Source organism: Corylus avellana, chromosome 4 (genome assembly GCF_965113065.1).
Source record: "Corylus avellana chromosome 4, dhCorAvel1.hap1.2, whole genome shotgun sequence".
NCBI lineage: Eukaryota > Viridiplantae > Streptophyta > Magnoliopsida > Fagales > Betulaceae > Corylus > Corylus avellana.
In genome coordinates this window covers 12,884,814-13,028,398 of record NC_142493.1, presented here as the reverse complement: position 1 = coordinate 13,028,398, position 143,585 = coordinate 12,884,814, and the positions used below count along the sequence as shown (strand labels likewise).

The 143,585-nt window shown below is 38.6% G+C and overlaps 2 protein-coding genes, 1 non-coding gene and 3 pseudogenes across 3 annotated transcripts; 5 read left to right on the top strand and 1 right to left on the bottom strand.

Annotated features, from left to right (window-relative positions):
• Positions 1-9,203: 9,203 nt before the first annotated feature.
• LOC148586339 (small nucleolar RNA SNORD90) lies at positions 9,204-9,311 on the bottom strand. The gene has a single exon (XR_015912031.1). It is a non-coding gene; the product is annotated as a small nucleolar RNA SNORD90 (small nucleolar RNA).
• A 3,551-nt stretch (positions 9,312-12,862) lies between these two features.
• On the top strand, positions 12,863-13,994 carry ATA1 (TAPETUM 1). The gene is made up of 2 exons (XM_059592976.2): positions 12,863-12,921; positions 13,175-13,994. The coding sequence occupies exons 1-2, from the start codon at positions 12,863-12,865 to the stop codon at positions 13,992-13,994; spliced, it is 879 nt and encodes a 292-aa protein (XP_059448959.1).
• A 5,238-nt stretch (positions 13,995-19,232) lies between these two features.
• LOC148586338 (L10-interacting MYB domain-containing protein-like) lies at positions 19,233-20,283 on the top strand (annotated as a pseudogene).
• Positions 20,284-20,458: 175 nt separating this feature from the next.
• On the top strand, positions 20,459-21,777 carry LOC148586337 (uncharacterized; annotated as a pseudogene).
• Positions 21,778-55,136: 33,359 nt separating this feature from the next.
• ARC3 (GTP binding protein) lies at positions 55,137-124,740 on the top strand. Its single transcript, XM_088515082.1, has 16 exons — positions 55,137-55,489; positions 60,152-60,210; positions 72,432-72,496; positions 72,645-72,779; positions 76,404-76,452; positions 91,904-92,016; positions 92,094-92,165; positions 92,445-92,555; positions 108,253-108,428; positions 120,917-121,201; positions 121,299-121,387; positions 121,556-121,959; positions 122,794-122,898; positions 122,983-123,120; positions 124,261-124,427; positions 124,546-124,740. The coding sequence occupies exons 1-16, from the start codon at positions 55,167-55,169 to the stop codon at positions 124,616-124,618; spliced, it is 2,364 nt and encodes a 787-aa protein (XP_088371208.1). The 5' UTR covers positions 55,137-55,166; the 3' UTR covers positions 124,619-124,740.
• On the top strand, positions 118,003-119,528 carry LOC148586336 (uncharacterized; annotated as a pseudogene).
• Positions 124,741-143,585: the final 18,845 nt, after the last annotated feature.

The following is a 143,585-nucleotide window of genomic DNA, read 5'->3' as shown; positions in this document are numbered from 1 at the left end:
GGTTCAAATATTTAGGTTTCGGTTTATGTTTATATATATGCATGTGCTTGAAATTAGGTATACAATTTTTAAGTCTTATATATTTATTCATAATTAATGTACGTAGATAAAAATGGACAAGAGTTGGATGACAAAGTCTAAGGGTACGAGGGAATACAGAGACGGGTGTAGATTGTTTGTGGAGTTTGCAGTTAGTAACTGTAGAACCCCTAATGGATTCATTTATTGCCCTTGTAAGGTTTGTCGAAATAACCGGCCCCACCCGCCAGGTTTCGTATTCGACCACTTGACAGGGGGAAAAGGAATGATGCCGGAATACACACTTTGGTTCTATCACGGTGAGAAGCATGTACAGGGTCTTGATATCGGGTCTAATTCCAATCTCCTAGCCTCAGATGCGGGTGCATGCACAAATCAGGATGGAGACATGCACGGAATGTTGCGTGATTTATTCGGCATGCACGAAGTAGTCAGGGAAGACAATTGTGAGCCTCAGGCGGTGGTGCAAGGGGGTGAGGAAATTGTGACCGAAGAAGCCGCTGAAGGCGAAGCACTAAAGTACTACAACCTTCTTAAAAAGGTGGAGAAACTACTTCATACTGGGACAAAACATAGCAAACTAAGTGCGACTGTTCACCTGTGCAACTTGAAGTGCGTTGGTGGACTTAGTAACTCGATTTTCTCAGCTTTCCTAGAGTTCATCAATCAATTGCTGCCCGAGAGTAATGAAACTCTGCTAGTTAATACATATGAGGCGAAAAAGTTTTTACGAGACATGGGACTAAGGTATAAGAAGATTCCGGCATGCCGTAATGACTGTATGCTATTCTAGAAGGACAATAAAGAGTTGGATTCATGTACCGTATGTAGAGAATCTAAATGGATGGAAGCAATCAATTTAGATGAGGACGGTCAACCCATATCGTCGGGTAAGAAACGTCCGGTGAAGGTGTTGCGGTGGTTTCCACTCATACCACGACTACAGAGGTTGTTTATGTCAGAACATACAGCACGCTTTATGAGGTGGCATGCAAAAGGCCGCATTAACGACGGCGTATTGAGGCATCCAGCCGACGGCGAAGCATGGAAGTCATTCGACAACTTACATCTGGAGTTTTCATCGGACAGCAGGAATGTAAGGCTCGGACTAACCTCGGATGGATTTAATCCATTTGGGAACATGACTACATCTCACAGCACTTGGCCTGTAATGGTTGTGCCCTACAACTTGCCTCCTTGGATGTGCATGAAACATACATATTTTAGACTATCATTGATTATCCCGGGCCCAAGTTCACCTGGAATGGATATAGATGTCTACCTTCAACCCTTAATTGAGGAGTTACAAGAACTATGGAATGTAGGGGTACGCACATATGACGTCTCAAAGAAAAATAATTTTGTTATGCGAGCGCAGTTGATGTGGACAATTAATGACTTCCCAGCATACGCAGATTTGTCTGGATGATCTACCAAGGGTGAGAAGGCATGTCCTTGCTGTATGAACTTGACAAGGTCGAATTGGTTAAAACATGGCCATAAATTGTGTTATATGGGGCACTGGCGATACTTGCCCATGGATCAACCGTGGAGGCAGAACAAAGGAACATTTGACGGCAACGTAGAGCTAGAATGTGCCCCAAATGTGCCAAGTGGAGATGAAGTCATAAGCCAATTAGAAGGGATAGTGTTTGAGGATGAGAACGCCGGTCAAGCAAGGCAGGCTAAGAAAGAAAAAGGAAAAAAGCAGAAGACGAATACTTCTAATGTAGTGTGGAAGAAGAAAAGTATTTTATTTAGGTTGCTGTATTGGAAATTTAATTTATTGCGGCATAATCTTGATGTTATGCACATAGAGAAAAACGTGATGGACAACATACTTGGTATAATACTGGACATTCCAGGGAAAACAAAGGACAACCTCGGCGCCCGCTTAGATTTGCAAGAAATGGGTTTGAGGCGTACACTTCATCCATTTGTGGACACGCAGGATGGTAAGACCTGTATTCAACAAGCTACCCACACGATGTCCAAGGTTGATAAAACACATTTTTTGAAAGTGCTACGAAATGTAAAGGTGCCCGACGGATATGCATCGAACATTTCTCGTTGTATACGACTTAAGGACCGTACGATATCGGGGTGAAAGAGTCATGACAGTCATGTACTGATGCAGCAGCTTCTACCTATTGCATTGCGTGGATCACTTCCAAGCAACGTGGTTAGACCTCTTGTTGAGATGTCCACATTTTTCAAGTGCCTATGTTCAACAACATTGACCGAACAGGATATTGACCGACTACAGTGTGACGTCTGTATCACGTTGTGCAAGATGGAACAGGTTTTTCTCCCCAGTTTTTTAGGAGTGTGGTTCATGTGGTCGTGCATCTTATCCGTGAATGCCGACTCGGTGGACTAGTACAGTATAGATGGATGTATCCGGCAGAGAAGTAAAATGTGTTTACGGATATTCTTGCATTTTTTGGTTTCAGGTGCCAATATATGACAAGTACTAACTAAACTGAAAATATGTATTGGTTCATATCTAGGAGCCTTGGAGTATTCAAATCTAATGTGCGCAACAAAGCGGCTCCTGAGGGCTGCATTGCGGAGGGCTATATAGCAATTGAGTTGGTGACGTTTTGTTCAAGATATTTAGAGAACACACCAACCTTTCACAATAGGATACAAAGAAATCCGGGTGGTTCAAAGGGAAATGGAACACGAGTCCGACTCGACCGAATCACAATGACACAGATACACCGGTATATTATGTTCAACTTGGACGAGTTTCATCAATTGCGGACGTAAGTCGAGATCTTTTGCTGGCACATTGCATGCTCAATGAACTTGTGACAATATTGCTCGTATTGAATTATAATTAACATAATTTCGAATTATAGGATGCACATGGATACACTTAGGCGATCATGCAATAGGGGACGAACAATAGAGGCTCAGTTGGAAACCCAACATTATGACTTGTTCTGTGAGTGGTACCGTGACTACGTAAGAATGATGTGATGTTTACTTAAAGCAATTGTCGGAGTTATTTGCGTGCAATGTTTTTTAAAATCAACTAAAGTTAGTAACCGTGCGTTTCCATTGTACGTAATATATTCACAGGTCGATTGATTGGACGAGCGATCCAGGAAGGAACTTGGTGACAAATTGGTAATGCATTGTAGAGGGCAGAGGGAGGCAGCAGTCAGATACAATAGATATGTGGTTAACGGCAAGCTATTTCGCACTATTGCATCTGATGCCGGAAAGAGGACTCAGAACAGCGGGGTGTGTGTGCTGACTCTTGATGGCGACACGTACTACGGGAAGTTAACGGAAATACTTGAGGTTGAGTACTACGACAGGACTAAGTACGTAATGTTTAGATTGGGCAGACAACACCAGGGACAAGGGGTACAAGGTGGATGAGTATGGTATAGTACTTGTCAACTTCAAAAACCTTGTCCACACGGGAGAACTGGTTTTTGATGAGCCATATGTGCTAACTTCACAAGTTGACCAGGTATTTTACGTACAAGATGATAGGTGCCCAGATTGGGCTTGCACAGTAAGGATCAAACCTAGAAACATATACGACGTTGGTCAGGGTGAAGGACATCAAGATTCATGTGCCAATTACCACGAGTGTGAGCCTCTCATATTGCCCAGAAATTTTGATCACGATCTACAAGATCATATCGAATGCGTCAGACACAACTTAGATCCAACCAAAGCGTATGTATATATATTAATATAATTAATTTTATATTTATGTTTAGATTGGTTGTTGTTCACTACATGCACAGTACATCAACACACTTAATTAAGCTGTGCATTTGCTAAAATCTGATATATATCTCATGTACCATTATGAGTCATGCGTACTTAAGGTAGTGAATATTTCATACATTGTATACGAAATTAATTGGGTTTGTGGTGTTTTTCACAGGGTACGATGAGTATTAGGGGGAAGAAGAGAGCACGCAGGGGCTCGTCCGTAGTGCGGCACTCTATGCCGCATGGGTCTCCAGCAGGCCAACTTGATGACAGCGAGCAACAAGATGTTGCTCAGCTTCTAGGGATGCAGGAAGGATATCGACCAGTCCTTCCAGGTACTATGGAAGGGGAGACCCCTGTCCATGCTCTATACAATCGGGCAGGCATGGCCCAGATGGGGTATCGAATTGATTCGTACCGGGACAGCGAGTTACAACAGTTTTTTGAGGGCGATGTCGAGCGGCTAAACACCCAGCATAACGCAAGTACGCCCGCCTGTTTTTTTAAAGATTCAAAAGTTTGAAAGTTTCTAACTATATTGGTGCAATATTAATTATATTTAACTACAACTACAACTTCATAGAATTCTAAACATTCTAAAAAAATACAAAGCAGGTATGGAGGACAGTGAGACAGAGGCCCATGAAGACATGGTTGGTGGGGCACTGGCCACGGATGACCTGCAGCCCACAGACCCTGCTCCCGACGACCGGTTAGGCCCTCGGCAGGTCCGGACCATAAGTAAGTGTATATGCTCTAATGTCGTGCATATTAGGTTTTAATTTACTTGTTAGCTAATATTGAATTTGAAATAACTTACCTTTCTAATTTTTAATTTTTTAGGTACCGATTCTGAAGGAAACACCATTATTGAGGTGTTTACCATTCTTGACTCGCACAGGCGGCCGGGAGTCCCCCTCGGCAAACGGATCATACTGGAGTACAATGCATCATTCCAGCCCGTTGGATTTAGCGCTGTGAGGTTTAGACGGATGACCGGAGACATAGTAAGGAGCGGAAATTTTGTCCGAATACCGGACGATTGGTCGAAGGTACTGGACCGTACCAAGGAGGATATTTGGGACGCATTGATGGTATGTTTTTTAATAATATGTCAAACCCTCGTAATCTATATATGTATATATACGCTCTAAATTGCAAATATATATGTGTGTTTATATCTATATGTAGATACACATATTTTAAGTTTTTTTAATTTATCAATGTTGAACTTGTGCAGGCATACTTTTTCGTCCCGCCCGAGTACAACTTGGAAGCCGTCAAGGATGAAGCTGATAAGTGCCGAATGTTGCACATTCAAGCCCTTTAATTTGCATATGTTAATTCCTTAGCATTGTTATTTGTTTGATTTTGTTTTGTTTTTGTGTTTTCAGGTTATAAATAAAGATGCAATTAATTCCATTCATTTTGGGCTTAAAAGCACACTTTGAGAAGACCTAGAAGATATGGTTAAACTTAACCAATCATGGTTAAGTTTAATCAAATAAAGGAAAGGATTAATTCAGAATTTCTCAAATTGGAGTCAAAATCGGACTGGATTCAATTTGGGATTCTGCATACGTCTCGGTATTTTGGCCCTAACTTTCAGCTCAAATATTCGATTGAGGTGATTCAAGCGGCACTGGAAAGCTAACTCAAATTTCTACAAATCATTGTGAAATAGCATTTTCCTAATTCGGAGCGTCACATTGCCAAAATCGCCCCGCAAGATAGGAACGCAATTTTGGGTGAATCCTATTCCGATTTGGACTTAGGTTTTCTTTATCCTAATTGGACTTGGACTTAAATCTCCGAAATTTATAGGATTACTAGGGATTCTAGGACTCTCCTAAGCCCTATAAATAGGCCTCTAAGCATTGAGAAAAGACACACCGCCTCTTAGAGCAAAATTCAGTAAATTGTCTTTGGAGCTTAGGAGATCATGAGCGGCTAAACCCCTTCGTGGGATGTTGATGTAACCCTATCCAAGCACAATGGTTTGATTGTATTTAATTTCTAGATTTTCAATTTATGCATGTTGATTGTATAACTATGTGGATTGCTACAATTGATTTATGTTCTTCATATTAAATGCAATTGTTCTTCAATTTCAATATCAATATTTGTGAAATTCTTCTCTTGTCTTAGAAAGTATTTTACTTTTATTGAAATCAAATCATTCTTGTTTTCTGTGATTATGAGGATGATGGTTATACAATGGGTTTAATTGACATATGATCAATAGGATTTGATAGGCCATGCCTAGGGAAGACGGATTGTACTACACCCTAGTTTAGTGTAATTTAGGTAGACAGTCCGTGCCAACCGAAGATGGGTTACACTTATTCATTGATTGTATGTATCCTGTTATAGAATTTGATAATTTATACCTAGGGAAGACGGGTCGTACCGCGTCTTAGTAGTTAGGTGGACGATCCGTGTCAACCGAAGATAGATTATGCTTATTCTTTAATAAGGTAGTTTCTTGTTATTTATAACATGCATAAAATGAATTTCTGGGATTAATTATGATTAGCCATTGTTGTGCGGATAGAGGTGAAGTCAATACCCTACACTCTCTCTCTTATTTTTAATCTCTTTTATTTTCATGCACTTTAGTTTTAAAGAAAATCAAATCAAACATCTTTTTAATTAAGTTAATTTTAATCTTTCAAATTTTGATAATAAAACCCCTGCAGTCCTTGAGGTTCGACACCCTCTCTATAGCCGTATCCTACAAAGATTCGTCCTATTGCGAGTAGTTATTTTTATAATTGATATTTTTGGTCACAAAAATACCACATCAGAAGCATTTCGGGATATGGGCTCCAAGCTGCGGACTTGGAGGCACGATCTTAAAAAAATTTGTACCATTACCGAGGAAGATACTCCGGACACTATACGGGCAAGACTGGGAGGACAGACACTAGGCGAGTACAATGCCGTCAACTTGGATATATTATTGGAGAGATGGTGTACCCAGGAGAATAGGGTAGGTCATGAGTTAAACTATTTGTGTTGTGTAGTGTCATTAATTGTAATTGTGTTAGTATTAACATATTAAAAGTGTTAACTGTGTAGGAGTATGCAGCGAAAATGAAGAGATTGCGAGCATTAAATGATTCACCACATTGCACCGGATCAAAGAGTTATGCCAGGTTGACACATGAGGAGGTAGGTGTGTAATTTATCCTATACTTATAGATGTGAACGTACATGTCATCATTTGATATATTAATATGGTATATGTATGTCCTATTTTATCTGCAGGCCGAACGTTTGGGCCATCAACCTAATCGTGCACAAAATTATGTCCGTTCACACACGAAGAAGAATGGTTCATATCCGAATGATATTGTGAAGGAGAGATGTATATGCTACTCACCTTTCATATGTTGTTTTGCTTGTATATTTGATAAATTATTTGCGATTAACAGTTGTGCGCCCCACTGACTCAATAATGAATGTGACAAACAGGAACGGATGAAGGAGCTTATACCCACCAACCCTGCAGCATCGTCTAGCATCACAGAGGGAACGGTCAGGTGGGCGCCAAACGACGCATTTGCCCAGCCAATTGGAAATAAGCCTAAGTATGCTGGTAGAGTTCGGATGGCTGGACCAAATATTCTGCCTGTGCGGGGGACCATATGCTCATATTATACACCGTCACAGGCACGGTCCGAAAACGCCAGGTACTCCACGATATCACAAGACACACTTGATAGAGCGCTTGAGGCGGAGAGGGCGAAGCACAAGGAAGAGATAGATACGTTGTTGGCCGAGAACAATGCGCGGGTAGCTCAGCAAGTGGCGGAGCAGATGGTTGAGAACAATGCGCAGGTAGCTGAATAGGAGGCTGAACGTCAGGCAAGGTTTGATGCCCGTTTCCGCCAACTCGAGGAACTGATGCGGTTTCACACCCCACCAGACAACGCTTCCCCACCCTTTGCGATGGTGCGATTGTCGATCGACAGTGGATCAGGTAATGACCTTTGTTAATAGTCAATTTAGTTTTAGAACTGTCCATATATATATATATATGAACTTCTAAATTTAGAGTTTGGATATGTTGTAGTCATTCTCAATAATTAATGATGTTGTAAATCCTGCTTAAATTTGGTTTATATATCATGGTTGGTTTGGTGATGGATGTGGGTTAGAGCTTTGCATTTGAAGTGTTTATTTGTATTATGAGATGAATCACTATGGCCCTTGTAGAATATTAAGAATCTAGTGTATGTGATTGTGTGAGAGTATGAAACCATCAAGTCCACAGTAGATGAATATCATAAGTTTATGTAGTTAATATAACATGATTTGAATATATATAAACTCCTATGTGTTAATATCCTCAACAAACTAAAATATTACGGGAAGATTATCAAAATGCTACATGCATTATAAATATATTTCAAATTGTTGGCTTCAATTTGGTCTAGTATGAAATAGTGTTGGTTGAGATAATTATTTAGAGTTATTCATGGGCGTATAAATGGATATAACTGCATGGCACAAAGCAATACATGCATATCAATATCATCAAGAACAGTTGTTCATAAACTTAATTTTGTAACTCTAAATATAAATAGATATAAATGCACTCAATTCTAGAGAGGGTGCTTTTCCTTTTTGTTTATCATCTCTTCCATTGAACCCCCAACTTTAATAACCTATATGGAAGCTCTATAATTGCAATGGAAAAAAGAAAAAGATCATATGTCTCACATAATTGCCATGGGAAAAACAAAGTTCATTTTCTCATGTCTATATATTATTGATTGCTCTGTGATCATGCATATATATATTGACTTAATTTTTTTCTATTTTTTTTTATATGAATTTTCTACTAACTTCAACGTTTTACCTATTTTAGTTATATCATTTACTGTGGAAGAATCAACAACTGAGTTGGGTAAATATTCGGGCATTTTTCTTTCACGTTACCGACGTGATTGTTTGTATTCAGGCTCAATGATTGTTCCTATTATCATTTGCAGTTAGTGGATTTTATTTGTTTGGTGATTGTTTTATTGGTGAATATTGTTTGTTTTATCATTTGCAGGTAATGGACATCGTCAAGAGGATGCTATGGATGTCAATGATCGATAGTCTGGTTGATAATTTGAGGCTATTCACACTTTTGTATAAGTTACTTTGTTGATGTAATTGTATTTGTGATTGGTGTATATTACATTATTTGTGCCATTTTTGGTGTATTGAAGTTAGTTTTGGTGGATAGTTTGTGATTGATGTTAATGGATATGATGTATGTTATTTGATGGAAAAATTGTATATTATTTGCATGGATTTGATGGATAGATTGAATATCAGGTTAATCGTAATACAAAATTCGGGTATAGTCCTAAAAATAATTCACAAAAAATATAGGGGGGAGGAAAAAAAAATTTAAAACTAACCAAATTTATTGACGTGTCAAAAAATGACACGTCAGGAATTCCTGACGTGCCAAAAATTGACACGTCAGGAATTTCTGACGTGTCATTTTTTGACACGTCAGAAATATTCTGACGTGTGTCATTTTTTGACACGTCATAAATATTCTGACGTGTCAAAAATTGACACGTCATAATATTTTTTGACGAGCCAAAATTGACACGTCAAAAAATTCCTGACGCGGCATTTTTGGCACGTCAAAAAATTTCTTAACGTGTCAAAAAATGACACGTCAGGAATTTCTGACGTGTCAATTTTTGACACGTTAGGAATAATTTTTGATGTGTAAAATCCAACACGTCAGAATTTTCTGACGTGTTGGATCTAACACGTCAGGAATTTCTGACGTGCCATATTTGGCACGCATGAAATTCTCAATTCCTGACACCCACATTCTTCACGACTGAAACATATTAGGATTACCCCGTCAGGAGGGTTTACTGACGTGTAAGACAACCTGACACGTCAGTAAACCTATGTCAATAAAAAATCTTTTTTTTTTGTAGTGTATGTATATTTGTTGAGCCCCGTTATTTTAGTTACACATATGAATATATTTTGAAATGTTTGACATGAAAATGTGGTTTCAAAGGAAATGATATATGAAAAGAAGTTGAGTTTTGGAAGGGAAACATGATTTGCGAAAATTATAATATTATGAAAAATATTATGTTGTGTATAAATGCATGTAAAGCCTAGCAGTCAGGGATGGATTATGTGCTTGACACCATGATGTTACACGCTCAATACCTCAAAGCTATGAGAGGGATAAATTATTAGCAACCTCGCTGTTAAGTTAGGTCACACTTAGCGAACTCTTGAGGATAAGTGAGAGTATAAATTCACTTATTGTCATGATATTATGATATGATATGTTATGTTATGCTATGCAATGCTACATGCTTACATTATGTTGATTTTTAACTGATGTTTTATTCATTATGTTATGAAATGTTTTACCGCTTCATATTATGAAATATGAAGTTAATTATGTAATAAGAAAATGCAAAGAAATATTATTCTGTTTATTTACTATGTATCAAATTATCTGTCATCTGGTTTACTATTTAGCCATACATTTATTAAAAGTCCTTTGTGAAAATCTTGCATACATAGCTGTCTAGTAAACACTAGTGAGAAGATAGATTTTTCAAACAAAAGAGGGCTCTGATTATAAATGGTTAATTTGGTTGAACATGCTGAGTCGTGGACTCACCTTTTCACCTTTAAAATTGTGATAATTTTCTAGATGCGGTTGAGGAAGAGAAGGAAGGGAGCTCCGTACTAGAGTCCACACTACTATGCATAAGACTGATAGGACGCCGCAGTTTTTTTGGAAGCGCTGACTTACTCAAAGTCAGTTGTAGAAATACTAGTAGTGTTTGATGTATGTATTTCAATATATCACTTATGACATCTTGTGATATATAGTGTGTTGTTAATGACCTTGTAAGTTATGTAACATGCCGTTTGTGGCAGTTTTTTGGGAAGACTAAGATACTGGTTGTTGATATATATATATATATATATATATATATATATATATATATATATATATATATATATATATAATGTGGAGTTTAAATTAGATGCTTTGGTTCATTTATATTTTCAAGAGAACTTTGATGAAGACAAAAAAAAAAAAAAAAAAAAAAAAAAGATTTTTTTAGTTTTATTTTTTGGTTTTATTATTATTATTATTTTTAGTTTAGTTTTTGGTTTTTCTTTAATTTTTTTTTTAAATTGTTTACGTAAGCCTTTTTTTTTTTTTTTTTTTTTTTTTTTTACACTTTACCCTCTCGAAGTCATTTATGTTTACACTTTACCCCCCCCCCCCCCCCAGGTCATTTTCAAAATTTTTGGTTAAAAAAGGTCACATGCCACACACGTGACTTGGTTTCCGTCCAAATAGACAGATGGTCTTTTTTACCAATGTCACATACATTGTGGGAGTCGTTTGTCACTTTTTAAACATTTGGTGCAAAACGCAAATGCATTAATACTTTAAGAGGTAAAGTATATTTTCCTCTTATTTCTTTATATATATTGCTTGCAATTGTTAATTTAGGGGTCCAACACTATCCTCGTGTTTGTACATATGCGATATGCATGAAAAGTTTATAATTATTTTCTTATAAAACCAAATGCATGGAATTAATGTGAAGATGTGAAATAAATTCAAATCTATTTTAATTTTCTTTTCAATAAAAAAATGACTCGGTTTATGATATGTTTGGCGTTTGAAAAGGTGTAAATAAATTTTCCATATAAAATTTATTCATGCGATTTGCATGGAGTGTTTTAAAACTTTCCATAAAAACCGATTGCATGAAAGGAATTTGAAGACATGTATTTAATATTTTCTCCTTTGAATTGAGTTTTGATGGGACATGAAAATGCTAAGTTAATGAAAGAAATCTTTAATGGGTGTGATTCATACACTAATTGTCTTTCATTATTAGTGTTTCATTTGAATTCAAAAAAGACACATGTCCCTAAGAGATAGTTCAATCGGTTAAGACCACGTCTAATGAAGCGGAGGTTATTAGTTCAAATCCTTATCCTCCCTCTTGTGTGGACATGTCAAAAAAAAAAAAAAAAAAAACACATATATACCTTATACCCTTATAAACATGCGGCTAGGTTTTAGAAATTAGGGTTTTGTTTTAAAACATAATATTTCATTTCGAAGAATATAAAGGTAAAATCTATTATAAAATATAATTTGCTTTTGTGGTGATTTGAATCCTCTTGTGCAGACATGTCAAAAAAAAAAAAAAAAAAAAACATATATACCTATACCCTTATAAACATGCCGCTAGGTTTTAGAAATTAGGGTTTTGTTTTAAAACATAATATTTCATTTCGAAGAATATAAAGGTAAAATCTATTATAAAATATAATTTGCTTTTGTGGTGATTTGAACCTATGCTCTTGAAGTATTAAGATTTTTAATCAATCCATTAAACCAATCACATCATCTAGGAATAAAACTTGCACTCAAATTATCTATTTTATATTTTAGATGTGTTTTGATCCGTTTAACTGAGATAAACCAATTACACTAATGAGCCTACACAACTCTGAACTCACCTGTCAAGACTAGGACCAAGAATTACTCTGGCTTAGAATTGGGTCGTTACAACTTCCAATAAGAAGCATGTCCTCTAATGCCCTTCAATTCATAAACGCAAGATTTTGTTAGCACAAAGTTGCAACATAATTGGATTATGAAACATCAATTCAGTTAACAAATATTTCATAACTTTTCTACCAGATTTCACGCGTGTATCAAATACATGCTCATAAAATATGTTTTATTTTTTTCTTACCTATTGATATTATCACACAAACTAAGAAGGCAGCATATTGTTGAGATTTAGATAAGATACAATTAATTAGAAAAAATAGAGATATGCTGATGGATGGGCTGCTAGCTTAATTATGGTTAAGAAGTAGTTGTACAAAATGAAAAGAGTGTGCAGGAATAAAGAAGCAACCTTCTAAAGAGCGTCACTCAATTTTTTGTTTTTAGCATATACTTAAATCCACAAATTTACAGCATATGAACTGCCCTTAAATAGTACCATAAAATTCGCTAACAAACATTAATTGTACGAACGAAATGGAGCCAACTGATACTACTCATATGCATGATGACTTGCAGATGCTACCCGGAAAGAGGTTAGCCCCACTGATCACTACCACATTAGCCTAGAAAATTTGTATTGGAGAATTTCTGCCAAAGTTTGGAAACACTAGCAAAATTTTCTAATCGAAAAGTAAATTGAAACGGCTTATAAAAGAATTAAAGAGATTTTATCATAAAGTTGATAAGAAAATATAAAAATGATCTTCATATTAATTTGATAAGCTGTAAAAAGAGATTTTATCATAAAAACAACCATATATATATAATAAGTTTAAATTTTGTTAGGTTGATGGGTAAAGTTGCAGTCATTACTGGTGGTGCAAGAGGAATTGGAGCTGCTACAGCAAAAGTGTTTGCAGAAAATGGGGCGTACGTTGTAATTGCCGACATACTGGACGAACTGGGGGTGGCATTGGCAGATTCAATAGGAGGCCGCTACATACACTGCGACGTGGCAGAGGAATCAGATATGGCATCAGCCATCCAGCTTGCACTCAGTTGGAAAGGCAGTCTAGATATCATGTTCAACAATGCAGGCATTGCTGGGCCTGGTGGAAGCATCACTAATCTAAACATGGACCAAGTCAAGTATCTCCTCACGGTTAATGTGCATGGAATTTTACATGGAATGAAATACGCTGCTCAAGCCATGATCAAAGGACAAAAAGGGGGCAGCATCATCTGCACATCAAGCTCAGCAGCCATCATGGGAGGCTTGGGAGGACACGCATACACATTGTCAAAGGAGGCAATCATTGGATTAATGAGAAGTGCCGCGTGTGAGTTAGGGGTGTATGGAATTCGCGTCAACTGCATTTCTCCACACGGGGTTCCTTCAGAGATGCTTGTCGGTGCCTACAGACATTTCCTTGGGAAAATGGATATGAAGCCAGAAGAAGTTTGTAGGATTGTAGGCGAGAGCGGGAGTTTATTGCGTGGGAGAGGTGCAAGCACAGAAGATGTGGCTCAAGCTGCGCTTTTCTTGGCTAGTGGGGATGCTGGATTCATAACAGCACATAATCTTGTTCTTGATGGGGGATATACTTCTGCTATCAGTACCATGAGTTTCATCTACCAATGCGAAGAAAAAGGAAAACACAAATAGATTAGTTATTAGAAGGCCAATATCTACTTGTTGGTTCTGCCTATAGCTCAACTCATAAAAATATTTTTTACCAGCTTTATTATATGTTGATGCAACAATATTGAATTCACCTCAAAGCATGTCTTCACCTAGCTACTAACTTCAACGTTGGTTTTAAGGACTGTCCCACCATTCAAGTGAGTGAATCTCACATGGATACTGTTATGTGATCGTGATGCAGCGTGACTTAGTGGGCTGCAACAAAAAACATCAATAAGCAGCAGATAAATAATTCTAGATCTTAAGTCTATTAATGATATGAGAATTCTTCTAAAAACAATAGATACTCTCTAAAGTTTATAGGAAAAGAGGAATAAACTCAACTCTAAGTATTCTCATTAATCAAAATCAATAATAAAACAACTCCTCTCATCTAGAGGCTATAAGTATATATTTATAGCCCAAAACTCAAAACCTAATAAAATATGACATAAATACCCCCAAAACCCTAAACCTAATAAAATAACGAAATAAAGACTCTCAAAACCCTAATCCTAATCAAATAACAACATAAAGTCGGTTTAGAAAATAAAACAAACTGACAGCTACGCAATTTGCATCATTCTCCCCTTGTTGGAGAGAATTCATCCTCGAATTCAACCGGTTCTTTCCACGGTCCTTCGGATGCCCTATCAACTCGTTCCACTAGCCCTTCCTCAAGATCAAAACAAGCAACACCTCATAATAAGTGTGATGCTCCTTATCATCGAAATACCTTGACGGTTGTCATAACGGCCCGACACACCACTTGGCAATACTTCGGATTTGCAGTACTTCTCTCACTCCTTTTCCCTTCCACGTGCCATGAAAATACTTAAGAATGGGTCAGCCATTGTTTCCCTTGTGAACATATGATTTTCCTCATCCGCATAAAACTCACCATAATCTTCATTAGGAGAATTTAAAATATCTTCAATACCAATGAAATCAACATAATCAACCTCTTTACCATTAAAATTAGGCACTTCACCTAAAAGGTCTTCACCACCCTCTTCATAATCGGCGATGTCATCCGTGGGCTCTTCCTCTTCCAATTGATCATCTTCGAGGTAGAGGCCATTAAACATGGGAAAAAGCCCATCTTCTTTGTATTCTTCCCCGTCCAATTGGTCATCTTCTTCGGGGTAGAGGCCGTCAAACATGGGATAAAACCCATCTACTTCGTGCTCCTCCGAGGGTTTTTCCTCTTCCCATGAATCATCTTCTTCGGGCTCCTCATCATAGGTTGGTGGGGAATCCCAAGCCACAAATCCTTGCGAAGGATCTTCAACATCTTCATGTCGGAACTCTTCATCAATGAATTTAGATTCCTCAAACTCTCCATCCACAAATTCTTTTTCCTCCTCCACAGAATATGGATTTGATTTATGGATTTGTGGTTGGCAAGTAGGGGTCCAATTGGCCTGTCGTGGACTCTTCGCCTCACTCCATGTTTCCTTAAATACCTCTTTTTTGTAAGAATTTTCTATTTTCCTTGTCACAGTCATAGACCATTGTCTCCAATTTTGTGACTTTTGGCCCATGGTATAACTATGGGGCAAGAAAGTGACTCTCATATATTTCAATAGTTTCTCCCAACTATTGTTCTTCAATTTGCCTTGTTGCATCCTAGTTTTCTTCAGTTGTTGCCACCACGTACCAACTCTTCCCCAGAATGTGCGTACCACCAAAGAGACTCGTCGTTCATCGAGCATCCCGTTGAATTCAAGAACCTCTTCAACAGCCAACACCCAATCCAGAAATTCTTTGGGTTCTAGATCCCTGTCGAATTCCAGAATATTGAGTTCGAATCTACTCACCCGCCGATTGGCATGAGCTTGCGCAAGGTGTTGACGTCCGTGCATTGGGCACTCCGTACATGGGTTTCTTGATCTGTTCCTATGTTGATGACACCAGTTAGATACTTGGGAAGTGAGGTCTCCAATTTGATCCCTCATAGCCCTGAGTCGATCCTCCGTGTGTTGCCCACGTTCAGCAATAGATTTGCCTTCCACCCCCGCGAATCGCAATCTTAGTTGGCGACGACAACCGTTCGGCCCACCACTCATGTGCCGCAAGCGAATTGCCAGTTGATCCTTACACGCTATCTCCCTACGCACATGCACCTCATTCATGTCTGCAAAGCGGTTGCTCCTCCCCATTCATGGAAAGTAATTGAGCTCTGATACCAACTGATGCAACGTGACTTAGTGGGCTACAGAGAAGAATATCAATAAGCAGGGGATAAATAATTCTAGATCTTGAGTCTATCAATGATATGAAAATTCTTCTAAAAACAATAGATAGTCTCTAAAGTTGATAGAAAAAGAGGAATAAACTCAACTCTAAGTATTCTCATTAATCAAAATCAATAATAAAACAACAACTCCTCTTCTCTGGAGGCTATAAGCATATATTTATAGCCTAAAATCCTAAACCTAATAAAATATGACATAAATACCCTCAAAACCCTAAACTTAATAAAATAACGAAATAAAAACTCCCAAAACCCTAATCCTAATAAAATAACAACATAAATTCGGTTTAGAAAATAAAACAAACTGACGGCTATGCAATCTGCATTAGATTTGCATTGTTTCTACAAACTATTTTGATATGATTGAGAAAAAATGCATGACTTTTATTGTACAAAATCCATTTTATGAACATGTGAACTCTATTATTTGTGCATATAATGTAACTGTGATTACAAGATAAGTTGAAGTTCGTGTAAGCATTTTAGGCCATCCTTACATGTAAATTATAGTGAAAATAAGTGCATTTAATAGACATGGATTTGTGTCATGGGCTACCATAATACGGGCAAGGCCCTTTGGTCCAATTTATGTAATGATTTGTCATTGGATTCAAGAGGCAAGCTTAGTAACCACGCGCAACCATGTTCATATGGTGGTTACGACATACGTTATTGTTAGCAATGTGGGCCACCTGGGGATGGACCCAGTCAGGCCGTGTAATGATGACTGCTAGTTTGTGCACATCGGGGCACCGATGCTAATAGAGGTTCTTTTAAGAATGCACAAACCCTATTGAAACGGGGTAAGGGCCCGAATAGACCATATGGAGTTGAGCTATGGTGCTATGATCAGAATTATAATATATTCTTATATGTATACTGGATTTCATATTTTTGCACTGATATCAATTGTTTTACATGATGTTACATTTTAATGTGGAATAAACCTTTTGCAACTCATGAGTTCACAAATCATATAACTGCTTTCAAGTGGTTTTACCTCACTAAAAGCATGTTTGGGATTGCGATTTACAGCACCAAAAGGGCTTTTAGACTCCAAAAAGCACTTTCAAGGAAAAAATAGGTCGTTTGGGTTTCTTTTAATAAAGAGCTTTTCGTCCTCCCAAATGTTGAACCGAGCGTTTAGCCACAAGATCCAATTTGGGGCTTTTGACCAAACGCACTTCAAATGGAAAAGGCGCGCCATAGTTTTTGTTTAATGAAAATAACACAGTGCCAAAAATATCCAAAATATTTCACATATTTACAACATTACCCATATATATACAAATTTTTTTCATGCCTTGCACCTCCTCCGCGAACTTGAGAGCTGCAAACCCTTCTGTGAATTTGAGAGCTGGTGAGTCCCGTCACCTGTCTTTGAGAGCTACATATTGTGGTATGTCTGATTTTTCTTTTGATTTCTATATACTCTTATTCTTTCGAGGGTCAAAGAGAGAAAGAGAGACGAAACTTTTACGTTCTTGGCTACAAAAAACATAACCAAGAGAAGGTGTTTATATAGAAAGAGAAAAATCATGGAGAGTAGTATGGTTTTCTGAGCAAAGTGACAGAGAGACGAGATTTCTATATTTTGGCTTGCTTTTTGAGTGTATGGTTTACTGAGCGAGAGATGGAAGAAAATGTTGAGGGAGAGAGATATACTTTGAGGACTAGCAGAGTGAGAGAGACGATGACTTTATTACTCTGCTGGCTTTATTACTCTGCTTTTTTCTGGATTTTTTTTCTTCTTTCTAAGCACTTTTTTTTGCATTGTTTCTGATGCGGCCCCTTTTTCCGCTTGCTTTTTCTGCATCTTCACGTGGAGCACGCCCCGTTTGAATTATCTCACTATTTCTTTTTCTCTCACACGTCGCACTCTCACGTCACATAGCCTTGCCCTTCTTTCAACAGAAAGGACAAGAACATGTGTGAACCACAGAGATTTGGTAGAGATATTTTGTAATCTCTTTCTCTATCTCACACACCATCGAGTCATGCCTTCTTCTTTGCAATTAATTAATTAATTATTATTATTTTTTGTGAACCACAGAGATTTGGCAGAGATATTTTGTAATCTCTTTCTCTCTCTCTGACACCACTAGGTCATGCCTTCTTCTTTGCAATTAATTTTTTAATTTTTAATTTTTAATTTATTTATTTATTTTATTTTTTTCTGTGAACCACAGAGATTTGGCAGAGATATTTTGTGATCTCTTTCTCTCTCTCTCACACCACCGAGTCATGCCTTCTTCTTTGCAATTAATTAATTTTTTTTTCTAAGCAAAAACACTCCTGCAAAACTTGATTCCAGCAACTTCATTATATATATATAATCTCTCTCTCTCTCTCACCCCCTTTTTGTCCTTTGCAACACTTGATTCTGAAACATGCTCAATATATATATATATATATATATATATATATATATATATATATATATATATATATATATATATATATATATATATATATATATTGTAATCTCTTTCTCTCACACACACACACCACCGAGTCATGCCTTCATCTTTGCGATTAATTTTTTTTTTTCTAAGCAAAAACAGTCCTGCAAAACTTGATTCCAGCAACTTCATTTTATATATATAATCTCTCTCTCTCACCACCAACTCATGTTTTTGTCCTTTGCAACACTTGATTCTGAAACATGCTCAATATATATATATATATATATATATATATATATGAAAGGGGAAAGTGACAATGGCATAGAAAATAATTAATTCACGTGAATTATTTAATGTTTTTTTTTTTTTTTATTGCAAAAATTTGATTCCATTATTTTTTGATATTGCCCCTTTGTTTGATGGATATGCATATTATTTATGTAAATATGATTTTTTTTCATTCTATCAATTGATCAATTTAAACAAAATTTTAATTGTTAATAGTGTTTAACACACTTTTTATTTATAATTTTATCAGATTATTTATTGTGTGACAAAATGAGTAAAAAAAGTCAAAACAACGTTGCTGCTACGGCAGATACTCAGATAAAGAAAGTAGTTTGAACTGAAAAAATGCTAGAAGATTATCTTGACATATGTATTACTGAGATTCATGCTGGTAACCACTCAGGAACACATTTCAATAGGACAGGATGGAAAAATGTGATAGATAAATTTAATGAAAAAACTGGAAAACAATATTGCTATAAACAACTAAAGAACAAGTGGGATAGTTTGAAAAAAGAGTGGAACATTGGAAGAGATTGATAGGGAAGGAAACTGGCCTTGGATGGGATCCGGTGAAAAAGACAATTGATGCACCCAATGATTGGTGGGAAAAAAATTGCGGGTATTATATTTGTACTTGTTTGTTTTTTGTTTAAATGATTTGCACAAATGTTTATTATTGATTTTTACATATACCTAAATACAGGAAGTTCCACAAGCAACCAAGTTTCATACAACAGGTTTGGCTTATGCTATGAAGGTGGAGATATTGTTTAGAGATATAACTACCACTGGGGAGGGATCTTGGGCACCATCCATAGGGTTGGTTCCTAATGATATTGGTTTCATAGATAGTGCAGAAGTAATGCTTAATGAAGATGACAATGTTGTAGAAGGTTTAGATGTTTTGGATGATGAACTAAATCTCAATACACATGGCATTGATGATATTCCTGTTGATTTAGATACGCGGGATAAAGGAAATAAGAAGGTTGGTCTTGCGGTTCAATGTAAGAAAAGAAAGAAAGGAGTTCAAGTTGTTAGTCAACATTTGAGTCGTATTTGTGATGTAATAGAAAGTAAGAATACAGCGACATCTAAGAGCTACGATAAGCCTGGATGTAATATTGAAGAGGTCATGGATGTTGTTCGGGGGATTGCTAAAAGAGAAAATGACATTGATATCCTTAAGTTTGCAACAAAGGTATTTCTTAAGAGATCACATAGAGAGATGTTTGTGACTATTAAAGAGCCATGGTTGCAGATTGACTTTATCAAGCGAATGGGAAATAGAGAAATTAACCATCGTAGCATGGATTAATGTTGTTATTTTTTAATGTTGTTTTGTTATGAACTATTTGTTTTGTTATGATTTGTGTACTAAGGTGAGTATATTATAATATTTCATAACTATGTTTGGATGATGTTTTTCTTATTTTTATGGGTGCTTATATATTTATTTTGTGTTTATTTCTTTATTTGTTTTCCTTACAGACATGGACAATAGTGATTATAGCACTCAAGATGATACAAGTGATAGTGATTATGGTGAAGAGGAAAATGAAAATGAAAATGATGTTTTTATTCTAGCAGCTGCAGCAGTAGAATTTGTTGAGAACTAGTATATGCCATATATTGCAAAGGAACCTTGTAGGACCTCTTCTCCAATAGGTTATAAGTGGGTTATGGAGATTGTACAAGGTAATCCTGATAGGTGCAAACAAAATTTCACAATGGAAATACACGTATTCCTTTACTTGTATAAAGAGTTGAAGGAAAAATATCATTTAAGAGGCACTAGGAAATTAACTATTGAAGAGTTGGTAGCTATGTTTTTGATTACTTAGGCCATGGGTTTGGGAATAGGATAATGCAAGAAAGGTTTCAACATTCAAGAGAAACAGTTAGTAGCCATTTTTCTCATGTTTTAAGGGCTGTTTCAAGAATGGCGGTTGACATTATTAATCCTATTGATAGGGAGTTTAGGGATGTTCCAAGAAAAATTCATGATGATGAGCGGTATTGGCCATACTTCAAAGATTGTATTGGAGCCATTGATGGAACCCATGTGCCAGTTAAAATTTCTCCATCAAACCAAATACCATATATTGGTCGAAAAGGGACTCCTACTCAGAATGTTATGGCTGTTTGTGATTTTCGTATGTGTTTCACCTTTGTTTGGGTTGGATGGGAAGGTACTGCACATGATACATGCATTTTTTTGGAAGCTATTCGAAAGGTAGAATTGCGATTTCCACATTCACCTAGAGGTTTGTATTTAATAAAAATAACAATTATGAATTATACATGAAAAAAAAAAATTATGACTGTTATTCGTATATTTTTTGTAGGAAAGTATTACTTGGTAGACGCAGGATATCCTCATATGAAGGGATACATGGGGCCATACAAAGGAGAACGGTATCATTTACTAGACTTTCGTCGCGAAAGCCAATCGAGGGGTATGCATGAAATTTTTAATCATGCATACTCATCACTTAGATGCACTATTGAAAGAACATTTGGAGTTTGAAAAAATAAGTGGAAGTTATTGCATTGCATGCCGAGTTTTCCTTATGATAAACAAGTGAAAATCGTGGTGGCGTCTATGGCTCTTCATAACTTCATTAGGAAGCATGCAATAAAGGATGCTAAGTTTTAACCATATGATGATGATGAGGATTTACTACCTACTGACAGTATAGGCGATGGCGAAGCACAAGATGAGTCAAGCATACAACAATCAGAGACATCATATGAAAATTCTATGAACATTGAGCGTGATCATATTGCTAATCTACTTATGACCCGTTAATATTTTATTTTTATTTATTTTATTTTATTTTTATAAACTACTTAAAATGGTGTAAGGATTTCCTTGAATGTTGTTCTTTTTTATGTCTTAAATACTTTTAAGTGTTGTGGTGTTAAAAAGTGTGTTAATTAATTTGAAGTGTTAAATAATTTAAATAATTTTTTTTTTATATAAAAAAAAAAAAGAAGAAAGAATATGTTGACGTTTTGTTACATAAACAATTACAAAATAATTTTTACTTGTGAAAGCTAACATTAACCATTTTTAGATAAAAAGGTTGGTATAAAATGGAAAAAAAAAAACAAAAAAAATCATTACCAACCTTAGACCTTTATTGAAAAACATGTAATGATTTTACGTAAAATGACATATATTTGGTGTCACATAATGATTTTTTTTCGGCCTATATAAAAAAAAAAAAAAAAAATCATTACATGTCCTTTATTGTCATTTTTTCAACTAAAAGCACTTTTTTTTTTTGTCTTGTTACCAAACATTAGTAACATCAAAAAAGCACTTAAGACATGTGGTTACCAAACATATAAACAACTTTTCAGTAATAGCACTTTTGACAAAAGCTCACAGGCAAAAGCTCTATTTTTCACCGCAATCCCAAACAGGCTCTAAGTGGTGGACTTACACTTGATCTTTTTTCTGCCCGTGGAACACTTTTGTGTATCACAAATAGTCAGGAATTAGACCGAGATGTCAGGGAGACGAATTGTAATTGAAGAGGATATTGTGAGAGACATCTTTGAGGCTTTAGACGTGAAGTGGTTGTTGTACTTGTGGCACTATGGATATGAGGACATACGTCGTGAGATGATCAACGTTGTTTACTTAGTTTATATGTTTGGATTCAATTTGGATGTTTGATGCCACACTTATGTTTGGAGATTTCCTTTTTGTTATGATCTTTGAGGATATGTTAGAATTGTTTTTGAATTAAGTTATTATATGGAAGTTTCTAGTACTTGCTCCCGATAAATATTGAATAAATGATTTTTGATTAGTTATGCTATGTTATCATATTGTTTAGTATGAGCCATGTTTAGTATTGGTGAAGAAAATATGTCAACAGGTTTAGATCGGCTTTCTCACACAAGCGATCTCCTCTAATGTTGTGGCAGTAAGGTAGAGATGAGACATTGTGTCATTTGGCGCTTTGATAGCGAGCAAGTTAAGATAAGGTTGCCTTAGTTGGTGCTAAGGTGAGACACATTTATAGGACCATACATGGATATCCCACAGTCCATTTAGCCGATGATTAGCCAGATGCGAGACCTTAATTTGGCGCCTAAGGTGGCGAGCAAATAGAGGACTCAGGTTAGGTGCTTGGGTCGCGACTAGACTAAGATTTGTATGATGTTTTTGAGCTTAGACATACACTCTTTTGGAAAGAGAACTCCACCGTACCATGTATTTCATACTACATGTGTTCGTACGACTGACAATGGAGGTGAGTGAGTCGATCCCTTCTTCCTCATCGTGCGAGCCTTATGGGTCATTACTAAGACCCCAATTATGCCCTATGTGACCTTTGACTATGTTGTGAGGAATAGGATTTAGCGATTGCTACTTTAGCATGTTGTTTATGGCCATGAATGATGCGGTCTGAAGAGACATGACAGGGAAAGCGGTTGAACCTAAGCTAAGTGACATGAGGGGGAGGGAAGATTATTTGGTAACACATTCACGTTTTGTATTTACAGTCGATGGGTTATGTCGCTTCTGAATGTTGCGACATAATCGTGAATACATTACAGTCAGTGGGCATATTTATGAAAAATTAAATTCATGAAGGATCCGAGATGTTTAATTCAATGTGACCGAATGAGTCTGAGGCATAACGAGACCTTGTTTTGTTTTTTAGGGATGTTGTTATGCTAGTCTCTAACAAGACTTAGTGTAGTGCTCCCAATATTTCTACAGGTGTGCTCGACAGTCACACGACCTATTTGCAAGTATGAATGATGTCAGAAATTGATAAGAGAGATGTATAAATATGAGAGACGTATGGTTAGCCTGTACTCACTGTGTGAAGTGGGAGATGTTAGTAGTTAGACCTCAATATACCCACAGTGGAGTTGGTCCATATAAAACCAAGAGTTGTATCTCTTGGAATTAGTAACTTCCATAACCAATAGTTGTGTCTCTTGGTTGGTTATAAATACCTATGGGATGGAAGTTAAAACATAAGATTATTCATTCAATCATTTTCAGACTTGGAAATTCTGAATCTCTCTCAATTCTGTCTTCTACTCTCCATCAAATAGCATTTAGGTTGTGGGCATATGTGTTTTGTTCTTGTAATAAAACACCACCATTGAGTTCTTTGAAATATGTACGTGAGAGGCATCACTATACATTGTAAAACACTTACCAAAGATCCTTATTTGTGAGTTCTAGAAGAAAGGTACACACATAGAACTCTATGTTTTTATGTTTATGTTTTTCCAACACTAACAAATCTGGAACCTTTCTTCCTTGCCAATGGGTTGACCTAGCAGCTGTAGTAGACCCAACAACCATTCTAGTTCTGCCAATTCCAATTTGGGAAGGTTGAGCTCTTGGGGCTTCCTTACTGAAACTCGATTTCTTTGTAGAGAACTATGTCTGAGAGAGATGTGTTGGTGGAGATAGGACTGTAGGGTATTTAGAGATTTTGCGTGATGGAAGTTTGCCGAGAACGTTGGGCTGGGCATGTTGAAGAACTTCCAGATAATAGTTCGGAGATATTTTGGGGTTTCTCTAATCTCTATCGTCGAATCCTCCAATGAGCTCTCCGCTTCCCCCCTCTCCTCCTCTAGCGCTATCTCTCTCTCTCTCTCTCTGTGCAAGAACCAAAGGGAAGGGAAAATTGCTTGAACAAAGAAAAAGATGAAGGGTAGGGGTAGAAGTATTGTAGGGCTATGTGAAGAAGAAGAACAGAGGTGAGAGGAGAGCGATTATCAAGTTTTATGATTATAATAATGCATTGGATGTATTGGGTGGGTTGCACTGTAGCGTTTAGGGAACATATGGGGATATTTGCTGTGGGTGTATTTTTGTGACTTTTTTGACATTTTTCTTAAATTTAAAGAAGGGAACCACTTATAGGGACATTGTTGAGAATGCTCTCACAGCTGGCTACCCCAAGCTACCTTTGAGGGTGGCTCGCCGACCACCCCTAAGGGGGCACTCACACCACTAGGCACCCAGTGATGGAGATGGCCTTAAGTGACTCTTTTTTTTAAGATTTTTTTAAAAGATTTTAATTTTTAATAAAATAAAAAATATATTATGTTAAAGTGATGTTACAAAAATGCATATATGACACTAACAAATATCGCATAATTGGACCAAAAACACGAAAAAGGGAGCTCTTTCAAATTTGTGGAAAAGTTTAAGCTACCTTGATTTTTAAAAAGTGAGGGAGTGATGACAAAAATCATGTTTAGTCAAGAATTTATTATGCATTTACACAAAAAATAACAGCTACAAAAGTCATTAAATAACATTGTGTATTTAATGAGAGGTTGAGTTATATTTTCCAATTTTCTTATATGTATTATCAGAATAACATGCCATATTTCATTTGATAAGAATAAAAAGATGTTATAAACATGATGAAATCGATAAATTAACATTGTTCACAGATACGAACCAAAAAATATGATAGATTTTGTTATAACAGTTTTCAACACGATGGATTGTGCGTTCTTCGAGGCCTTCAAGATATGCGATACATCGTCGCCGTGCACTCTGATAAGTGTTAAAATATCCATATTTTAGCCCCTTAATTTATATTTGTTAATTCCTTAGTTTTGTAGTGTGTGCAATTTTATTTCTTTTTTGTATTTTCTTTGTTTTATAGGTTTTTGGAAGAAAATGAAGCATTATTGGAAGTATCGGGCTTAAAGAGCAAATTTAGGAAAAGCTAGAGGTTCTGACAGTGTGATCGATCACACTAAACCTGTGCCCGAGCACACTTTCAGAGAGGTCCAAGCCAAGAAGCAAGCACAGGGCGTGCGCTCACGCACACAAGAAGAAGGCTCGATCACAGACTTGCGATCGAGCGCACAAGGCCACAACAAGTTTATGGCGCCATTGCTGTGGATTGCGTCAAATTTTGTTTAGAATTATTTTCCTTTAGTTTTGTTATTTTTAATTTATTAATTTCAATTTTGTTTGTTTTTGTTTTTATTAAAAAATAAATCCAAAAATTTATCATCTTTTATATTTTCTGTTCTGTTTCACGTCTGCGGCGTTCTACGTTCTATTCTTGCGATCGAGCGTACACCAGTAGCAATCGAGTGCACTTCCAAGGAGTGTCCAGACAACATCACTGAACTACTATGATCGAGCGCACGCCAAGTAGCAATTGATCGCACTTCCAAGGAGAATCCAGACAGCAGCACTTAGTGTGCAAATTTTAATATACTAGCAAGTGCACGAATCGTTTGCAATATAATGGATTGCAAGTGCGAGGCCGAACCCACAAAGAATTGTATTTTTGACAGAGCAATTTAAATCTAAACTAATTAAATCCTAACCTAGTTCCAAAAGGGTTTTGAATTTTGGTTTTAAAAATTAAAAGGCAAACATAAACTAATTAAAATAAACTAAGAGATAAAATACTAAGATTTAGGAATTCACACTCACCGAATCATAACAACATACTTCCATGTTTATCAATATTAATCTGAAGTTTCCACAATTAAAATCTTAGATATGTTTTACTATGCTTCAAACAATTAATCAAAAGCATCTCATGTATCCATTCAATGCACAAATCACAAGAGGAATCCAATATCAATTAAATCATCAAATGTATCCGTAAATCACAAAAGATATCCAATCTTAATTGAAACATAAAATGTGTCCATATAACAAATCACAAGGGATATCCAATTATTTAAGCAAATAAAATCAAGCAATCAATTATGTGAAATTATCTTAAATCATCAAGTGTATCCTTGAATCACAAAAGATATCCAAGAATCACTCCACACATTGAAAAAAAGTAAAACAATTGAAATATTAAATCCAATAAAATCAGATAAATAAAGACTTACTGTTGTGCACAATTATCTACTTAAATTAATATGCAAATAATTGGATGTTTTACCCGCAAGTGCACGACGTCAACACAGCAGCATATTGTGCAAATATTGGGTCATTCTCACGAGATTTGCTGAATTTTGTCTAAAATAAATTTCCAAAGTAAAATAAAACAAAAGATTGGATTTGAGTTGATAATGATAAAACGGTAGGGCTTTGATATCCACCACTAATTATATTTAGATAATATGTTAATATGCCAATGTTTTGATCATGTTATGTACATTTAATGTTTGTCAACCTAAGGGCATGAGTGTATACTCCTTAAGCTATAGATTTTCCTAAGCAACGAGTTAGGCATGGGTGTATACTCTAACTCTTTTCTTTCCTAAAGGATTTCGCATGGGTGTATACTAAGGTGTTCTTTAGGAAATCATATATTCTTTGGAAATTGACAAACACATGAGGCCTAGGGCATGGGTGTATACTCCCGGTTCCCCATGTTGATTAACGCAAGAACCCGAAGTGGATTACTTTTGTTACTTATGTTAAACCAAGGACTCAGTCATCCAAATTGATTTAACTAACTAGTCCATACCACATGCATATGTTGATCAGGCACACACATATGAGGAATTCATGAAAACAGGAATTAATCAATTTAGATATCACAACAAGATCATCACAAGGGCGCCAATATTGAATATCAACTAAACATAATTAGGGCTTCAATCTAGCCCTACTAAATAAATTAGTTACACATAGAGTTGATGTTAAACATCTTTATAAAATAAAAGAAAAGAAAGGAAAAGAATAAACACAAAACTTGAACTTGAAGAGCTCCAATTCTTCTCCTTCAAAAGTGTGTCTAATCTAGAGGCTTAAGGGTCTATTTATAGGCCTTTAGGAATACTCTGGAACCCCTAAAAATTGTAGGGTTTGAGCCCTAATTCGCACTAAGCTACAAAACCCTAGAAAGTACTCTTTCCTTATTAAGGCTGGCGGTTGTATTGGCCATCATGCACTGGTGCGGTTGATCGCAGCCCATGTGCGATCGATCCTTCTTGTGTTTGCGCTCAATCGTGGTTGCCTTGTAATGTACCATCCTCGCCTGTAGTGCACTCGATCGCAGCCCCCCTGCGATCGATCGCTCTACCAGAGCCTTCCAAAATCCAAAATTGCTCTTTTAAGTCCAAGACTTCTAAATTTACTTCTTTTCCTTCCAATGACCTACAAAATCAAAGAAAACACATAAAAGAACTAAAATGGCCTAATTAACTAAAACTAAAGGATTAAAACATTTAAGTTAAGGGCTAAAAATATGAATATTTTAGCACTTAACACACCCTGAAACTTACATATTGCTAGTCCCTTAGCTATACAAAACTAAAAACAAAAATGAAAAATAGAGAACAAAAAGGTAAATCTATCTTTCGTGGGATGTATGATTGCATTTAGCATATGCAACAAGCCTTTTAAACCCCTAGGCATTCCCTAAAGGACGAGTGAAGTATCGTGAGGGTTTTCCAGAAATGTTACCCACAAACATCATACACAGTTCATGTTATTCCAAAAATTAAAGCATTACTTCAAGATCATGATTTTCATTCATTAGCAAGCTTAAAAAGATGAACTCCATCTTCACAATGAATTGGAATCTCAAAATTCAATTACTTATAAAGGACATGCTAAAACATCACAAGTTTGAAACAGTGTGAAGTGAACTAGCACAAAATTATGAGGCTTCCAAATCTTTCCAACATGTAATGTCTCCATATCTCAAAATTCACTGGAATTTTTATTAGAATGAACAACAATGGCATATTTCTTTTTTTTCTTTTTTTTTCTTCTCTTTTTTTTTTTTTTTTTTTTTTTTGGTCAGGTTGTGCAATGTTTGGTTCCCTTAAGCTTTCTAATTGACCCATGTAGCGAGTGTTAAGTCAATGACTCCCAAACCAGATGGTTTTAGGGCTTAGATGTAGAGACACCCCTAAGGACCTACTAACTCGAGTCAAAAAGTCTACAAAACCAAACTAACCATGACATTGATCAAATCCAAATTTTTCTCCTTCTGACGTGAACGCTCAATGCTTTGAAGCAAGAGGTCCAGTTACTCAGTGAAAAGCCTATCGATGATCAATTTTTTTTTTTTCATGAACATATATATGCCAAAGTGTCCATTTAGTAAATCATCCAATTTCATCCAAGATACCGAAACACACATATCAGACCTCACAAATTATGTGCTAATGTGCTTGTGTGATCAGATCAAACATGTGATTTTTCAACTGTCCTAAACAAGTAACCAAACTAACAGATTCACTCATCAGATCATGTGTTCAAAATTTTAAGCTTATTGATGAATTCAAGCCACAATTCTTTTAGATTAACTAAAATTTTAGGGTAAACATGAACATGCATAAATTTTTATTTTTTTTTTTTTCATCACAAAAAACAAACAAACAAACACACAAAACAAATAACTTGAAATTGGGACAAAGTGTGTGTGAACAACATGTGTGCCCATACCCCCAAACTTAAATGACACATTATCCCCAATGTGTCTAAATTAAGGAAACAGTGTACCCGGGAAATGGACGACAGAGTCTTGGAAAGCGTGGCTCATAGCACACCCCCAAACTTAAATTGAAGCACACTTGTCCCTATAAAATAAGAAAACACAAAAGCAAGTAAAACGAAACAAAACTAAAGATAAATAAAAAGAATAACTGAAAACACACTAAACAAAACAAAATAAAAAAGATAAACTATAGGGTGTCTCCCATAAGCGCTAAGTTTAATGTCTTCAGCCAAACGGTGGCCCCTGCTCAATGCTATCCAAAAGATGATGATCCAGCGGGAGGTGGCAAACGTTGGAGAATGGACTGCATCAATTCTTCTAAGGCAGCTAATCTTTGATCCATTAGAACTTTATCCTCCCAAGCCTCTCTTCTTTGGTCAGCTAACTCTCTCCAAAGGCCCGCCATTTCTTCACTAATTGAGCAGTACTGTGCTGCATGAAAAATGATTGGGGCCTCCTCCTTCGCTGCTGCTGGCTCAGCTACCGGTTCATCTTCTGCCATCGGCTCAGCCTCGCTTTCTTCCCCACCAGCTATTAGTGTTGGAGGTCCCCGGGCCATGTGAGAGTAGCTCTTGTTCCATTGGTGGATGCCAAAGATGGGAGTAGTAGTGACTAACTCATTAGCTGCGGTGCCCTTGATGCCTTTCTTCCAGAGGATGTAGGTGATTAAGAATGGGAAAGGCAACCCCCATGAGTGTGTGGACTCAGCTCCTCCAATGTGCACTTCATTCCAAAATTTGTGAATTTGATTCCAAATGATATCAGGAATAGAGTACCAGGCATCTTTATGGAAGGCGTAGAGGGTTTGGAGAAATTGATCCCGCCTCTGAGTTTTGTGCCCCAAGGGAAAAGCATACTATGCAATATGGAGTCTACAAACCAAAGTTGTTGAGGTAGCCTGGATCAGCTGCCGGCATTATGATAGGCATCAGCATATTGCCCTTGGCACATGTCCTCAATGATTTCCGCCACATAGAATCTGGGCGGTTGCTCGGCAAGGTATGCTGTTTCTGGAGGGTGGTCATCATTGCATTGAAGTGCAGCAGCAATGTCGGCCCCATGTCACGTCAATAGCTTGGCCTTGCACCTTGGAAGAGAGGGCAGCTAGTCTGTCGCAATCATGGGACACGCGGGCATACTCGATCACCAGCTTTCGGTAGGCAGTGGAGGTGATTGGCTTGAAAAGCTTCGTGAGCCCCTGTCGCTTGAACTTAGCGACCGCCCATTGAGTCGGCTCAAGGTTTCGGAAGTCTTCGTGAATGGTGAAAGTAGTCTCAAATAGCAGCTCCCGCTCCTCAAAAGTGGGCAGGGGAGAAATGGCTTGGGTATCGAACTCCCGAGAGGACGAAGCTCGAGTTCTTGGCATGGTGGGCTTGAGTGGGAACTTCTGTTGAACACTTGGTTGGCACTTGTGATGATCAAAGTTGTAAAACACAGCAACACTGCTCAAAACCCCTGCAAAAAACAAAAAATTCCCAACACAGAGAGGCAATGTGGGTGGTTGAACACCCACAATTGCAAAGAATGATAAAAAATTGGAGGTAGGGGGTTAACGGAGTTGGGGTATTCATGGGTGATGTGTGTGTGTTATGAGATGATGGTGGTGGCCGTAGGGGAGAATGGGGCCGTGCAAGTGCAGATGCGGTGCGGTGGTGGTGGTTGAAGGTCGGTGGAGATGAGGAAAAGTGGTGATGCGCGTGTGAATGTGTGTGTGCAAGTGATAGGGACTGTACGGCGCAATGAGAGTGTGAGGGGGAATGGGGGAGAGAGTGACCTAAAATAGGTCACGTGGCCTGCTGTCCAAGTGCGCTCGATCGCACTCGTGCAAGGATGTGCGTGAGTGGGTGATGTGCACTCGAACTCACGCAAGGTGCGTTCGATCGCACTAACATAATGTACAAGCCTAAAATTTGATTACGGCGCTCCATCGCATACTTGTTGCGATCGATCGTAGTAACAAATTTTTTTTTTTTTTTTGAATGCATAATGTTCAACAATGACAAAGAAACACAAAGAATAAGTGAGAACACATGTAAAGTAAAGAAATTGATATGATGGGAAATAAAAATGGAAAAGTGTACCGCCTTCAGTGGCCTTAGTACCACTGTTCTGAGTAGATGCGCTTAAGCCCTAGACTGCTCAAACGCTTCTACTAGTAACTGTAATATCTCTAGTGTGGAGAGCTGCACTTGAGCTCCACAGAATGTGGCTCAAGTGCCCTTGGTGGTGCAAGTACAGGACTTTCTTTATAGGTCAACAGTTATGGTCCCACATAGAACTCCTTCTTGACATGTGTCTTGTGATGATGGTCCTTGGGTCTTTTCTTGTGGAGCTTGGTGTCCTCATTTGCTTCATATCTCAATTCATCCCATTCAGCCAACTGCAGCTTTGTTTTGGTACTTGAATATGATGGATAGGCTTGAAGAGGTTGCTTTGCTCCACTGATGTCCTCAGTAACATCTGCATAGACTGGCCCAGTGTCCTGACTTGTGAATTTATGAGTGAGAGGAGTTTTTACTGGATCTTTCTGTGGGTCCTGCAAAACTGGCTCACTAACATCTTGGATTATACAAGCATCAAAACATTTGAAATCGTCTTGAGGTAATTGCATTGCGTCAAATATTTTGAACTCTATTGTCTCACCATTCAGCTTTGTTGTACAAATTTATTTAACTCGCAAGTGCACGACTCGATTGTAGTTTAATGGATTGCAAGTGCGAGGTTGATCTCATAGAGAATTGTATTCTTGAAAGAGCAATTTAAATCTAAACTAATTAAATCCTAATCTAGTTCCAAAAGGTTTTTGATTTTGAATTTGGTTTTGAAATTAAAAGACAAATATAAACTAATTAAAATAAACTAAGAGATAAGAGACTAAGGTTTGTTGAATTGCCTTTGATCAGCCGCAAATTGCTGTTGTGAATTCACCAGGTTATGTATCATATTCTCCAGTTGATTCAACTTTGACTCTTGAGTTGGTTGGCTTGCTTGTTGGGGCCCCTTCTACTGTCCTTGATTGTTACTCCAAGAGAAATTGGGATGGTTGCACCATCCTGGATTGTAGGTGTTGGAGTACGGATTGTTCTTGTGGAGATAATTGTTTTATCTCACATAATTCACCTCTTCTTGCTATGCAAATGGAGATAAAGGACACGTCTCAGTGGTGTGTTGTAAATGGGAACAAATAACACATACCTGGATTGGTGTGTCCTGTTGCAGAGGTGATAAGTGCTAAAATATTCATATTTTCAGCCCTTAACTTGCATATTTTAATCCTTTGGTTTTGGTTAATTAGGTCATTTTACTTCCTTTTTGTATTTTCTTTTTTTTTAGACTTTTGGAAGAAAATAAAGCGTTTCTGGAAGAATTACAAGCTTAAAGGGCAAATTGGGAAGATCTAGAAGATATGGTTAAGCTTAGCCAATCATGGTTAAAGTTTAATCAAATAAAGAAAATGATTAATTCGGAATTTCCCAAATTGGAGTCAAATCGGATTGGAGGCAAAATTGGATTCTGCATACCTCTCGGTATTTTGATCATAACTTTCAACTCAGATATCTGATTGAGGTGATTCAAGCGGCATTAGAAAGATAACTCAAAATACTATAATTCATTGTAACCTAGTATTTTCCCAATTCGGAGCGCCGCAAGGCCAAAATCGTGTCGCAAGTCAAGACCGCAATTCTGGGCGAATCCTATTCCGATTTGGACTTAGGTTTTCTTTATCCTAATTGGACTTGGACTTAAAACTCCAAATTTTCTAGGTTTACTTGTGTAACAAGGACTTCTAAAGCCTATAAATAAACCTCTTAGGTTCTAGGCATAGGTATGGAGAAAGAGGCACAAGCTCTGGAAAGGAACTGAAGGCTGCATCAAGAGGAGTTTGGGTTTTTCTTCTCTTCCACCTTTTATCTTTATTACGTAGTTTATATTTTATTTAGGACTAGATTGAAGCCCTGGTTATGTTTTATTAATATTTCAATATTGGCGCCTTTGTGATGATCTTGTTGTGCTATTTAACTTGATTAATACCTGCTTGCATGAATTCCTCATATGTGTGTGCCTGATCAACATATGCATGTGGTATGGACTAGTTAGTTAAATCAATTTGGATGACCGAGTCCTGGGTTTAACATAAGTAATAAGAGATATTCACGCTGGATTCTTGGGTTAATCAACATGGGGAACCGGGAGTATACACCATGCCCTAGGCCTCGTGTGTTTGTCGATTTGCATAGAACATATGCTTTTCTGAAAAACAACTTAGTATATACCATGCTAAATCCTTTAAGGAAGAAAAGAGTTAGAGTATACACAATGCCTAATGAACAAAAAAAAAAAAAAAAATAATTGTGCTATGTTGTTGTCAAGTTTGAGCTAAATTGTAACTGTGATTTGCATTTCATTAGCTTGCTTAAAGGGTTAAACAAATTATTATGTCATTAGGAGTCTGAGTCCCTTGACTTATTTTTGGGTAAAAGAGATTTCACTTGTTTTGAGGTAAATTTTCATGAGCACATTAGCATGCTTTCTGTGAGGTATGATGTTTAAGCTTAAGCTTGTTCTCTTTGAGATTTGTTGGATGACCTATTGATGAATAACCATTGGCTTGCAAGATATAAAAAAATAAATAAATAAATAAAAAGAGAAGGAAAAAGAAAAGAAAGATCATGTTGAGTTTTTCGCTGAGTAACCGGACCTCTTGCCTCATTAAGCATTGAGTGTTCGTGTCAAAAGGTGTGAAATTCAATATTGATTTAAGATATGGCTAGTCTGGCTTCGTAGCCTTTTTGACTTAAGTTACTAAGCCCTTAGAGATGTTTTACATCTAGTGCCCTAAAGCCACCTGGCTTGGGAGTCATTGGCCTAACACTTGTTACATGGGTCAATTAGAAAGCTTAAGGGAGTTAGTCATTGCAGAGCCTCTTTAAAAAAGAAAAAAAAAAGAAAAAAGAAAAAAAAGAAAAAAAATGCATATCTTGCCTTGGTTGTTTCATTTGTTAGGGATTCTTACAAATTTTATGGAACTTGTCTTGAGTTTAAGCAGAAAGCTTCATGATTATATGCTAATTACACTTTACACATTTCAGAACATATGAAGTCTAAATTGTCCATTTATGAGTGATTTGATTCTGGATTTCCTTTTGACTATTATGATGGTGTTTGTCTTTTTAAGTTTGCTCATGAATAAGAACCATGGTTCATGTGAAACTTCTTTCTTGTTAACAACATAGTGCACAATGTTTGTGGGTATCATTCCTGTTAAGCCCTCACGAGACTTCACTCGTCCACTAGGGATGCCTAGGGGTTTAAAAGGCTTATTGCATATGCTAAATGCAATCGTCTCTCCCACGAAAGAAGATTTATGTTTCTTGCTTTCATTTTATTTTTCGTTTTGTTTTGCTAAGGGACTATCAAAATGTAAGTTTGGGGGTGTTCGATTGTAGTTTAATGGATTGCAAGTGCGAGGTCGATCCCACAGAGAATTGTATTTTTGAAAGAGCAATTTATATCTAAACTAATTAAATCCTAATCTAGTTCCAAAAGGGTTTTGATTTTTGAGTTTTGAAAATTAAAGGATAAACATAAACTAAATAAAATAAGTAAATCTAAGGATAAAGGTACTAAGGTTTGGGAATTCACACTCACCAAATCATAACAACATACTTTATGTTCATCAATATTAATCCGAAATTCTCACAAATTAAATCATAGATATGTTTTACTATGCTTCAAAGAATTAATCAAAACCATTCCATGTATCCATTCATTGACCAAATCACAAAAGGAATCCAAATTCAATTGAAACACCAGATGTATCCGTAGAATAAATCACAAGAGATATCCAATTTTTATGAGTTAAAAGCCAAGCAATCAATCATATGAAATTATCTCAAATCATCACATGTATCCTTGAATCACAAGAGATATCCAAGAATCAATCAATACAATTGATTAAAAGTAAAACAATTGAAATAAAAAACCCAATAAAATCAGAATAATAAAAACTTACATAAAGGTGATGTTGTTCTTCATCGGTGAGGCTTCATCCCCAACCTTAGTTGAGAATTTAGCTCCACATAAAAATAAAACCTAAACTAAAAAGAGAAAAACTGTAGAATTTTGCTCTCTAGGATTGTGTGTCTTTTCTTGAATGCAAAGAAGTCTATTTATAGGCTTAGGGAAGTCCTAGAAGCCCAAGTAAACCTAGATAATTCGGAAGTCTGTCTCCCAGTCAAAATAGAAGTCTGAAATCGGACTAAGATTCGTCCAAATTTGTGTCTCTTAATTGCGGGGCGATTTTGACATAGAAACCGTCCTAATTACGAAAATTCTATTTCACAACAAATTGTAGTATTTTGAGCTAGCTTTCTAATGCCGTTTGAATCACTTCAATCCGATATTTGACCGGAGAGTTATGGTCAAAATACTAAGACGTGTGCAGAATCTGAATTTGAATCCGATCCGAAATCTTATCCAATCTGAACTTTAATCTGATTTAACCTTTTCTTGGATTTGGTTAGACTTAACCACATCATCTAGGTCTTCTCAAAGTATGCTTTCTTCCAAACTTCGCATTTTTCCCTTTAAAGCTGTAGTTTTTCTTCAACGACCTACAAAATACTAAAAACACAAAACTAACACAAAATATTAAATAACGACACAACTAAAGGATTAACTAATGTAAATAAAGGGGTCTAAATATGCAATATTTGGCACTTATCACCTAACTCGTTGCTTAGGAAAATCTATAGCTTAAAGTGTATACACCATGCCCTTAGGTTGACAAATATTAGATAGACATAACTTGATTAGAGCATCGGCATATTGATATATTAGCTTAATATAATTAGTGGTGGATATCAAAACCCTAATCCTTTTTAGTTTTTGTTTATCTCTTATTTTATTGAATTCAATTATGACAATTGAATTTTATCTTTTAATTAAATAGGAATTTACTTATAAACATAATTTACCAATCCTCGTGGGAATGATCATGTACTTGCACCCTATACTACCATCTTGACCTTGTGCACTTGCACGTAAAACGTACAATTATTTACCTATTAATTTAGGTAGATAATTTGCACATCAAGAGGTGAGATTTTCTGAGTAGTCATGGCCTTGACAATCATGTCTAACTTCTTTTCCACAACAGTCATCTAATTTGGAGATCCCCCATTGAAGTTCACTTCATACATGCCTTTGCTCTTTAATCCTCGCCTTCCTCTAGAGCAGAATTGTTGGGAATGCTCACTTAATGTTTCAAAAAGCTCCATTGCTTCCTCACTACTCTTTTCCTTAAGTGCTCTTCCACAAGCTAAATCAACCATCCCTTTGTTAGTATCATCTAAACCTTCATAGAAAATTTGTACCTGATCATCTTGAGGGATGTTGTGATGTGGGCACTTTAAAAGCAAGGAATTGAAGTGATCCCATGCCTCAAAGAAAAGATCTCCATGTCTTTGTTGGAACAATTGAAGTTCCCTTTTAAGTTGTCTTGTCTTTTAGGCTAGAAAAAACTTCTTTAGAAACTTGGTGGCTAATTCTTCTCAAGTATGGATAGAATTTGCAGGCAAAGAATTATACCACAGTTCAGCATTATCTTTCAAAAAGAAAGGAAAGAGAACTAACCTGAGTCTCTCTGGAGTTAGGCCTTGGACGTGCTGCAACTTGCTTACATCAAAGAACTCTTTAAGATGCAAGTTTGGAATCCTAAGTAGCTGTGCCCCTGAAATGAGTCAATGCATTGAGGATTTGAGGAGAAATATAATAGCTGCCTTCCACCTTCGGTTGATATGCTATGCATGCGGGTTGATGGAGGTTTGCTGGAACGAATACCTGCTTCATCGGTCTTTGCATCGGTGGTGGATTTGCCTCTAATGGTCATGGCACTATTGGTGGATTCTCTTGCAAATCTTCCTTCTCAATTTCTTACTCTTCTTCTTTGTCTCTAGGTCTTTCTCAAATTATCCACTCAATTTCAAGATCAAGTGGAATGACGGTTGGATCTTGTGATTGACGACCTTGCATCAATTGAATTGCTTCTTCAGTCAAAGCAGCTTCAGTGCTGCTGGTCCGGATGCTCCCTGGAACTATGCTTGATCACAAGTTGGTGCGCTCGATCGCACTCGACTGACGTTCGATCGCAATCACAGAATGCTAGTCAGCAAACCTGAAACAGAAAACCGAAAAAGTTACGAATCAACAGAAAATATTTTTGATAAAAACAAAATTGAAAATTGAAAATTAAAATAACACAACTAAAGGAAAATAATTTTAAACAAAATTCGCCACAATCCCCGGCAATGGCACCAAAAACTAGTTGTTCACAATTATCTACTTAAATTAATAGGCAAATAATTGGATGTTTTACCCGTAAGTGCACAAGGTCAACACAGTATTATAGTGTGCAATACCGGGTCATTCCCACGAGGATTACTGAATTTTGTCTAAAATAAATTCCCAAAGTAAAATAAAACAAAAGATTGGATTTAAGTTGATAATGATAAAAATGTAGGGCTTTGATATCCACCACTAATTTTATTTAGATAATATGCCAATATGCCAATGTTTTGATCATGTTATGTATATCTAATGTTTGTAAACCTAAGGGCATGGGTGTATACTCCTTAAGCTATAGATTTTCCTAAGCAACGAGTTAGGCATGGGTGTATACTCTAACTCTTTTCTTTTCTAAAGGATTTAGTATGGGTGTATATTAAGTTGTTCTTTAGGAAAGCATATATTCTTTGGAAATCGACAAACACATGAGGCCTAAGGCATGGGTGTATACTCCCGGTTCCCCATGGTTATTAACCTAAGAACCCGGTGTGGATTACTTTTGTTACTTATGTTAAACCCAGGACTCGATCATCCAAATTGATTTAACTAACTAGTCCATATCGCATGCATATGTTGATCGGGCACACACATATGAGGAATTCATGGAAACAGGAATTAATCAATTTAGATATCACAACAAAATCATCACAAGGGCGCCAATATTGAATATCAACTAAACATAATTAGGGTTTCAATCTAGCCCTACTAAATAAATTAGTTACACATAGAGTTGATGTTAAACATCTTGATAAAATAAAACAAAAGAAAGGAAAAGAATAAACCCAAAACTTGAACTTGAAGAGCTCCAATTCTTCTCCTTCAAAAGTGTGTCTAATCTAGAGGCTTAAGGGACTATTTATAGGCCTTTAGGAATACTCTAGAACCCCTAAAAATTGTAGGGTTTGAGCCCTAGTTCGCACTAAGCTACAAAACCCTAGAAACTGCTCTTTCCTTATTAAGGCTGGCGGCTGTCTTGGCCATCATGCACGGGTGCACTCGATCACAGCACGTGTGCGATCGATCGTAGGTTTGTCATCGATCCTTCTTGTGCTTGCGCTCGATTGTGGTTGCCTTGTAATGTGCCATCGTCACCTGTAGTGCGCTCGATCGTAGCTCCCCTGTGATGAATCGTTCTACCAGAGCCTTCCAAAATCCAAAATTGCTCTTTTTAAGTCCAAAACTTCTGAATTTGCTTCTTTTTCTTCTAATGACCTACTAAATCAAAGAAAACACATAAAAGAACTAAAATTGCCTAATTAACTAAAACTAAAGGATTAAAACATGTAAGTTAAGGGCTAAAAATATGAATCTTTTAGCACTTAACACTTACATGAAAGTATTGATGTTCTTCATTGGTAAGGCTTCGTCCCCAACCTTAGTTGGGAATTTAGCTCCACATAAAAATAAAACCTAAATCTAATGAAAACCTAAATTAAAAAGAGAAAAACTGTAGAATTTTGCTCTCTGGAATTCTATATCTTTTCTTGAATGTAAAGAAGTCTATTTATAGGCATAGGGAAGTCCTAGAAGCCCTATTAAACCAAGATAATTCGGAGGTCTGTCTCCTAGTCAAAATAGAAGTCTGAAATTGAAATAGGATTCGTCCAGATTTGTGTCATTTAATTTCGGGGCGATTTTGGCATAGTAACCATCTGAATTAGGAAATCCTATTTCACAATAAACTGTATTATTTTGAGTTAGCTTTCTAATACTGCTTGAATCGCTTCAATCCGATATTTGAGTGGAAAGTTATGGTCAAAATACTGAGACGTGTGCAGAATCTGAATTTGAATCCAATCCGAAATTTTATCCAATCTGAACTTTAAACTAATCTGATCTTTAATCCAATTTAACCTTTTCTTGGATTTGGTTAAACTTAACCACATCATCTAGGTCTTCTCAAAGTATGCTTTCTTCCAAACTTTGCATTTTTCCCTTTAAAGCTGTAGTTTTTCTTCCATGACCTACAAAATACTAAAAACACAAAACATTAAATAACTACACAACTAAAGAATTAACTAATGTAAATAAAGTGGTACAAATATAAAATATTTGGCACTTATCAGCACTAAAGCTGCTATAACTGATGAACCCAATCTTCTTCATGCAAGGGCTTCTATCCAAAAATTCAACCATCCTTCCAATCGATCCAGAGATTGACACACCATTCGACAGAGGCCTAGAGACAACCCCAACATAGAAGAAGAAGAAGAAGAAGAAGAAGAAGAAGTTGAGGAAACAATGAAAGATCTTCTAGAGAACCCGCCGCCAACACGAAGACCCATGAAACAGTCTTTCATCCCGCAAAACCTCAACTAGCCATCATGCATCGCCTATCAACCAGAGGCAGAAGGCAATTACTATGTATCCCCGGAAATACTCAATGCTTTGACTCACTTCAAGGGCACAGCTACTGAGGATCCACACTTGTACCTTAGGGAGTTCTTTGATCTCTGCAAGCTTCAGCACCTCCAGGGCCTAACTCCAGAGGGAATCAAGTTAGTTCTCTTTCCTTTTTCCTTGAAAGATAATGCTAAGTTGTGGTATAATTCCTTGCCTGCAGATTCCATTCATACTTGGGAAGAGTTGGCCACTAAGTTCCTAAAGAAGTTTTTCCCAACTCAAAAGACAAGGCAACTTAGAAGGGAGATTCAATCATTTCAATAGAGAGATGGAGACCTTTTCTTCGAAGCATGGGGACACTTCAATGAGCTGCTTCTCAAGTGTCCACATCACAATCTATCTCAAGATGATTAGGTACAAGCTTTTTACAAAGTTTTAAATGACATTAACAAGGGTATTGTTGATTCAGCTTGTGGAGGTGTGCTGATGGAAAAGAGTAGTGAGGAACCCATAGAGCTCTTTGAGACATTAAGTGAGCACTCCCAACAATTCTCATCCAAGGAGTAAAGATCAAGGGCATGTATGAAGTCAACACAAACGTTGGAGTTCAAAATCAAATGGCTGCCATGACTGAGAGATTAGATATGCTTGTAAAAGCCATGACTACTCAGAACATCTCTCCCATACCCTTAGGTTGACAAACTTTAAGTATTCATAATATGATTAGAGCATTGGCATATTGTTATATTATTTGAGCATGATTAATGGTGGCTATCAAAGCCCTAGATCTTTATTAACTAAAAAAAAAAAAATCAATCTTTGTTTTGTTTTAATTACGGAATTTATTTTAAGCATAATTTACGGCAATCCTAGTGGAAATGATCTCGTACTTGCATTTTATACTACTATTTTGATCTTGTGCACTTGCGAGTTAAACATACATTTATTTGCCTATTAATTTAGGTGGATATTTGCACAACTCATTCAGCAAACTGCACAAATTGAGGTACGTGCCATATGTTTCCATTCTGATCACACCATTGAGACTTGTCCTATGTGTTCATTTATAGATGAGGAGCAAGCAAACTATGTGGGACAGAAAAATTAACTTCCCAAGAACAATCCATACTCCAACACCTATAATCCAGGGTGGCGCAACCACCCTAATTTCTCATGGAGTAACAATAAGAATGTTCTAAACCCTCAAGGGCAGTAGAGGAAATCCCAACAAGGAGTCCAACTAGTTCAGAAGTCAAAGAAGAATGACCTAAAAAGTATTGTATTCCAATTGGCGAATTCGCAACAACAAATGATGGCTTCGCAACAAGAGTTTATGATTGAACAAAGACAATTCATGACTGATCAAAGACAAGTCAATGCACAGACTAGTCATGCTCTCTTAAAACTGGAAGCACAAATGGGGCAAATGGCCAGGGAGCTGAGTGAAAGAAAGCAGGGTGAATTTCCAGCCCAAACAATACCCAATCAAAGGGGTCACCAACAACTGAAAGCTGTAACAACTCTCAAAAATGGCAAGATCATAGGAACTGAAGAGATAGCTCAAGCATCTCCAGATGAAGCCTCAACATCCAAGGTAAGTAAAATGGAGAAGGTGAATGCACCACCCTTCCCGTAAAGGTTAGTACAGCCAAAGAAAGAAAACAACTTCTTGACATTTTTGAGACTTTAAGAAAAGTAGAGATTAACATTCCTTTATTAGATGTAATTAAACAAATTCCCTCATACACCAAATTTTTAAAGGACAGTTGCACTCATAAAAGGAAGTTTCAGGAGCATGAAACAGTGGCTTTAACAGAGGAGGTAGGTGCGGTGCTGTTAAGAAAACTACCACCATAGCTAAAAGATATAGGTAGTTTTACCATTCCTTACATGATAGGAGACCATCTTTTTGAGCGTGCATTGCTGGATCTAGGAGCAGGGGTCAATTTGCTGCCATACACTGTATATGAGACACTAGATTTGGGGCAACTTCAACCAACTTCTATCACCTTGCAATTGACAGATAGAAGCATCAAAAGACCAAGAAGTATACTTGAGGATGTCTTGGTAAAGGTAGGTGAATTTATTTTACTTGCTAATTTCATTGTGTTAGATATGGAAGAATCCCCTATGCCATTGCCCTTGCCTATCATCTTAGGAAAACCCTTTATGAGAACTACTGATACAAAAATTTGTGTGAAAAAGGGTACTGTAAGTATGAAGGTAAATGGTGAGAAGATAGAATTTAAAATATTTGATGCATTGAAATTACCCCAAGATGATCTGGAATGCTTTAATGTCTGTATGATTCAAGGTGTTGTTGAGAAAGTTTTTCCAGGTCCATCTAGGGCTGTTAAGTGAGCAAGCCGCTCGTGAGTAAGCTCAGGCTCGGCTCACATAAGCTCGGCTCGTGCTTGACTCGAATATTAAATGAAGCATTTCGTGAACACGAATCCTAGCTCGTATATTAAACGAAGCAAGCTCGGTTCGTCTCGGATAAGCTCGTGAACAGCTCATGAGCAAGCTCGTATAAGGCTCGCCTCACTTATTAGGCTTGGCTCATATATTTTTTATTAAGTAACAAATAACAATATATAGTCAACATTACTCAATAATAACAAATATATTATATACCTTTTTTTTTTGTTATTTATGCATATGTGTGTATATATCTTATATGTGTTTATATAATATATACATATGTATATAAATAAGATATATACACACATATGCATAAATAACAAAAAAAAAAAGGTATATAATATATTTGTTATATATATAGTAAATAATAAGAAATATTTAATATTATCATTTAATCATTTTATCATATAATATAATCATATGGTACAAGCTATTGTGTCATTTAATAAAAATATTATCATTAGATAGTTTATACTTTGGAAATTAGAATCGTATATCACATAATCATTAATCATTATATAATCATATGGTATATCTACATAACTTATTGTGTTATTTAATCAATGCATTTTAATTAGATACTTTATTCTTATAAAACGTATATCACATGATCTTAGATCTAACTTCTAAGATAATATTAATATGAATTGTGAGATAATATGATCATAAAATTTAAATATGAGTGTATGACTATTAGATCATGAGGTCATATAATATAAGTATATAACAATTAACATTGACCCATTACCCATTTAATGATACAATCATATAGGTATATAAATGTTTACATATGACTAACAATATAAGATACAATATATGTTAAGCATTAACATTTTAATATATTAACTAAATAATACTATAGTCTATATAGACTATATGTAATATGATGGTAGACTATTAGTGTGTGTGACATAAAGCGGTTGGCATTGTCATTTAAAAAAACACTTAATCTAAAATAAGAAGAAACAAAAACGCGATTGAAAAAAAAAAATTAAAATCACAATTATTAAAATTGAAATATCAAACTGACCCTAAATAATACTAAATAACACAATTTTTATTCCTAATTCCTAAATTTTGAATTTTGAATTTTTGATTGAATTTAATCGTAGCCGACCAATTTAATTGAATTTAATCTTGGCTGTTGGATTTGATCAATGGAACCAGTCTCACCATCAGACGAACACATAGGATTAATTCCAAGTGCACACTATAAATACATCTCTAAGAAAAAAAAAAAAACCCTCACCCTAACCTAAAGTGCCGCCCCTCTCTCTCAATCAGACGCTCTCGTCTCTTAGACTCTCAGGCGGCTCACGCCTCTCAGTTAGATTCTCTTGCCTCTCGCCTCGCCTCTCGCCCCCTCTCGCCTCATCTGTCTCTCTTGTTTTCTCGCTGCAAGTAACTTGATTTTGATTTTGATTTTGATTTTGGTCTCTCTTGTCTTCATTTCACGATTCTCACCTAGCCTCTCAGTATATTTTTAGTAATAACAAGCACACCTCGCCTCTCTGTATATTTTTAGTAATAACAAGCAGTATTTCTCTTTGTAATTTCAATTTTTTTAAAAAAAAAAATCTAGGTTTTATTAATTATTGTATTTTCCTTGTCGTTCAACAGGTATATAAACAAGAATCTCCAGAGTACGTTCCCTTAATTTCTGTTTATTTATTTTCTATTTCCCTTTTTTAAAAAAAAAAAAAAAAAAACTGCATATAACTTAGTTTTCAAGCTTGGGAGTTTTCTCATGTGAATGGGTATTGGGTTTACCATGTTTTGCTGAACTTTGTTCCTAAACTGTTTGTGGGTGCTAACTCTTTTGTTGCTGTGTGTGAGAAATTAATTGTAACTATGACCGATCCTTGTTCAAACTGAGGATTTAAGGTCTTGGATTTTAGATTGTGGTTTGTTTGTCAAGGGGCTGCCTTTTGAAGTTCATTTGGTTATTATTTTCAGTTTCTTAATATCTTGTATTTGAACTAATTACTTTGCATTTGTTATGTTAGGTGGAGGATACGGATGATTATGAGGTGGAGATTGATCTGCCAGAAGGAAAATAATTGTTATTGTTCAATTATGTATGGAATTGTGAGGTGAATTAATCTGTTATGTTTGTTCAATGTTCTTTAGCGTTTTAGTTGATTTTGTATGGATGATTGTAAGGTTGGGATTAATCATTTATGTTTGTTCAATGTTCTTTAGCATTTTAGTTGATTCTATATTTCTGTTAGTTGATTATGTATGAATGATTGTGAAGTGGAGATTAATCTACCAGAGCCAAAGGGAACATAAATGTATGGTTTAGCAAATTAGAGTCAATTTGTTTGTTTAGTTTATTTATTTATTTATTTATTTTTTTATGTTAAGATTTTGAATTAAAATAAATAAAAAAACTCTAATGCACTTAAATTACCAAAAAAAAAAAAAAGTCGAGCTCAAGCTCGAGCAAGGTTCCAACCTTGTCGAGCCGAGCTCGAGCAGCAATGTAAGGCTCGAGTCGAGCTCAAGCTTGAACCTGAGCCCAAAATAAACGAGCCAAGCCCGGACTGCCCAAGCTCGGCTCATTTAAACCCCTAGTTCCATCACATAGATCCATTGGAGGCCACCCTCACTCACAGTTTCACAAGGCAGGACATTAAGCCAAATTTTGAAGATGTTATTGATGACATCATTAAAGCTGTGCACTTCCTTGAGGCCTCTCCACCATATTCAAGTAAGTACACCCCTCCCTTTGAAACTCTTGTGCCTACTAATACTACTCTTGTCCCTTCTATTGTCCAGGCACCAAATTTGGAATTGAAGCAGTTGCCAGAACATCTGACATATGCCTACTTGGGAGAGAACTAGACACTACCTGTGATAGTTGCTGCAAATCTAAGTTTTGGGGAAGAAGAGAAGCTGTTGAGAGTTCTTAGAGAGCATAAAACTGCTTTAGGATGGACCATTGCTGACATCAAGGGGATAAGTTCAGCCAAGTGTATGCATCAAATCTTCCTTGAGGACAAAGCAAAGCCAACCAAGGATGCACAAAAAAGACTCAATCCACACATGAAGGAGGTAGTCAAGGCCAATGTATTGAAACTATTGGATGTTGGCATTATCTACCCCATCTCAGACAATAAGTGCGTAAGTCCAGTTCAAGTAGTTCCAAAGAAGAATGGGATCACAGTTGTAAAGAATAAAGACGATGAGCTGATACCTACAAGAATAACCACTGGATGGAGGGTATGCATCGACTACAAAAGGCTGAACAAGGTGACCAGAAAAGATCATTTTCCTCTACCCTTCATTGATCAAATGCTAGAAAGGTTAGCTGGCCATAGATACTACCACTTCTTGGATGGGTACAGTGGCTATAACCAGATTGCAATAGCACTAAAGGACCAAGAGAAGACCACCTTCACATGTCCTTTTGGCACATTTGCTTATAGAAGGATGCCATTTGGATTATGCAATGCACCAGTTACCTTTCAAAGATGCATGATGAGCATTTTCTCAGACATGGTGGAGAAATTCATTGAGGTATTTATGGATGATTTTAGTGTTTTTTGTTCTAATTTTGATGAATGCCTTAATCATCTGAAGAGTGTCCTCAAGAGATGTGAAGAATGCAATTTAGTGCTCAATTGGGAAAAATGCCACTTCATGTTTCAACAAGGCATTGTGTTGGGTCATTCCATTTCCAGCAAGGACATTGAGGTGGATAAGGCCAAGATTGACATCATCTCCAAACTCCCTCCTATGACAGCGAAGGGTGTAAGAAGTTTTCTTGGACATGCCGAGTTCTATAGAAGATTCATCAAGGATTTCTCGAAGATCTCTAGACCCCTCTGTGCATTGCTAGCCAAGGATGCCAAGTTTGAATGGACTTAAGAATGCAAGAATGCTTTCAACACATTGAAGAAGTTGCTCACATCTGCATCAATAATGATGGCACTTGATTAAAACCTTCCATTTGAGCTCATGTGTGATGCCAGTGAGTTTGCCTTGGGAGCTGTCTTAGGCCAAAGAATCAACAAGGTACCTCATGCTATTTATTATGCTTCTAGAACATTGAATGATGCTTAGCTAAATTATTCTACTATTGAGAAAGAATTATTAGCTATCATATTTGCTTTGGAGAAGTTTCAATCATACCTAATTGGTTCTAAGATCATTGTATTCATTGACCATGTTACTTTGAGATATTTGTTTTCTAAGAAAGATGCAAAGCCTAGATTAATCAGATGGGTACTTTTACTGCAAGAGTTTGACCTTGAGATTAGAGATAAGAAGGGTAGTGAGAATGTGGTGGCAGATCACCTATCCAGGCTACTTCATGAAGAAGAATGAGATGAGCTTCGTTTGAATGAAAACTTCCCAAATGAGAAATTATTTATAGTAGATGCCAAACTTCCATGGTATGCAAATATTGTTAATTATATAACTGCCAAGGTTTTTCCTTCAGGTATGTCTAGTCAAGAAAGGAAGAGGTTGATGTCGATATCTAGACATTACCATTGGGATGACCCATATATGTTCAAATTTTGCCCTGATCAAATCATTAGAAGATGTGTCCCAGAGGAGGAGCACTTGAGCATATTGCAGCATTGCCATCAGTTTGCCTGTGGAGGACACTTTGGGGCCAAGAGAACAGCTCTTAAGGTATTACAATCTGGTTTTTATTGGCCTAATACGTTTAAAGATGCCTTTTTGTTTTGCAGCTCTTGTGATAGATGCTAGAGGACAAGTAACATATCATCCAGAAATCAGATGCTATTGCAAAACATTCAAGTGGTAGAGCTCTTTGATGTATGGGGTATTGACTTTATGGGTCAATTTCCTAACTCATATGGTTATTTATATATTCTTGTGTCTATGGATTATGTGTCTAAATGGGTCGAGGCTGTCCCCTCAAATAGTAATCATCACAAAGTAGTTGTGAAGTTTTTTCAGGAAAACATCTTTGCTAGGTTTGGGACTCCAAGGGCAATAATCAGTGATGGAGGTAGCCATTTCAACAATCAGGCTTTTGCTTCTTTGATAAAGAAGTATGAGATCACACATAAGGTTGGCACTCCATATCATCCTCAAACCAGTGGTTAAGTGGAGATAAGCAATAGAGAGATCAAAAGCATCCTAGAAAGGACAGTGAATCCCAGCAAGAAGGATTGGTCTCTATGCTTGAATGATGCACTATGGGCTTATAGGACTGCATATGAGACGCCTATTGTTAAGTGCCAAAATATTCATATTTTAGCCCTTAAACTTATGTGTGCTAATTCTTTAGTATGGTTAATTTATGCTATTTTAGTTCTTTTATGTGTTTTCCATGCTTTTGTAGTCTTTTGGAAGAAAACGAAGTAAATATAGAAGATTTTGGCTTAACGAGAGAATTTGGGAAAAGTTGGAGTTCCTGGCAATGCGATCGATCGCAGGGGACCTACGCTCGAGCGCACTACCAGAGAAGACAAGCAGCGAGTGCAGCCATGTGCAATCGTGCGCACACCAGAAGAATCTCGATCGCAGATGTGTGATCGAGCGCACACGGGTTGCGATCGAGTGCACCTGTGCGCTGGAGACACATCAGAGGCGCCCAAACTCTCCCTTTCCTTCCAAATTAGGGTTTTTCTTGTCCTTGTTGTACAAGGACTTAAACCTACAATTGTATTAGAATTTATAGGTTTACTTAGGACTCTACGATTCCTTTAAGCCTATAAATAGACCTCTTAGCTTCTTGGAATAAGGGTGGAGAAAGAGGCACAAGCTCTGGAAAGGAACTGAAGGTTAGATCAAGAGGAGTTTGGGTTTTCTTTTCTTCCACCTTTTATTTTTGTTCTGTAGTTTATATTTTAATTAGGGCTAGATTGAAGCCTTAATCATGTTTATTTATGATTTCAATATTGGCACCTTTGCTACAATTACATTTTGGTGTATTTAACTTAATTAATTCATGTTATCTTGAATTCATCATATGTATGTGACTGGTCATTATATGCATGTGGTATGGACTAGTTAATTAAATCAATTTGGATGATTGAGTCCTGGATTTAATAAGAGTAACAAAAGAAATCTACACCGGGTTCTTGGGTTAATCAACATGGGGAACCAGGAGTAGACACCCATGCCCTAAGCGTCATGTGTTTGTCGATTTCCATAAGTTTATGCTTTCTTAAAGAACAACTTAGTAGATACCCATGCTAAATCCATTAAGAAAAAAAAAAGAATTAGAATAGACATCCATGCCTAATTCGTTGCTTAGAGAAATCAATAGCTTAAGGAGTAAATACCCATACCCTTAGGTTGGCAAACATTAAATATACCGGTATGATTGGAGCATTAGCATATTGTTATCTTAATTAGTCTGATTAGTGATGGATATCAAAACCCTAATCCTTTTTAGTTTTAGTTTATCTTTTATTTTATTTCTTTATTTTAAATTCAATCATGTCAATTGAATTTTATCTATTTAATTAAATAGGAAATTACGTCTAAACATAATTTACCAATCCTCATGGGAATGAACTCGAATTTGCCTGCTATACTATCATTTGATCTTGTGCACTTGCGAGTAAAATGTACCAAGTATTTGCCTATTAATTTAGGTGGATATTTGGCACAACACCTATCGGTATGTCCCAATATCGGTTGGTCTTTTGGAAAGCATGTCATCTACAAGTGGAGTTAGAGCACAGAACGTATTGGGCCATCAAGAAGTTCAACTTTGACATGAAACAAGCTGGTGACAAGAGGAAGTTAAAAACTAAATGAACTTGAGGAATTGAGGCGTGATGCATATGAGAACGCCAAGCTCTACAAGGAAAGAACCAAGGCATATCATGATAAGCAACTGGTCACGAAGGAGTTTCATGTGGGACAGAAGGTGTTGATCTACAATTCAAGATTAAGACACTTCCCTGGTAAGCTTAAGTCTAGATGGTTTGGTCCTTGTATTGTCACCCAAGTGTTCTCTCATGGAACTTTGGAGGTCCATAGTCCACAGAAAAATCAAACATTTGAATGGACATAGAGTGAAGCCATACATTGAAATGAACTTTACACCAAGAGATGAAGATTTGGCACTCCAGTCTGTCCAATATGCAAAACAATAGTAATGAAGCAGGGCCATAATCTGGCTGAAGACGTTAAACTTAGCTCTTATGAGAGGCACCCCACAAGACAAGTGTGCTTCAGTTCAAGTTTGGGGGTATGCTACGAGCCATGCTACTCCGTACAGTTTCGTCCATCTCTCGGGTAAGATTTTTCCATGTTTTACACACATTGAGGACAATGTGTAATTTAAGTTTAGGGGTATGGGAGACGCATTTACACATACTTTGTGCCAAATACTAAATGCATGTTCATGGTTATCTTAAAATTTTGGTTGATCTGAAAGAATTGTGATTTGATTTCATTGGTGAGCTTAAAATTTTGAACACATGATCTGATGATAGAGTTTTTCAGTTTGGTTACTTGCTTTAAGCAGTTGAGAATTCACATGTTTGATCTAATCTTACATAAGCACATTAGCACATAAATTGTGAGGTATGACATGAAAGTCTGATGTGTTTCTATTTCTTAGGTGAAACTGGATGATTTATTAGATGAATACTTTGGCATATATATATATAATGATCATTGATAAGCTTTTCACTAAGTAACTGAACATCTTTCACGTCAAAATGTGAAGAATTTTGATGTGGTTAATGTCATGGTTAGTTTGGTTTCGTAGCCTTTTTGACTCAAGTTAATAGATCCTTAGGGGTGTTTTTACACCTAATGCCCTAAAACCACCTGGTTTGGGAGTCATTGACTTAACACTTATTACATGGGTTAATTAGAAAGCTTAAGGGAACCAAACATTGCACAACTTGACCAAGAAAAAAAAAAGAGCTTGAAAAAGTAAGTTATGCCATAGTTATTCATTTTGATGCGGATTTCAATAAACTTGGAGATATTGAGACATTACATATAGGAAATAATTGGGAGCTTCATATTTATGTGCTAGTTCACTTTTCACTGTTTCGAAATTGTGATGCCTTAGTTATCTTTTGTAAGTAATTACACTTTAAAATTTCAATTCATTGGGAAGATGGAGTTTACCTTTTTAAGCTTGTTTATGAATGAAAACCATGGTTTTGAGTAACACTTCAATTTTTGGATAACATAAACTTTTGCATAATATTTGTGGATAACATTCCTGGAAAACCTTCACGAGACTTCACTCGTCCTCTAGGGAATTCCTAGGGGTTTAAAAGACCTTTTGCATATGCTAAATGCAATCATACATCCTCTGAAAGATGGATCTATCTTTTTGTTTTCTGTTTTTCATTTTGTTTTTAGTTTTGTATTGCTAAGGTACTAGTTATATCTAAGTTTAGGGGTGTGATAAGTGCTAAAATATCCATATTGTAGCCCCTTAATTTATATTTGCTAATTCCTTAGTTTTGTTAGTTTGTGCAATTTTATTTCTTTTTGTATTTTCTTTGTTTTATAGGTTTTTGGAAGAAAATGAAGCATTTTTGGAAGTATCGGGCTTAAAGAGCAAATTTAGGAAAAGCTAAAGGTTCTGATAGTGCGATCGATCACACTAAACCTGTGCTCGAGCGTACTTCTAGAGAGGTCCAAGCCAAGAAGCGAGCACAAGGTGTGCACTCTCATGACAAGAAGAAGGCATGATTGTAGACCTACGATTGAGCGCACACAGGCCGCGATTGAGCGCACCCGTGTGTGAAGAACAAGGCAGCAGCTGCCCTATTCCGAAAAGTGCCTTTTTCCACCCCAACTAGGTTTTTCAAAGTCCTAGGCGAACTCGGACTCAAAACCTACGATTTTTAGGGTTTCTAGAGTGTTCCTAAGGCCTATAAATAAACCCTTAAGCTTATAGAATAGAGACACAATTTGAAGGAGAAGAATTGGAGGCTCTTCAAGTTCAAGTTTTTAGGTTTATTCTTTTCCTTTCTATTTTATTTTATGATGTTTAACATCAAACTCACGTGTAACTAAACTCCTTAGTAGGGCTAGATTGAAGCCCTAATTATGTTTCTTTAATATATCAATATTGGCGCCTTTATGATAATCATGTTGTGATGCTTAACTTGATTAATTCCTGTTTTATCGAATTCCTCATATGTGTGTGATTGGCCATTATATGCATGTGGTATGGATTGGTTATTTAAGTCAATTTGGATGATCGAGTCCTAGGCTTAATAGAGTAACAAAAGAATCTCTTCTCGGGTTCTTGGATTAATTAATTTGAAAAACCAGGAGTAGACACCCATGCCGTAGGTTCTATGTGTTTGTCGATTTCCACAGATTTATGCTTCCTTAAAGAACAACTTATAGACACCCATGCTAAATCCTTTAAGAAGGTAAATAATTAGAGTAGACATCTATGCCTAATTCGTTGCTTAGGGAGATCAATAGCTTAAGGAGTAGACACACATACCCTTAGGTTGGCAAACTTTAAGTATTCATAATATGATTAGAGCATTGACATATTACTATATTATTTGAGCATGATTAGTGGTAGATATCAAAGCCCTACCTTTTTCTTTATTAACTCAAAAAAAAAAATCAATCTTTCTTTTGTTTTAATTACGGAATTTATTTTAAGCATAATTTACGGCAATCGTCGTGGAAATGATCTCGTACTTGCACTCTATACTACCATTTTGATATTGTGCACTTACGAGTTAAACATATATTTATTTGCCTATTAATTTAGATGGATATTTGCACAACACACTCCAGATCACTACAAAAGAGCAATTGTCAAAGGGGGGTCCCTAGGAGACCGGGGACACTCTGATGCCAAAGTCATACAGTTTCTCATAGAAATATTGTGCTTTGGTGCATAATCATTCAATATGCTCAAAGGGACTAATTGAGTTCTAAAAGAGAATATTCAGAGGGTATGAGAAGATATGAGAAGATTATTCAAGAGTTTTTATACCTTGTGTATGGGCCTATTTATAGGCTTGGATTAGTTCTCCTTGTTTGAGTTGGTATGAGAGTCCAGAGTTGAGATAGAACTCAACTGCTATCGTGTAGAGATAAACCTTCAATAGCTATCATGTAGAGATAAACTTGAAATGATTACGTTGTAGAGATAAGCAAGGATTCATGGGAGTTTGAGTTGGAATTGAGCTTCTTTATTCCGATATTATCATAATCGGAATATTTCTTATCAATTAATAGCCCTTGCTTATTAATATCTTCATGGGCCTATCCTTGGCCATTGGGCCCAGAATTTGGTGGGCTTGTAGTGTGAATTTATTCCCAACAGTTAGCCCCCAATTCTCTTAGCCAAAGGTACTTGGGTAACAAGAATTTAGTCAAATCCTTTTGATGGCTTATTGTTTGACCTTGTTTGAGACTCATGTCTCCCTAGTGAGTGTGTTTTTAGCTCTTCAACTCTGTTTCTAGAATCGTTTGAGTTCCCGCGAGCACCCCCCAGCTCTGTCATTTGCTCAAGGGTTAGACCCATCCTAGTCTTGAGATACCCGGGGATCATGCCTTGTTATTGACTTCAACATATCCAGGGGTGACATACCCGGTTCTTCTTTGACATTTTCGGGGGTGACATACCCAGTTCTTTCTTGACATATCCGGGGGCGACTTACCTGGTTCTTCTTTGACATGTTCGGGAGTGACATACCCAGTTCTTCTTTGACATATCCGGGGGTGACTTACTCGGTTCTTCTTTGACATGTTCGGGGGTGACTTACCCGGTTTTTCTTTCACATGTCCGGGCGTGACATACCCGGCACTTCTTTGACATGTCTGGGGGTGACATACCCGGTACTTCTTTAACATGTCCGGGGGTGACATACCCGGTACTTCTTTGATATATCTGGGGGTAACTTACCCGGTTCTTCTTTAACATGTGCGGGGGTGACATACCCGGTACTTCTTTGACATATCCAGGGGTGACTTACCCAGTTCTTCTTCGACATGTCCGGGGGTGACTTACCCGGTTCTTATTTGAATCCCCCTCTCCAAAGTTGTGTCTCAAGATTTATTTCTAAGAGACTTAGAGGTCTATTTATAGGTTTAGGAATACTCTAAAAAACCTAAAAACCCTAGTAAAATCCCAGGGTTTAGTCCTAGTGCAACAAGGATTTGAAAAACCCTAATATGGAAAGCAATATAAGTCTGGCCACAGCTTCTGGAATTCTCCAGCACATAGGTGCGCTCGATCGTGTGTCTTCTGCGCTCGATTGCAGATGCAATCCGGTCTTCTCTTGTGCACACGAGTGTACGCCTTGCTCTTCATGTCTAGACCTCTCTGGAAGTGCGCTCAATCGTAGGTCCCCTAGGATCGATCACACTACGAGAATGCTTTTTCTTGCTTCAAATCTTCTAGCTTTTTCCCAATTTTGTTCTTTAAGCTCGATACTTCTAGAAATGCTTTCTTTTCTTCCAAAAACCTATAAAACAAAGAAAATACAAAAATGAAATAAAATAACATAAACTGACAAAATTAAGGAATTAACAAATATATGTTAAGGGCTAAAATATGAATATTTTGGCACTTATCTAGATTAATTCTACTTGTTTGAGTTGGTTTGAGAGTCCAGAGTTGAGATAAACCTTCAACACCTATCGTGTAAAAATAAACCTTCAACATCTATCATGTAGAGATAAACCTGAACGATTATCTTTTAGAGATAAGCTATGATTCATGGGAGTTTGAGTTGGAATTGAACTTCTTCATTCCGATATTATCCTAATCGGAATGTTTCTTATCAATTAATATCTTCGTGGGCCTATGCTTGGCCATTGGGCCCAGAATTTGGTGGGCTTGTAGTGTGAATTTATTCCCAACAGATTTATAAATGTAAAGTTGTGTGTTAAAATATGGGCACGTATAATTTTATTTCTTAAATGTTTGGAAAAACTGCTGTATTTTAAAAATTTGTTATAAAATGGTAAACCCTTAAAGCAACTATGTGGGCTCTTTGTAAAATAGAACTTTTCCAACCAATTGTAATAATATATATATATATATATATATATATAGATATTTCTCTATTTTTTTAATATTTTATCTCTCCTTCTCTCTTTTTATTTATTTATTTAATTTTTTATGAGGAAAGAAAAGGAAATGATAAATAATAATAAAATAATATTTAATTAGAATAGATAATGAAAATAGATGTTTTGTTGAAGTGTAGTAAAAAATTAGTAACTAAAATGAAAAAAAAGTTATATTTTGAGTAGTTAAAATGAAAATCTTTGCCAAAAAGCGGAGATGGTTGCTCGGTATGGCGGTATGTATCTTGTGCAATCACAAACGCCCACATGGCACCCTAGCGGTGGCCCGGTGGGTACCAAATTTCAAAAATTGCTGCTTCTTTTCTTGTTTTATAGTCTATTTGAAATTACGTTTAAAGGGTCTAAAAAGACTTTTAACACTCAAAAAGTCTATTTGAATAATAAAATACTAGTTTAGTAAAATAATTAAAAGCGTTTTTAAGGATAAAAAAAAGCTTAAAAAGGATAAAAATATACTTTTGACAAAAACTTAACAATGAATCTGTTCCCAAAGGTTTTTTTTTTTTTTTTTTTTTTTTTTTTTTTTTTTTAAGCTTTATTTCTCCGACCAAATCCAATCAGTCTCTTATTTGAGAGTCGGCGGCGCTAAATTTTTTTCCAAACTAAGCCCATTTCCATGGAGCTTCCTGTGTTCACGAGTTTCCAATCGGTCTCTCGGACCTGCTTGTGTCCTCATTTTTCGAATCGAATCTTCTACGGAGGCTCCAGAAAATATGGGGCAAGATTGAAGTTTAAAAGCACTTCGAAGCGGTGTCTTCGAGTTACAATGAGTTTGGACAGAGATTATTCATCGAATGGATATGATGAGGGTGAAGTGAATGACGAGGATATATGGGGAGACACCGACTTTGTTGAGGTTATTGGCATTGGGAGTAGGAAGGACGCGGTTCTTGATTTCTGTTTGTGCTCGCCCTTCAAGTCCTCGTCGATGCGGTTTTGGTAACCCAAGAAACCTTTCTTTGTAGATATGGTTTTAATTTGCTAAGTAAGTTGTGAATTTTAGGGTGAATAGGGGATATGTAGTTGCTGATTGGGGAATTGGTTGTGAAATGGGTGATGCATTGTGATAATGTTTTGTTGCAATATTTGCTGTTGGTTCATGGTTATGTGATTGGGGTGAGCGCTATTGGGTGTAATGGTTTTAAATGCAATTATTTGTTTACCAAATGTCAATTGCAATTCCATAGGAATGTTGAGATGCATGGATTATACGACTCCATAAGGACCCTCTCCTGCATGTCTGCAATTCTTTTTGGGGGTAATAATTGATATTTGGAAAATATTTCGTGGCTGAATGCAAGAAAGAACATAGCGTTTGATGTAGATGGTTGAACTATGTTATGTTTTAGCCAGTTTATTTTATTTTGATGTAAAATATCTTTTGTAAAATGTTTTTAGTATTTTCTGGTGTTTGGTTGCACTTAGAGAACTTAGTCAAAGGAAAAGCATTTTAATATCCCATATTTTTCATAAAAGGGTTTATATTTTTCTATGGTGCAAAACATTTTTCGTCCATAGCTCCTCTCTCATACACTTGCCAACACACCATAAACACTACTTTTTCTCTCATTGGCACTAATCCCTACTTGGGTCATCCCCACCAATCAGAGTTGACAGTTTTTGACAAGAGTCGCAAAACCGATACAAACATAACACAAAAGTAGCGGATTAAAGTTGATGGGTTTAATCTGTTTAATTAAATGGGTTGGATCTGACATAGACCCAACATGAAATTAGCCGGTTAAGATTGACCCATATAGTCTTATACCCTTGTCTCGACATGACCTGAACTCCATACACGAACACGAATTGCCACCCTTACTACCAATGTAGCCCCCACCATAGCCATCCTTCGCTAGTGCAAGCCCCAATCGAATTTTGAATGCCTTATTGTATGACTCAATGGTGCATTTTGGATACTAAGTTTGAATTTGAGCCATTAGCATTTGAGAGATATAATTATGTGGTTGACGGCGGGGGCGGTGTTGAGTTCTTTTTTTTTCTTTATAATTTTGAGATTCTTTTGGGACCTATAGAAAATAAAATGATATACTATAATAGTATATTAGGAGAATCTATTTGGAATGTGTTCTCAGTTGATTTGGGTTGTCTTAGGTTATGCCGAGACGAGTAGTTGACTTATATGCTTGTTGGTGGATTGCTGGCAGTTCTCGAAGTGCTGCTGTGTGAAAAATGGTGCCTTTGTGTCTTTTGTAGTGTCTATGAAGGGAATGATATGAGTTTTAAGGACTGTGCGAGGATTTTGGAGGAGCCTTAGTCTTTATTCTTCAATACTCTGTATCTTTGGACAACTACTTTAATTTATTTTTTGGTGATAAGTTATCATGATTTCTTTGTTCTTTTTGCTTCTAACTAGGTGTTTTCTCTTTTATACTTCTTGTGTACCTAGGGTGCCTTATGCTTTTAATATTTTTTTTAACGAATAATTAGAAGTTTATTAGAAAAAAGGGCAAAGCCTTCGTATACGAAGAGTATACAAGAGAGCCGAGCCCTTAGCTACCAGATTCCCAAAGGGGAAGTTAGGATCATATACAATAGCCCATTCCAAAAGAGATCTCAGAAACAAAGATTTAAGGAGAAGCACATTGATCTCACTATCCTCAAAGAGACAAGTGTGCAATGATTGTGTGGTTTGGATCATTAGAAAGACAAGTCAAAGTGGGTTTATCCTATGGTCACTTTGATTCAAAACATCTCCTTAGAATGACCACCTTTCTTGGTGACAGTAGTGCTGCAGAAAATTTCTATAGTACAAAGCATCTTATCCTAGGTTCCTGGAATGCATGCTAACATCATAAATCATTCACTCAACACTTAAACTAGTATAGTCATACAATGTGCTCTGATACTGTCAAACATTCAGGAGACCAGGTAATCATGTTGTATAAACCATATATGGGGGTTTTTAGGTTCGAGTCCCGCTCCTTCTCATTCGGTTCTAGTTGCCAAGGAAGTCTGTCCTGCTCCTCCTTAGCAACTGGGTACCTTTCCCTTTTCGACGGCTGGTTTTGGTGATTCTTTTAGTGGGGCAGCTGAGCTGGGTACGAGACTTCACCTCTCTCATCCTGGTATGACAGATAGTGGAACTCCTATTTATTCTTTTGTCTCCAAGTCTTAGTAGGGGTATTCTCGGAGGGTGAAGAGTAATATAGGTAAGCAGCTGAATAAGAACAAGAACCTGCTAGCTTTTGTGGCGGATACTGCCGTGGTTGAGGAGGAGGGCTATTCCGAGGGGGTCCTAGAAGCGATGGAACTCGCCCCCACCTTGGGATTAACTGTTGGGGATGACGAGAAAAAACTCGAGTCTTTTTTCTGTCATTGAAGCGGATAGAGACTGTGATCCGGAGGTGTTTGTCTCCAATACTAAGGGGAAAAGGGACCTTAAAAACTTAGAATGCTCCATTAATTTTGAGACTAGAGGATGTGGCTCTAGTAGGGTTTTAGTACTACTTTGTATTTTGAGTTTCTGTATGGCTGTGGCTCTACTTTGGGCTGCTTGGGTTGGGTCTTCTCTGGGTTCTAGGGTGTTTTCTTGAGCTTTTGGTTGGGTTTCCTAAGTATACTTTCTTGTGTACTTAGAGGCGCATTGCGCTTTTTGATATATACAACATTACTTATCAAAAAAGAGAGAAGAAATCAGATCCAAAGCGCTTTCCTTAGTATTGGGCAGCATGCATAGGAACTCAAACATCGGACTTTAATTTCGTTATTCATGCATTATTAGGTTTCTGTAATGATTCTGTTAGTAACATGATTAAATATCAATTACAAGGCTTATTAGGACTCATACCTAAGCAAAATTTGGTCATGAATTTAGGAGAAAACCAAGAGACCGTGAAAGAACTGTTCTTGCACTGTTTTTGCTAGATTTAGGCCATAAGAATTAGGAAAAACAAATAGGGGAAGTTTTTCTCAGATTTATTGAAAAAGGAATTCACAAAACTTGAAAGAATTGTTTTTTTTTTGATAAGTAATAAAACTTGAAATTCATATTTCATGTACCCTATCTAGAATTTCTGTATTGTTTCTATGCAAAATCAGTTGCAGATTGAGGCCCAAAACTAATTCCTAGAAGCTGCCACTCATGGTACAGCTTCTCGTCAAGATTGTGGTAAGTGTTCTCAACAAAAATTGAAAGAATTGTTGAGAACACTTACCACAATCTTGGCGAGAAGCTGTACCATGAGTGGCAGCTTCTAGGAATTAGTTTCGGGGCTCAATCTGCAACTGATTTTGCATAGAAACAATACAGAAATTCTAGATAGGGTACATGAAATATGAATTTCAGTTTTCAATAGAAAAGTTTGAGAAACTGATTTAGGTTTTCAGGTCTTAGTTTGGAGAGAGAGAGAGAGAGCTGAGTTTTCAAACTAATGTGGGGTTTAATTTGGGGGTGGTATACTGGCAGCTGAAGGAGTGTATTTGAGCTAGGGTTGCAAAAATAACTTAGGATTATTTTGGATACATGCTAGCAGCAGAAACTATTCATGTTTCCTTGTAAAACAGAACCTCCGTTTTATTTATTTTTTTTTTTTAAATAAGTTTGAAAAAAATAAAGTGACAATTGTTTTCTCCTACAAAATAGTGACTAGTTGGCATACACTTAGAGCTTGTTTTAATAAAGAAAACTTTCCTTTCGGGAGACAAATAAAGTGGAGCAGATTCTGTTAGGTTTTAGACTCAACTTTCATTGAACTTTTTAGTCAAGTTGTTGGATTGAGCCTTTGACCATCTCATCTAAAAACCAATTGGTGTCTAGTGAGGGAAGTCAAAGCCTTTTATGACATTCGAAATTGCACCCCGCAAGGCATATTCTAAGAACCGCCCAAGTGAGCAGAGCGGCGTTGTTGCACCCCAACAATTCCTCCATCAACATGACGCTCCTGCGATTTGAACCCATGACCCTAGCTATGATACCATTTATTGGATTGAGCATTTGACCATCTCATCTAAAAACCAATTGGTGCCAGTGAGGAAAGCCAAAGCCTTTTATGACATTCGAAATCGCATCCTACAAGGCATGTTCTAAGAGCTGCCCAAGTGAGCAGAGTAGCATTGTTGCACCCCAACACAAGTCTTTTTCAGCCCTCTAACATATACCCCCTATTAAACCCACACAATTAAAAGAAATAATAAAACAAACAAGTCCCACACAACAAATTAAAAAAAATTAAAACAGCTAACAACATCATAAAATTACCCTAGGAGGTATCTATTCCTAGCACATTTCTAGGGTGTTACATGGCTGAAGGATGTATTCCCTGATTTCTTTCTCTGTGCATGTCTTTCTCTTCTAGCTTGCATTCCTTCACCTATTTTTTCTCTTGAATGATGTAAACACCAGGATCTAGTTTTATTTCCTTTTAACCTTTTCTTCTCCTTTTCTTTTTGGGGCTCTCCACCTACATGGTTTGCATCCCTTTGTGCTTTTAGTAAATTTTTATAACATAGAGAAGTAGACATTTGGTAAAATTACCTTTTATGATATTTTTGAAATGTGCTAGGATCAGTCAATTATCTTGGAACAATCATTCTTGATCTTTTGTATGTGAGATAGCCATCATTATCAACTCTTTGCAGGAGTATTCTCATGAAAGATTCAATGAAGGGAAAATTACAACAAAAGTTCCTCGAAAAAGGTTAGTTCTTTCTTTAAGTTATACCTAAATCTTAGAGTTCTATCATACTTTTTCCTTGTCAATGACTTTTTAGAGTCTGGGCCACTTTGGGGATGTTCCACTTACTATTCCGATTTTATTTAAGTTTTATTATTATTATTATTATTTTTATTTTTTATTGTTAATTTACACATGTACCTAGCTTGCACCCGCAACCTCTCCATCAATCTTGTTAAATCAACAATTGGCCTAAAAATCTAAACTAATGGGAAAGAGTGAGTTTAGTCATTTAGTTAATATTCCAATAATTCATTTCATGTGTGGGCTCAGATTCTCTCTCAATAAGTGGGGCTTAATATGTAGGGTTTTAATTTTTTTAAATGGAAGATGCAGTAGAGTCAGAATTCGAAGATAGGAACTCTACTCTAAAACTATATTAAATCAACAATTTTCTTAAAAGCTTAAGCTAATGGAAAATGGTGAGTTTGATCATTTAGTTGATGAAAAATTGCTTTCTATCTTATTTCTAATTTTATATGTATTTAAATTTCATGAAAACACAAAAGGGCGCAACTAAGTATAGATGAAGCATTTTTTTTTTGATAAGTAATGTTGTATATATCAAAAAGCGTAAAGCGCTCCTAAGTACACAGTGAGTATAAGAGAACCCTAAAACCCAAAGAAAACCCTTAAAACCCCAAATAAACCCTAAACCCACACACAACAGTCCTAAACCCGCAAAGCTGTCTTGCCTTTACCCCAACTAGAGCCACTATCTCTAGCCTCAAAATTAATGGAGCATTTCAAATTTTTTAGCTCTATCTTCCCGTTAGATTTTGAAGCAGAAACCCCATCTTTACAATACCGATCCTCTTCAATGACTGAAAAAAGATCCTTAAGTCTTTTCTCGTCGCACCCAAAAGTCTACACCCAAAAGTCTACCCCATAGTGGGAGCGGCCATCTACTAAAACCTGACTTGATTTGACTTTGGCTATACTAAAACCTGTATGCTTCCACAATTTCTCATTTTTAGCAAGCAAATAAAAATACTCTATTATGTAATACAGATTTTAAAATAGAGATTAGAGCTGTCCTTGATCAATATAGGTCACCTAAGGCTTGTTGTGGTAAAAAGATTTTAATAAAGTAATCGACAAATTTTATTAAATGCATAAGGCGTCCCTAAGTACACAAGAAGTATACAAAAAGAAACACCTAACTAGAAAGATCAAAAAACACCCCCATTATATCAAGGCAAGTTCCACCAACTGAGCAAACCAGCCGTTTCAACCCAAAGAAGCCTTCTAACCCCATCCGAAACACAGCCAAGGTAAACCCCACCCACTTGCCTAACTTCGCCCCCACCCTTTTGTCCCACATAAACAAAATAACACCCCCATAAGCTGCTCACAACTCTAATGCGCCTTGCTTTTTCCGCAGCTTGAATCGCCTCTAGCATTATAGTTGATGGAGCTCTTCAAATTTCTTAGCTCCTTGTAGCCTTTTATTTTTTTGGTAAATAAGTGATTCATTGAAAAGCGTAGAGGTGCGCAACCCTAGTACATAGGATGTATACAAAGAAAGGCCCCACTAAAGGCAAAAAGAGGAACATAAAGATAAAAATTGAGACATGGTGGAAATCTTAGGCACATTAAAAGTGTCAGCCCAATGGAATTGAGTTTGAATAAACAACTTTTTGAGCTCTTCCATTGAGCTTTCTTGATCTTCAAAATATCTTGCATTTCGCTATCGCCAAATAATCCACATAAGACATAGTGGTGCTATTGGCCACACCTCCTTAGCTGAAATATTATCTTGCTGACCACGCCAACAAGCTAACAAATCTGCTATGATGTAGGACGATATTTACCTTTATTTTTAATAAAAACGAAAATAAAGAAAATATCAAAAATAATATTGGAGCAGCGCTGCTTGGTCAGAATTTTATCCGTTATCAAACAATGGAAGTATAAAAGGAAAGATTGCCACGATTTCTGCTGATTGTCAATTTTATATTAGGATTTTATTTTATTTTATTAGGACTTTATTTCTTTTCCTTAATAGGGTTAGATTTGCTTTAATTATTTTCCTTTCCTTATTAGGATTAGGTTTACTATTGTTTTTTTTTTGATAAGTAAAGATATATTTATCAAAGGCGCAGAGGGGCGCAACCCTAGTACACCGGGAGTATACAAGAGAGCGACTAAGAAAGAGAAAGAGAGGAAGAAAATCTAATAAGAAAAGGTTTACTATTGTTATTAGGAGTATGTTTACTTTCTCTACTAGGATTAGATTTACTTTCTCGACTAGAAGTAGGTTTACTTTTTCTACAAGTATTTATCTTCTATAAATAGGCTTGCTTATTATGTAAAATTGAACTAATTGAATTATTATCAAATTAGAGAATTCTTTCTCAAATACTCTGCGGAGTTTTATCTTTCTTTTAGCCTGCGGGCTTGTTTTTATCTTTTTGGGTAGAAGACGAAGACGCTTCTCCTTGTAGAATCAAAGACACTGTTTTTTGATTAGTTATCTTAGTCTTCCGCTGCGTTCGTTGGTACCAGAGCAGGCTTTATCTAGATCATGGTCAATCAGCGCAATGGTGACAGACTTCTCCAACAACGCCGCTTGTAGGGCAGGGACTCTTTCAAGAGCCAAATTCATGGGGTATTTGAGCCGGCATTATCCGGATTCGATGGCCAACTTATACTACAACAACAACATCTATAACGATGCCGTTCGTGAGATAGATGTTTCGAGATCCGACTACCAGCGATACATCAAGCAATCAGAGGCTCCTTGGAGAACCAAATTCCAAGAGTTCAAGCAGACTATGCATGCTATGCAACAGGAGTTGCGCCAGATGCGGGAAACGTTGGAACGCATGCATATGGGTTCCCATTGGAATCATAGGGACAATGATGCTAAAGATGACTATGGGATCCGAGTCAAACCCGTTCACTATCCTTATGTTGACAGATTCCTTGACGATCACGTAAGCCATAGTCGACATGTCCGTAACCGTATTCATAAATCTACAAATAGGCACTCCGTATATGAAGAGAATATTAATTATGGTGAAAGGGATATTGAGGCTGTTAATTTGGAGCTGCCGTTTGAGAAACAAATTTGTGCAGCCACAACTATTTGTTCCAACAATTCTTCCGTGAGATTGCAGACGAAGGAATCCCAGGAAGGAGACAAATACGGCCATGTTCAAAGTCGGCGAGGACCTATGGAACAGAAGGCACAGGCCTATGGCAAGAATTCAGTATGTCTGAAGAAGGTCCAAGTTTCGGCGAAGGCTCAGGGAGTTTCTGGGGGGGATCCGACGAAGTTTTTCTGGCCGGCCAAGTCTGTGCAAAATCCGGGAGAGAAGGGACTGTCTGTTACGAAGGATGAAGGTTGCGTGGAGGTCTCATCTTCAGCTCCGGCGAGAGGTACAGCAAGGCCGGCGGAACAGATGGTGTCGTTGTCAGCTTCTGAGCGTATGAAGGGATGGGAGGGGATGGGGTACCATGCTGGGCAGGTAGGCATCGAGCTCCTCAACGTGAAAGAATTGCTGAAACGTCTGAAGAGGGAATGTGACGTGGGAATGACCAGGATCGATAGGGTGGTTAAACAGATGGAGTTCAATGGGCTTGGGCCAGATAATATGAAATTAGATGGACTGGGGAAGACAGAAGTGAAGGGGAAGAAGAAAGTTGGACCGGGAGGAACAAACAGATTAAAGGTCAAGAAGAAAATGGTTTTTAAGCCCAAAGGAGTCGTGGGCTCAGGCTATATCCCATTTAAAGCTGGTCTGAGTGTTGTGGCCTCCTCGGAGGCCCTTAAGGAAAATCTGAAAGACTCGCATCCTCCCATGGCTCCTCCGGCGAATTTGGCCGTTAGAGTTTTATCAGGGGGAGGGGGGAATGGGTCAGCGTCAGGAAGGACTCCCAGGGAGTTAAGCGGCACGTCTGCGTGGGCTACTGGTATTTTCCTGGCCGAAGAGAGAACCAGAAACTTGGAGCCCGGTAGTCCGGTGAAGAAGACCCAGCCTACCGACAAAGAGACAACCTTGTTGACTTATAGGAGGAGAAAGAATGGGCCGCAGAGAGGGGACGAGACTTGGGTGGGTTCGATAGAAGCCGCAACCTCGTCGTCTGGGTAGCTTATGGGGCTCCTGGGACCGACGTCGGAACAGTCCCAGAGGGTGCCGGAGACACTCCCGTCGGAGGAGGAACAACAGAAGGCGCCGGTGAGGCCTATGGAGACCGGCGAGATTGGGGAGGGCTCGATTTGGGCCACTCGTCAGCTTCTGAAGGGGAGTCCCTCTTGCCGGAAGGCTGGTTTCGCCGGCACAAACCCTCTCGCCGTGGGAGAATGGGCTCAGCAGGCTCGTCGGGGGGAGGATTTGAGTTTGGGTCCATCGATTCAATTTGGGCAGGAAAGACTGGATCGTACATCGGTATTGGAGCTTTTTGTGTCTGATTCAGGTATGGATGGGGACAAAATTGCTGAAACAGCAGGCTTGGAGGATTTAGGGTCAGACACAATTTCATCCAACTGGGTAGTTGGAAATTGCATCAAATTTTGCCCAAAAATTGGTGTTTCTGATGAGGGGAAAAAGGAGGACTTGGAGGCTTTATTCAAAGCTATTGAAGATTCTAGAAGGCAGCACGACTCGGACTTGGGAGGTGTTTCTGCCTGTGTTCCTACATTCAAAGGACTTGATGAGATTGTGGAAGGTGAGGGGGCAGTTGTGGTAGATCATGAAGCTTAATATAGTAGTTTGGAATGTGAGAGGGTTGAATGCCCTCAGAAAAAGGTTGCGCATTAGGGGTCTTTTGAAGGAATGGAAAGTAGATATAGTGTGTTTGATTGAGACGAAGATGGAGACTATCTCCAGAGAGGTGATTCATAGTCTTTGGGGAGGTCAGCACGTGGGGTGGAAGCATAAAGGTTCTAATGGTGCGTCGGGGGGATGCTAATGATGTGGGATAGGAGGGTAGTGGAGTGTAAGGAGGAGTGTGTGGGACATTACACTTTGGCGTGCTCTTTTCAAAATGTAGAGGATAGATGGGTTTGGGCGTTTGGGGGAGTGTATGGGCCGAATGAGGACTTGGAGAGAAGGGCTCTTTGGGAAGAGTTGGCTGGTCTGATGAGGGTGTGGGAGGTCCCTTGGTGTTTGGGCGGGGATTTTAATATTGTACGTTTTCCTAGTGAGCGCTCCATTGATTCCTATTATTCCTCGGGCATGATGGATTTCTCGGACTTCATTTCAGAGAATAATTTGGTGGATATTCCGATGTTGGGGGGTCAATTTACGTGGTCCAATAATCAAGAAAATGAGAGTTGGTCGAGGATTGACCGATTCTTGCTTTCCTCGGATTGGGAAGATCATTACCCAGCAGTTTCTCAAAAGAGACTTCAACGCCTACTCTCGGATTACTTTCCTTTATTGCTGGACTGTGGGACTCCTTGGGGAGGTAAGAAGGGTTTTAAATTTGAAAATATGTGGCTTAAGGCAGAGGGTTTTGTTGATAAGGTTGCTTCTTGGTGGGGGTTGTATTCGGTTGAGGGTTTGCCTAGTTTTGTGCTGGCTAGTAAACTAAAATCCCTTAAAGTGGACTTGAAAAAGTGGAATGAGGAGGTCTTTGGGGATATTGGGAGGAAAAAAAAGGAGTTGTTGGGAGGTATCCAGGAGTTGGATGAGTTGGCAGAATCGAGAGGTTTAGATCATGAGGAGAAAATCCGGAAGGTGGACAAATTGAAAGACTTGGAGAATACATTGTTATGTGAAGAAATTCATTGGCGCCAAAAATCGAGAGCTTTGTGGCTCAAGGAGGGGGATCGGAATACTCGTTTTTTCCACAAGATGGCTAATTCTCATAAAAGGTACAATCGTGTGGAAGTGCTTAGTATTAATGGCGTTTTATCAGGTGATCCAGTTGAGGTAAAAGATCACATAGTGCAGTATTACCAAAGCCTTTATTCGGAACAAAGCACTTGGCGCCCTAGAATGGATAACCAGCCGTTTTTGTCCATTGATGAGGAGGATAATAGGTGGATAGAAAGAGATTTCGAGGAAAATGAGGTTTGGGAGGTGGTAAAAAGGCATGGATGGTGATAAGGCTCCGGGTCCAGATGGCTTTTCCATGGCTTTTTTTCAAGCTTGTTGGGGTTTTATTAAACAAGACGTTATGGCAGTGTTTGCAGAGTTCCATCGTAGATGTCAATTGGTGAAGAGCTTGAATGCAACTTTCATTTCCTTGATTCCGAAGAAGGCGGATGCGGTGGAGATGAAGGACTTTCGGCCCATTAGCCTGGTGGGAGGGGTGTACAAAATTGTGTCCAAGGTTCTTGCCAATAGGATGAGAACTATTTTGGGTAAGGTCATCTCCTACTCTCAAAATGCTTTTATTGGGGGTCGGCAAATCCTAGATTCAGTTCTCATTGCAAATGAATGTGTGGATAGTCGCATGAAATCAGGGGTGCCAGGTGTTCTTTGTAAACTGGACTTGGAAAAGGCCTATGACCATGTTAATTGGGACTTTGTATTGTATTTGCTGCATAGGTGTGGTTTTGGCGAGAGGTGGAGGGCTTGGATAGAGTGGTGTATTAAGACGGTAAGATTCTCCATTCTTGTGAATGGTTCTCCGGAAGGGTTCTTTAACAGTTCAAGGGGACTCCGACAAGGGGATCCTCTCTCACCGTTATTGTTTGTGCTTGTTATGGAGGCCTTGAGTAAGATGGTGAATGCGACGGTTGACCAAGGCTTTTTGACGGGTTTCTTGGTGGGAAATAGGGTCTTGTCGGAGTTGATGGTCTCCCACTCCTTATTTGCGGATGATACTTTGATTTTTTGCGAAGATTCTATCGAGCAAATCCGGTATATTCGTCTCATTCTCTTATGTTTTGAAGCTGTTTCTGGCTTGAGAGTGAATCTGGGAAAGTCAAAGATTGTGGCCATTGGTGAGGTGGAGAACATTGGGGTTTTAGCTAACATCCTTGGGTGTAGTGTTGCCGATTTGCCTATGAAGTATTTGGGTCTCCCTCTTGGGGCTTCGTACAAGGATACGGCTATGTGGAATGAAGTGATCGAAAAGATGGAGCGTCAGATAGCAGGTTGGAAGAGAATGTATCTTTCTAAAGGAGGTCGCTTAACCCTCATTAAGAGCACTCTGGCTAATCTTCCGACTTACTTTTTGTCTCTGCTTCCGATTCCTGTAAGTGTCGCTAAAAGGATGGAGAAAGTCCAAAGAGATTTCTTATGGGGAGGATTAGGGGATGAGCCCAAGATGCATCTTGTAAGTTGGAACCAAGTCTGCAGCCCTCTACGATATGGTGGTCTTGGCATTCAGAAGTTGCACCAGTTTAACCAAGCTCTTTTGGGGAAATGGCTTTGGAGATATGCAAATGAAAACGGGGCTCTTTGGTGCAAGGTGATCAAAGCTAAGTATGAAGACCAAGAAGGTGGGTGGTGCACGAAGGATGTTTCGGGCTCTCATGGTGTGGGTCTATGGAAGCATATTCGTAAAGGGTGGAATTCCTTTGCCAAAAGTATTCGGTTTGAGGTGGGGGAGGGTTCGAAAGTACGTTTTTGGCATGATATTTGGTGTGGGGACAATTCTTTGAAGCAAGCTTTCCCGTCCTTATTCAGTATCGCCAGACACAAAGATGCTTGGGTGAAGGATAATTTTATTGGGAGGAATGGGATTATTGAGTGGAATGTCATTTTCGTTCGATCGGTCCAAGATTGGGAGTTGGAGTTGGTTTCTCCTGTCTTTGATCGGTTGTATTCTTGCAAGGTTTCTCTTGGCAGTGTAGATCGTATTTGCTGGGCTTCGTCTAGGAAGGGCAAGTTTGAGGTTAAGTCGTTCTATAAGGCTCTGTCCATCTCTAATCAAGAGGAGTTTCCTTGGAAGAGCATCTGGCGTACCAAGGTGCCTCAGCGGGTGGCTTTTTTTTGGGTGGACTGCGGCCCTCGGAAAAATTTTGACTCATGACACGCTGCGCAAGAGGAACATAGTGGTAGTGGAGTGGTGTTGTATGTGCAAGAAGAACGGAGAGTCAGTTGATCATCTTCTTCTCCACTGTGAGCTCGCAAGTGCTCTTTGGCACATGATTTTTCAGCGGTTTGGGTTGCATTGGGTCATGCCGTGCCGGGTGAGGGACTTGTTTGCTAGTTGGTGGTCGGGAGGACGATCTCGAAGCGCGGTTGTGTGGAAGATGATCCCTTTGTGTCTTATGTGGTGTATTTGGAATGAAAGAAATGCTAGATGTTTTGAAAATTCCACTAGGACCTTAGAGGAATTGACTCATTTTTTCTTCTTTACTCTTTACTCTTGGACGGCCGCTTGGCTAGCTCCTTTAGTGATTAGTTTCTCTGAGTTTCTTTTTCATTTTTCTCCTTCCTAGGCGCCCTCTGTTATACTTCCCGTGTATATGGGTTGCGCCCCTCTGCGCTCTTTTTATATCATTATTACTTATAAAAAAAAAAACTATTTGTTCCAACAACTACATTAGTGGAAGAACAACCACCGCCTCCTCCATCCAAGGTGCAACTCATCATGATCACCCCAAAAATTGTTGATTCATTTGAAGAAAACGGTGAAGTTGAAGATGAAATCCATGAAGAAATAGTTGGAGGAATTTTTCCGGAAGTAGACGAAAAGCAAAAATCGTATCTTGATGCCATCTATGTAGATTTCTCCAAGAACCTTTCTTCAGAGGAGCTGCCCGTGCCATGTCCCAAAGAAAACTCGAGGACGAGTTTTTTTCAAGTGGGGGTGTCTGATGTAGGACAATATTTACCTTTATTTTCAGTAAAAACGAAAATAAAGAAAATATCAAAAATAATATTGGAGCAGCACCGCTTGATCAGAATTTTATCTGTTTCTCAAACAATGGAAGTACAAAAGGAAAGATTGCTACGATTCCTGCTGATTGTCAATTTTATATTAGGATTTTATTTTATTTTATTAGGACTTTATTTCTTTTCCTTAATAAGGTTAGATTTGCTTTAATTATTTTCCTTTCCTTATTAGGATTAGGTTTACTATTGTTATTAGGATTATATTTACTTTCTCTACTAGGATTAGATTTACTTTCTCTATAGAAGTAGGTTTACTTTTTCTACAAGTATTTATTTTCTATAAATAGGCTTGCTTATTATGTAAAACTGAACTAATTGAATTATTATAAAATCAGAGAATTCTTTCTCAAATACTCTGCGGAGTTTTATCTTTTTTTTAGCCCGCGGGCTTGTTTTTATCTTTTTGGGTAGAAGACGAAGACGCTTCTCCTTACAGAATCAAAGACGATGTTCTTTGATTAGTTATCTTAGTCTTCCGCTACGTCATGTTACCCCTCCAAACATGACTAATGTGACATCAAAAAGAGAAAATATCACACTCCATAAAGTTTGTGTCACTTCATAGTGAAGGAGAAGATGGTTGACAGACTTGCCACTGTGCTTACACATACAACACAATGATACATCTTTTATGCAAATTATCCAAAGTCCGAATCTTTCCAAGAGTCACCGTCCACACAAAAAAACTGACTTTCAATGGAACTTTTATCTTCCATATGCTCCTCCACGGAAAAGAGGAAGCATCTATTCCCATAAGAGAAAGCATTTGTTCCCGTAACAGAAAGCATACAAAAGAAAGACCTTACCTCAAAGATATGTCGTTTAGAATGAGTCCACCGGGTGCAATCCATCCCCCCATACGACTACGGAAAGCATATAACTTTCCAAAAAAAGCCACCACCACCTCTACCACCCAATCTTGAACATCTCGTAAAAAGGGAACATTCCACTGTATAACACCATTGGACAGTTGCATATGATCCTTAGCCCATGCTCCCTTATTACTTGTAATACGAAATAATTCAGGAAAAGCTTCCTTCAAGGACTGATCCCGCACTAAATATCGTACTAGAACTTGATCAGCGCGACATCACCTAAAAGGGGGGGAAGGACCTCTGGCGCGCTTCTAGACTAGCTGACGACCAAAGGTGAACTTTCAGGCGGAGCATTAATCACCGGTAGAAACTCTCCTGCACTGGTGGGCGAGAGGACACCAACCCCTACACTGTCAGACACAAAACAATGATGCATCATGACTGCCTCCCCTGAAGAGAGATCCGGCGTGCTGAGGAGAAACTGGCCCAAAGCACTCTAATCCCTCAAGAACCCACAATAAAGCTTGGTCCACCTCCACTTTTATAAGCTCCAATTGAGTTTTCCAAGACTGAAGAATCCCATGAAAGGCCCCTCCTTCATTCACATTTTCTTCATGAGAGTTCTCTACAGCCTTAGAAACATGAATGGGAAACCCTTGTTCCTTGGAGCCACCCGTAGCATTCTGACCCATCGAGCCTCCTACCACATTATGACCCATTGAGCCACCTACTGCTTTTTGACCCCAAGATCCACCTATTGCGTTTTGGTCCATGTCCAGTGGTCCGGAGTTGCGCAACACCTTCTTCCTCATCGCCGTCATTGAGCTGCATTCTGTCATGCGAACCACCTCCCTATATGGTGAGCACCCTTCCGTGGAGATGGTATACCTGCCACGCTAATTTTTGTTACTACCACCATCGATGTTGATGGACATTGAGTTCATTGATGCCAACACCACCTCCTTGCCCGTGAAATTGGAACTGCCAAGGTCCCTGGGAAGTTGAATCGGAAGCATGATGGAGTCCAGGAGAGTAATTGAAAAGGGCCACCTCCTTCCCCAACAATGGATAATAGTTTGGCAGCTGCCATTTTGGGAGTTTTGGCAGATGTTAGGGTTATAATTTATGGATTGGAATGGTTTGGAAAAATGTGGGTTTGGAGGTTAAATGTGTGGAAAAAAGGGTAAGGTTTGGATCTTAACAAGTGAGATAAATTAAGTTCAAGGCTGCTGTTCTAGGGCCCAGAGAGTAGATATTAACAGTATGACCTAGGATAGCTTTAAGGAATCTTTCTGTTTGTTTGTAGTCCACTTTAGATGGGAAAAATTATGTGTCTAGGGTTTGATAGGGAGAGGGAAAGGTTTTAGGGTTTGAAGAATCAATTAGGATTTGAACAGACAGTAAATAATGGTAACAAGGGGCTGTTTCTCTGAGAAAGCTGGTTGCAAAAACTTATTGGCCAGCGGCTGTGTTTGGCACTGTAAGGATGGTTTGATGGGTTATACTATAGCTAAAGGTGATGGAAGCTTAAGGGGTTTTAGCGTTTTAAAGGGGGGGTTGGTGGTGGTGGTGGTGGTGGTGTATGGTTTGGATTGTAAATAGTAAAATCATCAATTATTCCAAAAGCTTAAGCCGATAGGAAGAGGTAAATTTAATAATTTAATTATATTCTAATACTCCCCTTCACGTGTAGGCTCAAATTTCCATTTAATAGGTGAGACTCAACATGTGGAATATTTAATTGAAATAAGAGGTGAATTGATGGAGTCAAGGTTCGAATTTAGGATCTTTGGCTTTAATACCAAGTAAAATCACTAATTATCCTAAAAATTTAAGCTAATAGGAAGAGGTAAATTTAATCATTTAATTATATTCTAACATAAATCTATAAGACAAGTGAAGTTCAAAGGGTTGTTCATGGACTCTGAATGGTAAACCCTGGCGAAGAGTAACAGTGCACAGAAAAAAGAGAAGCGCACACTAATTTTTACATGCCTCGATACTCAAAACACTCGGTATCCATTAATCCTTTGAAGATATTGACCATGTAGAGAGAGACTCCCTTGTCCTACTAGTATTACACCCTAAATTGGTGGAGAGTTGGCATAAAAAGAGAACCAAACGTGCTGGAAATTTAACCGATCGAAGCTCTCAAATTTTCTTTGCAAGAACTGGTTATGTAGGAGCAAAATCATGAAACAGTGACATAATTGAAGTAAAGGATAAGGTATTCTGTTTATTTTCTGATGACTAAACTAGAATAATAAATTTAGAGAAGAATAGAATCAACTAGATTCACACCTAAACAATTATTGACTATGAAACGATTGCTGTCAAATCACAATCATACTCCAAAAATAGAATTTTAGATCTCTCTCTCTCTGTCTTTTTTTTTTTTTTGGTTCGAAGAAACCAGAAGTCAATTAATTCAACCAAACTCAATAAAAAGTATTCCTTCAGCTTGTAGAACCCATGTCAGGACCTATTAATGAAAATTGCTTTGGCTTCTTGAATGTCATATTCATCACTTCCTCTTATCTATTGCTCCTCTGGATTACTTTTGCAGATCTTACTCCCAGGATTCTTGAAGCTCCACTATCCATAAAACTTTGTCGAAAAGCTATTATCCTTGTTTGTACATTCCTTACCTATTTCTCTTGTATAATGAGAGGCTATATTTGTTTTTTTGATTAATTCTGTGTGCTTTTCATTAAAAAATAACGATCAGCTCTATAAAACTTACAATGAATACTTCCCGGCTCTATTTTGTCTTCTCTAGGTGGCTAGTGCAGGATATGGCTTGGATCACATTGCAGCAGTTGATATTCTTCGAACAATAAAGTCTGCAAATGGATTTACCATTGTGGTTATTTTGAAGCCATTTAGCTTCGAAGGACAGAGGCGCCAAGAGGAGGTAAAATGTGCTTGGGAACTATGACATTACATGCTCCTTTACATCACAAACTAATAATAATTCGGATTATATAGTAATCATTCATAAATGTTATTCTGTCTTATATATTTTTCTTGTGTGCAAGATTGACTATAGTGCAGTCTAAATCTTTTAAGTTTGTAAGTTGTGTGCTGGTATATTTCAGAATATTTAATATGGTTTTCAGTATACTCTTCTCTCTCATCCACCTACGCCTGAGTGTAGGCACGTGGGTGGCGCGTGAGTACTATTTTGGTGTTAGTTTTTAGTTGTTTGGTAAGTGTCATGGCGGGTTCGAGAAGGTGGTCCGTGGAGTCCAAAGTTTTTGAGTTGTTGATTAAAGGAGGGGCTTCAGGGGTGAGGATTTTTGAAAGAAGTAACAGGAAACAAAAATCTATTTTCTTGAAGAAGGATGAGCTAGTGTGGCTGGTACGCATAGTGGAGTATCTGGTGGTAGTGGAAACTTCTGAGGTCTTCTGGGATCAATCTAGAGTAGGGTATCCACAGATAATTGCGCAGAAATGTTCCAATAGACATGGGCGTTTCTTGACGATAGAAGAATTTGATGGAAGGCAATGTTGTGGTTCGATTATTATTCCAGAGGGTCGCTATGGTCAAGAATGGGAACGCTTTATCTTGGAGGTGTGTCTGGCAAAGTCATTTCTGTGTGAGGTCAGAGAGACCAGGGAGGGAAAGAAGGAAAAGGAGGGGGTGGGAAGGAGGAGCTATGTGGAGGTTTTGGGGTTGAGACGGTGCAACCGGCAGAGGAAATATTGGCATAAAATTTTTTTTGCTTATTTTATTTCCTCCACCTAGGGGTGTTAACCCGGTCCCGGTTCCCGGTTTTTGGCCAAAATCTGGACCGAAAACGGGGTCCCTGGTTCTTGGTTTTGGGAAACCGGAACCGGGAACAGGGTCCCGGTTACCAGCCAGTTCCAGTTTGTGCCCGGTTATCCGAACCAGGTAACCGGTAGATTCTCAAGCAAAGAAAAGAAATACCCAGTTATCCACATCAATCAAAGAAAAGAAATAAACCCAAACATACATCAGTAGATTCTCGAGCAAAGAATATCAATTGAAAGAGAAATATAATTACAGACTTACAGTGGAGAGAGCTCTTGAAAGCAGTCCCTTCTCTCTTCAGCAATAGCAAAAACATTGAAAGCCTGCAATTTGATTTTTGGTTCTTTTGTCTCTCTGTCCCTCTGTATTCGGTTCAAAGAAACTTGAATTTTAGCCGGAAATCAAATAATTTTACTGTCTGTCCTTCGGTTCAAGAAAGGAGAATGGGTGATGGCCTGATGGTAGAGTTAAAAGATAAATTAAAATAAATAAGTGGTGGGGTGTATGAAAAAGAAAGGAGCTTGAGTGTCTGCACTGTTTGGGGTGGGACTGTGGGAGAATAGAGATAAGGAAAAAATATTCATATATATATATATATATATATATATATATTAAAGGGAAAATATATTATAAGTTCCTAAGTAAACACACCAAAATTAAAAAAAAACTCTCTAGGTTTTTTTTTTTTTTTTTTTTCCGACAATTTACTTTCTGGGTCAATTGAAATGACAATAAAATCCTTAGCGTCAAATTTTTTAACAATCGTTAGGGCTACTCAAAACGCACCGTTTTACCTGATTAAAATATAAATTTTTTTATTAATTTAATTTAAAAAGTTAAAACCAAAAATTAAAAAAATAAAATAAAATTGAAGGGTGGCCTGCCACCCCTGGCCATCCCCCAACCCCTATGGGATGGCCGTACGCCACCCCAGGGGTGGCTCGTGGCCACCCCATTGGGGGTTTAGGGTGGCCCGCAGGCCACCCCTCCACCCGAAGCCACCCCAAACCACCTGGGGGTGGCAGCAAGCCACCCTTGGCCACCCTTCAATTTTATTTTATTTTTTTACTTTTTTATTATTATTATTATTTTTTAATTTTTAGATTTAAAATTTTAAATTAACTTAATAAAAAATTAATATTTTAATCAGGTAAAACTGTGCGTTTTGAATGGCCCTAACGGCTGTTAAAAAATTTTAATGGTAAAAATTTTAATGGTAGGAATTTTATTGTCATTTCAATTGACCCAAGGAGTAAATTGTCGAAAAAAAAAAACTAGAGAGTTTTTAATTATGGCGCGTTGACTTAGGGACTTATAATATATTTTCCCAATATATATATATATATATACACCCGGTTCCGGTTTTCCAATTATACCCCTGTGCCAAAAACCAGGATCGGAACTGGGGTCCTCAGTTTTTGGTTTTTTCCAACCGAAACCGGAATTAGTTGCCCGGTTTCCCGGTTCCCAGTTTTTCGGTTCCGATTCCAGTTTTCCAGTATTTTTTGACACCCTTTTCTCCACCTCTTGATTCCTTGATTACCTAATTTAATTTCTTGATTATTTTATACTCTTAGAAAAGAATTCTATCGAGTAATTTTATTTTAGTAACTCCTTACTAAAATGCGTAGTCCTGATACTCAAAATAATCAATTCCCATTAGTGACAATAATATTTTTAGGGGATATTCTTGTCTTAATAGAGATTATAGATTCCACCTTGAAGGTTAGTATTCTCACAACGCTAAATGCTATTACCCAGCGTATTGAGGTTTTGACTATACACTCACTCCTAGGTACATCAGAGTAACCTATACTTTATGCTTAAGTTCATAGTCCTCCCAAGATTAAGAGTCAATGCTATTAGCACACATGAGTTTAATTATTCAATTGATAGTAGTTAATAGAATAATAACTCACGGTAGTCTCGTTCAATGTATTTAAATACATCAATATATCAATAAGAAGTGTTCATTCCCATGATCAAGACAAAGTTCTTCCCAAAAACGTCTCTTTCCAAGTCGCATACCACACTCCACACAACTCATGCGACACTCTGCACACACTTACAAGAAATAAACAAAGTACTTTAGCGCTCTTTGACCCAATCCAGTTATCTACGTCACATTGTGCATGATCACTAGCAACCACTTTGTCCCTTTCCCATGCAATGCATGCTCATTCTTCCCTACACCGCTGGTTATGTGCACCCCACGTTCTCTTTTGAGGTTTGAATATTTTGGGTGGGGTTTCTGCACCCTCTGGTACTTTTCAGACTAGAGTTGGCTTTATGATTTATTGAACACCACGTCAAATTCATAACTTTCAGGCATGGAAGTGTTGGTTGAGGCGGTCCCATTTTAACACCCCTGGACTATTGATGTACATAGTTTGTAGTGATTCGGTTAATAGGGTGATTGGGACATCCATAAAGGTATCTTTGTAGATAGATGTAAAGATAGGGATTCATTTGGATCTTTATTCACTATTTTCATTTTTTTTTCTTGATTTTGATGGATTGCCCTTTTTTTGTACGACTAGTTTTCATTCCAAATTTGTTAATTTGGAATGAAAGGGTTCACTTTGACCATTCATTTACTAGTGATCTATTATTGTTTTTGGTATTTCACAGTTTTGGAGGATTTTTAAGTTCACCAATTAGAATTTGTAGGTTATTCAAAATCTGTCCTTGTTATATGCCTTTATAATTCTATGATTATTCATTTATATACCACAACATTGTAACTATTAACTCAATTTTCAGGTCAAACATTTGGTAGGAAACCTTCGGGAGCATACAAATTTGTTTATTGGTAAGCGATTTTATAGAAGTTTGTTTACTAATTTTGTAGATAATATTCACTGCAGAATGAATGTTATCAGAGGGTATGTGTTTGTAAGTTAAAAAAGGCATTGTATTGTCTCAAGCAATAACCGCGGGCACGGTTTGGAAAATTTTCTAAAGCGGTATTGAAGTTTGGTCTTCATAGATTTCAGACGGATCATTCAGTATTTCACTTACATACTAGTGCATGCTGTATATTTCTTGTGGTATATGTAGATGCTATCGTTATTACTGGAGATGATTCGGAAGGCATTGCCCGATTAAAACAATTTCTACAAGAACAGTTTCATACAAAGGATTTGGGCAAACTTTGATACTTTCTAGTATTGAAGTTGCTAGATCTTGAACAGGTATCAACTTATCTCATAGAAAGTATGCACTTGATTTATTAGAAGAGCAGGTGTTTTGGGTTCTCGACTAGTTGATGTTCCGATGGATCCAAATAAGAAATTAGTGAAGGATGAAGGTGAATTATTTGAAGATTTAGGCTGGTACCGTCGTCTAGTTGGAAAGTTGAACTATCTTACTATTACTAAGCCAGATATTTCATATGCAGTTAGTGTTGTTAGTCAGTTCTTGGAGGCTCCTTGGGTTTTCACATTAGGAAGCTATTACTTGCATTATTCGGTATTTGAAGAAACAACCTGGTCTAGGTATATTGTATAGACCGAATGGATATCTCACAACATTTTCTTTCGGAGATTGGTTACTCAGCTCTTACTCCTATCCCGTTCTTTTCTGATAACTAGGCTGCTTTACATATTGCATATAAACCAATTTTTCATGAAAGGACTAAATATATTGAGGTTGATTGTCATTATGTCCGAGACAAAATACTTGATGGAGATATATCTACAACATTCATGAAGTCTGGAGGCCAGCTAGTTGATATGTTTACAAAATCTTTATGTCGTAATCGGTTAGAGTTTATTTGTTCTAAGCTGGGTTTATATGATATGTATGCTCTAGCTTCAGGGGGAGTGTTAGAGGAATGTATTAGGGTTTGAGGGTAGTTTAGTCTTTGTCATATTTCTTTAAACTTATATAATAACATGTTTGGGGTTGGCTATGTTGGATTGAATGTGCCTCCTCTTTCTCTAAACCATTCTTCAGGCAAACCTCTGAATGAGTGTCGGTTACAAGATATTTGAACACTTTGAAAAATGACTCGTTCAGACGTCCATCAACCGAGTGCTTCCAATTCTTTACTTTTAACCCAACATTTGAATTCTAACTTTGCCTATCAATTTTAGACTTAGATCAAATTGTTTTGATCATCGAATTAGCCAACCTAACATCTATGATTAAGTAACAATTTTTTTTAGAATTCCCATAGTTTAATTAGTGAATCCATTGAACCATCTATGTCACTTTGTTCATCAACAAAAAACCAACCCAACGTTTTAATTCATTGATGATCTGATCTCTTTTGTGTATGGCTCCTCGCAGTCACAAACTTATATCCACCAGTTCCCTTTAACCTTCCTTAACTATCTAGTTTGCAACTTGCCATCTCAATGCAGTCTCCTTCTCAAGATTACTCCAATCTCACCTTGGTTCTCAGCTCCTTACATGACCTGGTGTCAGGGCTAAGCCTATTAAGATGAACTTGGTGGTTGGTACATCGGAGTCCCCACAATAGTTTCTTCCCACATTCTAGTTGCTAATAGTAAGAAATCTGGATGGTCTGCCCAAAAATCAAAGATTTTAAATGGAATCTCCGCTCTTAGTAAATCAACAAGTTTAATTAACCACAAGGGGTTATAGGCAACACTAGTTTACGAGGGTGAAACCTTGCCTTCTAATGTTATCAAGTGTCAAGATTCTACCGAAACCAAATGCTTATGATCTGTTTTCAATGATTTTTTCAAGTTTTTGAGAATTATTTCTCAATAAATCTGAGAAAAACTACAAAGCTGTAGGGAGGTCTAAAGCTGTAGGGATTAGATGTCACAAATAAGGAGTTATGGGGTTGTCTAGGGCCTGGACAGTGGAGTCTAAGGAGTTTGTGTTGATCGTGAAGGATGGAGATACGGTGTTGAAACTACAAGAACGCTACAGAGGCAAGACTCATTGGATAAGGCTGGATTGGAAAGAAGTGGTGTGGCTAGTGAAGATCTTTGATGAGTTGATGGCGGTGGAGGATTCAAGGGTATTTTGGGATGCATCTATACGTAGTTTTCCACGTACGTTAGCTCAGAAATGTTTCAATAGGCATGGGAGCTTTCTGGTTTTAGAAGCGTTTGATGGTAGAGAGAGGCAAGGTAGAGTCATGGTGCCTGAAGGTTGGCACAGGAAGGGTTGGGACCAACTTTAGTCAGAGTTGTGGATTGCTATTGATTTTGTTCAACCATTCGTTGGGGAAGCGAGGAGGGCAGTGACAGGGAACCAGAGAAGGAGCTTCACAGAGGTTTTGCTTTCCTCATCGAAGCAGGTAGAGGAACCCTTTGGGTCTTTTGCAGAACCAATAGCGAGAGTTCCCAAATGGCTATTAGGAGGTGATGTAGGGATCAGCAAATCGTCCGCGTCAAGCTCTCTTGTTGACTGCCATGCTGGTCATGAGGTTCAGGTGCCTGTTCCGGCTAAGGGTCCGACGAGTAGGTATGCGTTGGTCAGTGGAGACAACTATGGGGTACTGCAAAAGAAGGCTTCAAGTTCCAAGGAGAAAGCCTGTGAGGAGCATGCTTTTGGAACGTTTGGTAAGGGTTGCGTGTGTGCGGAAGAGAAGGAAAAGCTGAAGATTTCCCTGTTAAAGTTACAGGAGGAAATCAAGAATTGTCTCGAAGGTATAGGAGCTAGATGCACGTGCAGTTGTGGGTCTGGTTCTTGTGGGCCTAAAGATTTTGTGGAGAAGCCTCTGGTGGCCCCACAGACTAGTGGATTGCTAAAGATCCAGCCCATGGGCCTAACCATGAAGACGGCAGGTTAGAAGTCCATTATGGAGAAGGCCTCTGGTGCGGGACGTGGACCCAATAAGATCCTAAAATGGTATAGCAGGAAGGCAGCAAGTAAGGAGGGGGATATGGGTGCTTCGTCGTCCAACTCTGGGCAGAGTCCAGCTTCGATTTTCATGAGCTCAGATTTTTCGGCTCTCTTTGGGTCGCCAGCAGAGGCGCCGACGATGGTAACTCCAACAGAGAAGGGAACGACGAAGGTGGTTGCGGCAGGGGAAGGAATTCTGGGCGCCGATAGAGTTGATGGGCTGTCTCCGGCGATCGGAATAGTTGCACAAGCGCCAATGTCGACGAGGGTGAGTGACTCAGGCCTGGGTATTCTGGGTAAGGAGCCGACGATTCCTTCGGCGGGTGATCGAAGAGAGATATCGACTGGTGCTGTTCCGTCGGTACCTCCTGGGATGCTGCCGGAGCTCGTGCGAAGTTGAAGAAGCCAGTTATGGTGGGGCAGACGATAGTTCCGAAAGTAGGGGGGAAGTCTAGAAGGGAGTTTGACAAGGGGGAGGGAGGGGACTTAGGCCAGTTGAGGAATTTCAGGCTGGGCCAGCCAGCGAAGCTGTCGGGTAAGGATGGGTGTGATCTGTAGGGCAAGCTTCCTCCGGGTATTGAAAGATGGGAGTTGCCGGATATAAGTCAGATGATGACGGGAAAGGATTTGGGGGAGGGTAATGGTGCTGGACAGAAGATGCTTGATCTGCAGGGGGAGATTCCTCCGGGTCTGGAGAAGTGGGATCTGCCAGAAGTGGACATCTCTGCGAGGTGGAAAGGGACTTTGGTCAGTGCTTTTGATGAGAGTTTTAGCTCTTTGGGAGAAGTTTATTTTGGGGGTAAGGATCACAGTTCGCAGGGGGAGTCGTTAGTTCCAGATTCCTTAGCTTTGGTTCCTTTTGAGGATCAGGAGCATATCTCGGTGGAGTTTGTTACTCAATTCAGCAAGCTTGTGGGTTTCTCTTGTGATGGAGAAGATGGGAAGTTGAAGGAGGCTTTTGGGTTCATTTTGGCTGATAACAAGGGCATTGGTAAGGATGAGGGAGAGGCGTTGAAAGAGGGAGCAGCCATGGATATTCATACGGGAAGAAGAGGTAAAAGAGAGCTCAATAATCTTAATTCCTCTGTTAATTATGAGGTGCACAGTGGAAGTTTTTTGAGGGACAGCAAAAAGGGGAGGGCTAATCGGACTAATTAATGAAGCCGAAGATCGTTTCTTGGAATGTGAGGGGTTTGAATGTAAGGGATAAAAGGCTAAGGGTTAGAAATCTTCTTAGAAGTTGGAAGGTGGATATAGTGTGTTTTCAAGAGACAAAGGTGGACTTTGTCACGAACAATTTTGTGAGGAGTTTGTGGGGGTGCCCTTATGGGGATTGGTGCTATGTCCCTTCTAGAGGGGCCTTGGGTGGTATTTTGGTGTTGTGGGATAGAAAAGTAGTTACGAAGGTTGAGGTGGCTTTGGGCAGTTTTGTGGCGGCTTGCTTTTTTAGAAACGTTGATGATGGTTTTGTTTGGGCTTTTGCGGGGGTGTATGGCCTTAATAGAGACAACGTCAGGCGTCTCCTATGGGAGGAATTGGTGGGTCTTATGAGTTGGTGGGATTTGCCTTGGTGTATAGGAGGGGATTTCAATGCTACTCTGTTTCCTAGTGAAAGATCCGGGGGGGCTTTTTCTCGGTCCGCGATGAGGGATTTTGCAAATTTCATATTGGAGCAGGGTCTCATGGATTTCCCGCTAGCTGGGGGGGGGGGGGGGGGGTTTCTACTTGTTCTAACAACCATTCCTGGTCACGGCTAGACCGTTTCCTTGTTTCTCCAGAATGGGAAGCCCGTTACCCAAGTATGCGACAAAAGAGGTTGCTTCGGGTGTGCTCGGATGATGCACCTATTATTCTTGATTGTAGCTGCATTTTGGGAGGTAAAAGACCTTTCAAGTTCGAGAATATGTTGCTTAAAGCGGAGGGTTTTGTGGACAAAGTGAGAAGTTGGTGGGAGTCTTACCACTTCCAGGGTACTCCGAGCTTTATTTTGGCAACAAAGATGCAAGCTCTTAAGGGGGATATTAAGAGATGGAATGATCAGGAATTTGGCAACGTGGGAGGGAGTATTAAGGCTCGTATGGATGATATAAAGGCTCTTGAGAGGGAGGAGGAAGGGAGAGGGTTATCTGCTGAAGAAATTGAGAGGAAGAGGTTATTAGTTAGGGAGTTGGTTCCTCTTACATGAGGAAATTAGTTGGAGGCAAAAATCAAGGATTCGTTGGTTGAAAGAGGGAGACAAATGTATGAAATTCTTCCATCAGATTGCTAATGCAAACATAAGACATAATTCTATTGAGTCTCTGAATGTGGGTGGCTCTATTTCTTCAGATCAAGGGGTCGTTAGCAATCATGTTACTAGCTTCTACGAGTCTCTTTTTTTAGAGAGCCTCAACTGGAGACCGAGGCTGGACGATCTTGATTTTGATATGTTGAACGTCGGTGAGGCTTCTAGGTTGGAAGCTCCTTTCGAGGAGAGGGAAGTGTGGGAGGTGGTGAAAGGTATGGATAGGGACAAGGCGCCAGGACCGGATGGCTTTTCTATGGCTTTTTTCCAGGATTGCTGGGATGTGATTAAGGAGGATATCATGGCGGTTTTTGCGGAGTTCCATGAGCGAGGTAAATTTGAAAAAAGCCTCGATGCTATGTTCATCTCTCTTATTCCGAAGATACATGGAGCTTCCGATATTAAAGATTTTTGCCCGATTAGCCTTGTGGGAGGGACATATAAGATTGTTGCAAAGGTCTTAGCTAACAGAATGAAGAAAGTGATGGATAGGGTCATCTCTAAACCCCAGAATGCTTTTGTTAAAGGTAGACAAATCTTGGACTTAGTTCTTATTGCCAATGAATGCTTGGATAGTCGAATCAGATCAGGGGAACCCGGCTTGTTGTGCAAATTAGATATGGAAAAGGCCTATGATCATATGAATTGGAAGTTTCTACTTTACTTACTGAGAAGGTGCGGTTTTGGAGAGAAATGGTGTTCCTGGATTGAACATTGCATTTCGTCTGTGCGATTCTCGGTTTTGATCAACGGATCTTCTTCTGGATTCTTTGGTAGCTCAAGGGGAGTGAGGCAAGGAGACCCTCTTTCTCCTTTCTTGTTTGTTCCAGTCATGGAGGCGTTTAGTAGGATGATTAATGCCTCGATTAACAAGGGTCTCATCTCTGGTTTTTCTTTGGGAAGAAGAGAGTCGGATCGGGTTATTGTCTCTCACCTTCTCTTTGCCGATGACACTTTGGTTTTTTGTGGGGCAGATCCTAATCAAGTTAGAAACATTGGCGCTTTACTTGTTTGATTTGAAGCCGTTTCTGGGTTAAAGGTGAATCTGGCAAAATCTGTCTTAGTCCCTGTTGGTAGTATGAATGATACGGGCACTCTGGCTGGCATTCTCGGCTGTGGCTCAGCTCCTTTGCCTCTAAAGTACTTGGGTCTCCCTTTGGAGGCCCCGTTCAAGGTCAAGGTGATGCAGATATAGTTTAGAACGGCTTATCTTATCTTATCCTATTTTACATTTTAGTCTTTTGTTTAAACTAGGTTTCTGTGTTAGTTTGTTATTCTATCTTATCTTTCAGTCTTTCATTTTGAATTAGGTTCTTTGTTAGTCTTCTATTTGGTTAATCATCTTTCATAGACTTTTAAACCAACTTTATTTAATTGTTATTTTAGAGCTAGGAGTCTTGGGCTATAAATATATGCTTATAGCCTTTAGCAATTTAGTTTTATGATTATTATTGAGTTTGTTTAATAAGAATTACTCAGAGTTGAGTTTCTTTGTGTTTTTCCTTAAACCATAGATAGAATCTATAGTTTTTAAGAAGATTTCTTAGATTCTTGTGATAGTCTCACAATCTTAGGAATATTTATCCCTTCTACTTGCTGTTTTTCTTGTTCACCACAATCCTACGCTGCATCAGTTGGTATCAGAGCTCCAGTTTTCTTTTCATGGCACCGCCAAACACAAGAAGAAGGGGCAACCGCTTTGCAAATCGGGAGGACGTGTATGAACGTGAGGAAGCAGTCGGTGAAACACGCACGGAGGAGCAGTGGCAACGCCTGGTGGATGAGCCGGAGATGCTGCAGAAAAAATTAAAGGCAAATCAAGCAGCGATTCGTTGGAAACGCTTGGTGGAGGAGGTGGAAATACTACGAAAAGAGAGAGAGATCTTCACAACCCGAGTTGACAACCGGGGTAGCCCTAAAGTTCGTCACCATCAAACAAATCAACGCTATGTGGATGACGATAATGTGGTTGTCGGTCATAGGGCACATTCTGAAAAACAGAGAGCACGGATTAAGACGGAGATGCTGCGACAAGCCAACTTGACCATTATTCCTGAGCCTCAAATCTATCAACCAAATCCATATTCTGCGGAGGAGGAGAAGGAATCTGTGGATGAAGAGTTTCAGGAATCCGAGTTCATTGATGAATTCAGTCATGAAGATGTTGAAAATCCTTCGCAAGGGTTTGGGAATTGGGATTCGCCACCAACCTATGATGAGGAGCCCGAAGAAGATGACTCATGGGAAGAGGAAATGCCTACGGAGGAGCACGAAAAAGATGGGTTTTTCCCCATGTTTGGTGGTCTCTATCCAAAAGAACCTGGCCAATTGGAAGAGGAAGGGCCCACGGATGTCATCGCCAATTATGAAGAGGATGGCATCGCCGATTATGAAGAAGTTGAAGAAGACCTTCCAGGTGCATTACCTAATTTTAGTGATGAAGAATTAGGTTATGTTGATTTCCTTGGTATTGAAGATATTTTAAATTCTTCTAACGAAGATTATAGTGAGTTTTATGCGGATGAGAAAAATTACATGTTCACAAGGGAAACAATGCTTGACCCATTCTTGAGTATCTTCATGGCACATGGAAGGGAGAAGGAACGAACGAAGAGCAAACCTGCAATATTGCCAAATGGTGTATGGGGTTTTCATGACAACCATCAAAGTATTTTGATGATGAGAAGCGTCACGTTTTTTTTGGGGTGTTGCCTTGTTGTGATCTTGAGGAACGGAGAATGGAATGAGTTAGCAGTGCATCCGAAGGACCGTGGAAAGAATCGGCCGAATTCGAGGACGAATTCTCTCCAACATGGGGAGAATGATGCAGATATAGTTTAGAACGGCTTATCTTATCTTATCCTATTTTACATTTCAGTCTTTTGTTTAAACTAGGTTTCTGTGTTAGTTTGTTATTCTATCTTATCTTTCAGTCTTTCATTTTGAATTAGGTTCTTTGTTAGTCTTCTATTTGGTTTAGTCTTCTTTCATAGACTTTTAAACCAACTTTATTTAATTGTTATTTTAGAGCTAGGAGTCTTGGGCTATAAATATATGCTTATAGCCTTTAGCAATTTAGTTTTATGATTATTATTGAGTTTGTTTAATAAGAATTACTCAGAGTTGAGTTTCTTTGTGTTTTTCCTTAAACCATAGATAGAATCTATAGTTTTTAAGAAGATTTCTTAGATTCTTGTGATAGTCTCACAATCTTAAGAATATTTATCCCTTCTACTTGCTGTTTTTCTTGTTTACCACAATCCTATGCTGCATCACAAGGCCAGTTGGGACGATTTGTTGGAGAAGTATGCCAAAAGGTTGGCTCCTTGGAAATGCTTGTATTTGTCTAAAGGGGGGGGGGGGGGGGGGGGGAGGATTACGCTCATCAAGAGCACCTTATCCAATCTTCCCATTTATTTCTTGTCCCTGTTTCCTATTTCGGCTTCCGTGGCGAAGCGTATGGAAAAGATTCAACGTGATTTCTTATAGGGTGGGATCAATGATGAGTTTAAGTTCCATCTGGTTAGTTGGAACAAGGTATGCTCTCCGATCTCTAAGGGAGGTTTAGGGATCCGGAATATGCGTTTGATGAATAAAGCTTTGTTGGGGAAATGGTTGTGGAGATATGCTCATGAGAAAGAGGCATGGTGGAGAAAGATTCTGGTGGCAAAGTATGGTGTGGTTTGGGGTGGTTGGCGTTCTAGGGTTCCCAGTGGTTCGCATGGGGTGCAGTTATGGAAGTACATAAGTAGGGGGTGGAGGTTGTTTCATTGTCACATTAGATTGGTCCCTGGATTTGGGTCCAATATCAGGTTTTGGGAGGATATTTGGTGTGGTGACATGCCTCTCAAGGATGCTTTTCTTGGACTTTTCAGTATTGCCTCCAACAAGGAAGCGTCTATTGCGGATAATAGGGAGTGTACAAATGGCTCTGTGCAGTGGAATGTTTCCTTCATTCGTAGGGTTCATGATTGGGAAGTGGAGATCTTGACCTCTTTTTACACTCTCTTGTATTCGCACTTGATGCGTGGGGTAGGGGATGATCGGATGTGGTGGATCTCTTTTCGTAAAGGTATTTTTGAGGTTAGATCTTTGTACAGGATCCTTGCTTCTAAAGATCCCTCCCCTTTCCCTTGGAAGAGTTTATGGCGCACCAAGGCTCCTTCGAAAGTGGCTTTTTTTGCTTGGACGGCCGAGCTTGGGAAGACTCTAACCTTGGATAATGTTCAGAAGAGAGGTATTGTTGTGATAAACCGTTGTTGCATGTGTGAATTGGATGGGGAGTCAGTTGACCATCTCTTTCTTCATTGTGGGGTTGCGCGTATCTTGTGGAATGCCGTTTTCTCTCGGTTTGGTTTATGCTGGGTGATGCCTGGCAGCGTTAGGGGGTTGTATGATTCTTGGTGGGCGGGTGGCAAAGCTCGCAGTGCTGTTATGTGGAAGATGGTTCCTTTTTGCCTTATGTGGTGCATCTGGATTGAGAGAAATGCTAGATGTTTCGAGGACTTGTCTAAGAACATTGAGGATCTCACTCACTTTTTCTTGTACACCCTATTCACTTGGACTACTGGTTGGCTAGCACCCTTAGTGATTAGTTTCCCCGATTTCCTTTTTATGTTCTCTTCTTCTTTTTCTCCCTCTTAGTCGCTCTCTTGTATACTCCATGTGTACTAGGGTTGCGCCCCTCTACGCTTTCATAATGCATATTTACTTATCAAAAAAAAAAGATGAACTTGGTGGAGTGATGCTTATGGCCACTTTTGGTGTCATAGCAACTTTGGAGATTGTCATGAAGCATTAAAATGGTGGTTTCACTGACTTATGCCTTTGGGCTTTCCAAGAATTAAAAATATCATAATAGATTGTTAATCTTCACACACCTATGTTACTTATTTTTGGCTCAGCAGGAAAAGAGCTTGGAATGAAGGGCGTAGTGATGCAAGATAGCCTGGATTTTTGACGCATAACAAACAGAGCTCTAATAGATATAGGAGGGCTTTGAAACCAAATCTAATGCAGTATGTTACTTCAGCTCAACCACTTGGAAAATAGGGATTCGAGGCTGGATAAGAAAGCAATTGTCAAGATACTTATTTAAGAAATTTTAGGTTTCTGATTTTATTTTAGGGCAGAAATACTGATTAGAGGCTAAACATAGCACATGAAAAGAGAAAGGGAAAGCAAAAGACAAAGAGAACCTTTCATTAGATTAGAGTATGTAGGCAACACATCAGGTTTTAGGCGTCACTTTCTGGAGAATTTGTAAGAAAGAGAGAGAGTGTGTGCATCTATGGAGTGTACCCATGCATTACAAGAAGCTAAAAATACTTCATTCATCATTCTTCCTTCATAATATTCTATTACATCTCTATTACCTACTACTTTTGCTTGGAATAATCAAACTTGGGGACCAAGTAAAGTTCTTTGCAAGCGAAGACTTGAGTAGTCAAGTCTCTTTTTATTTGACCAAGACGGTTAGTGAGAGAATCACGTAGGGAGTCCACCAAGAGTACATTAATATACATATTTGGATACCACTGTAGCCCAAAAATTTAAGCTAATGAGCTTGGTTCCATTTAGATATATTGACTACTTTTAGGGGCAAAACTAGAATTTTTAGTGTGGGGGGACAAATGTTTATTTATTTTTTTTGAGATGATCACAAGGGGTGGATGTTAAGATTCCCTAAGGCAAGCAATCTTTTATTGCTCTCATTCCTAAGAAAGTGGGGGCGGTGGATCTTGAGGACTTTCGTCCGATAAGTCTTGTTGGGGTGGTGTACAAGCTTATCGCTAAAGTCTTAGCGAATAGATTGAAAACGGTATCGGCCAAGATAATCTCAGAGTCTCAAAATGCTTTGGTCAAGGGAAGGCAAATCCTGGATTCGGTCCTTATAGGGAACGAATGCATTGACAGCCGTTTGCGTTTCGGGATTCCTGGTTTGTCATGCAAGCTGGACCTTGAGAAGGCTTATGATCATGTGAATTGGGACTTCTTACTGCTCCTTCTTCAGAAATGTGGTTTTGGGTAGAAATGGAGAGACTGGATTGCGTTTTGTATCTCTACGGTTCAATACTCAGTCTTGGTTAATGGAGAACCAGCAGGCTATTTTAGTAGTTCTTGGGGGATTTGTCAAGGATTAAAGATAAATTTGTCAAAGTATGAAATTGTTCCTATTGGGGAGGTGCAGAATATTGATTTGTTGGCTAGCATTTTTGATTGTCGGGTGGTCGGCTTACATATGAAGTATTTGGGGCTTCCTTTGGGAGTGCATTGCAAGGATACCACAATCTGGAACAGTATGCTTGAGACGACAGAGAGGAGGTTGGCTGGGTGGAAATTGGGTCTTTTATCAAAAGGGGGAAGGCTAACCCTGATTAAAAGTACTCTCTGTAACCTTCCAACCTATTTGTTATCTCTTTTTCCCATTCCCTCGAGTGTGGCAAATAGGTTAGAAAAGTTGCAAAGGGATTTTTTATGGGGTGGTACCAATGAGGAGACTAAGTTTCACTTAGTTAAATGGTCTTTAGTGTGCACTCCTTTGAAGGATGGTGGTTTGGGGATTAGAAATGTGTGAAGGTTCAATCAAGCTTTATTGGGGAAATGGTTATGGCGTTATGCTACGGAGAGGGAAGCTTATTGGAGGAAGGTCGTTGAGGTAAAATATGGAAGAATGGAGGGAGATTGGTGTACAAAACAGGTTGATATGCCCTTTGGTGTAGGGGTTTGGAAGCATATAAGGAGAGGGTGGGAGTTTTTTTCTAAGTTCATCAGATTTGAAGTTGGTGATGGCTCCCAAATTAGGTTTTGGCATGATATTTGGTGTGGTGATCACCCTTTGAAGGAGTCTTTCCCTGAATTGTTTTGTATTGCAAGAAACAAAGATGCTTGGGTGAGTGATAATATGCAGTTTTTGAATGAGGAAGTACATTGGAATGTTCCTTTTTGTCGAGCGGCTCAGGATTGAGAAGTGGAGGTGGTGTTGACTTTCTATGAGAAATTGTATGAGACGTGGCGTCATGATGGGGGGGTGGATCGCATTTGGTGGATCCCCTCAAAGTGGAAGCTTTTTGAGGTACGTTCTTTCTTCGGTGTGATTCCTTCTCCTGCAAAGAGGCACAAGGTGGGGGAGCTATTCTTTTCCGTGGAAGAGTATTTGGAAGGTTAAAGTCCCGCTCAGAGTTAGTTCCTTTGTGTGGACGGCTACCCTTGGAAGGATTCTCACTTTGGATAACCTTCGGAAGAGAGGTTTGATCGTGGTGGATTGGTGTAGTATGTGTAAGAGGAGTGAAGAGTCCATTGATCATCTCCTCCTCCATTGTGACGTGGCTCGTGCTCTTTGGAGTGTTCTTTTTTCTCTTTTTGATGTGAAGTGGGTCATGAATGGTAGGATTAGTGATCTCCTTGCTTGCTGGGAAGGCCAAAGAGGTAGAGAAATGCCTTGTGTGGACTATTTGGAGGGAGAGAAATGCTCGATGTTTCGAGGATAAGGAATTGACAATGGCGGAACTTAGCAATAGGTTTCTCAATTTGTTTTTCCATTGGGCGGGTGTTTTGAACATTCTTCAAATTTCTTCGTTGCATCAATTTGTAGATTTACATTTTTCTTTTTATCTTTAAAGGGGTGTGTTTGTATACTTCCTGAGTTCCTATGTACTTGGGTTGCGCCCCTTTACGTTTTTCAATGATATTCTTGATTATTTATCAAAAAAAAAAAAAATGAGGGGCAGCATCTATGGAGCTATGGAGGTGGAATAATAAACATGAAAAGGCAGGTAATGAACGACATCATATATGGAGGGTTTGATAATAAACATGGAAAGGTAACAATCTTCAAGAATTGTATTCCATCAATAAAAGATCCACAATGGTTATTTTCCTAGAGAAGGCGATTATGAATTAACAAGTCAATAATATAGATTACATTCCTTATACAATTTCAATTAGTTTTCTATAAATGTAACCCTTAGGCGGCAAGAAGAATCATTGAATGAATTATCAACTCAATGTTTTCTTATCTTATTGTGTGGTCTCTAAGAGGAAGGCAGATTCAAATTAGTAAGGTGATCTTACACAAAAAAAAAAAAAAAAGAATCATTTATGTAAATTTAGTGAATTGGAGTCTGGACTGGAAGGAAACTAAATGAATGAGAACATTTTCAATTTTCCAGGCTAGAAGAGGGAGAAAACTAAAATTAAAAATGGGGCAAAAATATTATTTTGGAGGACAAAATTATAAAAAAAAAATGTATACTATAGGAAGGATTTTAAAATTTTTGGAGGGAAATTTTCGGATTTACATGCTAGAAGAGGGACATAAATATTATTTTAGGTGACAAAATTATAAAAAAATGTATATTTTAGGAAAGATTTTAAAATTTTTGGAGGGACTAGGTCCGCCCCTGACTACTTTATTTATTTATTTTTATCAATGTGAGACACAACACTTATACGTGTACTCACAACAAATCTTTTCGTCACGTGTGACTCTCTTTCAGTTTGATCAAGCTCCCCCTTGCATGTGAGCCCTTTTACAAATCCAAGAGTCTCATGCGTACAAGAGTTGCTCCAATTGTTGGCCACGGAAAACAACTTTGCTCCAAGAGCCATCCGCATGCTTTACCAAAGCAAAACCAAACGCGTCAAAGACCAAGATAGTCGTATGGGGGATGCTAACCATAGCTTTGATACCAATTGTTAGGGAGAGAATCATTTGGAGAGAGTCCACTAAGAGCACATTCAATATACACATTCGGACACTACTCTAGTCCAAAAGCTGAAGCTTTGTTGCAATTGGTGCAATTTGGCGTACAAGAGTTGCACCAATTACGGACCACAGATGATTAATGTACTCTTAGTGGACTCTCTAGATGATTCTCTCCCTAACAAATACCAATGGCTAGTTTCACTAAACAAAAGCACAACTTTTCCAATCAACGGCTGGTATAATACAAGTAAGCCTAAGATATCTGTTATACTTGTAAAAGGGTACTATTGTATTGTAGGTTGATTTAGTCAAGTTATCGAAGAAGAGCAAAAAGGGGAGAATTTGCATTAATATGTTCCCAAGTTTATTAGGGTTTAGACATGGACATATACGTGAAGTTGTTAGGTACCTCTCGCTAGAATAGAGAAAAGAAAAATAAGATACCTCTCCCTGCCTATAACAACCCGCCCTAAATGTTATGATATTGTCCGCTTTGGGCCAAGTCTGAACGGTTTTAGGTCTCATACTATTAGAGAGAGCATATTTCATATAAATACATCATTTTTTCCACACCCTCTTGGGCTCGTGCACTCCTTCTTGGGACCTAGCGTCCTCGCTGGCAACCCTCATGGGCTTGTGCACGCTCCCCTCATCTCAGGCTGGACTATGACTCTAATACCATATGTAACACCCTGCCCTAAATGATAATATTGTCTGCTTTGGGCCAAGTTCGCACAGTTTTATTATTAGATTTACCCAAAAAGGCCTCATACCATTTAGAGAGAGCATATTCCATATAAATATATCATCTTTTCGACACCCAGGCAATGTGGGATGTCACAATCACTCCCTCTTGGGACCCAGCATCTTCGCAAGCGACCCTCATGGGCTTGTGCACGCTCCCTCCATCTGAAGCTGGACTATGACTTTGATACTATATGTAACACTCCACCCTAAATGATACGATATTATTCTTTTTGGCCCAATACTGCATGGTTTTATTATTGGGTTTACCCCAAAAAGCCTCATACCATTTAGAGAGAGCATGTTCTATATAAGTACACTCCCTTTCTCACACCCAGGCAATGTGGGACGTCACATTATGGCTTTGATACCATATGTAACACCCTGCCCTAAATGATATGATATTGTCCGCTTTGGGCCAAGCCCTCACGATTTTATTATTGAGTTTGCCCCAAATGGCCTCGTACCATTTAGAAAGAGTATATTCTATATAAACACATCTTTTCTACATCCAGGCAATGTGGAATGTCACACTAGCATTACAATTGCCATTTTTTTTTTTTTTTTAATTTTAATTTTTTATAATTCTTCTTTTTGGCCAATGTCAATAGACTGTTAATGAATAATGAATAATGAATAATGTTGCTCATGGACTTGCTAAACTTTAAGTGGCTCATTTTTATTTTTATTTTTTATCAACAGATGTTGACACTGACATGCTACTTAGAAAGGACTTGGTCACACTTGATGAGGCTGTGAAGACTGCAAATAATGCTGTTTTATTGGCTGTTAATGCCATATCTGTTCTTATATCTGTAAGTTAATTTTCTCAGATATCTTTTTCGCTCTCATTTTTTACCAGCCTTGCCTTCACTCGATTATATCTTTCCAGGAAACACACAGAAAACTGATAGATGTAGCACATAATGATGTGAAAGAAGTCCAAGTTTCAGAACTTATTGAAGTAAGTTACCTAAACCATCCCCTCTTGCATTGATTATTGATGGATTAAATTAAACACTTAATTATTCACGATTTATTTGTCACTCAGGCTGTTCTTCATGGCTTATGATTTCTAAGTACTTTATTTTTTGTTGCGCTTTTATTCTGTTCTAACTTGGTCCCTTCAAGAGGAACTTTCAAAATTATGTCTTTTACTCCCTGAGTTCCTGCATTGCATATCTTCTTCTTTCTGTTTATTGCTTATTCTAGTACTTTTTATGGTTAATGCAACCATTTACAGATTCTAGAAAGCTATAAGGAAGCAAAGGTTGGATTTGGAGCTGGTTACAATGCCAAAACTTCAATTTTACAATCTCTATATGATTGCCCTTTCCTTGGTGTTGGTGTAAAGGTATGATCAAAGTAAAGTCTGAGTAGCATTGTTTGTGTCATAACCATGTTTTGGTTCCTTCTGATAGCTTTCTTTACAATTAAAATTTCTAGTGTCAAATATTTTCATCATTATCATGCATTTATTAAGTATGGGGAAACTACAATTATAATCCTCCGACCTTGGAGTTGGTTTCTATTTGGTCCTTGAACTTCTAATTTAAGCAATGCCAAGTCTAAACTTTATAAATCATCAATGTCACCCCCCCTCCCCCATACTCATGTATTTAATTTTGCTAAAAGAGTGAACGCATGACAGATCATGTGATTTTCTTTGGCCTAGACGTCTCATTACATGGATGCGTTCAAATAATCTCTCTCTCTCTCTCTCTCAAGTGGTAACACCCAAAACTATAAAATAACACGAAAATTAGAAAAATTGAATAAATAATTGGATTTTTTTTTAGTTATTGGTATGTTATACATGCATGTTGTAAGTCTTGAATACATGATTTACCCTCCATCCTGGTCTTAAAAGGGTGGTATGTTGCGTCCCAAACCCAAAATGGGTATGGTAACAGCTATAAATGTGAAATTCCCAAATCCATGGTTTTTTGTTCCTGACAGAAACAAGCCCAAGCTCTAATACCAATTTTAAGTTCGACTAAAATTTTAAATTCCAGTCCACAAACAAAAGTCAATTTGAACCATATATGTAACATATACTCCAACATAATCAAGCTCCCTTTTAAGTGTATTCCCTTGCAACAATATCTAGGTCCTGCATACCTGGAGTCTACAAACTCCCAAAGTCCATTCACCAATCCACACAATATCCAACACATCCAAACATGTAATAGAATAAATAATAATACCTTAATAGCAATAATCAAGAATAAAGTCATAATAATTACCCATTATGACAAGGCAACCTTTAATAACCCATGTGACAATAATATCTCCAAAGAAATATCATATGCAATTCCAATCTAAATTATCAAGAACAAAACCAAATATAGTCCACTAAGGCTAGTGGAAGTAGTTTATTTTAATTTTATGTTTAAGCTATTTTAGACAACTTACCTTTCTTTATAAAGCGCATGCTACTATAAGAAACTTAAAACAAAAAAAATTTAACACAAATCCTTTTGTAAACAGTATCAGAAAATGTGATAGTATTGGAGATAAAACAATTTTTTTTTTCCCCACACATTTTGTGATTGACCTCTCTTCTCTCTTATCCACCTCCGCCTGAGTGTAGGCATGTGGGTGGTGCGTGAGCACTGTTTGGGTGTTTAGTTTTCAGTTGCTTGGTTAATGTCATGGCTGGTTTGAGAAGGTGGTCTGTGGAGTCCAAAGTTTTTGATTTGCTGATTAAGGGAGGGGCTTCAGGGGTGAGGATTTTTGAAAGAAGCAATAGGAAACAAAAATCCATTTTTTTGCAGAAGGACGAGTTAGTGTGGCTGGCGCACATAGTGGAGGACTAGGTGATAGTGGAAACTTCTGAGGTCTTTTGGGATCAATCCAGAGCAGGGTACCCACGGATAATTGCGCAGAAATGTTCCAACAGACATGGACGTTTGTTGACGGTAGAAGAATTTGATGGTAGGCAAAGATGTGGTTCGATTATTATCCCAGAAGGACGATATGGTCAAGGATGGGAACATTTTATCTTGAAGGTGCGTCTGGCAAAGTCATCTCTTTGTGAGGTCAGAGAGGCCAGGGAAGGAAAAAGGATCAGGAGGGGGCGGGAAGGAGGAGTTACGTGGAGGTTTTGGGGTTGTCATTGCAACCGACGGAGGATTGTTTTAATTCTTATTCTGAGCCGATAATTAGGGTGCCAAGGTGGCTGAACGAGGCCTCTGCAGAGATGGACAAGCAAGCCCAAGTTTTTGCCAAGCATGTGGTGGGTTCGCAAAAGATCATTGTCCCGGTGAGGACTGTCGGTGGCAGTGGGGAGGGTCCAAAGAAGATCTAGTCTTCTGTTGTGGCGGGAACGTGCAACCCAAAGGAAGGGGAGCCTTTGGGGGATTTCAACAGGGCTCCGGCGAGTAGGTTCCCACTTCCAGTGAACAGCTTGTATACCACGGCGAGGCTGACATCATCGAAACTTGGTGCTGATCACGTGAAGGGATGGGAGGGGGATGGCTGCCATGACGAGTAGTCCTCCTTTCGTGTAAAAGTCGAACTCATTAATGCTAGGGAGTTGCTGAGCAGGCTAAAAGGAGAGGTTGATGTGGGATTGGAAAGGCTTGATATAGCAATTAAATATATGGAGTGCCAAAGATTTACATCCAAGCTTGGTGGGGCTTGCGATTGTGGACCGGCAAGAGGGGACAAAACCAAGCTCGGTGTGGCCCAGTCCAAGGAGGCTTATACGGGGCGGCCCAAGTTGGTTCATGGAAAGGCCTCTCAACCTGTCAAGACTTACTTCAAGAAGAAGAATGCTCGGCCCATCGTGGACTGTGGTCTCGTTAATGGTCCTGTCAGTAAGGCCCTGGTTTTGCAAGATATCTCTACTGGGGAGTTTGGGCCTAGGCCATTGGAGAAAGGGGAGGGCTCGGGTGCAGGGCTGAAGCCAGTAGGTGCACCGGACTTCGCGGCGGGCGGTTCCAATGCTCTGGTGGGCGCCGATGGTAATCCTGAATGTTCCCATTTCTAGGTCGTTACCCTGTGCCAGGGATGCCCATGCCGCTCCTCCCCTGCCGATTGATTCTGCGTCTTCGACAGAGGTGCCGACGAAGGTAGCATCGTCTGGTAAGGGGCCAGCGAGGAAGATTCCGGTGAGGGTTGGTGTTATGGGAGATGATTCGACGGTGGGTTCCACTGTTCAGGTAATTTTGACGATGGAGTTATGCGATTTTGCTACGGGTTCGCGGGTAAAGACGCAGGCTGTCCCTCTTGTTCCTGACGTTTCTCCTACTCCAGTGTTCGGTCTTGCTGATCAGTGCTCTCCGAAGAGTGGTTCGAGCGTCTCTGCTATGGGGATTCTGGGTAAGAAGCCTGACAAGTGGGCGTCACCGGTATTCTCTGGGTCTGCTGCCGGTGTTTGTGCGGAGTCTGGGAGGGAAGAAATCTTTGGGAGCGGTCCTGTGGATCAGCCTCTAGGTGGTTCTGAGTTGGGTATTCTAGGTAAGGAGCCGGGTATATGCACGACACCGGTTGTAAATTTGGGAGGAGATTCCCCTGTAGATGAGGTTTCCTTTTCTCAGGAGTCTTTCATCCCAAATTCTCTAGATGAGGAGCCGTTGGTGGTGCAGGAGAGGGCTTTCATTACTAAGGCTTGCAAAGAAGTTGGCCTCTCTTGCGATGGAGAAGAAAGGAAGCTTGAGGAGACCATTGGGTTACTTATCGCTGACAACAAGGGCAGTGAAATGGAAAGAGAAGAGTTTACACCTGCAGTTAAAAAAGGTAAGAGAAAGCTTAATAATCTGCAGTCTCCGCTTAATTTTTTGGAGTATTCTACGAGGGACAGGAATAAGGGGAGGGCCAATCGAGTTAAATCATGAAGCTTAAGATTCTTTCATGGAATGTGAGAGGTTTGAATGAGAGGGATAAGAGGTTGAGGGCTAGAAATCTGCTCAGAAGTTGGAAGGCAGATGTAGTTTGCTTTCAAGAGACGAAGATGGATTTTTTTTTCATTCAGCTTAGTGAGGAGTTTATGGGGCTGCCCGTATGTGGAGTGGTGCTATGTTCCTTCTATTGGGGCTTCGGGTGGTATTTTGCTCATGTGGGACAAGAGGGTTGTTGAGAAGGTAGATGTTGCTTTGGGGAGTTATGTGGCGGCCTGCTCATTCAAAAATGTTGAGGATGGTCTTGTTTGGGTGTTTGCGGGGGTGTATGGGCCTAATAGAGTCAATTCCAGGCGCCTTCTTTGGGAGGAGCTGGCAGGGGTTATGAGCTGCTAGGACGTGCCGTGGTGTATTGGTGGGAATTCCAATGCCACTCTTTATCCAAGTGAAAGGTTGAGGGGAGCTTATTCACGGTCTGCAATGAGGGATTTTGGTGAGTTCATTTCGGAGCAGGGCCTCATGGACCTTCCCTTAGTTGGGGGGATCTCTACCTGGTCTAATAATCGTTCTTGGTCTAGGCTTGACCATTTTCCAGTTTCTCCGGTTTGGGAAGCTCGTCATCCGGACTTGCGTCAAAAGAGGATGCTTCGGGTTTGTTCTAATCATGCTCCTATTATTCTGGACTGCAATTCTTCTTCAGGAGGCAAAACACCTTTCAAATTTGAGAATATGTGGCTCAAAGTGGAGGGTTTTGTGGATAAAGTTCGCAGCTGGTGGGTCTCGTATCAATTTCATGGTACTCCGAGCTTCATTCTTTCTAAAAAGATGCAAGCTCTTAAGTGGGACATTAAAGGATGGAATGCTCAAGATTTTGGCAACGTGGGGCTTGTATTAAGGCTCGTATGGAGGATCTTAAAGCTCTTGATAGGGTGGAGGAAGAGAGAGGTTTATCTTTTGAAGAGATTGAGAGGAAAATGGTGCTTGCTAGAGAGTTAGAATCCTCCCTCCTACAAGAAGAAATCAGTTGGAGGCAAAAATCTAGGATCTGTTGGTTGAAAGAGGGTGATAAGTGTACGAAATTCTTCCATCGAATTACTAATGCCAACCGAAGACAGAATTATATTGAGTCTTTGAACATTAATGGCACTACTACTTCTGATCAAGTGGCTATTAGTTATCATATCACCCGTTTTTATGAGTCGCTCTTCACAGAGACTCTTAGTTGGAGACTGAGGTTGGATAATCTTCATTTCGACATGTTGGATGTTGATGAGTCTTCTAGTCTGGAAGCTCCTTTCGAGGAAAGGGAGGTGGTTAAAAAAATGGATAGAGACAAGGCTCTAGGCCCGGATGGCTTTTCTATGGGTTTTTTCCAGGATTGTTGGGATGTGATCAAACTGGACATTATGGCTGTTTTTGCGGAGTTCCATAATCGAGGTAAATTTGAAAAAAGTCTTAATGCTACGTTTATTTCTCTTTTTCCAAAGTCTCATGGGGCATCCGATCTGAAGGATTTTCGTCCAATCAGCCTTGTGGGGGGGGACCTATAAGATTATTGCTAAGGTTTTAGCCAATAGAATGAGGAAAGTTATGGATCGGGTCATCTCCAACCCACATAATGCCTTCGTCAAAGGTAGACATATTTTGGATTCGGCTCTTATTGCCAATGAATGCCTGGATAGCCAAATCAGATCTGGGGATCTCGGCCTCTTGTGTAAGTTGGATATAGAAAAGGCTTATGATCACATGAACTGGAAGTTTTTGCTCTACTTGTTAAGAAGGTGCGGTTTTGGTGAGAAATGGTGCTTATGGATTGAGCATTGTATCTTGTCTGTGTGGTTCTCGGTTTTGATCAATGGTTCTTCTTCCGGCTTCTTTGAGAGTTCACGTGGGGTGAGACAAGGCGATCCCCTTTCGCCTTTTTTGTTCATTATAGTCATGGAGGCGTTCAGCAGGATGATTAATGTAGGGGTTTCATCAATGATTTCTATGTGAGTGCAAAGAGTTTGATCGGGTTATTGTTTCTCACCTTCTTTTTGCTGATGATACGCTGGTTTTTTGTGTGGCTACTCCTGACCAAATTAGATTTATTAAAGTCTTTCTTATTGGCTTCAAGGCTGTCTCAAGGTTAAAAGTAAATCGGGCCAAATCTGTTTTGGTCCCTGTCGAAGGTTCGGTGAGGCGGGTGAGTTGGCTGGTATTCTAGGATGTGGCACCAGTTCTTTGCCTTTGAAGTATTTGGGTCTTCCGCTAGGGGCTTCGTTCAAACTTTTGGCTATATGGGAAGGCATGTTGGAGAAGATTGCTAGAAGGTTGGCCCCTTGGGAACGTTCGTATCTGTCCAAGGGGGCTAGGCTCACTCTCATCAAGAGCACCTTATCTAATCTTCCTACCTATTTTCTGTCTCTCTTTCCCATCACTGCTTTTATGGCAATCGCATTGAGAAAATTCAACGGGATTTTTTATGGGGTGGGCTCAACGACGAGCCTAAGTTCGACTTGGTTAGTTGGCACAAGGTTTGTTCTCCGATTTCTGAGGGTGGTCTAGGGATTCGAAGTTTGCGTTTTTTTAATCAAGCTCTTTTGGGGAAATGGTTGTGGAGATTTGCTAATGAGGAAGAAGCTTGGTGGGGAAGAATCTTGGTGGCAAAGTATGGGATGTATTGGGGCAGTTGGCGCTCTAAAGTCCCTCGTGGAATGCATGAGGTGGGGTCATAGAAACACATTTGTAGGGGTTGGAGGCCGTTTCACCGTCACTTTAGATTTGATCCTGGCTTGGGGTCGAAAGTCAAATTTTGGGAGGATATTTGGTGCGGTGAGATGTCCCTCAAGGATGCTTTTCCCGGTCTATTCAATATTGCTAGCAATAAGGATGCTTCCATTGCGGATATCAGGGAGTGTTTAAATGTATGGTTCATTGGAATGTTACCTTTACTCGTAGAATTCATGATTGGGAGGAGGTGGTCTTAGCCTCCCTATTCTCGCTCTTGTATTCGCTCTCGATGTGTGGGGAAGGGGAGGACCGGATGTGGTGGATCCCTTCAAAAAAAAGGAAGTTTGAGGTTCGCTCTTTTTATAGGAAGCTTGTCCTTAAAGTGCCCAACCATTTCTCTTGGAAAAGCATTTGGCGCACCAAGGCTCCTTTGAGAGGCGTTTTTTGCTTGGTTGGCCGCCCTTGGGAAATCTCTTACCTTGGATAATGTTCGGAAGAGGTATTGTTGTGACTAATCGATGTTGTATGTGTGAATCGGAAGGGGAGTCTGTGGATCATCTCTTTCTTCATTGTGGGGTTGTGCGCATGATGTGGGATTATCTTCTCTCGTTTCAACATGTGTTGGGTTATGCCTAGAAGCGTCAAGGAGATGTTTGCTAGTTGGTGGTCGGGCGGTAAATCCCGTAGTGCCGTGGTGTGGAAGATGGCTCCCCTTTGTTTTTTATGGTGCCTATGGAAGGAAAGGAATGCTAGATGCTTCAAGGATTTGTCGAGGAACCTTGAGGACCTTGCTCATTTCTTTTTGTACACGCTTTTCACTTGGACTGAAGGCTGGCTTGCACCCTTAGTGATCAATTTTCCGGATTTTATTTTTATGTTCTCTTCTTTATCCCCATCTTAGTCGCTCTCTTGTATATTTCCTGTGTACTTGGGTTGTGCCCCTTTGTACTCTTTTAATGCATCATTACTTAAAAAAAGAAAGAAAATGTGATTGTATATAAAGCATGCTTTCCAAGAATATGCATATCAAAATAAAGTATTCAGTTTATATTTATTTAAAAGTATTCTATGCAAATATGTAACATATCACTATTAGCAATTTTTTTTTTTTTTTTGATAAGTAAAAATTTATATATCAAAAGCGCAGAGGGGCGCAACTCATATACACGGGAAGTATAAAAGAGAGCGCCTAAGAGGGAGAGAAGTGAAAGAGGAAATCAGAAAAAACTAATTACTAAAGGAGCTAGCCAAGCGGCCGTCCAAGAGTAAAGAGTAAAGAAGAAAAGATGAGTCAGTTCCTCTATAGTCCTAGTAGAGTTTTCAAAACATCTAGCATTTCTTTCAATCCATATACACCACATAAGACATAGAGGGATTATCTTCCAAACTACCGCGCTTCGAGCACGACCTCCCGACCACCAGCAATAGAACAAATCCCTCACTCTGCAAGGCATAACCCAATGCAACCCAAACCGACTGAAAATAGTGTGCCAAAGAGTTTTTGCGGTTTCGCAATGGAGAAGAAGATGATCTACTGACTCTCTTGACTTTTTGCACGTACAACACCACTCCACCACCACAAGGTTCCTCTTCTGCAGATTATCATGAGTCAAAATTTTGCCTAGGGCCGCGGTCCACCCAAAAAAAGCCACTTGCAAAGGCACCTTAGTGCGCCAAATACTCTTCCAAGGAAACATCTCATGGTCAAAATTAGACAAGGCCTTGAAGAGGGACTTAACCTCGAACTTACCTTTCCTAGACGAGGCCCAACAAATACGATCCACCGTACCTACAGAGATCTTGCACGAGTACAACCGATCAAAAAAAGGACCAACCAAATCCATCTCCCAATCCTGAACAGGTCGCACAAAAATGACATTCCACTCTATAACCCCACTCCTCCAAGTAAAATTGTCCTTCACCCAAGCTTCTTTGTGTCTAGCGATGCTGAACAAAGATGGGAAGTCTTGCTTCAAAGGATTTTCCCCACACCAAATATCATGTCAGAAACGAACTTTCGAACCCACCCCCACCTCAAATCGACAACCTTTGGCAAAGGAACTCCAACCTTGACGAATATGCTTCCATACACCCACACCATGAGAACCCGAAACCTCCTTCATTCTCATTCGCATATCTCCAAAGCCATTTCCCCAAGAGAGCTTGATTAAACTGATGCAACTTTCGAATACCAAAACCACCGTAATGCAAGGGACGACAAACTTGATCCCACTTTACAAGATGCAACTTAGCCTCATCTCCCATTCCTCCCCACAAGAAATCTCTTTGGACTTTCTCAGGCCTTTTAGCTACACTCATGGGAATTGGAAACAAAGACAAGAAGTAAGTCGGAAGATTAGACAACGTACTCTTAATGAGAGTTAAACGGCCTCCTTTAGAGAGGTACATCTTCTTCCAACCTGCTATTTGACGCTCCATCTTCTCAATCACATCATTCCACATAACCGTGTCCTTATACGGCGCCCCAAGAGGGAGACCCAAATACTTCATGGGCAAAATCGGCAACACTACACCCAAGGATATTAGCTAACACCCCAATGTTCTCCACCTCTCTCTCCAATAGCCACAATTTTTGACTTTCCAAGATTAACTCTCAAACCCGAAATAGCTTCAAAACATAAAAGAATGAGGCGCACATACCAGATTTGTTCGAGAGAAGCTTCACAAAAAATCAAGGTATCATCAGCAAATAAGGAGTGAGAGACCTCCAAATCCGAGACAACCCTATCTCCCACCGAGAAGCCTGTCAAAAGTCCTTCGTCAACCGTAGCATTCACCATCTTACTCAACGCCTCCATAACAAGCACAAAAAGTAACGGAGAAAGGGGATCTCCTTGCCGAATTCCCCTCGAACTGCTAAAGAACCCTTCCGGAGAGCCATTTACTAGAATGGAAAATCTTACTGACGTAATACACCACTCTATCCAAGCCTTCCACCTCTCCCCAAATCCACACCTATGCAGCAAGTACAAAATAAAGTGCCAATTTACATGATCGTATGCCTTTTCCAGGTCCAACTTACAAATAACACCTGGCACCCCTTGCTTCATGCGACTATCCACACATTCGTTTGCAATAAGAACCGAATCTAGGATTTGTCGGCCCCCTATGAAAGCATTTTGAGAGTAGGAAATAACCTTACCCAAGACAGTTCTTAACCTAAAGGCGAGAACCTTAGAAACAATTTTGTACACCCCTCCCACCAAGCTTATGGGCTGAAAATCCTTCATCTCCACCGCATCCGCCTTTTTCGGTATCAAAGAAATGAAAGTAGCATTCAAGCTCTTCACCAACTGCCGTTTGCGATGGAACTCATCAAAAACTACCATAACGTCTTGTTTAACAACACCCCAACAAGCTTGAAAAAAAGCCATGGAGAAACCATCTGGACCCGGTGCCTTATCACCATCCATACCTTTTATCACCTCCCAAACCTCCTTTTCCTCAAACTCTCTTTCCAACCACCTACAATCCTCCTCATCAATAGACAAGAAAGGCTGGTTGTCCATTCTAGGCCGCCATGAACTTTGCTCCGAGTATAAATTTTGATAATACTGCACCATGTGATCTTTAACCTCAACTGGATCATCGGATAAAACGCCATTAATACGAAGCACTTCCACACGATTGTACATGCGATGAGAATTCGCCATCTTGTGAAAGAAACGAGTATTTCGGTCCCCCTCCTTGAGCCACAAAGTTCTCGATTCCTAGCGCCAGTGAATCTCTTCACACAACAAAGTGTTCTCCAAAACTTTCAACATATCCGCCTTTCGAGTCTTCTCCTCTTGATCTAACCCTCTCGACTCTGTCAATTCATCCAACTCTTGAATACCTCCCATCAACTCCTTTTTTCTCCCAATATCGCCAAACACCTCCTCATTCCATTTTTTCAAATCCATTTTGAGGGATTTTAATTTATTAGCTAACACATAGCTAGGTAGACCCTCGAAATAATAAGATCCCCACCAAGAGCTAACCTTGTCGAGAAAACCTTTGGCTTTGAGCCACATGTTCTCAAATTTGAAATACTTTTTACCTCCGCAATGAACCCCACAATCCAGAGAAATAGGGAAATGATCGAAGAGCATGCGTTGAAGTCTTCTTTGTGACACTACTGGGAAATGATCTTCCCAATCCGAGGAAAGCAAGAACCGGTCTATTCTAGACCAGGTCTCATTTTCTTGATTATTGGACCAAGTAAATTGTCCCCCCATCATCAGAAAGTCCACCAAATTGTTCTCCGAGATGAAGTCCGAAAACCGCAGAGTAATAAGAAGCACTAGAGCACTCACTAGGGAATCGAACAATATTAAAATCCCCACCAAAACACCAAGGAACCTCCCACACATTCATCAAACCAGCCAACTCTTCCCAAAGGATCCTCCTCTCCACATCCTCATTCGGACCATAAACCCCTCCAAATGCCCAAACCCAGTTGTCTTCCACATTTTGAAAAGAGCATGCCAAAGTGAACTGCCCCACACACTCCTCCTTACACTCCACCACCCTCCTATCCCACATCATTAACATCCCCCCCGACAAACCATTAGACCCTTTATACTTCCACCCCACATGTTGACCACCTCAAAGATTGTGAACCACCTCTCGGGAGATAGTCTCCATCTTGGTCTCAATCAGACAAACTACATATGCTTTCCACTCCTTCAAAAGACCTCTAATACGCAACCTTTTTTTGAGGGCATTCAACCCTCTCACGTTCCATGCTACGATGTTAAGCTTCATGATCCACCAATTTGACCCTTCCCACGACTCCTACCTTGCATAGGGATTGTCTGGCCCCTGTCAACAAGAATAGCACTACCTGAAAGTCCCCCAAATCAGAGTCATACTGCTTCCTGGCATCTTCAATAGACTTGAACAGAGCTGCCAACTCCTCCTTCACATGATCCAACTATTAGCAATTGATATGTTATGTTATCTTTCACATACATGATTAGAATATAAATTAAATGATTAAATTCATCTCTTCTTATCAGCTTTGTATTTTGAGATAAGTAGTAATTTAACATGATATCATAACCGATAGTGGTGTGCAGTATGGTGGAGTCGCACAAGCACGAACAAAGGTCCCTGTCTTAAGGACAAAAATGTGTAAGCTGCGAGTAAAGATGGGTGTTCTTGGCGTGAAGGGCAAAGGTTCAGGACACTGGCTTGTTTAAAGCTTCTTGGAGTAGTCTTGGTGGCATTTCCATCAGGACTATGGTTTGAATTTCCTTGGATGTAAACAATTTCTTGGGGCCAGCCTGCAAGCGAAGCTGGAGTATTACCCGATCTGTGTGGAAGGGGTGCTTTACATGGGTCCGAGGTTTACCCAATAAGTGTGGGTACATGAAGTAGCTCTGTCTTGGAGAGGTACCTCATTATCAAAAAAAAAAAAAAAAAAAAAAAGGATTCTTCGAGTAGGAATACAAAGGTGCAAGCTGTGAGCATGGATGAGGGTCCCTAGAGTAAGGAGCAAAAGGGTTCATGGCATGGGCACAAACGAGAGTCTATGAAGTAGGGACGAAGGTGTGGGGCGCGAGGAAAACAACAGCCCACAATTGATCTTGGAGAAGGCCCTTAAGATTGATAAAAAGGCTTTCGTTTAAGGGGAAGTGTAGCATTGTGGTGATGGACTCACACATGAGAGAGAGATTGTTGAGTATACATGTGTGAATTTAAAATAGGTTTGACTCCCACATTGGAAATATGTAAGAAGTGTGAGTAATTAATATAGTATTGTTGGGCTTAAACCCATAGGCTTAAGCTTTTGGGTTAAGTGGTTTCTCAATATGCTATATTATGGGCTCACTAAAAGATTCTTCAAGCTATCAATCTTTCAAAGAAGTGGTCTCAAAAGCTTAAATTATTAAGAAGAGATGAATTTAATCATTTAATTTATATTTTAACACTTTCCCTCACGTGTAGGCTTAAACTCCCCCTTAATTAGTGAGGCTCAACACGTGAAATACTTAATTGAAATTGGAGGTGAACGACAGAGTCTAGGTTTGAATTCAGGACCTTTGCTTTTATACCAATTTGAAAAAACTAATAACGAAGGAGGAGAGGAAGACAAGATCAAAGAATGGTATTCTTATTCCTTAATGATTTTCATACTGTTTATATAGGTTTAAATAAGAGAGAATACAATGGAAAGCAATTGCACTTAGAATCTATTCATAATCAGAATAAAATCAGGGAGAGAAATTAGGGAGAGAAGTAATTTCCATCTTCAACATACATTACAAACACATCACCAATAGGTTATTATGTTTTGTCATACCATATGATTGGGTTGTGCTGTCTCCTTTCTTAGAACTTGGACCCTTTCTTTAGCCTAAGAAAAGGCGGTCCTCCCCCTTGGAGTCTATGTTGTTGGTGTTCCTTTCATCGGAACCCATGGCAATGTGAGGGTGTGTTGAGTCTATGTTGTTGGTGTTCCTTTCATCAGAACCCATGGCAATGTGAGGGTGCAACACAGAAGGGTTCAATAATTGTTCGAAGTGTTTGTAATACTGAACAACTCACAAGATTGGTCACAGATGCTGCTATAATGCATCGAACAAGTAGAAATACTGTCAATATTGACAGAAGTGAGAAAAGGGGAAGGATGTAGTAAGATATGGAGCAACAAAGAAATTCTGGTCCAGCCTCTTCCAAGGCTGGTTCTGGATCACAGGTGTGATGTTTTGCGTGTGGAGAGAAGGGATCCACTTCATTTGCTTGTCCACAGCAGCGGTGAACCTTGTAGAGCTTGAAGATGAAGAAGTGCTACTGGAACCAACTTATGATGACTATGATGATGAGGAAGAGGATGTTGATATTTACATAGTACAAGGAGTCTTTGATGGTATGACAATCTATGACAACACCAAGAGTGGAGGAGGAAGATTGGAGGTGGTATAATATCTTCGGAACGAGCTCTTTGTGGTAGGAAGGTGTGTGATGTTCATCTCAATGGGTAGCTGTGAGAGCATTATTTCGGCAGTTGAAAAGTTGAAATTGCTTATTGGAAACATCCTCATCCGTACAAAATTGTGTAGTTTTGAAAATCTAACGAAGTGTTGGTCACATCTCGTTGTTTAGTCAATTTTTCCATGGGTGACAATATTGACAGTGAGGCTATGTGATATTGTGCCTATTGATGCATCTCACATTCTATTGGGTAGACCATGATTATATGACAATGACAGGATCCACCTACTAGATCCCACACTTATTCATTCAGAAGGGGTAACAAAAACTATACCTTGCATTCTCTTAGGGAAGTAGACGTTAGTTCCTTGAAACATATAAGGATAATGGCTTCTTGACTGCAGCAATGTTTGAAGCTCAGAGTCAGTATATGAGAGTTATGTATGCACTGCAGCACTGGTTTGCAAGGTTGGGAAGGAAGTTTGGCCTTTAAGTTTGATGATTATCCTCCAGTGATTGAGCATGCTATTGATTTAGTACCAGGAGTAGTTATGCCAAATCTCTGCTTATAGAATGCTGCCTGTGGAGCAAGTAGACAGGTTGACGAGTTGATTCCCAAAGGTTTGGTGCATGAGAGTTAAAGCCCTTGTGCTGTCGCCTTGCTTGCACTTTAAAGATCAATTTGCTTGAAAGGTGGCATCTTTGGTTAGTTGATATCAGATCTACTCTAGATCTAATTTTTCCTTGCCCCATCAAATATTCAATATCAACATTATTCAAATATTTCCAGAATTCATACTTCCTTTATAGGACATATATTTGGTTATTTTCGAAATTCCGGATTAAGTCTACCTTTTGAGCACCTACGATAGCCAAGAATTACCACCACACGTGCCTCAATTAATTAACTTGATCATCATCAATAAATTTACCATAATTACCTACTACCCAAAAGACTCAATTTTCAAGTTAGTCCTACGCTAAACATGATCAAAGCCAATTAAGGCTTTTAATTGTCCATTAGGAAACTTAATTTTACAATTGAGCTATCAATTTGAGAATATCACAACCAGGCTTAATTAATCCCCAATTTTCCCCCTAATTCTCTACTTCTTCCAATTTCATTAGACTCAATCTTATTTGGATATTTATACATGTAATTCAGGCCTCTAATTGCACAAGTGTACTATCAATTTAACCAATAACGTTCGGGAAAACAAAAATCCCCAAATTTAGGGCTACTTGGAACCATAAATTCCAATTCTTTCAAATTAAATCACAGCCAACATTCATTATGAATGTTTAGGCACATAATTCTAGTCCCTCAATTTCATAAATAAATCATCAATTTCATGCAATTACCACTGTAAGGCTAGAACTAAACTCCCACTTCAATTCACATCAATTAAAAATACAATTAACTAAAATAAACATTAAAATACTGTAGATCAGATCAGTTTATCTACCCAGAACAAATCAATTTGATGAATTTAACCAATTTGGGTCAAGTTGGGTATGGGTTGCCAAATGGGTTCCCACAAAAATTGGGGTTATTCCAGCTGTGAGGAGGGGCAACGACAGTCGCTTCCTTGCCAGATAGCAGGCCAATGTCCGGCTAGGTGCAATCAGCCAAAAGAACCAGTCCGTTCGGGTTTCTCACAGCCAAATGAATTTGGCTCAACTCCTCTTCTGAACTCAATTAATAGTCCTTTTGCATTATGTGCAAGGAAATTAATAGACAAGAATTATTCCTACAAATTGGAACCTCAAAAATAGGAGTAGAACGTTAGATTTAAATTCAAGAACTAAATCAAGAAATAATAAACAAGTTCAAAACTTAAAATGTGCATGGATTAAAATTACAAATTAAATGGGCTTGAAGTTTTGGATGAGTTTGTATTGGTGAAGATTGATTTTTAATAGGCTGGAATGAATGAAAAAGAAAAGGATTTGGGAGAACTTGGCCTTACAGATGGGAGAGGTGAAATTGCCTTTGGGTTGACGAGATTGACCTTTTAGAGTTTCATAACTGAGAAATTTGGTCATGATTGATTATTCAATTCCTAACCTAAGCCCCTCAAAACATTGTTTGTGTACTTTACTGCAACATCCACTTGCTCTGCGGTATTGATACTCTGTTGAGCTGCCATTTTGTGATCTGCAGTTGGCTAACTTTCCTTACCAGATCCTCCAAATGTGTTTGGTTCACCATTGTTTCTTGGTCTTGGCCTTTTAGGAAGAAATTGGCAGCAGCAGCAATGGAGGTGAAGGATGTCCAGTCACCATTGTTGCTGTTGTTAATATTGGTGTCATCACTTGGATTGTTATTTGCTCATCCTGTTAGCAAAATTAAATAGATGAGCAATGGGGAGTTGGCACTGCAACAAATTTGTAAAGTTTAGGCTCAAAAATGTTGCTTAAAATTGGATGTTCGGCAGCCAAAAAGAAAAGGTGTTATTGGGCCCTCCCCCCGTAACCACCTTTTGTAATGATTTTGTTCCACAATCTAATGGTGCCTTTTCTTTTTCTTTTTTTTCTTTTTTTTTTTTGGGGTAGGATTTGAATGGCGTGGTTATATGCATCCTTGCAAGTTCAAACGCTGTTGATAAAAGTGATGCCTTTCTGCGTACTTTCCGTCAAACTACAGAATACGCTGGAAGCATTATATTATCTCTGATCCATGAGCCTAATCTGGAGCCCAACCTGCTATTAACTACGGTACTTATAGTCGGGTGAGATCTCTTGTTTTTAGATAAGAATGCACTACTAAGGCCTTAATTCTTGGTTTTGTGGCTGTTAATTTGTTCCTTAATAGGCTGTACTGTTTCCTTGATAGCTGTCAATCACTCGAGAACTGAAATTCAGGTTGCTTCAATATTAGTTAAGGAATTTAGAACATCACGTAATCCTAGAAATTGAGAATCTGCAAGGACCATTCGTAAATGTCTATGTTTGCAAGTTAGTTGTCAGCTTGTCATTGCTGTTGTTGATTGATTGTTGCTGAACTTGTGATAACTAGTAGCTCTTAAGAGCTGAAGCTTTTGGGGAAACTTGTTGTCAACTTGATATTAGAGCATACCCGATTCAATTTATATACCTACTTTTATTTCACTTGTTTTCTCTCTTCTTTGTTGTCATCTTACTCTTTTCTTCCTATTTATCTATGTCCATCTTCTTTGATAAATTGATTGAAGGACCAAGTAATCATTTTTTCTGATAAATAAGTAATTCATTGAAAAGCACAGAGGGGCGCAACCCTAGTACACATGAAATATACAAAGAAAGGCCCCACTAAAGGCAAAAAAAGGAACATATAGATAAAAATTGAGACATGGTGGAAATCTTAGGCACACTACAAGCGTCAGGCCAATGGAACATTGTTTGAATAAGCAGCTTTTTGAGCTCTTCCATTGACCTTTCTTGATCTTCAAAACATCTTGCATTCCACTCTCACCAAATAATCCACATAAGACACAATGGTGCTATTCGCCACATCTCCTTAGCTAAGATATTACCTTGCTGACCACGCCTGCAAACTAACAAATTGCCATCCCTCCCAACCGGATCCATGTGACATCAAAAAGAGAAAATAACACACTCTATAAAGCTCATGCCACCTCAGAGTGAAGGAGAAGATAGTTGATAGACTCATCACTTTGCTTACACATACAACACCATCTCACCACAAGATAGTTGATAGACTTACCACTTTTACGCAAATAATTCAAAGTCAGAATCTTTCAAAGAGTCGCCGTCCGCACAAAGAAACTGACTTGCAATGAAACTTTGACTTTCCATGTACTCCTCCACGGGAATGACGAAGTATCTGTTCCTAAAGAAGAAAGCATGCGAAAAAAAAAGACTTTACCTCAAAGATGTTTCGTTTGAAGTAGTCTACCGCATGCAGTCCGTCACCCCATATGACTATGAAAGGCATATAACTTCCCAAAAAAAGCCTTCACCACCTCTACCTTCCAATCTTGGACAGCTCGTAAGAAAGGAACATTCCACTATATAACTCCATTGGACAGTTGCATATGATCCCTAACCCATGCCTCCTTATTACTAGCGATTCGAAATAATTTAGGAAAAGCTCCCTTCAAGGGCTGATCCCCGATCCAATTATCGTACCAAAACCTAATGTGGGAGCCATCTCCTACTTTGAAACTAATAAATCTCGAGAAAACTTCCCACCCTCTCCGAATATGTTTCCACACTCCAACTCCATAGGGACCCTCCACCACTTTGGTACACCAACCGCCATTCATGCACCCATGCTTGACCTCAATAACCAACCTCCAATACGCCTCCCTTTCTGTCGCATATCACCATAACTTTTTACCCAATAAAGTGAGATTGAAAGTGCGCAAGTTTTGGATGCCCAAACCACCACCTTGCATGGGAGAGCAAATTTGTGCCCATTTCACTAAATGGAACTTAGGCTCCTCATTTAGGCCACCCCATACGAAATCTCGTTGTAGCTTCTCCAATCTGTTCGCCACACTCACAGGAATAGGGAATAGGGGTTGGACAAAGTGCTTTTAATCAGTGTGAGCCTCCCACCCTTTGATAGATACATTTTCTTCCAACCCGCCAATTTCCTTCCCATTTTCTCAACAATATGATTCCAAATGGTGGTAGACTTGTAGGGCGCCCCTAAAGGAAGACCCAAGTATTTCATAGGTAATCTTGCCACCCTACAACCAAAGATGCTTGCCAGTCTATCAACATCCTCCACCTCACCAATGGGAACAATCTCAGACTTTGACAAGTTAATTTTTAGCCCTGAGACAGCTTCAAAGCATGGAAAAAGACAGCGCAGATTTCTGACTTGATCCTTAGTGGGCCCTATCATCAGAGATGTGTAAATGGATTTGCTGGAAATCATTGTAGGTTGTTGGCCAAAGTTCAGGCCAGAAGCTGATATCAACAAGATTCATAGCTGTCATTATTCTATATTGTGCCTGTTTTTTGAGGAGTTGAAGGCTTGAGCATGGCCATTTAATATGACTGTTTGGACTATAGACTTGTCAAGGTCTGTTGCCATATTATCCAGATGTGTCTCAGCGATGACTTCCTTGGTTATTGTTTGATCATTTTCCGCTGATGTTAGATACTGGAGTGGGGAGTAGGGGTTGGAGGTTTTTTAAATTGAAAACATGTGGCTGCAATCCGAGGGTTTTGTAGAGAAGGTCAAGATGTGGTGGGGATCCTACAAATATGAGGGGCGTCTAGTTATGTGTTGGCACAGAAATTGAAAGCACTGCAAGTTGACTTGAAAAACTGGAATGCGGAGGTCTTTGGGGATGTAGGGAAGTGGAAGAAGGCGATGATGGAGGGTCTTTGTGAGCTGGATCGGGTTGCAGGGGGGAGATCGTTAACTAAAGATGAGATTTTGAAGAAGGCAGAGTATTCTAGAGAGTTGGAGCAGAACATATATCTTGAAGAAGTAAAATAAGTTGGAGACAAAAATCAAGAGCCTTGTGGTTGACAGAGGGAGACAATAATACGAAGTTCTTTCATCATTAGCAAATTCACATAGGTGACAAAATTCAATTGCCTTTTTAGTGGTGGATGGGAACATGATTGATGAGCCATGAGTAATTAAGGACCACATTGTGAATTTCTAAAAGATATTGTACTATGAACAATATAGGTGGAGACCTAAGGTGGATGATCTATCATTTCTCACCATTGACGAGGGGGAGAGATTTTGAGGAATGTGAAGCGTGGGAGGTGGTGAGGAATTTCAATGGTGGTAAGGTGCCCAGACCTTATGGATTTTCTATGGCTTTCTTCTAGAAGTGTTGGGAGGTATTAAAGGTTGACATTATGGCATTTTTTAAGGAGTTCTGTAGACGTGGAAAATTTGAGAAGAGTCTTAATGCTAAGTTTGTCTCTCTTATTCCGAAGAAAGGTGGGGCAATGGAGCTTAAGGATTTTCAACCTATCAGTTTAGTAAGTGGGGTATACAAAATTATTTCGAATGCACTAGCGAACATGTTGAAGTCGGTTGTGGGGAAGATTATATCACATTCTCAAAATGCGTTTATCAAAGGAAGACAAATCCTGGATTCTATTTTAGTGTCAAATGAATGTTTGGATAGTCAGATTCGCTCTGGGGAACTGGGTATCCTTTGTAAACTGGATTTGGAGAAGGCCTATGATCACATTAATTGGGAGTTTCTATTATATATGCTATAGAGAGGTGGTTTTTGGGAGAGATGGCGAGGTTGGATAGATCATTGCATCTCTACGGTTCGCTTCTCCATTCTTATTAATGGTTCACCTTCGGAGTTTTCTAGTAGCTTATGTGGATTACGACAGGGGAATCCATTGTCTCCATTATTGTTCGTGGTAGTTATGGAGGTTTTAAGTAGGATGATGTCTGCTACAGTGGAAAGCGGGCCTCTATCTGGGTTTTCGGCAGGCTTTAGAAACCATGAGGAGACGATAGTGTCACATTTGTTGTTTGCAAATGGTACGTTACTTTTTTGCGAGCCTAGCGTTTAAAAATTCCGGAATTGAAGATGTTTGTTTCTATGTTTTGAAGCGGTGTCGAGGTTGAAAATAAATTTGTTTCAAGTTTGAGATTGTTCCTGTAGGCGATCTGGGGGATGTGGAGAGATTGGCTAGCATTATTGGGTGTGGGTTGGCTTCGTTGCCAATGAAGTATTTGGGTCTTCCCTTGGGTGCTCACTATAAGGCCTCTACTATTTGGGGTGGCATCATTGAGAAAATGGAGATAGAGTCAGATACAATCAGAAAATGAAGCGCGCAACCTGTCGTTTTGCCTCTGGCAAAACAACCTGTTGTTTGGGTCTACCATGTACGACGTGTTGTTTTGTTCATGGCTATATGACCCATCATTTGAGCCTTCATATCGAAATACTTCACGGCCGCATCATAACACTGTGATTTCTCTAGAAAACATCTTAGGTCTCACTGCCAAGCCTTTTCACCCTCATATGTTCGTCTATCGTCCACCCACAATGATCGGGAAGAATGGTAGTTTGTCGGCACAGGGACACCGGTATCCTACGTGTGCTGCCAACACAGACCCACTTGAAGCAAAATTTCAGATTTTCCTTAAAAGTTGCAAGCACGGGTTTGCGATGGTAACAACTGCAAGCCAAAAAGGTTCCGTTATCGTGGAAAGCGACACAAAGGCGAGAGGAAAGGAACAAAACATTATGATATGAAGTTGAATAATTGAAAGATAGGAAAGAAGAATTTGATCTTATTATTTCTTGATGATTCAATGATACATCTACACCTGTTTTCAAATAGAAGTAACACACTGATATGGAATTACAGTAAATGAGATATAGAAAGGAAATCAAATCTGGAAAAATAAAATACTGGAATAAAATCATTGGTTAATCACTTCTTTTAGTACCTGTGGTTTATTGACCTTTTTTTGGTTTTGTCCTCCTGAATTTTTATTCGTATCGTACATGGTTCCTCCGTGAAGTATAAAAAATGAGGTAGCCCCTTTGTCCATCTTCCATCCATAAAACTAACGGAAATCGTCAAACCAATCATAAATTGCCATGTGTCCATATGCCTTATTAAAAAGGAAAAAACTCAATACAAATTGAAAAATAAATAAAGAAATAAAAATAGAAAACAAAAAATACTAAAAATATTTATAAAAAAAAAAAAAGGTGTGGAAGGGGTGAGCCACCCCCATATGGCCAGCCAAAGGTGGTTTCAGCCACCCTTGTGGCCAGTCTAGGGGTAGCCAAACCACCCTCATGGCCCTTGGCGATGGTTTCCCCGCCCTCAAAATGCCAAAAGAAAAATAAACTAGGGGTTAGCCCCTTGGGAGCGGCCAAAACCACCCACAAGGGCCATGGGCCTTGGGGCCCTTAGCCAAAACGGGGTGGCTAGCCAGCTCCATTTTCTCCCTTTGAGCCACCCCTTCCAATTTTTTTTTTTAAGAAGTTTTAATGTTTTTTATAAATTTTTTTGGTTTTTAGTTTTCAATTTTAATGAGTTTTTCAGTTCTTAATGAGGCATATGGCCACGCCCTAGTTTTTAATTGGTTTGACATGGATTTTTGTTACTTTTATGGATGGAGGGACCATCTTCGTTTCTAGCCTTAAGCAAGGTACCATCTACGATACGAATTAAAACTGAAGTGGGCAAAAATAAAGTCATTAAATCACACGAGGGTCAAAGGTATTTAATCAAATCTGAATCATATGAGTTGCATCTCTTTTACATACTTCACCATTGCCCTATTTCTGCCCTCTTGACAACTTTGGACCCACGAAAATCACTTACAAAGGCTAATCCGATGCTTAGAATGAGCAGCAAGTGGTAGAGTGACACACGGGCCTCTATTGAGAGTGGGCTTTGTCAGGCACTGTTCATCATCTTCAACCTCTGGCTCTATTTTCTGGTTTTTTCATCCTTAAACTTTGATTAGTCATATCTCATACATTTTAAGTTGAAATTAGGTGTGTAATATGTTGTTTTAATGCTTATGAAACAAAGTATCTAACCATATAGCTTTAATTTCCAGAAAACAATGTTTATTGGGTCTAAATTAAGCTGAAATGGTTCGGCCCTAACATAAACACACAATATTAGGGCTTCAAAATACTCTCTACATGCCATGAAACTGACATCATAAAAAACATACTCATGAGACAAACTTGACCTGATATATGTCGTAATATAGCCTCCAATATTAAATTCGAATTTAGAAAAAATAAAATAAAAAAGGCATATTTTTTCTTTCATGGTCACAAACCCAATCCAACACATTAGATATTATAAAATCACATTCATAAGGGTGAAAACAAGCACATAAAGCTCTAATACCAATGTTAAAAGAAAGTTATTCGATATATCTTCCTCCAAGTGGATCTGACACAGGTCGGATCTCTTGTTTGTCTTACAACCTATGCCCAATTCACAATTACAAGAACCAATAGCTCTTCCTCCTCACTTAGGAGGCTATCAAAGTCTCCCTTTTAATTAGCGTTAATTAGCGCACTTCAAATTCTAGGGGCCATGATGGTTACTCTAGAGATGATGAACGTAGAGGGAGGAGCTGTATTTTTTGTTATTATCATTGTGTTCCTTTCTAAACTCCACGCTCACTCTTAAAAACAGTAGAATCTCTCTACTAGAATCCAAAGCGGGGAGAAATTCTAGGAGAGAGAAACTAGGCATTTCAAGCATAAGCGGGGAGGCCCTCTTAGAGAAATCAAATAACCACCCCACCGACTACTTGATAACCTTTAAAATATTATCCTAATTTGAATTGTGGCTCCATTAACCCATGTGGATGCTCCATGGATCAATTTAATTTCCAGCGGAAGCAAATAGAGAAAGAGGAGGCTTGAACACATACATTGCCTCTTTCACACCTCTTTATATATATTGTAAAATTGAAGACAATGACCAAAATACCCTTGTAAGTGATCGCCGTCAGCAACAGATTCTTCTAACCCTATCAAACTCTTCTTAGAACATCCAAAATATATTTTGATTCATCCAACTTTCATGATCACACATTGGAATTACTGTTTAGGATAGGAACTTGTAGTGTAAACTCCTGTTTATTACCAGAGCAATATTTGTTGGTGTAAAAAGTCTTTTGTTCCATGTATCGGTTCCTTCCTTTTGAGTTTCAATTATGTTCAACAGAATATGTCCTATGCTCCAATATGTTTTTTTTGTCTGGGATAGTGTGCATCAACTTGGTAGAACTTTTATAGATTATATACCTTAAGTGTATTCTTTCTCTCTTTGACTTCTTGTTAAAGCTTGAGATTAATATGAATGAAATTTCGCTGCAAGGATATATGTTAATGATGAGAGATTTGGTATATTATCTAAGATGTTTGGGTGCATAATGGTTGGTGTTGTAGGGTTTAGGGTTTGCATAAAAAGAAAAGAGAAGAGAAGAAAAGGCCATATGTTTCTCACTTAGCCTTTTTCCTCTCATACTTCATATATATATATATTGTAACATTGAATACAATCAAAATTTTCATATATATTCTTGCGACATACGATAGTTTTTCTCGCTCTCTCTCTCCTCTAGTGGTGGTGCATGTAGGCGCGTCCAGCTAGAGATCGTTCTAGTTCGTGAGATGCGATTATTTAGGTTGAAGATGGAATGTCGTTTTACAGTGGAAACTAAATCCTTCTCGTTCTCGGCGAAACCAGGTAAGTTAGAGATTTCTTTGGAAGAGAGGCGAAAAGGTTTTGGCGGATCTATTTCGCTAGGGATTCGGTGCTTGGATTGGTTGGCGGACACGGTGGAGGAGGTGTGGATGTCTCAGGCGGAGGATTTTGTTAAATCTTTCTGGGAGGAGGTTCTGATGGTCCGTAAGGGTAGCAACAAGGCTGGGCGGTTCTTAGAGGCGGCTGTTTTTGATGAGGGGGTAAAAAGGGATTATTTGGCTACCTGAGGGCCGTGGAGGATGGTGCTGGCGTCGTTTCATGGGCGAACTACAGCACTTGCTAGGGCTCATTGTTGTAAAGGACCGACCGATGGCCTCTGGAGGTATTTCCGGCGATTGTGGAATTTTGTCTACTCAGACCTATGCTGCAATGCTATCCGAGAATCCTGGTGGAGTGAATCCGGAAATAGCAAATCATTTAGATTTGATTCCAATGGCAGTTTTTTTTGAGTTGGTTAAGGGTGGTGAGAAGACGAGATCACTAGTAAACTTTGAGTTTGAGAATGGTGCGTCGCCTAAGAAGGAAAAGGCTGGTTCGTTGCTAGATAGGAAACCTTCTCACGGAGGCGGCGCTTTAGTGAGGAAGACGATGAGGGTATTGCAATCATTGAAGAGGGTTCTTGAAAAGATTAGGGTTGATGTGGATCGGGTCATTTTTATTGAGCTGGGCCTAAAGCCCAAATCATTTCATGGCTTAACGATGAGGGCTGGGCTTAAGTGGAAAAAGGTTAGGCCTCATCATTTGGGGCTGGAGCTAGAGTTTCTGCCGGTGCTGAGTTGGAATCAGGTTCTGAACCAGGTCTTAGGGATGAACCAACGGAGATGGCATCTACGGTGGTTCAGGGTGATCTCCTCAGAAGCGTGGAGTCTATCGCTGAGGCACCGGAGCTAGCTCCTCTGATTTCTATTGTCTCCGATGGCTTCTCCAATGTAGCTAGAGAAGGTTTTGCCCTTGCGATGATGTGTCCGGCGAGTCTTCTTACCATGGTGAGTGTGAACCCAGGGCAGATAATCAGATGCCATCTCTAATACCATGTTGTAGGGTTTAGGGTTTGCATGAAAAGAAAAGAGAAGAGAAAAAGAGGACATATGTTTCTCACGTAGCCTTTCTCCTCTCATACTTCATATATATATATATATATATATATATATATATATATATATATATATATATAACATTGATTGGGAAGTTCATTACCCAGGTGTGCGACAAAAAAGGATGCTTCGTGTTTGTTCGGATCATGCTCCTATTGTTCTTGATTGTAACTATTTTTTGGGCGGCAAGAGACCATTCAAGTTTGAAAATATGTGGCTTAAAGCGGAGGGGTTTGTGGACAAAGTTAGAAGCTGGTGGGGTTCTTATCATTTCCTTGGTACTCCAAGTTTTATTTTGGCAAAAAAGATGCGAGCTCTCAAGGAGGATATTAAGAGATGGAATAATCAGGTTTTTGGCAATGTGGAAGGGCACATCAAGGCTCGGATGGAGGATTTAAAGATTCTTGATAGGGTGGAGGAAGAGAGAGGTTTATCCTCTGAAGATATTGAGAGGAAGGAGTCACTAATAAGAGAATTGGAGACCTTACTGTTACAAGAAGAAATTAGTTGGAGGCAAAAATCTAGGGTCCGGTGGTTGAAAGAGGGAGATAAATGTACGAAATTTTTTCATCAGATGGCCAATGCAAATCGAAGACATAATACTATAGAGACGTTGATTGTGGATGGCTCAACCACTTCAGATCAAGAGGTTATTAGTGACCATGTTACCCATTTCTACGAGGCCCTCTTCAAAGAGTCTCACTTGGAGACCGAGGCTAGATGACCTTGATTTTGACATGTTGGATGTTGGGGAGGCCACTAGGTTGGAGGCCCCGTTTGAGGAAAGGGAGGTATGGGAGGTGGTGAAAGGGATGGATAGGGACAAGGCTCCAGGTCCGGACGGCTTCTCTATGGCTTTCTTCCAGGATTGTTGGGATGTGATCAAGGGGGACATAATGGCGGTCTTTGCGGAGTTTCATGATCGAGGTAAATTTGAAAAGAGTCTAAATGCCACTTTCATCTCTCTTATTCCGAAGTCTCATGGAGCTAATGTTATTAAGGATTTTCGTCCGATTAGCCTTGTGGGAGGGACATACAAGATTATTGCCAAGGTCTTGGCTAATAGAATGAAGAGAGTAATGAACAGGGTTATCTCTAAACCCCAGAATGCTTTTGTTAAAGGCAGGCAAATACTGGACTCAGTTCTCATCGCCAATGAGTGTCTGGATAGTCGTATCAGATTAGGGGAACCCGGCTTATTGTGCAAATTGGACATGGAAAGGCCTATGATCATATGAATTGGAAGTTCCTCCTTTATCTTCTAAGAAGGTGCGGTTTTGGAGATAAATGGTGCTCCTGGATCGAGCATTGCATTTCGTCTGTGAGATTCTCGGTCTTGATTAATGGATCTCCTTCCGGATTCTTTGATAGTTCACGTGGAGTGAGGCAAGGCGACCCTCTTTCTCCATTCCTATTTGTTTTGGTCATGGAGGCCTTCAGCAGGTTGATTGATGCCTCGATAGATAGGGGTCTCATTTCTGGGTTTTCTGTAGGGGCTAGAGAAGCGGATCAGGTAATCGTCTCTCATCTTCTCTTTGCTGATGATACTCTGGTTTTTTTGTGGGGCAGACCCTACTCAAGTAAGAAATATTGGTGCCTTACTTGTATGCTTTGAAGCTATCTCTGGGTTAAAGGTGAACTTGGCCAAATCCGTTCTGGTCCCTGTAGGCACTACGGAAAATGCGGACATGTTGGCTGGTATTTTGGGATGTGGTACAGCTACTACGCCGTTAAAGTATTTGGGTCTCCCTCTGGGGGCCTCGTTCAAGGTCAAGACCATTTGGGAGGATGTGTTGGAGAAATATGTCAGAAGGTTGGCCTCTTGGAAACGATTGTATTTATCTAAGGGGGGGAGGATCACTCTCATTAAGAGCACCTTATCCAATCTCCCCACCTACTTTCTGCCTTTGTTTCCTATTCCGGCATCAGTGGTGAAGCGCATTGAGAAGATTCAACGTGATTTCTTATGGGGTGGGATTGATGAAGAGTTTAAGTTTCATCTGGTCAGTTGGGATAAGGTTTGTTCTCCGATCACTGAGGGAGGTTTAGGCATTCGGAATTTGCGTTTGATGAATCAAGCTTTATTGGGAAAATGGTTGTGGAGATTTGCTCATGAGAAAGAGGCTTGGTGGAGAAAGATCCTAGTGGCAAAGTATGGTGTGGCTTGGGGTGGTTGGTGCTCCAGGGTTCCCAGAGGATCGCATGGGGTAGGGTTATGGAAGCACATTTGTAGGGGGTGGAGGTCGTTCCAAGGCCACATTAGATTTGTCCCAGGTCTTGGGTCCAATATCAGTTTTTGGGAGGATATCTGGTGCGGTGACATGCCTTTCAAGGAGGTTTTTCCGGGACTTTTCAGTATTGCCGCTAATAAGGATGCGTCTATTGCAGACAATAGGGAATGCTCAAATGGCTCTGTTCAATGGAATGTTTCCTTCACTCGCAGGGTACATGATTGGGAAGTGGAGGTTTTGGCCTCTTTTTATTCGCTATTGTATTCGCACCCATTTGGTGGGGAAGGGGAGGATAGAATAAGTTGGATTTCTTCTCGGAAAGGTAATTTCGAAGTAAGATCTTATTATAGGATCCTTGCACCTAAAGATCCCACTCCTTTCCCTTGGAAAAGCATTTGGCGCACCAAGGCTCCCTCGAAAGTGGCTTTTTTTGCTTGGACGACCGCGCTTGGAAAGATTCTTACTTTGGACAATGTTCGGAAGAGAGGTATTGTGGCGATAAATCGTTGTTGCATGTGTGAATCAGATGGGGAGTCTGTTGATCACCTCTTTCTACACTGTGGGGTGGCGCGTACCTTATGGAACGCCATTTTCATTCGGTTTGGTTTGTGTTGGGTTATGCCGGGTAACGTTAAGGAGATGTTCGATTCTTGGTGGACGGGTGGTAAAACTAGCAGCGCCGTCGTGTGGAAGATGGTACCTCTTTGCCTCATGTGGTGCATTTGGAACGAGAGAAATGCAAGAAGTTTTGAAGACTTGGCTAGGAATTTAGAGGACCTTATGCATTTTTTCTTGTACACTCTCTTTACTTGGACTACTGGTTGGCTTGCGCCTATAGTAATCAGCTTCCAAGATTTTCTTTTTATGTTCTCTTCTTCTTTCTCTTCTTCTTAGTCGCTCTCTTGTATACTCCCGGTGTACTAGGGTTGCGCCCCTCTGCGCCTTTGATAAATATATCTTTATTTATCAAAAAAAATATATAACATTGAAAACAAAGGCCAAAATACCCATATTACATATTAACCCAAAGACACTCTTCTAACAGTTGACTTGCCCCTCTAATATCTTTCAGTTGCCTCAAGGAGGGACTTATCTCATGATGTTCATCTCAAATAACTTTCTAGTTTACTGTATTTTCTTGTTTAAATGTGGTCAAAGTGGTTCATCTAAAGAAGAGCATCAAATGGATATTCTCTGGAAGTGCCAACGATAAAGGCTTATGTAGAATGGTGTCTTGGTGATAGTATAATAAAGGCTCTTTTGCAAGTTGTTTTGGAGATTTTCTTTGGAATCCAATACATTGCAGCCAGTGGCTTTTAATGTGAGTATGGGCTTGAGAGTGCGGATATCCGGCAACTAGACTCACTTACAAGTGGTCTTGGATATTACTTCCAGCTTACTCCATTTCCCTCCTAGGCTGTAAAATATTGTGAATGTATGAAGTTTCATTCTATTTGTAGATAGGAGGGATGATGTTTTCTTTTAATAAAAAAATAGTTTCCTCATGAAACACAGGCTATGCTGCAATTTTCATACTGCCTTTAGTTGTGATCTTTTGCATGCTTGGTGTTTCTTTCAACATGTGCCTCATATGGTATATGCTATTCAATCAAGGCTATGCCTCGAATTTTTCCCTGCTAATTAACTTTTCCTTTCAAAATTCTGAGATATGATTCATGTGATTACCAGCGATACCAGGCAACAGTCCTCTCAGAAAAGCAGTATACTGTCTACACTGGCCCGTCATATCCCTTTTGTTTTTGATCTGCTGAGGAGACACCATCCGCATTTGAATGGCACTGAGGGAAACCATTTACAGGAAAATGCATTTCTTTATGAAGAGAGAGATTCAGGAGACTCTCATGACGGAGGAAATGGCATTGATGTAAACAATATAGCTGAAGATAATGATCAGCTACCTGAAAATTTCCAAACAGTGGGGAGCAGCAATGACAATGAGTTCTATGCTTCAAGGTTTGATTGATTTTCCCCCCTTCGCTTTATTTCACTTGTGATATAAAGATGTAAACCTCATGTCCTTATTTATTTTTATTTTTTTTTGCTTTTGTAGGAATTATGATAGTGAATCGGACGAAAGTGAGGTTGGATTATCAGAAACAAGTGCCAAGTCTTCCAGATTTTACAATGCAATTAGTGAAGGTAGCACACTTGAGGTTTTTTTATCAATTCGATGTGAATCAATAATTTACAGTTTGAAAGAGTTGTGCTGGCCTAGGGTTTTTTTTTTTTTGTTAATAAAAACGAACACCTGATCTAGATAATTCAAATTTTTTTTTTTTTCTCGCGATTTTAAATTGCATTGTCTAGGAACTCCTGCTTTCCAAAGGGAGCCACTCATGAGTTGGAACTTGAGGCCTGCGTATGAGATTGCGAAGGAGTGGGCCAAAGAAAGAGCTGCTGACACTGGAACTACTTCATTGATTGATAACCTCAGCATCCTCCGCCTTCCTGTTGGTGTACGACCTTCAGTGGAGTTAAAAGACAATGCCAATATCTCACTTACAACACAAAACCTTGATCCAGAAACTGAGGGTGATGCAAAAGCTGAACCAGTTGTTAATTCAAGCGTTTCTTCATGGAGTGGTTTGACTGATGCAGGCTTTGAAGCAGTGAAGGACTTTTGTAATAACACATTTACTTCATTTAAAGGAGAATATGTTGATATTACAAAGAAGCAGGGAGATCTCTCTGTTCGTGCAGCATCTATGTTGGTAATCTGCTGCTCATGAAAATAGATCTACATGCTTCGTTCAAGTTGTGAGGCATACTATAATTTTCTGGAAAGTTATCTGTTCTCTGCAGAGCATTGTGTGTTTTTGTTTTATTTTGGTTGAACCTGGGAATTTATCATCCTTCTATATTAGTATTTGTTAATTACCAGTCCACAAAGTTAGATGATACATCTGAAAATAACAAATAATAGATTCAGACCTAAAATACTAATGTAAAAATTAATAGAAAAAAAGGGGAAAATAAGTGTATGTTTGTACTTGAACTTTTCTCAGCGAAGAAAATACTTAGAATACAAAAGCAAGTGCAAAATCTTATTTATTATTTTTCAGTAAATATACAGTTGTAGTTTAGTTTTGAATTGGGAATATGAATAATGTGGAATAGGATTTAACAGAAGTAATATGTTTCTCGTGTATGCAAAGTGAAATGGTTCCATGGCTGTCTACCACATCCAGTAATTTAATGGTATGCTGCATTATTCATTTTAGTTTGCTGCTGTGAATCCTCCTATCCTTCTAATGCCAATGACTCCTGAAGAGGGAACTTTGGGACTTGTTCTTTATTATAATCATGTGCTGTACCAACCTAAGTCCCATTTATATGATCTGTATATTATTGTGACAGCATAAGAAACTGAAAATTTCAATGATCTCTTGCTGTACTTTCTGGAAATGATAAAAAATCTTTCCTATATATCTTTAAGGTGATGTAAGTGTAGTATGAGTCTCCTTCAATCTTGAAGTTGACCTGTTCCTATGCTCTCCAAAACAACATAATTATTTTTCAGTTCTGATTGTATGCTTTTCATACAGGAAGCTGAAAGAGATTCACCAAAAAAGTGGAGTCCTATTGTAGAGATGCCATATAGAGGAGGGTTTTACAGGGGGCGATGTCAAGGAGGTCTTCCTGAAGGAAAGGTACTGTTAAGCTTGATATCTGGATTATGTTTGTTGCACTGTACAAAGGGAATGGAATCTCAGTTTATGAGTGAAATTACACAGGGACGTCTGGTTCTTGGAGATGCAAGCATATATGATGGTATATGGCACTATGGTAAGAGATCAGGTCTAGGTACCTTCTACTTCAGTAATGGGGATGTATTCCAGGGCTCATGGAGGGAAGATGTTATGCATGGGAAGGTTTGTCTTTTTCTTTTCCATATAAAGTTGATTTCTGACTTGAGAGACCAGCTTCTGGGCGATAGGATAAGTTCTACTCCACTACTGCATATCATATTTCCATTAAATCAGTTTTTTGGTCATATCTGGTTTCAGTTAATTAGGTGGTTTTGATTACTTCTTGGACTCACATGATCTGGACATGTTGGATTTGAATTCATATATATGGTATGCAGCTCATTCTGTAAAGTTTCAGCATGCTTAGAAGAACAACAAGAATGGAATCACGCTTAGTAGGATTAAACCTACCACAATTGGTTTTGAAGACCCACATTTTACCAAACCAAACAAAGAGGGCTTCATAAATATTTTGTAACCCTATTACAAACATGTCACGGGTTCAAATCCTTTCATCCCTGCCTATATTACGTATGATCACTAATGAGAAATTAATTGAAAATGATTATGAGACAATGAAATGAAAAATTAATCTTGGTAAGAATTCAGCAAGATTGGTTGACAAGAATTCATATGCACGTAGCATTCTTTTGAACTTATCGAAGTGGCCCTCACTGGAATAGAACTTTGACATTTTCCTCAAACTTTTCTATCATAGTTGCAAATACATGCTAAATGGAGCTGAAGCACATAAATCATTAGGATTTTTGTAGTACCTTTTGTGGTCGATATTAGGTGAAGTGGAACCCCTTGTGAACATTTCGACTTAAAGAATACAAATATATCCCATTTTTCGTCCAGATGTCTGCCTTGGCTGCTTACACCCCTGTTGCTTTGGTGTTAATTATGTTTGTCCATGAAATTTTTCTTTTACCCCCTTTCAACATTCATTGCATGTTGACATGCATAACCAGCAGACATGCTCTATCCTTATTATACTTCTATTTCCCAGAAGGATATATCTTTTGGTCTCTTCATGAGGTCCACAAGACGTACATATTCCAAACTAGTGCATTTCTTGCTTCTATAGTTGGTGGAAATAAACATCATGAACTATGCATCCTATTCATTGCTGGTGATGAAAAATGGAGACCACTGTTTTCCTATCTTTAGAAGTGGTCGCCAGCATAAGTTGGGTCTGTACCTTTAAGAATTAATTCTTTATGGTTTATCATAAGAATGTATATATCTGCGCTTATGTAGGGTTGGTTTTATTTTCACACGGGGGATCGATGGTTTGCAAATTTTTGGAAGGGAAAGGCCAATGGTGAAGGGCGTTTCTATTCGAAGTCTGGTGATGTCTTTTTTGGACATTTCCAAGATGGATGGCGACATGGCCAATTCCTTTGCATCGATATCAATGGGACAAGGTCTGTGTTTGCAACAACTTTCCTGCTCACTTTTGCTTTTTCAGTAGTCTTGTGTTGCTCTACGGACAAGGAATTCCTGTTAAATTATCCATTATCTAATCAATCTGCGTATTCACAGGTCTCTTGAGATTTGGGATCAAGGTATTCTTGTAAGCTGTAAGCAATTGGACTCTGATACTGATGCTGGATAAGTACTGTGTACTCTTAATGTCATTGAATTACATCCATTTATACATGTATGTTATCTCTTTGGTTTTCATTATTTTGGCTCATACGTATTTTAGGTAAGAGAAAAAAGAAGTTTTGCAAGCAATATTTTCCCACACTTGAGGACTTTGCCAATTTTGTTGTATACCTCATCTCCTAGCACTTACAATGCATTTTCAAATGAATCTGTAGCTCTTGAAGCGGATCTACATGATCCTTTTTTAATGTAAATCTACCCGGTTGATCTCGGCGAATCTTGACCGGGTCCCAGCAGTGGCCTAACCGTGTCTTGGCAAGTCTCAACGAAGTCTTAGCATGTCCTAACTGAATTCTGTTCGGGTCTTGACCAGGTCCCGGCCGGGTCACAACAGTGTCTAGACCGGGTCCCAAATGGGTCTCGGTTGGGACTCTACGAGTCCCAACAGTGGCCAAGCCGGGTCCTGGCAGTGTCCCGGCCAAGTCCCAACCGGGTTCCAACGAAGTCCCAACCGAGCTCCTCTCGGTTCTCAATAGGGTCTCGATGGGTCCCTATAAGTTCCCGACAATGCCCCAGTCGAGTCCCCAATCATATTCCGACAGGGTCTAGGTGACGTCCTGATTGGATCCATTTATTTGAGAATGAGAATCTTAAACTTGAAAAATGGTTTAATGTTTTTAAAAATATACACTATTTTACGGAAATTAAAGAAAAACTTTCAGTCAAACTAAAAGAATTTTGGTTAACTATTATTTTTCATCACACCAAACAATGGAAAGTTAGGAAAATACTTTGCATAAATCATTTTGACACCGAAGCAAAAGGAGCTTTGGAGTATTTTGTCATGCGTTTAGCATGGATTCTCATTACTTTCTATGCATGCAAAAATAGTGGACATTTAGAAGTTGTGGAAGCCAAGAATATATGTTTGGGTAGGCCCAACTAAAATGTAGTAGCCAGATAATTGTGTTTTTTACATCTATCAACATTCATAAACTTTTTGTTTATAAAGAAGTTCTAGAAAAAAGTTATTGTTCAGAACTGAAAAATCAAGGGGCAAACGAACTCGAATCACTTCATGATAGCCGCCGACATTATCGCCTAGAAGTTTTGCACAAGCTCATTAATTTTCGTGTCAAATGATTTTGGGTTCGCACTTATCACTACAAGAGCATTTCGTTAGGCCAACGGGTTTTGGTCTTAGTTGTGAAAATACAACTTCATTCGATTAGCCCGAAATTTTACGAGCGTGTGCAGTTCTTTGAGGTGATCTTGTTGACGGGTGGCACGAATAGATTCGAGTCGTTCCGGGGAGATCGGGGCTACCGAACTTTCAGAAAAAAGTTATCATTCAATAGAGAATATTGGTGGTAAACGAACTCCAATCACTTCATGGCACCCGCTAACATGATCTCCTCGAAGTTTTGTACAAACTCGTCAGTTTTCATGAAATACTATTCTAGGTTCGCACTTACCGCTACAAGAGCATTTCGTTTGGCCCATGGGCTTTGATTCTAATTGTGAAAATATAACTTCATCCGATTAGCACGAAATTTTACGAGCGTATGCTGTTGTTTGAGGCGATCTTGTCGATGGGTACCATGAAGAGATTCGAGCCGTTCTGGCGAGATCGGGGCTATCGAACTTCTAGCAAAAAGTTATCATTCAGTAGAGAATATCGAGGGCAAACGAATTTGATTCACTTCATAGCATCCGCCGACATAATTGCCTCGAAGTTTTGCACAAACTCGCATGTTTTCATGAGAAACTATTCCGAGTTCACACTTACCGCTACAAGAGCATTTCGCTTGGCCAATGGGCTTTGGTCCTAGTTGTGAAAATACAACTTCATCCGATTGGCCTGAAATTTTATGAGCATGTACTATTGTTTGAGGCAATCTTGTCGACAGGTGCCAAAAAGAGATTCGAGCCGTTCCGGTGGGATCGAGGCTACCGAACTTCCAAAAAAAATTATCATTCAGTAGTAAACATAGGGGGGCAAATGAATTCGAATCACTTCGTGGCAGCCGCCGACATGATCACCTCGAAGTTTTGCACAAGCTCGTGAATTTTCGTGCCAAATGATTCTAGGTTCGCACTTACTGCCACAAGAGCATTTCGTTAGGCACATGGGCTTTGATCCTAGTTGTGAAAATAAAACTTCATCCGATTGTTCCGAAATTTTACGAGCGTGTGCAGTTGGTCGAGGTGATCTTGTCCACGGGTGACACGGAGACATTCGAGTCAGTCCTGCATGATTGGGGCTACCGAACTTCCAAAAAAAAATTTATCGTTTAGTAGTGAACATCGGGGGCAAACTAACTCGAATCACTTCGTGACACCCGTCGACATGATCGCCTCGAAGTTTTGCAGAAGCACGTAACTTTTCTTGCCAAACTATTCCAAGTTCGCACTTACTGCTACAAGAGCATTTCGTTTGGCCCATGGGCTTCGGTCCTAATTGTAAACAAACAACTTCATCCGATATGCCCGAAATTTTACAAGCATGTGCAGTTGTTCAAGGCGATCTTGTTGATGGGTGGCATGAAAAGATTCAAGTCATTCTGGTGGGATCAGGGCTACCAAACTTCCAGAAAAAGTTATCGCTTAGTAAAGAATATCGGTGGGCAAACGAACTCAAATTACTTAGTAGCACTCGCCGACATAATCGCCTCGAAGTTTTGCAGAAGCTCGTAAGTTTTCGTGCCAAACTATTTTGGGTTCGCACTTACCGCTACAAGAGCATTTTGTTAGGCCCCATGGGCTTTGGTCCTAGTAGTGAAAATACATCTTCATCCGATTGGCCCGAAATTTTACTAGCGTATGCGTTCAAGGCAATCTTGCCGACGGATGCCACGAAGAGATTCGAGTCATTCCGGCGGGATCGAGGCTATCAAACTTCCAAATAAAAAGTTATCGTTCAGTTGTGAACATAGGGGGGCAAACGAATTTGAAACGCTTAGTAGCAACCGCCGACATGATCGCGTCGAAATTTTGCACATGTTCGTGAATTTTCGTACCAAATGATTACAGGTTCGCACTTACCGCTACAAGAGCATTTCGTTAGGCCTATGGGTGTTGGTCCTACTTATGAAAATAAAACTTCATCCAATTGTTTCGAAATTTTTCGAGCGTGTGCAGTTGTTCGAGGCGATCTTGTAGACGGGTGCCACGAAGAGATTTGAGCCATTCTGGCGGGATCGGGGCTATCAAACTTCCAAAAAAAAGTTATCGCTCAGTAGAGAATATTAGGGGCAAAAGAAATCGAATCACTTCATGGCACCCGCCAATATGATCGCCTCAAAGTTTTGCACAACCTCGTAAGTTTTCGTGCCAAACTATTCCGGGTTCGCACTTACCGCTACAGGAGCATTTCGTTAGGCCCATGGGCTTTGGTCCTAGTTGTGAAAATACATTTTCCTCAGATTGGTCCGAAATTTTACGAGCGTACGCGTTAGAGGCGATCTTGTCGACGGGTGGCACTAAGAGATTCGAGTCCTTCCAGCGGGATCGGGGCTACTGAACTTCGAGAAAAAATTTATCATTCAGTAGAGAATATCGGGGGTAAACAAAGTCGAATAACTTCGTTGCACCCGCCGACATGATCACCTCGAAGTTTTGCATAAGCTCGTAAATTTTTGTGCCAAACAATTCCGGGTTAGCACTTGACCATTTTGTTAGGCCCATGGGGGCTTTAGTCCTAGTTGTGAAAATACAACTTCATCCAATTTACCCGCAGTTTTACGAGCATATGCAATTATTCGAGGCAATCTTGTTGACAGGTGGTGTTGTGAAAATTTTAATACTCGCAAGTGCACGATTCGTTTGTAAGAAAAAGGGTTTGCAAGTGCGAGGTCGATCCCACAGGGAAATGTGTTCTTGAAAGCAAATTTAAATATATATATATATATATATATATATATATATATATATATATATATATATATATATATATCAATTAAACCTTAACCTAACTCCAAAATTTGAGAGATTGTTGTGTGAATGAAAAATCAAAAGCATGAACAAATTTAAGTGAAAGTAATCTATTGACGAAGCACTAGGATTTCGGAATCTGCACTCACAAATTCATAGCAACATAGTTCCATGATCTATAATACTTCCTAAAGTTCTCACAAATAAATCTTAGGTATGTTTTGCTTTTGTTTCAAATCACAAATCACAAAAGAAATCCAATATCAATTAAATCATCAACTGTATTCGAAAATCACAAGAATGTATCTAATATTCATCAAAACATCAATTGTATCTAGAGGATAAATCACAAGGAAAATCCAATTTTTAACAAAGAGAATCAAGCAATCAATTGTATTGAATTATCTCAAATCATCAAATGTATCCTTCAATCACAAAAGATTTTCAAGAATCATTCAACACAATTGATTTGAAGTAAAACAATAGGGAGATCAAATCATTAAATTGGAAAATACTACATACATGAAACAATGTTGCTAATCATAAGTGAGTCTTCATCCTCAACCTTAGTTGAGGGTTTAGCCTCTCATGGTATTGAAAGAGAAAACAAGATTAATGGAATTCATGACAAAAATTGAGTGCTTACATATATAAAATCACAAACGTAAGATCCAAAAGCTAGGAAACCCTAAAACTCTCTTCTTTCTCCTCTGGAATTTCGTAATTCCTAGCCCCCTTAAACTAATTTGAAGAGTTATCTATTTATAGGCTTAAAACTAGGGTTTACTAGTGGATTTAGAATTGAAAACCGCACCAAGTCAGACAAGTGCGCTCGATCGCACACTTGCTGCGCTCGAGCGCACACGAGCATACAGATTCCTCCTGTCGCGCCAGCATCCTTGCTTGCTGGGGCTTGACTTGTGCGTGGCTGCGCTCGATCGCGCCTATGCTAGGCTCAAGCATAGATGCGCTCGAGCGTAGAGACTCGCACTCGATCCCACGTCCTTTGGTAGCTTTTCTCTAAAGTATGCAACTTTCACATCAAACCCGCAGTTTTGCTTTAGCAACCTACAAAACACTAAAAACATAGAACTAACCCAAAACATCAAATTATAACACAGCTAAATGATTAACAAATGTAAATTAAGGGGTCAAAATATGCAATATTTGGCACACATCAAACACCCCCAAACTTACCTTTTGCTAATCCCTTAGCAAAACAAAACTAAAAATAAAATAAAAACTTGAAACATAAATCCTCTATTGTGGGAGAAACGATTGCATTTAGCATATGCAACAAGCCTTTTAAACACCTAGGCATCCCTAGTGGACGAGTGAAGTCTCGTGAAGGTTTAACAGAAATGATACCCACAAACATTGCAACACTATGTTGTTAACAAGAATGAAGTTTCACACAAATCATGGTTCTTATTCAAGAGCAAGCTTAAAAAGACAAACACCATCATCACAATCAAAAGGAAATCCATAATCAAATCACTCAGAAATTGACAATTGAGACATCATATGTTCTAAAAAGTGTAAAGTGAAATTAACATATAATCATGAAGCTTTCAGTTTAAACTCAAAACAGATTCCACAAAATTTGTAAGAATCTCTAACAAATGAAACAACCAAGGCAAGATATGCAATTTTTTTCTTTTTTTTTTTTAGGCTAAGTACTGTCTAATTCCCTTAAGCTTTCTAATTGACCCATGTAACAAGTGTTAGGCCAGTGACTTCCAAACCAAATGGTTTTAGGATACTAGATCTAGAACATCCCTAAGGGCTTATTAACTTAAGTCAAAAAGGCTATGAAGCTAGATTAGCCATACCATTAATCAACCTGAATTGCACACCTTTTTACTCAATGCTTAATGAGGCAAGAGACCGGTTACTCAACGAAAAAACCAAAAATGATTTTTTTTTTTTTCTTGCAACCCAAGGTTATTCATCAATAGGTCATCCAACAAATCTCAAAATGAACAAGTTTAAGCTAAAACATCATACCTCACAGAAAACATTCTAATGTGCTCATTAAAATTCAACTCAAAACAAGTAAAAACTCTTTTACCCAAAAATAAGTCAAAGGACTCGGATTCCTAATGACATGATCATGATGATGTTCAACCCTTTAAGCAAATCAATGAAATGCAAACCACAGTTACAGTTTAACTCAAATTTGACAATAACATAGCACACAAAAGTTTTTTTTTTTTTTTTTTAGACAGAAAATAGAAACAAAAAGAAAAAGAAAAAAAAGTGAAAATGGACAGCGGTTTTTCATACCCCCAGACTTAAATCACACATTGTCCTCAATGTGGGTAGAAATACAATACCGAGAGGTGAAGAGAACCGGAGTGAGCAGAGAGAGACGTCCCCCAAACTTACTCGTGAAAACACATGTCCTGAAAATCACAAAAACAAAACAAAAACAAATTACAAGAAAGAAAATAAAAGAGGGGTGCCTCCCACAAGCGCTAAGTTTACTGTTTTCAGCCAGATTTTTCACAGTAGATAATCAGTTAAAAGAAGTAGGGTCCTCCATGGGCAATTCCTGAATCTCCGGAATCTCCAGTTGCAGGAATGGCTTCAGCCGCTGACCATTAACTAGGGCTGGCAAAACAGGTCTGCAGGTCGACCCATTTACGACTCGTGGGTACCCGCGACCCGTTTAAGGTATACCCAAACATGACCCGTTTAGTTAACGGGTCGGCCCCAACAGACACGACACGACACGAAAATTTTCACGGGTCACCCGACATGACCCGTGAAACCCATTTATCCGTTTAACTAAAAAAGTGATTTTGTTTTTGTTTTTAAATAAAATAATAATAGTTTTAGCAATTATCTCTTGAAATTAAACTCCTAGTAGGCTAGCCATACCAAATCACTTAATAGTTATAAGTTAATAGGCTTAATTGTCTAATCAAATAAAAATAAATAAATAAAAAAAAAAAAAAAAAAGAAGAAAGAAACTACATCATCATTACAAATTTACAAATACAAATCGGGTTCTCATTTTTGCCACTTGTTGTCCACTCTTGAATAATTGAATAATCCACAAATATGCTCATTTTAATATACTCCAGATGAACTTGGAATGTCACAGGAATTAATACTATCCAATGTCAGAACATTCTCTTATTCGTTATCGACCTTCATTAAAGCTTGTTCTATATCAAAAGATAAGAGAAATTAATGTCATTAAAGTAAAATAAAAAAATACTAGTAAATGAAAAAAATTAAATATGCAAATAACTAATATTACATTGCTCTCCATATAACCAATCTCTAGTGCAAACTAATGCCTTAACAATATCATGTTTAAGTGAACTCCTATACTGATCAATCATACGTCCACCAATACTAAAAGTGGATTCTGAAGCAACAGTAGAAATAGGAATACTCAAAATATCACGAGCCATGGCAGCTACTTCAGGATAACAAAATTCATTTACTTTCCAAAATGAAAGGATGTCAAATATCGCATTCTTATCCACATACTTGGGTTCATCTAAATAAAGTTCTAATTGAGTCTTTTGTGCATCAGAATCGACTCCATCAAATGCTAGAAATTCCTACATGAAAAAAGAGAATATAAACATAAAATTAGTAAGTGGTTATGAGTATATATATAATATACTAAGTTAGAAAGTTACTAACAAGCTAAGAAACTTATGATGTTATTCACCTTTTCCCAATTTGAGTCTTCTCGTGGCCAAACGACTGTGAAGCTTGAAGTTGTTGGAGCACTATACTCCATAAAAAGTTTGGTTAACTTTTAATAAACATTCTCATACTCATCAGAATCAATTCCATAAATCTTCCTATAGTAGTACTTTACAAGGCGAAGCTTGTAACGAGCATCTAAGACAACTGTAATGGCCAACGCTACACTAAATTCTGACCAAAATTTCTCAAATTTAGTGAGCATTTGATTTGCCATTAATCTCTTATACCCATCTTCACTCACAAGTTCTTGCTTCAAGTTCACATAAATCAATGCAACTACAGGAAAGTATAAATTGGCTGTGGGATATTTGGTACCAGAAAAAGCAAATGTAGCACGATAAAAGCAGCCTAAAAAAGTACTAATATCAATCACATTTTCCCACTCAAGTGAACTAGGACAAAACTTATAGTTTTTATCAATCATCTCCAAATAAACAAAAGCACGCCTATAATGAATAGCACTCTCAAGTATAAGATATGTCGAATTCCATCTGGTTAGCACATCTTGTCTTAACCCCTTGTTATTGTCCAATGACATTTGATTGACAGCCTGAAGAAAACTTTGTTTTCTCACTTGTGATCCTCTAAAATACTTAACATTATCTCGAATATTTTGGATAGCATCAGTGATCTCTTTCAATCCATCTTGTACTATCAAATTAAGAATATGAGCACAACAACGCATATGAAACAACTCACATTCACAAAGAAGGGCTTTCCTCATGTTTAATGTTTGTTTTAATTGCTCAACACAAGAATCATTAGCAGAAGCATTATGTAATGTTATAGAGAAAACCTTTCTATCAATCCCCCACTCTTGTAGCAAAATATCTATCTTGTCAGCCAAAGATGCACCATTATGTGATGGGGGCATAAATGAAAAGCTTAACACCCTTTTAGATAATACCCAATTTTTGTCAAGAAAATGTGCAGTAAGGCAAATATACCCATTAGTTTTTATAGAAGTCCACAAATCAAATGTAAAACTAATCCTCCCAGGACAAACATTTAACAAAGAGTTAACCTTTTGTTTCTCCAACATATGCATCTTAACCAATTCAGCATTAGCAGTATTTCTAGAGATTAATGATACACCACTACGCAAGTATCTATGCATTTCTCTTACACCATCATATTCAACATATGAAAATGGCAAATCATGCTTAATAATCGTAGCAACCAACAATTCTCTATATCTTTTAGGACAAAATTTTGAGGCACTTACTGACAGAGTTCCTTGATCTCTAGATAGGAGCAATTGCTGAATATTATGATCATTTTTCCCCCCACAAACCTTCATATGCTTTTCCAGCTCCATGTGAACTGTTAGCTATATATTTATGATCACAGAACTTGCATTTTGCCCATATCCTTGGGTCATTTGGATTTTTAGAAGGAAGTTCATCAAAATGGGTCCAAACTGTTGAGGTCTTATTACGCTTCTTCTAGACCCTTTTTGTCATCATCGGATTCGTATAAGCAGAAGGATCTTCTATTGTATTTATTTTAGCCACATCATCATCGAATACTACCGAATCTTCGTTAGTCACCTACACACATAATCGTTAGTAAGTTAGTTAAAGATAAGTTCAAGGCTTCAAGTAAGAATCAAACCAGATTAGTAATGCTACCACAAAACTAGAATTAAGTAAGCATTAATTCTTCGTCATTCATCAAACACGTTGTTTGTTGTCATTAATTAAGTAAGCATCCGTTTGGTTGTTGACAATTTAGAATAACAGCAAGTAGACCATTCATAAAACATATTGTAGGCATTTATTTATCAACAAAAAACGCAAATTTCAATTCTAACAAATACCCAATTCAAGAACAGCAATTGGATTATATACATGTTTTTCTTAGAATCAGAGTCTAGAATAACAATTATAGATTTTTATTTATCAACACAACAAATTTTCAATTCTAACTAACAAATAGTCAAATACCCATTTCAATTTTCAAGAACAGGGATATATCATATATACATGTTTTTCAACTTTTTCTTATAATCAGTCTATCAGTTTATTACTGGATTCAATGATTCATGCATGCCAACACCCACACAGGCCACACCAACACACTGTGCAAACAACTACCACTGAAATAATCGATTAATCGAACAGCCTACCAAGCAAGACTTGAGAGAGCAAGAGAGAGATACATACCGGATGCGACATAGGCAGAAGAGAGAGAGCGGCATTGGTGGAGTAGCAGAGAGAGGGGGGGAGAGGCAGCGATGTCAGCGACTCGGCAGAGAGCGGACAGAGGAGACAGAGAGAGAGCGGCGAGCGGGAGAGAGTACTCAGAGTAGCGCGTCTATGACTGTGAAAGCCGAGAGGGAGAAGAGAAACCGAGAAAGAGACTGAAAGGTTGGAGAAACAAAGGAAAAATGGAAAAGGTTGGAGAAAGAAAGAGGGGCGGCGGCAACGTGAGCGTGAGGACTAGGAGAGGGTCTGGAGACTTGCTGCACTCGAGCATACAGATTCCTCCTGTCCCGCAGGCTGCCTTGCACGCTGGGGCTTGACTTGGGCGTGTGTTGTGCAAAAATCTACCTAAATTAATAGGTAAATAATTTTACGTTTTAACTCGCAAGTGCACAAGATCAAAACAATAGTATAGTAGGCAAATACGAGATCATTCCCACGAGGATTGGTAAATTATGTTTAGAAGTAGATTCCTATTTAATTAAAAGATAAAATTCAATTGTCACGATTGAATTCAATAAAATAAAGGATAAACAAAAACTAAAAAGGATTAGGGTTTTGATATCCACCACTAATTATATTCAGCTAATATAACAATATGCCAATACTTTGATCATGTTATGCATATCTAATGTTTGCCAACCTAATGGCATGTGTGTATACTCCTTAAGCTATAGAATTTCCTAAGCAACAAGTTAGGCATGGGTTTATATTCTAACTCTTTTCTTTCCTAAAGGATTTAGCATGGTACATACTAAGTTGTTCTTTAAAAAAGCATATGTTCTATGATTATCGACAAACACACGAGGCCTAGGGCATGGGTGTATACTCTCGGTTCCCCATGTTGATTAACCCAAGAATCGCGGTGTGGACTCTTTTGTTACTTAAGTTAAACCCAGGACTCAGTCATCCAATTGATCCAACTAACTTGTCTATACCACATGCACATGTTGATCAGGCACACACATATGAGGAATTCATGCAAGCAGGTATTAATCAAGTTAAATAGCACAACAAGATCATCACAAAGGCGCCAATATTGAAATATTAATTAAACATAACTAGGGCTTCAATCTAGCCCTACATAAAATATAAACTACATAATAAAAATAAAAGGTGGAAGAGAAGAAAAACCCAAACTCCTCTTGATACAGCCTTCAGTTTCTTTCCAGAGCTTGTGCCTCTCTCTCCACACTATGCCTAGAACCTAAGAGGTTTATTTATAGGCTTTAGAAGTCCTTGTTACACAAGTAAACCTAGAAAATTCAGAGTTTTAAGTCCAAGTCCAATTAGGATAAAGAAAACCTAAGTCCAAATCGGAATAGAATTCGCCCATAATTGCGGTCCTGACTTGCGGTGTGATTTTGGCCTTGCGACGCTCCGAATTAGGGAAATGTTCTTTCACAATTATTTGTATAATTTTACGTTAGCTTTCTAATGCCGCTTGAATCACCTCAATCGGATATTTGAACTGAAAGTTATGGTCAAAATACCGAGACGTGTTCAGAATCCAATTTTGCATCCAATCCGATTTGACTTCAATGTGAGAAATTCCGAATTGATCATTTCCTTTATTTGATTAAACTTAACCATGATGGGTTAAGCTTAACCATATCTACTAGGTTTTCCCAATTTGCCCTTTAAGCTTGGAATTTGTCCAAAAACTCTTCTTTTCTTCCAAAAGCCTGTAAAAACATCAAAAACACGAAAAGGAAGTAAAATGGCCTAATTAACCAAAACCTAATGATTAAAACATGCAAGTTAAGGGCTGAAAATATGAATATTTTAGCACTTATCACACCCCCAAACTTACATATTGCTAGTCCCTTAGCAATACAAAACTAAAAACAGGAATGGGAAAACATAAAACAAAAGATAACTCCATCTTTCGTGGAATGTACGATTGCATTTAGTGTATGCAACAAGCCTTTTAAACCCCTAGGAATTCCCTAGTGGATGAGTGAAGTCTCATGAGGGTTTTCCAGAAATGTTACCCACAAACATCATGCAAGAGTTTATGTTATCCGAAAATTAAGGTATCACTCAAAACCATGATTCTCATTCATTAGCAAGCTTAAAAAGATAAACCCCATCTTCACAATGAATTGAAATTTTAAAATTTAATTACTTACAAAAGACATGCTAAGACATCACAAGTTTGAAAATAGGGTAAAGTGAACTAGCACATAAATATGAAGCTTCCAATTGTTTTTAATGTGCAATGTCTCAATATCTCAAAGTTCACTGAAATCCCTATTAGAATGAACAACAATGGCATATATATATATATATATATATATATATATATATATATATATATATATATATATATATATATATATATATATTTTAATCAGGTTGTGCAATGCTTGATTCCCTTAAGCTTTCTAATTGACCCATGTAACGAGTGTTAAGTCAATGACTTCCAAACCAGATGGTTTTAGGGCATTAGGTGTAGAGACACCCCTAGGAGTTACTAACTCGAGTCAAAAAGGCTACGAAACCAAACTAACCATGACATTAACCAAATCAAAATTCTTCACCTTTTGACGTGAACACTCAATGCTTTAAAGCAAGAAGTCTAGTTACTCAATGAAAAGCTTATCAATGATCATATTTTTTTTTTTTTTTTCACATATATATATGCTAGGGTATCCATCTAATAAATCATCCAGTTTCACTTAAGACATAGAAACACACACATCAGACTTCATGTCATACCTCACACATTATGTACTAATGTGCTTGTATAAGATCAGATCAAACATGTGAATTCTCAACTGTCCTAAGCAAGTAACCAAACTGAAAGGCTCAATTATTAGATCATGTGTTCAAAATTTTAAGCTCACCAATAAAATCAAATCAAAATTTTTGAGATCAACCAAAATTTTAAGACAAATATGAACATGCATATATTTTTTTCTTTTTGATTTTTTTTTTCTTTTTCTTTGAACATAAACAAACACAAACAAATAACTTGAAATTGGTACAAGGTGTGTGAACAATCATGTGTGCTCATACCCCCAAACTTAAATGATACATTGTCTCCAATGTGTCTAAGTAAAGGAAAGAATTTACCCGGGATACGGACGAAATTGTCTGGGATAGCATGGCTCATAGCACACCCCCAAACTTAAATTGAAGCACACTTGTCCCTGCAAAATAAAACACTAAACAAATAAAAATGAAACAAAAACAAAACTAAAGACAAACATAAAATTAAATTGAAAAACAAATAGAAAAATAATAGGATAAACTATGGGGTCCTCCCATGAGCACTAAATTTAACCGTCTTCAGCCAGACTGTACAGTAGCTTCAGTATTGCTGGGTGGAGGTGCACTTAATCGCATTGCCGCATGGTAGCTCAAAGTTGTGGAAAAAAAAAATAGAGAAAAATTAAAACCACAAAAATAATAAAAACTAATAGACTTTAAAAACAGAAACATAAAACAAAATGAAAAATAAAAAAATAAAATAAAAAAACAGAGAACAAAAAAAAAACAAATAAAAAGAAAAAATGAAAATGAAAAGTAAAAGCAAAATTGAAATCAGCAGCTTCAGTACTGCTGTCTGGCTGTGCGCTCAATCGCAGTGCACTTGCGCTTGATCTCCCTGGAATGGGCACTCGAGCGCACTGTCACAACACCAAATCATAAAGAACTCACAGCAGCCTCAGTGCTATTGTGTGGCAGTGATGCGCTCGATCGCAGGGGAGCTACGATCGATCGCACTGCCGCATAAAATATTAGAGTTGCGGATAGAAAAACAGAAAAGTCTAAACAAAAATAAAATAAAAACAAGAAAAAAAAAAATAAGTAAAACTAAAACAAAACAAAAATATAACAGAAACAGAGAAGTAAATGGAAAACTAAAACAAACAAATATATATATATATATATATATTTTTTTTTCCTCCCTTTTTTTTTTTTTTTTTTTTTGATAAAAAAGAAATAAAAATTAAAATAATAGACAGGAAACAAAAACAAAAATTAGAAAAATAAAAAGAAAAATAAATAAAGGCAAAATTGCTCTCTGGAACTACGCTCAATTGCAGGTTTGTGCGCTCGATCGCAGGTTTGTGCGCTCAATCGCACTCGGCCTATGTTCGATCGCAGTAACAGAATGCAGGTTCCGCAAGTTGAAACAAGACAAAAACAAGGAAATAAAAAGAAACAAGAATATATATATATATATATATTTTTTTTTTTTTTAATAAACAAAATTAAAATAACATAACTAAAGGAAATAATTCTAAACAAAATTTAACACAATCCCCGACAACGGCGCCAAAAACTTGTTGTGCAAAAATCTACCTAAATTAATAGGTAAATAATTGTACGTTTTAACTCGCAAGTGCACAAGATCAAAACAATAGTATAGTAGGCAAATACGAGATCATTCCCACGAGGATTGGTAAATTATGTTTAAAAGTAGATTCCTATTTAATTAAAAGATAAAATTCAATCGTGACAATTGAATTCAATAAAATAAAGGATAAACAAAAACTAAAAAGGATTAGGATTTTGATATCCACCACTAATTATATTAAGCTAATATAACAATATGCCAATGCTTTGATCATGTTATGCATATCTAATGTTTGTCAACCTAAAGGCATGGGTGTATACTCCTTAAGCTATAGATTTTCCTAAGCAACAAGTTAGGCATGGGTGTATACTCTAACTCTTTGCTTTCCTAAAGGATTTAGTATGGTATATACTAAGTTGTTCTTTAGAAAAGCATATGTTCTATGAAAATCGAAAAACACACGAGGCCTAGGGCATGGGTGTATACTCTCGGTTCCCCATGTTGATTAACCCAAGAATCGCGGTGTGAATTCTTTTGTTACTTAAGTTAAACCCAGGACTCGGTCATCCAAATTGATCCAACTAACTTGTCCATACCACATGCACATGTTGATCAGGCACACACATATGAGGAATTCATGCAAGCAGGTATTAATCAAGTTAAATAGCACAACAAGATCATCACAAAGGCGCCAATATTGAAATATTAATTAAACATAACTAGGGCTTCAATCTTGCCCTAAATAAAATATCAACTACATAGTAAAAATAAAAGGTGGAAGAGAAGAAAAACTCAAACTCCTCTTGATACAGCCTTCAGTTCCTTTCCAGAGCTTGTGCCTCTTTCTCCACACTAGGCCTAGAACCTAAGAGGTTTATTTATAGGCTTTAGAAGTCCTTGTTACACAAGTAAACCTAGAAAATTCGGAGTTTTAAGTCCAAGTCCAATTAGGATAAAGAAAACCTAAGTCCAAATCGGAATAGGATTCGCCCATAATTGCGGTCCTGACTTGTGGCGTGATTTTTGCCTTGCGACGCTCCGAATTAGGGAAATGCTATTTCACAATGATTTGTATAATTTTGAGTTAGATTTCCAATGCCGCTTGAATAACCTCAATCACATATTTGAACTGAAAGTTATGGTTAAAATACCGAGACGTGTTTAGAATCCAATTTTGCATCCAATCCGATTTGACTTCAATGTGAGAAATTCCGAATTGATCCTTTCCTTTATTTGATTAAACTTAACCATGATGGGTTAAGTTTAACCATATCTACTAGGTTTTTCCAATTTGCCCTTTAAGCTTGGAATTTGTCCAAAAACGCTTCTTTTCTTCCAAAAGCCTGTAAAAACATCAAAAACACAAAAAGGAAGTAAAATGACCTAATTAACCAAAACCAAAGGATTAAAACATGCAAGTTAAGGGCTGAAAATATGAATATTTTAGCACTTATCAGCATGGCTGCGCTCGATCGCGCCTGTGCTGGGCTCAAGCGCAGATGCGCTCAAGCGTTGAGACTCACGCTCAATCCCACGTCCGTTGGCAGCTTTTCTCTAAAATATGCAACTTTCGCATAAAACCCGCAGTTTTCCCTTAGCAACCTACAAAACATTAAAAACACATAACTAAACTAGAACATCAGATTATAATACAGCTAAAGGATTAACAAATGTAAATTATGGAGTCCAAATATGCAATATTTGGCACACATCAGGAGCCATCTCCCATCTACTTGCCTCCACAACAACAACACGAAGATGAGCCGTGTTCCATCTACTGGCCACCACAACAACAATACCTGGCCGAGCCACCTCCTCCAATGAGCTTTAACTTTAAAGAAACTATGTTGGTTGCTTTCAGCCAAATGGAGGGCAATAATCAACTGTTGCACTCTCAATCCATTCCCATGATAGAAGCTCACGAAGAGGAGCCGTCTCCCATCTACTGGTCCCCACAACAACAATACCAGGCCGAGCCACCCCCACCGAAGAGTTTTGACTTTGAAGAATCCATCGCTAAGATAGAAGCTCACCTCGAACAATTAGTCAATGCCCTCATTAGAGAAGAATACGAGCTTCAAAGTTAGTCGGTGGCCAATCCTGATGGACACTACATTGTGGATGAGAGTACTTCTTATCATGACCAAGCTATCATCACACTGAGGAGTGAAGAAGTGGTAGAAAATAACGTGGAAGAGAGGAATGAGGAGCTAATTGAGGGCCCACAGGATCTACATCAGGAAAAAGGCAAGGAAGTGAGTACTGAGGCTTCTTCACCATCAACTGTTATTCTCGAGATGCCATATGAGCCCTGAGCCCCTATTCCAGCTAATCTGAAATCTTCATTGTTAGGGACATATAACACTCTCCTGATTATTATTGCTTATAACTTACCAAGAGACCAGGAGAGTGATGTGCAAGTGCAAAAAGAGATCATCGAGGTAGAAAAATTCCATGAGTATTCTCCTCATTTTATCCCAGTTTATGATTTCCTTCCGGATGAGAAACTGTTTGAGAATACTCAAAGTGATCTACCTTGATTTGCAGATATTATGAATTACCTTTGTATAGGTAAAATTCATTCTCTTTGGCCTAAGAGAAAAAGAGATTGGTGTTTGATAAGTGCCAAAATATTCATATTTTAACCCTTAATTTATATTTGTTAATTCCTTAGTTTTGGTAGTTGGTGCACTTTTATTTCCTTTCTGTGTTTTCTATGTTTTTGTAGGTCATTGACGAAAAGGAACCACTTCTGGAAAGTTTAAGCATAAAAGAGCAAATTTGGGAAAAGCTAGAGGTTCTGACAGTGTGATCGATCATAGGGGACCTGCGCTCGAGCTTACTACTAGAGAGCATCAAGACAATAGGCTTGCGCTCGTGCGCATAAAAGAAGACTCGATCACAAAGGTATGATCGAGTGCACACGGGCCGCATTCTTACGCACTCGTGTGCTGGAGCAAAGAGGCATACGACCAGACTCCTTTTTCCTTCCAAAATAGGGATTTCCTAGTCCTAATTGTACTATGACTAAACCCTACTAATTTTCTAGGTTTACAAGTGGTTCCAGGATTTCTTTATACCTATAAATAGATCTCTTAGCTTCTAGGAAAAAGGTGTGGAGAAAGAGGCACAAGCTCTGGAAAGGAACTGAAGGCTAGATCAAGAGGAGTTTGGATTTTTCTTCTCTTCCACCTTTTATTTTGTTATGTAGTTTATATTTTAATTGGGGCTAAATTGAAGCCCTAATCATGTTTTTTAGGATTTCAATATTGGCGCCTTTGCTACAATTATATTTTGATGTATTTAACTTGATTAATTCCTGTTTAATTGAATTCCTCATATGAATGTGTGTGGCCAGAATATGCATGTGGTATGGATTAGTTATTTAAGTCAATTTGGATGATCGAGTCCTAGGCTTAATAGAGTAACAAAAGAATTTCCTCACGGGTTCTTGGATTAATCAACATGAATTTCCATAGATTTATGGTTTCTTAAAGAACAACTTAGTATACACCCATACTAAATCTTTTAAGAAAGAAAAGAATTAAAGTATACACCCATGCCCTTAGGTTAGCAAACATTAAATATACCGGCATTATTGGTGCATTGGCATATTATTATCTTATTGAGTATGATTAGTGGTGGATATCGAAACCCTAATCCTTTTTAGTTTTAGTTTATCTTTTATTTTATTTCTTTATTTTAATTCAATCGTGACAATTGAGTTTTATCTGTTAATTAAATAGGAAACTATTTCTAAGCATAATTTACCAATTCTCGTGGGAATGATCTTGTATTTGCCTGCTATACTATCGTTTGATCTTGTGCACTTGTGAGTAAAACGTACTAAGTATTTGCCTACTAATTTAGGTGGGTATTTGGCACAACTTTTTGGCACCGTTGCTGAGGATTGTGTTAAATTATGTCTAATTTTTTTTTTCCCTTTAGTTTAATTTAGTTTCTTTTATTTATTTATTTATTTTCTCCATGTTTTGTTTAGTTTTTGATTTTTTTTTTCTGTTTAATTTTTATGTTTTGTTTTTTGTTTTTGTTCTTGTTTCTGTCTGCAAATCTGATTTAATTTTCGACAGTGCGATGGAGCGCACTACTGCCTGTGAGCCCTATATGCTTATGCTTTGCGACACTACACTCGAGCGCCCATTTTAGGGAGATCGAGCGCAGCTATGCGATCGAGCACAAGTGCATTACGATCGAGTGCATAACCAGACAGCAGTACTGAAGCTGCTGATTTCAATTTTGCTTATATATTTTTTTTTGTTATTTTTATTTATTTATTTGTTTGTTTTGTTTTTGTTTTTTGTTTTCTTTTATTTTTCCTTTTGTTTTATGTTTCTGTTTTTAAATTTTGTTAGTTTTTATTATTATTATTATTATTTTTTGGCAGTTTTACTTTTTCTCTGTTTTATGTCCGCAACTTTGAGCTACCATGCGGTAGTACGATCGAGCGCAAGTCCTCAGGGATCGACCGCACCATTGCCAGAATTGAGAATTCACATGTTTGGTTACTTACTTTGGACAATTGAGAATTTACATGTTTGATCTGATCTACACAAGCACATTAGCACATAATTTGTGGGATATGACATGTGAACTTGATGTGTATGTTTCTATGTCTTGGGTGAAACTGGATGACTTGTTGGATGGACACTTTGGCATATTAAAGAAAAAAAAAAAATCATTGATAAACTTTTCACTAAGTAACTAGACCTCTTGCCTCATTAAGCATTGAGTGTTCACGTCTTAATGTCATAGTTAGTTTGATTTCGTAGACTTTT

Coding starts and splice junctions, on each gene's coding strand:
- ATA1 (XM_059592976.2), top strand. CDS start 12,863: ATGGAGCCAACTGATACTACTCATATGCATGATGACTTGCAGATGCTA. Junction 12,922..13,174: donor CAGATGCTACCCGGAAAGAG/GTTAGCCCCACT, acceptor AAATTTTGTTAG/GTTGATGGGTAAAGTTGCAG.
- ARC3 (XM_088515082.1), top strand. CDS start 55,167: ATGGAGCTTCCTGTGTTCACGAGTTTCCAATCGGTCTCTCGGACCTGC. Junction 72,780..76,403: donor GACAGAGGCGCCAAGAGGAG/GTAAAATGTGCT, acceptor CTCAATTTTCAG/GTCAAACATTTGGTAGGAAA. Junction 121,960..122,793: donor TTCGTGCAGCATCTATGTTG/GTAATCTGCTGC, acceptor CTTTTCATACAG/GAAGCTGAAAGAGATTCACC.